This window comes from Chironomus tepperi, unplaced genomic scaffold, assembly GCF_022539635.2.
Source record: "Chironomus tepperi strain 1889 unplaced genomic scaffold, CSIRO-AGI_Ctep_v1 contig_255, whole genome shotgun sequence".
NCBI classification, from domain to species: Eukaryota; Metazoa; Arthropoda; class Insecta; order Diptera; family Chironomidae; genus Chironomus; species Chironomus tepperi.
In genome coordinates this window covers 138,272-282,450 of record NW_027226377.1, presented here as the reverse complement: position 1 = coordinate 282,450, position 144,179 = coordinate 138,272, and the positions used below count along the sequence as shown (strand labels likewise).

Sequence of the window (144,179 nt, the reverse complement as noted above, 5' to 3'; positions counted from 1 at the left end):
CATACTCTCTCAAAAGCGCGCGCATGATATCCCCATACAATTTTGACACATCCTGAAATTCCCCTCTTTTTTTTTGTTGTGAGAAAAAAAAGGAATCAAATTTCATCAAGAAAGCACGGTAATAGGATATAAAATGCTGTGCCGATAGCATCAAGCTGATTCTGTTTGAGAAATTCATGAGTGCGTTTGAGGTTTTCTTTACTTTCATCCCGCTGGCAAGAGACTCTTAAAAGGCATAAATTTTGCGTCTAGAAACATAAACATTAGAACTCATTAAAAAGATGTAAAAACATTAAATGACGTCATTTAAGGAGAAGAAAAGTTCTAAAAATGAAGAATTTTTCCACTTTTCATTGCTTTTTAATTATTACAAATTTTATTTTCCATACGCACTCATGGGGAAAGAGCAGTGGTGTTGTAGGAAGCAGATGTAACGTTTTGGAGTCCAACGCACAACAGCATTGGCTGGTAACCTGTCATTTATCGCGGTATACCTTTGTGGAAAGCCTTGACCAAAACCGCAAGGTTGATGGAATTTTTAGGCAGCACTCTAGTGGACCGCAGCATGTAGATTGCCCACCACTGACCGAAAGAAATCAAAAATTCAATTCCCTGGACGTCGAATTCTCACCTCAACAACCAACCCTTATCACACCACTGTAACTAGAGACTGAAAAATTCTTTCTTTTTTCCCATCATTACTGTTTCCAAGGCAGGAAATGAAAAGCAATTAAGATGAAAAGAGAAAAAAAAATTCATTTACCGAGTCTCCCAAACACCAAAAACAGCTTCTCCACACACTTTTCTCACTTGAAGTGGGCTTCTGTTTCAAGGAAAAAAGAAAACACAGAGAAAATTGGTATTTATTGCCTTAACATAGACCAACTTCATCATTATTACTAAAAAAAAGATAGAAACTGGGAAAATCACACGCAAAATCCTGTTATTGACGTCATTTGAAAATCTTTTCTAGTTTTTTTGTTTCAGTGAAAAATTTAAAGAAAGAAATTAAATTGTAATGCTAAGTGAGCAGCCGTTGAATGGGAAGGAAAATCATTAATGATTATATTTTGGGTTTAGAGTTTTTGCTACGCACTTTTTGAAGGAATTGGATGAAAATGTTAATTTTTATTGGAATCGACTCCCAAAATTTCACATTTAAAATAATAAAGAGTTAGCCCACTTGCTTGTTTACTTCGCTGGAAATTAAAGATCAATTTTTAAACGAAGCCTTTTTTGGAAGGCGTCTGAAGCAAGATTGAAGTTGTTTCTATTGCTAATCATCGTTGTACACTAATATAAAGTGAAATACTGTCCCTGTTCTGTGAAGGGTTCTGAGTAACACAAGTAGAAGTACATATGGAGCTTAAATGGGAAGCTGGTGAAGGTATTGATCTGATTCATTGTTGGACCATATATCTAGTGGTTAACTTCACTTCTGGTTATCACTAAGAATACCACAAGCGACCGAGCTTTACCGGAATATGTGCTCGAAAGATTAGATTGAAAAACTCTTCGGAAAGTTTCCAGCTCCACAAACATGGTAGAGGTAATAGTATTACAACTTTCTATTCTCAAAATTAATTGAACAATGATATTTCAATTTGTCTACAAGAGATAAATAGGAATGGATAATATGTAGACTTTCTAGTGGACTTCGAACTATTGGTTCTCAAATGAAGCCTTGTGTTTCTCGGGTATCAAAAACTTAAAGTACTTAAAATAGTAAAGCGGAGTAAAGCATAGCATAATTAATACAATACTAAGGCAAAGTAGACCTTTTAGAGCCTCAAAGTCATGAAAGTACCACTACCTCCTACGATGCCTTATTAACAGTAAAACACAAAAAACACGTTGGGATTGCAAACAGTTGAAGAATAATTTTCATTTATTAAAGCTTAAATCTTTGTAGTACACATACACCCAAGTTCTCTGAATTCCTACTTATTTCACTATATATTAAATCATGTTAAGCGGAAATTATTCATTAGTGCAAACATTTGCACTTAAATATTTTTTAAAGGAATTATAGCAGTGAATATGAAGTTTGTCAAAAGGATGTTAATTCATGCATGTGTACTGCATTTTCCCGAGTGGCACATTGAGGTGAGATGTATTTTTGGCTATAAAATTGGTAAGAAATCAGCAGTAGTATCGACGTCAGAGCTGCTTCGAGTCTTAATACGGCAACATGGTGGTGCTCTGGCAAAAACTGTATGCTGTTCGGTTTTGAGACTAATGAGTAGCTTGGGTGGAATAGTCTGCGATTAGTCAACTTTACGTCTAATTATGAAATGGACATTCTATTGCAAGTCGCACAAATGTCAGGTTTTTTGCTAGACATCGACTATGTCGACTTCGGCTAGGTCGATAGCAGCCTGTTCCACTCGGGTATGATTTGGAATGCTAGAAATTTAAACAATTTAAAAAAGTCATCGATTACTCAAAAAAAAACCTTAAATTTAGTATAATCACATCCGCAATGCTGTCTGCTTTTTATCGACCACAAGCTTAATTTAACTTTGTGTACACAATCAGAATAATGAACATACTTTATCCCAGGAGATCAAAAAAAGTAAAAAATTATATTGAATTTTTTATTCCCAGAACAACAATCTTTGTGTATCCAACGATATTAATTTCACTCATAATTTCCTCGACCTATTCTAATTATAGATGAACATTGATTCCTTCCTTCACAGATGAAAAGAATATTTCTTAAAGATATATAAACGACAAACTGTTGAATGAAATCAAAGCAATACCTTCAACATGCCAAAAAAATATGCTAAAAACAGATATAAAGAAACATTGCGCAGTGATGAAAAAGTGATTATAAAAACCCATCCAAATTGAGTACTACTCACTCACTCTACAGTTATACATTCACTTCTTTATAGAGCCTTCATTCATTTAAAATAATTGAAATTTGTTTTCAAACATTAAAAACAAGTAGATGTGGAACGGGGGGATGGAGAGTGAGAAAGAAAGAAGAAAAGAAAGAGAAGAAAAGTTTTTCTGTTCCTTTACTTTCCTTTTTTTTATTTTTTGCCTAACTTCTGTTATCTCACGCGCCTTTCAAGAGGTGCGAAAAATAATTGCTTACAACATGAAATAAATTTTTTTTTCATCTTTTTTTCCTTCCTTTTCTTCCTCTTTCGGCTTCTATATTTGAAAACTAAGCAACTGGGGTTGGATGGATGTTGTGTAACGCTGTCGGTTGATTTGTTTCTATTATGTGAGTTCAGTGGCCGTTTGCAAGGACATACTCAAGGTTAGCACCAGGAACGTAGCTAGAGAGAGGTGGTGTGGCATTAGAGGAATTTATAAAATTTTCTGGCTACACCCCTGGTTAGCACTATGACACTAGTGAAATGTGAAAGATTCAGAGGTGATCCTGCTTAACTTTGTTCAGTTTAAGATCTGAATATCATACATACTTATTTACTGGAACCATGCTCCGACTTGGAGCCTAGGTTATTACAAAAAGCTTTTCATCTGACTCTATTGCTGGCCACAATCTGAATATCATAAAAGTGGGCAATCTATGATACACTGGTGTGCTGCGAAGAAGACTTAAGGTGTGCTGTGGCTGAAAATGGTTGTTCACCTCGGGAACAAAGCAATTTAATCTCCAGAAAGCTGCCTACGTCTCCACGTTGACAACTAGACTTAAAGTTACCCTAAAAGCTACTTGAAGTCTGATTTTGATCTTATTTTACAAGGAAAAATTAAATTTGCCTACTCGTACTTTTCGGAAGACCTTCCTTTGAATTTTATAAATCAATTGCTCTTTAGACACACCTACATAGGAAAATTGAGCATAATATATCTTAGAATTCCTTTTTCCAAGCATAGTGGGATGCCGCATTTAAATTTCAAAGGGTCGATCTGTCTTTAGATTGAATTAGAATGCCAGTTTCAGAAGCATTTTTGAAGGTTGATCTCAAGAATCAGAAGCACTAATTGAGCAAATTATATCATATTGAGAGTCAATGCATAGTCAAATCTTCAAAGTTGTCATAATTGTGCTAATCATATAAAATTTAGAATGGATTTCCAAGTTTGACCCAAGTTTCTACTGAACCTGCACGTAGACAGATGGGTTGACTTGATGATAAGCCAAATCCCACCAAACATGAAATTCCTCAAAACCACAATAATTCTATGGCTCACAATTGATTAGCACAACCAACAAACTAAGTAAAGCAACCCAAAAAGTCAACTAACATTCCTAATGTTACATTACTTACCAACCAAACCTCTTTTGTACCAGAAATAGAAAATTTAATAGAAACTCATAAATTACCTTTGTCACACAAAAGTTCATTAAAACCGAGATATCTTGATTTAATATGATCTGAAATTGAGACTAATTAAATTTTGCAACTCATTGTGATAATATAAACTTTGTGGATGTACTATAAAGGATGTTACAAGGCTTTTGTTTAGTTTTTTTTTGTTCGGTTTAAAGGAAGTATCGTTTTGGGAGTGACGTCAAATATTTTTTGAGGTGTAGTGGAGGAGTTTAGGGAGGTTAATTTTAGGATAGTTAGAGATTGACATGGCAATGGGCCCTCGTGCGCCCCAGCCAAGGAAGTAAGTAAGTATGTAAAAGGTTGACTCGGATTTTGGATAGAGAAATTGACTTGACTGGATTTAAAATCTGAGTCGACATCCATAACAGGCAAAGTCATCGCTTTTAGTTACCGTAGAGGTCTTTCAATACCATGAAAGCATGCTCTTTGTATGTCAGGGCATTGAGTCCTGCATTGAGTTCTGCAATGATATTAAAAATGATTTTGTGCCATAATATTATGAGAAAAGGATTGTGTTGTGGTGTCCATATGCCGTGGAAGCTAAGAGTTCTCGAGACCGAGACTCTGAAGGATTCCTTGGAGATTCATTGAAGGATTCAAAGTCTCGGTCTCTGTATCGATAATTCATCAAAACTGAGACTTCTGGAGACCTTAGTAGAAGCATATAGTGTCTTTTGTCGCTAGATATTTGAATCAAGCAACAAGAAGCTATAGCAAGCAGTAAGAAACCAAAAGCAAGCATTGCAGCCCATCAATCAGGTCTTGGATCTCTAAACTGCTCCATCTTAAGACGTCATTCATGAACAATTTCTTCTATTTTGTTTCGTCTTTGATATTGTCATTGTTATAATAATATAGAGCTTTGATATATAATTTGAATCAAATTAATTATGTCTACGTTGACTTATTGTTATCACAGCAGTTTAGTTTCCTTTAAAGAAAAAATTAATTCCTTGTGTTTTTGTTTCCAACAATGGAAGAAAAAATAAACTTTTTTTCTACTACTAGTTCTGTTATTGTTACAATTCATAGCCAAAAGGTTTGTTTGGTTTTATAATTTTTTCTTCTGCTGCTTTTCATCTTCCTTCGTTGTTTGACTTGATGAAAATGTAATTTTTAAAATGGAAATAAACAACTGCTGCTTTTTATTGCGTAGTTTTTTGATTTTTCAACAAAAATTTTGTGATTTTTATTAAATATATTTTCATTGAATTTATCTGCAGGCGGTTTGGAACTGTTTGGCTCTTTAAAAAAATTTTAGAAATGAACTGGAAAGTTTTGCTGACGCCAGTTCCACACAATTTTTATTTCATCATGATTGAATTTCATTCAGAGTTTGTCAAACAAAATGATCCCGTCAATTTATTGATATTCCTCCGTTTAATCCAGAATTTGTTGTATTAATCGTGTTTTTCAGGTTGATTGCTTTTTGACATGTACGGCTCAACGAATGATTTTGTTTGAATGTTTCGAAAACAGTTGGTGAATGTGTGTACCTGAAAATCAGATTGAATATATTTTAAAGTCTCACACTAGCTTTAAGCTGTCATGTTATGAAATTTAAAATTGGTAGTGAAAAATTCAGGGGATGTTGGAGGTTATTTGGAAATGATGTCGATTAAAAATTTGGGATTTTTAAGTAATTTGGGACAATTTTACTGAAAGTATGCTCTGAGGCAGTTTGCTGTAGACATTTTTCTGGAAAATATAACAATTTGAATAGTTTCTTATAAAAGGCGGGGTTTTGGACCCTCCAACCTCCTGTCCGTGTATACGTCCATGCTTTATTGTGTCATGACCAGGTGCGTATCCAGGTGCTCATCCAGGCCCTCATCCTTTTGAATAGAATTGTTTAGTTTGCTAGAGTTTTTCTATTAATATAATTATGATGCACACATCTTTGCAACACTAAAAAGTCACCTGTGAGTATCTCCAATAAAATAAAAAAATATTCAAAGCACTACACTAAAGTGAACAAAAATCAAGACAAATTAAGCAACTAAAAAAAATTATGTAAACATTTAATCTGCCTTAAAGCAAAAATGTTTGAAAAGGATATCCACGCCTAAGGTGAAGAAGTAACGGTATTCATCATCAAATGTGGGTGTTGGAGACTTTAAGCAAAAAAATAAAAACCAGACAGACATCACACGCCAAGATGTATTTTTGAAATGAGCATGAGAAATGGAACTAAATGATTATTTTTAGAGTGGGATGTTTTTTATCATTAGGTGTTTTGTTGCTCATTAAAGTGTCTCTGTTTAACGTTTAGAAGTAAACAGCCTTAGGATAGGTTTATTGTAGACAAAACAGTTTGTGTGCTTTGGATTTTGCGATAATATCCTGGAAGCATGAGTCGTGGGAATGGCTTAAGGTCGATGTGACTTTGGATTGAGGTCAGATTGGGTGAAATCCAGACTTAGGGTAATCTAACGATGTCGTGAGATTTTGTGTCATGTGCCCATCATGTGCTATCCAAGGTAGGGGCTGTTCATCTACAGATGTCGTGAGATTTTGTGTCATGTGCCCATCATGTTCCTTCGAAGGTAGGGACAGTTAATCTAACGATGTCGTGAGATTTTGTGTCATGTGCCCATCATGTGCGTTCCAAGGTAGGGACAGTTAATCTAACGATGTCGAGAGATTTTGTGTCATGTGACCTTCGTGTGCCTTCCAAGATAGGCACAGTTAATTTAAAGATGCCGTGAGATTTTGTGTCATGTGCCCATCATGTGCCTTCCAAGGTAGTGATAGTTAATCGACAGCGTAATGCCAAATCACTAGCATCCCCTCCAAATACCTCAAAATACCGTTACATACCAAGTCAACGACCCCTATATTAAACTCTGCTATATCAACAGTAATTTCAGACCTGATGTATCTCATCAAAAATTCAAATGATGCTTGAAATTTAACAATAATATAAATTAGAATGGCTAAGCGATTTATAATTCTAAATCAATCCAATGAATTCATTTTAGATTAGCTTCAACAAGCATTTCATTTCCATATTTCACCATACTCATACTATATTTTTTTGGTGGAATGTCTATCTTCCCCACAATGGAATATCCTTGAACATTATTGTGATTATATAGAGTCTGAAAAAATATTATGCCCAATGGATCGATTGATTAAACCAAAATGAATACAAATTATTCCTTATATGCTTATTGAAATAATGTTATTTCCATTAAAGATTATTGCTATTGGTGGCTGTTGAATAAAAATTTATTGTTAATTTATTTGATATTGATATTCATGATTATCATAGTAGACATGAATTAAATTTACTATACACGAAAGCTCATTTTGTATGTGAATAAATTAATCAATGGATTTAAATGTCCTTCACCTCACGGAATTGGACACACAATAAAAAAAATGCAGTTTCATTACCTTAAGGCAGAGATGGGCAACTTGTGTGCCGTGGTTCACGAGTGTGTTGCAGTTTACGAGCGTGTCGCAGTTCACGAGTGTGCTGCAGTTCACGAGTAATCCGCAGTTGTAAAGTAAGCCGCAGTTGTCAAATAAGCCGCAGTTGTTGAGTAAGAAGCAGTTTACGAATAAGCCGCAGTTGACGAGTAAGCCACCGTTCAAGAGTAAGCCATAGTTTTGAAGTACGCCGCAGTTCACGAGTAATCCACAGTTCACGAGTGCGACGCAGTTCACGGGTATGCCGCAGTTCACGGGTGTTCCGCAGTTCACGACTGAACCATCCTAATTCTTTGAAACTGTAATAAAACCTGAAAGATGTGCCACGACCCAAAAACGTTGCCCACCACTGCTTCACAATGACAGTCTAAACCCACTGCAAACAATCCATCTTCAATAATTTACAATTTTTTTGTTTGTTGTCATCATAGTTGACGGAAAACTACCTCAATAAATTATAAAAGAAAGCAGCACAGAGTGTAACAAGACAACGAAAACAAACTTTATTTTCCAAAAAAAAATGAACAAACTTTCTGTCGCATCATGGATAACAGGACACGATGATCATTTTGTTCGTCGTCAAAAAAATGGATTAAGCAATTAATGTTTAAAGAATGAAGAATAATATCACTGAACCCGAAAGAAGTTTCGAGGAAATCTTTCGCGGTGTAGATGCATCAAACTTTGCTTCATAAATTATTCTTTAGTCTGACAGGGATTAATATTGAGCTGTTATTCGGGGTGAGTATTAAAAATAAGAAAAATTGTCGCAATTAAAACTGAAATGAGAAATAAGAATTTTATTGATGCTGTGTCATTTGTTTTTTAAGACATTTAAATGTATTTTAGTTACTTTTAAGAGGATGAATATCAATTTTATATATTTTAATGTGGGCATGCTACATAGAGGGCGTTTATAAAGGACTTTACTAAGAAATGTAACTTTCGAGACTTTTTTCTTGTTTGTGCCTCAAAACTTTGGGTGGGTTTCTAACTCAATTTGAGCAATTCTTGAAATGTTGTCTGCAGTACAGTCGAGCTTTCTAGCGACAGAGAGTGAATGGAAGTTATAAAGAGTCGAAATGGACTCAAAACTCCGTGTGGCTTTCAAATTAAGCCATGTGTCGCGCTAGTATACTTAGAACAAGACGGGTAGCCAACTAGAAAATTAGACATTTTAAGGATGCCATGTTTGTCAAGTGACCGATTCTTGCTTCTTATTATAATGAAGAGCCAGGAGAGTATTATGTCTAATGTCAAACTTGAGGGGACAAACTTCCTCCCCTTACTGCATTTTGGAAGCAATCCTACAATTTATTAAAGGTTTTTCTAAAGACAATCCCTACATATTGATGATCCATACAAGAGCTTTTCAACTCTCCACGTTCCTAACTCCTTCTTCCTCCTTCCTCTCCCCATCCTCCTCTCTTCCTCCTCCTCCTTCCTCCCCCATTCTCAAATAATTTCCAGTTACGCCTCTGTATGCATCATCTGATGTCAACTGGAATTCCATTTAAAGAATCTGAAATCTTCATTTTAAATTCCTCAACATTCAAGCAAAGGCATTAAAGTTTTCATCAGTTCTTTTACGTCAGATTAAAGTTTTGTTGTTTTGTTGTCTTTGGAACCTACGTACAAAGCAATGCCAACATAAAATACATGAAAAAGTTAAATTTTTGCTTCAGCAACATCCTTCAAAAAAAAAAAAAGTATCAGAAGTTGTTATTCTACCGCTTTTACTTTCCATGTTTATAAAATTTATCATTCTTTGGATGGAAGCATCTCCTGTAAAATTAAATTATTGATTAAACCAGAAGAGCACGGGATGAATATCACAAACAAAATAAGATTAAATTGAAATACAAAATAAACACTTTTAGTAATGCCATCAAAATGTGTCACTACCTTGCGGGAGGAGAGGGAATGAAAGTAACTAAGCCGAGAAATCTAAAAGTATTATAAAAGTAAGCCGGTTACAAATTACTTCTAGCAGTTATCGATGAAAAGAGTTCAAAATTCTGATAACTTGATTAATGTCAACGTCTTATTTGGCTTTTAGTTGCGATAAAGCCAACTTTGTTTAAATACGTGAGACACAGCACAGCACACAAAAAAAAGAAAAGGGAAAATTTAATTTCATTTCGCCATTCTCTCGTTCCTTTTTTTTAATTCGTCAAGAAAAGTACACAAGAAAAAAAAATTCATTGTAACAACAAGAAATTAAGGAGGAAAAGAAGTGTAAAGGAGATAAATAAGAGAGATGGATGACAAAAAATGGCTAATGTCTTTTCATCCACTTCTAATAGAATGTCTTGTTCTTGTTCTGTTTTTAGCTTGTAGTTTGGACGTTTTTTTGAGGAGTGCTGCAGTTTTGATATTTTGTCGTGTTGTCTGTTAAATGAGGAAATATTGAATTATGTCCTAAGATGTTCATATTATCTTGTTCGATAGTTGATTCTGAGTATGAGGTCCAATACCCGCTTATTCGCCCTATTTGGATAGAAACTTCTATTTGCTATATATTTTGTAGAGAAAAATTCAAAATCTCTGCCCCAAAATTCTAATACTGCCCACCACCCATTGACTTAATTCATGAGGACTTCGATCTTATTATTTGGTATGTTTACCAATTTTCATGGGAGTGGATCATCCGACAGAAACTATGAATTCCATTGAATCCATGGAATTTAGGGAATTTGTAGAGTTTGTGACATTTATGATATATTCATTGGAATCCATAGTTTCTTCCAAATGATCCAGACTCAGTTTTCAAAGCAGATCTTGTTGTTGTTTCTTAGAATTAATTTAGGGTAACTCCTTAAAACCTTAAGAACCCTTGCTGTCTATTTGGCTGGAAATAGGGTTTGTCCTATAGCCGTAGAACTGGATTTCGTGCGTTTTCGATGCACTAAGCTGCTGTTTTCGTATATTATAGTGCAACAGACCTGCAGTTATTTCGCAAAGTCCAATTTGAACACTAGAGTTTTGGAGTTTTGATGACACGTGGGCCTCTTTTTGCATCATTTGTTAGAAATAGAAACTGAATTATCAGAGATCGAAGTCAGTCTTAGCCGACCATAGTCGATTAAAATTTGTTTAGTCAACCAAACCAAACTTGAGAATTTCAGAATTTTTTTCTTCGACTAAAGTCGACTAACCATCGTCCTCCAGACTTCGACCTCTGCGGTTTACATCTGGTATCTTGTTTTGCAACAAAATCATCTTGTCCTATGAAAATGAGAAAAGGTTGAATTCAGTGGGTTGATTCTTAGAATACATAAAACTCAATTCCGGATTGAATTCATTAGAATGGAATTTAAAGATCTTCCTGAAATCACAAAATTTATTGTCATGCTTTCACTTATAAACGACTTCTAATAAGCAATTCTATCAAATGAAACTGCGCATTATTTTCATATCCATACAGAAATTTTAAGCTAGTTTTCAAACTTTGTGTACTTTTCCTTTTGCTGACGAAAATCTCCATGACTCGACGAGAACAGCAAAAGCAGAAAATTTTTTTTATATTTTAGCAGCAACTCGGCACTATATATACATACATATATATCTAAAATAAAATAACTATGGCAAACATTTTGTAACATTTCATTCCCTTCCTTTCAATGGATCTTCTCCTCTTTTTTTAACTTCTTTTTCTTTCTGTATCCTCAAGGATTACGAGAGATATTAATCCAACAAAGATAAAAATTTTCTTTTTTCCATTCCATGCCATCTCTTCCTTCATTTTTAGTCTTTCTTTCCTTTTGCTCTTAGTCTATAGATGCCATACGAATGTTTCTCTTTTCTATGTACATATATACATCCAGTTAAGCGATTTTGAGCTTTTTTTTTCCTTTTTTTAAAAGCTTCCTTTACTTGAGCTCTTTCCACATTTATCTTCCTTAATGCGGCTGGCTGATGAAAAGATAAGCTAAATTTGTCTGTATTTCTTCTCGTACCACTTCCACTATATATAAGATAGCTAGTAAAAAATGAGTTGATGGGTGGGTAGGTGGGGGTGGTGTGAAGGAAGGAAAAGAAAAATGAAAGTAAAAATAAAAATAAAGAAAAATTTGAAGTGAAATGTTTATGAACATGATGTAAAATTACCACTAAAAAGCATTTCTTGAACAGCATGAGAGCCAAAAAAAATGAAAAGAAGAAAAAAATAATTGGGTTTGGGGTGTGGATGGATGGATGGAATGTTGTTGACGATTAGTATAAATTTTGTGCTCTTAAATACATTAATTCATATAGTGGAAAATGAGAAGCTCATTTATGAGTCTTTTAATGATAAATCGTCTATAAGTATAATTGCAGATGTTTTAATCCTTGAGAATTACATGATTGGCTCATTAGGATTACATTGCATTTAACCCCTTTTTCATATAACTTGATTGTCATTCAGATAAGATGTCTATATACATGATACATGTTTATTGTATATATACACACAATAGATAGATGTGAAGAATGAATAGGAAAATGATATCGAATATCAAGCAATTGTGAATGGATTTAACTCTCACTTGAACAGCAAAAGAATATATATTCGAATTCCCATTCTATCATCATGGATGATCTCATATTGAGGATTGAATTCTCATTTATATTATGTGCATATGTAGTCTTTACATCCATTCTTATTTGCACGTGCAAAAAAAAAAAATTTTTTTTTACGATATATCATGCTGATATGAAAGTATGTGAATACATACATCCAAATGAAGCGGGAACATATCTATATAGGAAATACTAAAACACTTATGAGAATAGACAAAGAGGGATTAGAGGCAGATCCTTTCAAATAGATAATACTTCTGCTATATTCACAGTTGTCTCCTACTTACATTCATGTACATCCTGTAAAAATATGTAACGATAACTTTATATTGAGGATTTTCTCTGTACATATTAGAATGTTTCTATTTTTTTTTTTAGTTCCGTCTTCTTTTTAGTCATTCTGCATAAAGCAGAGTTGCGAAGGCCGATGTCGGCGGCCGAGAGAATCGGCCAGTCGTTCGCCGTTTTTATCGGCCATCGTTTTTTATCGCTCGCCGTTTTTTATCGGCCGCCATTTTGAAAAAATAAACGGCCCGCCGTTTTTATCGCTCGCCGTTTTTATCGGCCGCCGTTTTTTATCGGCCGCCGTTTTTAAAAAATAAACGGCCCGCCGTTTTTATCGGCCGCCATTTTTATCGCTCACCATTTTTTATTGGCTAACGTTTTTTAAAAATTACAAAAGTCCTCGTGTTATTGATCGAGCGACTTAAGTGCATTTTTGTCCCAGCAATCAGTAATTGATTAATAAGTCACTTTAAGATCTACAAAACGAGATTCAGTAGGATCCAGGTCACTTCCAAATCTTAGAAACAAGATCCTGTAGGAATCAGATCACTTCCAGACTTAAAATATAAGATCCAGTAGGATCCAGTTTACTTTCAGACCTAAAACCAAGATCCAGTAGGATCCATATAACATCCAGACCCTTAAAAACATGATCCACAAGGATCCAGTTCACTTTCAGACCTAAATAACAAGATCCAGTAAGATTTAAGTCACTTCAAACTTTGATCAGTAAAAACTGTAAAAACATCGAAAACATTGAAAAACACTGGAAAACAATGAAAATTCGTGTAATTGTTTTTGTTGTTGTTGTTTATGAAAATGAAAAATTATTAATTATAGCATATATGCGTTGATTTGAAATTTTTAAACGCCGTTTTTTATCGGCCGCCGTTTTAAAAAATAAACGGCCCGCCGTTTTTATCGCTCGCCGTTTTTATCGGCCGCCGTTTTTTATCGGCCGCCATTTTGAAAAAATAAACGGCTCGCCGTTTTTATCGGCCGCCGTTTTTTATCGGCCGCCGTTTTAAAAAAACAATCGGCCCGCCGTTTTTATCGCTCGCCGTTTTTGGCCGACCGATAAAATCAGGCCGTTTCGCAACTCTGGCATAAAGTTTCCTCTTTCCTATTCGCTTCTTCCATAATGCAATTTGCAGCAAAATGAAATACTATAAGAATAATTAAATTGTCTGCATTTAGTTCTATTTTTTTCGATGTCGTGACTTAATCTCAAATTATAATCTCCATCTACAATGTTCATGGCTTCTCATTCATCCATTTTTCATATTATTTAGCTATTTAGGGTTTATAGCAAAAAGAAGAAAGACGGAAAAAAATTGAAAGCATCGGAAAATTTAATTCTTGATAAAGCTTTGTTTGCTGTTTAGGGAATTTAATGGTTTGCTGTTAGGCATGTCTTTAAGGTTTTTGGCATAGAGATTTTTGATATAAATTGTATGATGTGGGCGGAATAAGGTCAATAAGCAAGAACGGGATTGGGAAAAATTAAGTTTATGGCAACGTCAAGGAATTGTGACTAAGGGTGTATCCAGGTGACCAACCTGGATTATGTCTATTAGGATGTTAAAGCATTAGACCACTTTTCGTGGTCGCTATACAACTGTCACATAGTGTCATATGATTACAACAGTGTCAACAGTTACAACAGCAACAATGTCATATGGTTACAACAGTGTCGAAGAGTTGCAGCAGTGTCACATAGTTGCAACAGTGTCACCTGGTTGCTACTCAACTGTCGCACAGTTGCAACAGTGTCATATGGTTGCAACAATGTCACCTGGTTGCTATATAACTGTCGCACAGTTGCAACAGTGTCATATGTTTGCAACAGTGCCACATAGTCGCAAGAGTGTCACATAACAGTATCACACAGCTGTGACACTCTCACACAGACAGATTGACCTTTAAACCATTCCCAAATTGTATATATCACACTGAAAGCAATCTCCAAAGACTTTCAGACCAAAATTAGCTTTCCTCACCACTATTACAGTAACAGACAACCACAGAATATTCCATAAAGGTTCTAATTCCTTCAAAACGATCAAAGTGACAAGAAAATCCTTCCAAGAAAATAGACCCCATTCACAAAACATGATAGGAATGGAAACATTTTTTTCCGTAATTTCAGATACTCTAACTAGTCATTCGGTGTTTTCTTCTTTTTCCATTTCTGTAGCTTTCAAACAATCAAGATATATAAAAAAATCCATACATAGAGAATATGGGGCACAATACAATATGAATACAATAGTATAGCAAGACAATATGAGAAGATAGATGGATAATCTATGAAAAGTGTTTTTAAAGAGATTAAAATCATTCAAGAATTAAAGCAAGCATCAGATGAATTGAAATGTCATAATTTGAAATAAAATCCGTGGAAAATGATAATCCAACACTACAACATACATTTATCCTTTTTCTGTTCGCATATTCTCATGTCATTCTCTTGTTTGCTTGCACATCGTTTTTATTATTTCGCATTATGATTCAGAAATTACATGATGGGGAGGAGATGATGTGAATGAAATTAAGCTTTTTTCGACGCGTTAAATTGAAATCATTGAGGAGAATTTTATGCGAAAGACAAGAACTAAAGCGTAGGAGGTATTTGGGGATGAGGTATTGCGTAGTTGGTCAATTTTTGGGGGACAACTTTAAATTTTGCCTACTTGATGTCTGAGTAGAGTGAAATCTTGGGTGTCGAGTCATATTTAGGTCAATCTGCCAATGATAGATTAAGCAATCTGTGACCAAGACCTTAAGCAGCAGACTGAATATTTGTATCATTCTTTTGTGAGGTCGGTAGGTTCCATTCCCACTCACTAGCCGAATTACCAATTATTTTTTAGACTGTCGGCAATATAACATAGATTCGCACAGTGCTGACGACATTGCAGAGTGTAAGTGCCAACTTCTCGCTCTATCTCCTCACACAAGCACTTTCGTACTTTGGTGTCAAGGTACGAAATATGACCCGTGCGAATATCTATTCAACGCCATAAAAACCATCTCTTAACTCCTCTCAGTTTAGGAGCGATCTGCTACTTACTTACTTCGCTGGTCGCACAGATTATCTGTGATCCATGGCCTCTCTCTTGGGGTCTAAAGTGTCTTAGACTCTCTCTTGGTGTCTAAGGCGTCTTAGCCTCTCTCAGTTATCGTCTAAAGTGTCTTAGCCTCTATCCAAGAGTTGTTAGGATGTTCTCGTGCAGCTTCTCTAGTATGCCTCAGAGAAGCCTTTTTTATGCCTTAATTGCTGATATCAGAACAAATTTCAAACTGGAAGAAGCTTCCTTATCCCTTGAACTCTAAGACAAGACATTACCTAACATAACAATGACCCTATATCATTAAATATTCAATTTTTTTCCTTAATAATACGCGACACAGCATCAAAAACATCAGATGAATAATCATAATCGGTATATAGTTACACATTCATGGAAAAATAAGCATAAAGTTTCTTGCTCTCTACATATCTTTATATTCCATATTTTTCCCTCTAACTCTCTCTCTCACTCACTCACTCCCTGTGCCCTTAACTTCGAGCACCAAAAGTTTTTGCATAAAATCAGAAAAATTTGAATAAATTAAGAGTTCTGCTTTTATATTTACGAAGAAGGGAACCTTGTAAATATTTTATTTCTATAGAAAATGCTTAGAGGAAAAAAAAAATTGTCTCCGAGTTTCTAAATTTTTTTTTTCTTCTTCTTTTTACCACTCTGACTGTATATGTTGTTGTACTGCCATTTTTCCCATAACACACAAAAAAAAAAACAAATTTTTTTCTCCTTTTTTTTCTCATGTTGCTGTTGTTATGCTAATCACCCTTTTTTGTCATCAGAGATCGCAGCCTGTTTCAGCAGTTTTGTTGTACATCACTAAATAGATATGTGTTTGTGTATCTCATGATTCTGTGGACGTACATATGTGTGGTATGGTGGAATCAACTGGTAAACTTTTTTTTTTGCTGCTATTCTTCTTCATTCTTTGCCTTGACAAAAAGACGGAAAAGCATACAGAACAGAATAAAAAAAAGGCGAAAACTTCTCGCACCGATATGATATGACATAAGATTTGAATTTTATGCAAATTTTTATCATTTCTGAATGCTTCCCGAGTTTTCAACTTTTCGATATACGCATCCGACAGAGAAGTTTTGTCGAAACTTTTTTTTTGGGTTTTATAACTAGAAAGCAAACATCAATAAAACTTCATCTGAAAGCTCTGACAATTTTTATGGCTCAGTTGCCTTTTGCTGTCCCTTTTTTTTTGTGTGCTGCTGCCACTCACTGTATCTCTTATATATCTTCTTTTTCCTTCCTTTTTGTATTAGCTGATGATGGAAACTCACTTTTTAAATTTATTTTTGATTAGATGGTAGACAAAAATATACAAAAGGAAAAAAGGAAGTAATGAGATCTGTTTGACTAGCTTATATGAAACGCATTTTTTCAGTGATAATTTCAAGGTTCAAGGTATATTCCGACTCGCAGCTATTGTCTAACAAACTAAGATTTGACAACTTTAAGTCTAGCAATAAATTTGACATTTGTGGAATTAGGCTTACTTCGACTAATTTTGGATTAATCGCAGCTTTTTCTACGTGAGCAGCTTATGCATAATCATTATCAAGCTAGACGTACCTTAGTTTTGACAGACTTACCGATAACTTCAGTTGCTATTTCTATTGACTTTCTTCGCTGGTCTTACAGATTGTATGTAATCCATGGCCTCCCTCAGATGTAGTGTGAATCTGGTTCTATTGCTAGCTTCCAATTGTCAATTACCAATGCAATATTGTTTCTATCGACAGCTTACCATATTTAATAGAGCTTCTACAGGTCTTCCAATAACAATTCCACGTTACTTCATTCTAGAGTGTCATGACGTACTCGACTACGTACTACCATATAGCAATATTAACAATAATTTGCTACACAGGCTCATGGAGCTATTGTCAAAGAGCAAATTACGTAGTTTTCCTTAAAATGTATTTCAGACCGAATTTGAAATTTGGTCCAAGTATCCGTAGATCTCTTGGAAGCAAGCTGTCGAAAGAGATAGTATTGTACTTGTATCGGAAAATGGCAAGTGGAAGCCTGCGATAGTGCCAGCTTCACGCGACTCCTGGGAAGGTCATGGATCACAATTGATCTGTACGATCAGCGAATTAAGTAAGTACCCGTAGAATGAACCTAATATGTATAAAGGCGAAAAATGGTGTCCCAAGTCCAACAGACGTCATAATTTGTTTGTTTGTCACAATCATTCTGACCTAAAGAGACAATTGTTTGTCGTTTCTACCATATCAGTTTTTCTGGATGAAAGAAGGACTAACAGACGGAAATACAGCAAAACCATGAATCTTTATGACTTTTTCCTTCAAAAAAATGCCCCAAAAAAAATATTACACGAGGATAGACGAAAAAGGAAATAATGCGAAATAAACAAAGAATCATAAGAATTATGGCCAAAAAAAAGAAGTGAAAGGAAGAAGAAAGAAGTGATATAAAATAAATTATATATGGAGGATTCTGTAGATGAATAATCTAAAATTTATACAGTTTATTTATTGTATTTACAACTCAATGATTAGCATAGAAAAAAACTCACAAGATTGTCTATTTGAGTACATAAATTTATGCATTACTTCCGTACAAATTCAACATTATTTTTTTTTTTGTACCTTTAAAAATAAGAAATAAAATACTTCCGATAAAAAAGAACATTGCCATTGAATTGTAAACAAAATGAGGCAGCATTGTTGTAAATCGAGAATAAAAGATTCTTCAAGTTTGTTAGCATTTTACCTACGTAAAAGTGACGGTTTACTTACCTATTTGTGTTGAATCCCCTTTTGTACAAAAAATACTCAGAAAAAAAATTCTTTTTCGTGTCTGTTTTATTTATGTTCTTTATTGAAAATCCCAACATAAGTCAGGCAGAAGAATGGAAATTCTAGAATATAAAAATTTGTTTGTTTCAATTGGACGATAAAAAAGAACATTTCAATTTTCAGCAAAGGTACTTTTTTTTATAACTATGCGTCTGGGTATGAAAATATGCAAAAATTGAATCTCATTTTAGCTTCAAATTTTGTTTTCGTATCTCATGAAGACTTGAAAGGAATGGCGTTTAAGGGAAAAAGTCTGTATAAAAAGGCAGTAAGAGAAATTTTTATATTTTTATCACTGACCTTTGTGAGCTCTTTGAACAAATTGTTCTTATCAACAGCTTCTCATTTAGTCAAGTAGTCTATTTTAAGATTTATTATTAAAATACAATGTTGTGATTGGAATTCAGAGTGAACAAAAATCCGCTATATCTTATTATAGACAAGCTAATGACTTCTAGTTGCAACAGTTTGAAACGATTTTTGAAGGAATTTGGGAGAAAAACAGGAGGGAAATTTCTCTTAGTTACTAAAAATTGACGGATTTTGAAAAATTTCAGCCAATTTTCCTAATGATTTCCTTCAAGTCCGTTCCTAATTTCTACAAAGGTGTCAATTCGAGAACCAGCCTTTTTAACCCATAAATACTGTCTTAATCAGCACATAATGACAAATATGTCCACACTGCAACCAATTTGACAGTAAAGTAAGTCAAATCTGCTACTAAATGACTGACACTGCAAAGCGAATTTTTCTTGAAAGCTGCTTGTTTCCAATTATATTGAGTATCATGTGGACAATATTTGAACATCGATTATTATTATCATCTCATTATTAATGTCCCAAGTGATGTCGAAGTGGCTCAGTGGTAAAATAGTTTGGTACTTCAGTACCGAGTTATGCAATACCGACCCTGCGATCATAGGTTCTAAAGTCGACTGCAGTAATTTCTATTTTTTACCACTATGAACTGTAGGTCTACCGATTGTAGAGCCTGATGGACTCGTTAAACAATTATTAGTCGTCCTTATCCAGCTTTGGATTTTGATCAGTGATCTGAATGAACCTAAAGGTTTATTTATTTATATCCAAAAGTACACGAACTACCTCAGTTCAATGACATTTTCTGAATAAAATATTAAATTACTGAATAACATGACAACTGACATAACTGGCTTCCCGAGAATTAATTAATGAAAATACAAAAAGCTTTCAGTATAATAAAATAGCAAATACAAAAAAAAGTACGCTTTAGGTGATCAAATATTTTTTTGAACATTTTTTTACGTAATTTGGAAAAACAATTTTACGTAACACAATCTTTCAAGTTGCAGCTATTCATACTTTGGCATTTGTAAAGCTTCATATTTTGGGAAAATAAGAAATTTTTTGTCAAATTAAAAGAAATTTTAATAAAATAAGCAATAATTAACAATTTCTCAAAGAAAACAGTCAATCATGATTTCAATAAGGTAGCTATGGGGAATAGACAGGTGTGTAATTAGGACGTTATTTGGTATTCGCAATTAGCAGGCGGAAGCCGGCGATAGAGCCAGCTTTAGGCGTTATCTGAGGGAAACCATTGAACAAAGTTGATCTGTACGGCCATTGATGTAAGTAAGTAAGTGGTTAGGACGAGAGTTTGTGTCAAATTGTCAGTTTAAATGAATCAATCTGTTTGCTTTTTGTGATAATTTGCTAGGATTTTTGTGAAAAAGATGTTAAAAATCCCCTGAAAAATTGGAAACCCTTACCTCTAAAAATTTGACTTTAGGAAGAGGACTAAAGACATACCTATGAGAGAAGTTCAAGATAGGTTATGGATTTTGTCTCAAAAAACTATAGCAGATTGAAGAATTTTGTCCAAAATAGATGGAAGGAGGTGTAAGGCAAGGAATTATGATGGTAGACCACAAGACCCCCTTTGGATACGTCTCTGCATTCTATCATTTTTAGGAATAACGCTCAAAATAGAATAAATTTTAAAGAATATAACCCACCTTACCGCCTTACACAATAATTGACGGTAATTGACATGTTCATGGACTATAACAGTTATGTAAAAATCAATTCTCCTGTAAAAGTAACAAAGATTCATAAAAAGTAATAATTTTTGTAAAATTCCAATCCAAACCATTGCTGTGCGTCTAACCATAGAAGAATGTCAAATTCAACAAAGTTTTTTTTATCGTCATAGAATTCTTTTTTGTGCTGGTGTTGCGTAAAAAGTGTAGAAGAAAAAAAAATTCTTGGAAGTCTTAATGACGCTATTCAACCCATAGAATCAACCATATAAAAAAATATACACATTGAGCGTATAAAGCTTCACTGGTAGAAGAAAAAGCTGTCGTTAAAATGCCAAAAAATTTATTATTTCTTTCCGAGGCAAATGTTATTGTTTATTTTAGACATAAATTCATGCAAAAAAGCAACATCAACTAAAGTCTCCGTTGGAAACTTGGTTGACTGTCATCTGTTGTTGCTTTTTTTTTTTATTTAATGTCTCGTTTGCGTCAATGTGAAGATGAGCATGCAAAGTGAGAAAAATGGATAGATATACATGCACACACATATAAAGTACAAATGAGAGAGTCAACGAAATAAAAATAAAAGAGACAAAAAAAAAGAATTCATGCTGCTAAATTAAAGTAGGCAAGTTTTAGTGATGACACCACTATCCCGAGTGACACAGATAGATATATTTGGCAGCCACATAGTAGAATATTACATCCATGAGGCAACCACACGGTAGAATGCAGTCATACGCAAGAATATGGCTTCCATGTTGCAACCACACGCAATAATGTGGCATACACGTTGCAATCATACGCAAGAATGTGGCTTCCATGTTGCAGTCACTCGGAAGAATGTGGCATCCTGGTTGCACCCACACGCAAGAATGTGGCTTCCTTGATGCAGCTTCAGTTCACGCAAGAATGTGACTTCCTGGTTGCACCCACACGCAAGAATGTGGCTTCCTTGATGCAGCTTCACGCAATATTATTACTTTGATGTGCCAGTCACACGAATAAATGTGGCAAATACGTAACAGTGACACGAAGGAATGTGGCATCTATGGAGCGGTCACACGAATGAATGTGGTAGTCATACAAAGGAATGTTACAGTCATACAATAGGATGTGACAGTCACACGAATGAAAATGGCATTCATGTGGCAGTCACACGAATGAATGTGGATTCCAGTCGCACTGACACGAATAAATGTCTAATCTTCATTTGTGTCACTCGGGCATCGCACACACAGCATCATCCACATCGTTGTTGTTAGACGCACAGGCACAGAAAATTATAAGCATAATAAAAAATGTTGAAGCTGTTAGGTATTAAAGCTAGAAGGCCTACTGCAGTGAATACATCATGAATCATTCTCTCATTGCTTCACTTCCACTCTACAGCCTCGGCTATGGTGATGATAAGATATCTACAATATTTATACATTTTTTTTTTGTGTGTTGCTGCTTAAAAATGAGTGCTTTTTATGCCACCCAATAATGAATCAAGCGGAGTCAAATTTCAGCACACACAAAAAAGGCACAAATTTATTGACTATTAAACAAACATTACAAGTATGTCGCATTTTCATGCTCTACTTCATCCTGTCCTTTCATCAAGGCATAGGCCAATGGAGGGAACAAAAAATGTGATGGAAGAAACAGAAAAGGAAATAAAAGAACACAGAAATAAAATATAAAAAAAAGCGAGACAGAGAACGAAAAAGTTCTTTTGCTGAATCCCATTATTCTCATTTTTTATTCCTTTTTTTTAAGCAGCAAGAGAGGAAAAAAAAAATATTTATTGTTATGTACATTCAGGATTTACAACCTAATTATGATTCGTTATCATTCTCTTCTCTTTTTTTTGTGCCTTTTTTACATTTCCATTCATGGATGACATTTTGCGTGTATTGCTTTAAAAGTTTAATGATGTAAATGGCTTGTGGGGAGTCTTTGATTTCTCATTTCTTTCATTTCCTTTTTTTCCATGTCTTTGTCTGTTTTTAGCTTTGGGGCACTCTGAATTTTTCCTTTGAAATTAATTTTGAAAATTTGTTTTGAAGCTTATTGAGGATAGATCTTATTGAAATTGTAAATTATGTTGATGGTCGTTTATAAATTAAGTCCATCGTAAAGTATGTGACTTGAAGACTAATGGATCGGGACTTCTTTTGAACGAGATGAAGGATGTTGATTTTGTTGTGATGTGGGGTAAAGCAGTTGTTGCATAGTTCTTAGAATAGTGATGGGCAACCTGTATACGCGAAAAAATAGCTAAAAGTCAATCTTTTTGAGAATTTAATGGTGGATCTTAAGGGATATGCTTAATAAATGCAGTGCATTAGAATTCTTAGAGAAAATTGTTTGAGATGAGCTGGGCATGCATGTAGACGCCCCAGGATTTCCCTGTATACAAGGTAACAGTATGAGACTTTGTGGATAGGAAGAGATCTTGAGGAAGACTAAGGAATGCGTGGATTGGAAGTTTCGAGAAGGACGCTTGTGTCTCAGTCAGGAAGTAAGAAGTAAATAAATAAATATAGTGTGTCGTGATATAAAAAAGGTGGCCAGAGGATTTTCGCAAGAAATCAGGACACTTTTAAAAAAAATCGAGACATTTTTGATGGCCGCCTTAAAAAAAGGTTGCTTGGCTCTGTGGTAGAATGTCGACCAACCGATGCTTACTACCTACAATGAGATAGAATCGCATGTCATCTTAATTTGTGTGTTCAAAACACGCTTTGGATTGGTATACTCTGGGTCATGCAACAATTGTGCCCCCTTTGTTTCGATCATCCTACACATGTGGTTTTTGGGAAAGGAGACGATTTGAGGGTCAAACTCCCAAACCCTTCCTTCCCTTTCCTTTTTTGGAAAAGATTTCAATTTGCTAGTATTTTTCTTTCAAAAAATCCCAAAACCCCTCTAAATTTTGATCCATACCCATAAAATTCAATGTAGACACCCCTCTCACCTCGCTAGCTACACACCAGCACCGATAGTCACATAAATACTTAACATCATTACATGACAAACTCCATTTAAATGTGCGATATCAATATTAATTTATTGATACCAAAGAAGTGCTTGTAAAGTTCCTTTGAAACTTTTTGAGACATGCTGAAAGTGCTTATGAAGTTCTTTGGAAATTTGCAGGTCGAAAGCAAGTCGAAACACAAAACAATATTTAACTTTATGTCAGCTAATGAGAAATTTTTTTTTCAGCTTAAAGATTCTCAGAAAAAAATCTTAAGACTTTCCGACTCATTGTATTCAAGACTCCCTACTTAAATATCTGACTTCTTATTTTCTTGTTTTTCTTTCCATCTTTCTCTGTCGATGGATTTGCTTTCTGTTTATTTTTTTTATTCTCATTTCGCTTTTTTTTTTTCCGATCCAATTTTTATCATCATTTATGAGAGTATAATGCTCTATCGATTTCCATTGTTTTTCTTATATGACAGTAATATCAACAAAACAGGAAAGTAAATAACGGCCATTTTGAATTTGAATTCGAAAAGGAATTACAATTAGCATAATATTGTAAAGTAAATGAACTTTTAATGGAGCGGTTTGACTAGATATAAAAAAAAATACCATTTTCAATGTAACCAAATTGAACCTTTTAGTCATTATCAATTGATTTATTTTGCATTATGGACCTCCATAAATTTACATTTATTCCTAAATTCATGATTCAATTTGAATAAAAGAGAAAGAAATAAATTTTGTGATATAAGACCCTCCCGAAAATAAAAAAAAAATGAACATTTACTGCTTAAGGAACAAAATGAAGAAAGGATTTCGTTACTGATTTAAAAATATTGGTAGTTCTTTGCATAGGATGTCCTTGGAAATAAATTGTCATTCTTTTTATTGAACTTAATCTATGTAAAAAATTTTATTGAAAAAAAAAAAAATTGAATATAGAAGAGTTTAAGATGATAGCTTATGATGCTGCTAGTAGCTTACAGTATCAGATCTAGTTTTCAGGTTTGAAAATCCTTGAAATTCAAAGATGTTATTTTTCGATCTGGTACAAAAGACTTTCAGAAGCAATATTCTTGGATAAGCAACAAATTTTGTGATGGAAACACAGCCTTTTGACAGCCAGGCAGATTTCATCAAAGGGTTCGGATCCTTAAACTTAGGTCTAGGTTTGAGCGAGAGATCTGGCGAATCCTTCCTCGTCAATCTATCAATCCTGAAACGCATATAAACGCGCAGCTATGAACCTTAAGGTCTGAAAAGCTAATGATTATTTTTTTTATTTTTTAAATGCAAACTTAGAACAGCTACTTGTCTTAAGTAGACATGACTTTTGACTGGATACAACTGGCAACAGGTACATTTAGGTTGCTTTTAGAAGCTGTTGCTTGGTACGCATAGCCAAATCAGTACCAGGATTAATTCCGAGGCTACAAAAAACTTAGTCCAGAGATTTAAAAATCTAAAAGATAAACTTTAGCCTTAGTAAGGTCTAGCTTGTAAAGAAATCTCGATCCTAGTCTCAATCGGTTTCTAAACTGTGACTATTTTTAGACTATATTTAAATCTTCCAATCTTATAAAATTCCTAATTATACATCAAAACTTTTCAACTACTCACTTTGAAGCTCTTGTTGATTCAAACGACAACGTCACAACATCTTTTTGATTCGCAATTTCAAAATCCTTCTAGGAATATTTTAATTTTTCAAAATTATAGCTTTTTGTTTCTTGCGTACATAAATAATATCTCCATTATCTCTTCTATTTATATAATTTAAAATTCTTCAAAGAACAAAGTTTTGATTTTTTTGTTAACTTTTCGATTGTTAATTGGTTTTTGTAGTAGAATTAGAGTACAAAATTATTAAAAGCCTTGTGCTGATGAAATGTCAGGCTTAGGCGACATGTGAAGGAGGCTTGGATCACAATTGATTTGTATACCCAGAGAATCAATGAATCAGAATCGAACATGAACTAACTAGTTTTTGTAGAAAAATTAGACTACCCTAGACTATCAGGGTTCGAAGTCAACTAGGATTTTGTCTAGAAAACGCGACTTGAGTCAACTCGACTTCATGCAAAATTCCAGTAAACTTTGTGCTTTGGATGAAACCCCCTAAAAAGCACAAATCACTTAATCCAGAATTGGACATCATTTTATTTTTCGCGGCACATCTAGGTAGTAATTCTCGACCGAAACCGCACTCGGCTTTCGATTCCAAAAATTTTTGACGGCACATTAGTGTTCCGCAGTACACAAGTTACCCACCACTGGGTTAATCGATCAAAATCGAGGCCAGTGAGGCTCTGACTTAGTGCTAAATTTCGTTTAAATCAAACAACATACCAAAGTTACGGACAAAATAGTGTAGGATTTGGAATCGATTGACCGACTTGTGCTATTCCGGTTCATACATAACAGATGATTGTTATATGGCAGAATAATCCTTAAATAATGATTTCCTTATCTTTTACGTCTTTACATCCACAACCGAGTCTGTAAACAAACAAGGAAATAGGGCAAAAATACAAAGCAAATAAATCATTTAGCTGAAAACGGGAACTGTATTAAGGTAAATCAAAAAGAATTTTTTGTATGTTCATATTTATCATCATTTTATTCACAATATGCTGTAATTATGTTAAGGAATAAAAAAGTTTTTTCCAAAATCACATTTTCAACGAAGCAAATAAAATCCATCCGATTGCTATACAAAAAATTCCCATACATAGATTGCGACATATTAAATGAGGATTATAAGAGTGGAGCGGAGGAAGGAGAGGAAGAAATGTTATGTAAGTATGTTCACAAGAACGGAAAAGTGATCAAGACAAAGCAATATAACTTAACTTATAAATGATTTATTTTTATGGTCCCATCCTTTTCTTTTGCCGTACATTGCCATGCCTTATAAAGCGGAAATTTTATTTAAAAAACGGAAAGACAGTGGTGCTTACTACGCATTGATGAGAATCACGATAAAAAAAAAGTCTTCTTATTCTGCTTTCTTCATTCCTTCCTCTCTTATTTTTCATTTCTCATTTGGCATTAAATAGATATTTGTGTGATATTGTGTTAGGTAGACGAAAGTTTCCAAAAAAAAAATTGTGCCTTTTTTTCCTCGCTCTTTATTTCCTATCACTATATAGACCTTTTTTTTGTTGTTTGTTGAATGATAGTCAGTGGTAAATCGATCAGAAGGACATTCTATTTAATGGTCTTTTTTTGGTTGACTTTCCCATAGAATTTGATTCTTCTTATTATTACTTACTACACCAACATCGTTCTTAAGATGCCATCATGGATGACTTTTCCATTTCTTTTTTCGTCTATTTTATATCAATCCAATTTGTGTGCTTATCGAAAGAAAAATTGTAAAAGATTGAAAGGAACGAAACAGCTTAAAGTTTCAATTCTTTATGTCGCCAAGCTTTAAATTGTTCATCAATTTCTCCTTCCTTATCCATTCACTCGTGTCCGCCTCGAGACTGTTTCGTAAATCAATTGTGAAACTTAATGTTAAAATTGAATAACTTGATAACTTTCTTTTTGGTATTCTTTCTTTTTTTGTCAAGCTATGGATCGCACAAAAATGGTACGAAACATAATAAAAATATAAAAGTTGTAATGAAATTTTGGAATATTTGTGGAACTGAGGAGCATTTTTGGGATCTTTTTCTGGCTGAACAAAATCGAAATTTATTTCATATTGAATAATTATCCCGATGGACGGGATAAATATTCCAGGAACAAAAAATTGGTCAAAAACTGAAAATCCCTCAAAAATCGAAATTTATTTCATATTAAATAATTATCCCGATGGACGTGATGAATATTGCGACAAAGTGCGATTTTTTCATTATCCCATGAACGGGAAATAAAAATCCGATTTTTCAAAAAACAGCAAATTTGACACTAAATCGAGTCGTTATTCTTTCTAATTTCATTTCTCCTATTTTTCCTTCTCCTCTCTCTTAACTCACATTTTCTGATTGCACAACATCATAAATTCGTCTTTAATTTGATTAAGGGAAATAATTTTCGGTCGAAATGAAAATAAAATTTTTCTTCTTCATCATCATTTTGGCATTTTTTTACAGTTTTGGTACGAGTTGGGGTAAGAATTATTTGATTATGTTTAATTTTTTGACATCATTAGTACGGAAAAAAAAAATATTTTTTTGTTCCTCATTTAACCTCGTCATTCTTTACGGTCAGATTGAATTAAATTTTAAGTTTGATGGGCTTGAACATACAGCACAAGAAAAAAAATAAAGTGAATATTCATAATGTTGTATTGCCCCATACTTGACAATGACCACAGAGAGCAATTAAGCCTTATTTCATTTTTAATGTCAGTTATCGTTTTAACAGAGGAAATTGAATTCATAACATTGGCACTTCCATTCCCACCCGTTGTTGCGCCTCAAATCGAGGAATACAAAAAAAAATGTGAATTAAATTTTTATATGAAAACAATTTAAACTTAATTAACATTTCTGTGGCAAGTGACAGAAATTTATTTTATTTTATTCCATTTTTGAAAAATAATGAATAAAAAAAAATGTTGTTGGATTATTGGTTGAGGGACTAAAGCGCATTTTCGACCTGCGATCAGAATTTGATTAAAATTCCTTTCTGCCACACAATAAAATTTAAAAAGGCAAGAATTTGAAAATTATCATAAAAATGTATGAAAAATAACGGTTAAATATTTTTTGAAAATTAACGGTCGAAAAAAATTCAAAATTTCAAGCAATCCCCCTAATCAATCCCTCCTTCCATTCCTCGGGCTAAAAACACGTGTTTTGTGTATAGAAAATTAAAAAATCATTAATTAAAGCATTAAACAATGATTCTAAGTTGTCAAACCAATCGATAAGCCAGTAACTCTTTGGTACGGAGCATTTAACCATGTATCTTAGCTGCCATACCAATCGATAAGCCAGTAACTCTTTGGTACGGAATGTACTAATGCTGCAAACGATAGAGCTCTCTACAATATCTGACAACCGAGATCTCTTCCTCATGACCCAGCCTCAACCAATCAAAGTGAAGTTATAAAGGTCATTTTTATCAAATATCCGCTAAAATTCGTATCACACACACATATTTAGTAATAACAAGCGCTCATGCTGACCAACCTTTTTAAATAAATTGATATATGTGATGTATGTTTTAAAAAAAAATACATAAAAATCACTGCTGGTCTGATGATAAATAGAATTAGTTTACTCTTTTTTTGTACAGCTACTGCCGTACGTATATGTACATTGGGAGAAAAATTGAATATCCATTACAATAAACATTCGAATGACAAAAAAAAAACTGTCAGCATAATAGACTACGACAAAATATAAATAGAATTTGCTGACATGTTCAATCCTGGCTGTATCACTCACCATCCATTCTCACAGTCCGTATGTGTACTGTCAATAATCAAATTATTATGACAATCATCATGGTGATCCTCTTTCGGTTCTCATCTGATTTCTGTGCATTTATGATTGTGTTTAGATCGACACAATATTGGATGTAATTTAGTTTGAATTGTGTCAAATGTGGAGATGATAATAAGGGGTCAATCACTTATAGAGTAATGAAATTTTGAATAATAGATTGGAAATAAATGAACAGTTCCAGATGAATGAGCTCAAGCAGATCATTGGTGTAGGTGTTGCTGCCAATCTACCTTGGAATCAATAAAAACCATGAACGCAAAACCTTTTTTCCGAGATATTGTTTGGAGAAATTTAGAGATACACTTGTCAACGACATAGCCGAGTGAGGATCGAACCAACTTCCTAAGCAGCTGATTGGCTACCTAGGGTGTTGACACAATGCATGTTAAATCTATCTAGTGTGCAATGAATCCACATAACTTGCCTTATATCGCGCCAGCATTCATTCTCAAACTAAGTTACTCTGAATGTTACTGATGCACCAATAGTTAGGTTTACAAACGTTCCTATGGCTTGTTAACCTTGTAACGAACCCTTTTAGTTCATTTTGCAGGCACCTGACTAGGGTATTAACTTTTTGTCTGTCAAAAATAATTTTGGTGAAGGGAAATAGCTTTTAATAGGATCAAAACTTTTTGATATGTAAATAATCCGCCCAACTTGTGGTTTTTTTTAAATGCTGTAAAACATCCAGACAACAATGTTAAATTGTATGATAAAAATTCACACCCATAATTACACCGGACTCCCCGTATCCATAAATTATTTATTAGCAAAACACCTTTTAAAGGGTGAGGTGGGATTCCCCGGAATAATCTTCGAACCAACGCTCTATGTTCGATTTATTTACTACATCTACGATTTCTGGTTTCGCAACTTGGCCCTAATGAATTTGTTCCGAAGAAGTAATATACTGAAAAACTGGTTTTTAAATGTTACGGTAAACAGATCGCAGTACCTTTTCGTCTTTGGCGGACCCTAAAATTTTTTCTGTTTTATTCTATTCTAATTAAAAATTTGTTGGATCTTTATTTAAACCTTGTTTTTGACCTATTTAGTGATGTCATAAGTACAGCTTTTATCATTGATATTGAACCACAGCAAAAATCCAATTAATTTTTTTTCTCAAATATGATTTGCTAATTCTTATATCGAGCCAAAAAATTGCTGCATGTACCTGTTACATCCATTTACGGATTCAGATGTTTGTCATAATATTTATTCATTTTTCTTAAAATCTCATTTTCCATTTTGAAATTACTGAGATTTATTTCTGAATGACATAGCACCTGACTTATGACAAGTAGAATGATTTGATGATTATCTTACTGGAACCATGGTTGCATCAATAAAACGATTAGCCTAGGTTACTACAAAAATCATTCCATTTCACCGAGTCTATTTTGAAACCACAAAACTGCTTATAATAAAGTTGAAATCTTTTATACTGAATTAATTGTGAAATAATCCTTTATGGTAAATTTTGCAAATCTATCTATCTATCCAACTAACATTCTCTGAAAATATTTAAATGCAAAATGCCATCCTAGCACTATTGAGATCCAGTTGCTTAAGGATGCGCCAACCTGACTAGTGGAAAAAACCACTACCAATGCAATTTAGCTTTTGTCTTTAGTCTACAAAGGAGGCAGAGAGCCGCGGTTGTATGATGTCAAAAAAATGTTTTTTCTGCCGAGTCAAGACCGCTTGGTTGGTGTTAAGGGAAATACTTTTAATATAAAATCAATCCCTGATCAAAACTTTTACTTCAAAGACATGATAACATGCATTTTCAATAATCCGCTATCGAAGTTATTCCTGCACCATATCGGAATAACTTTACTTACACTTTGTAGGTCGACATATTCCTGACTCGCGATTTACTCCTCAAGTGAAGTTATTTCACATCAATGCTATTATTAAAAAAAATTGTTGATCCAGACTGTAGAAATTGTATGAAAAATCTGTTTAACCATTCACACCCATTTCAGTTTTTGATTAAAAAAAATGAAACCGGACTTAGAAGATTGTTACGTAATATTCCATATCCGCTCTATTTTCTTCCGCGGTATTATTTTTTATTAGCATTCCGTGGAACATATTACACCTTTTTAAAATTTTCCGGGAAGGGAATTTTCTTCCGCGGAATATTCCGTCGGGTCCATGCACCTACGCCCCTTTTAAAATTTAAAAAATAAAAAATCCTTACTTTCTAGAGAGTCTAAGGGTGGGTAACCTGTGTGCTAGGGTATACTAGGACCGAAAGCCTGAATTGCATCTTGTAGCTGACAGGATTACCATTAAGCTGCACACAGTACAGTAGTCTAGTGGGTAACTTGTGGGTAACTTGTGTGCCGCGTTACATATAGCCTGAATTTGCATGTCAGTGTGTTGTTTTTGACGAGGCTAACCAACAAGGTGTGCCGCGGTACACAACTGGCCCATCACTGTTCTAGAGTCTAGTGGTAGACAACCTGAGTGCCGCAACACACTTTAGAGCCTAGTGGGAGACAACCTGCCGCTTCAGTCGGACCTTATCACCACAAAGGTTGCTCATCACACTGGTGTGCCGCAGCACACAAATTACCCACCACTGTTCTAGACCAAATGACTATCAGACCTTATATTATTTTTTCATTTATTTAAATACGTACGTGAGAAATTTATTGCCTGTTACAAGCGTTAAGTATGAAATATTTATGAACATTCTTCCTTTTTTTTCACATGAGATTTTTTCTTCATCACATAATTACTTCACCACTTATGTTATGTTTATTTTTATTTTTAACTCCAACCAGAGGTTGTCATAACATATTTATAAAACGATCATAACCGGTGTACAACTTGTAGCTAACATCCACACATGTACATACGTTAATCGTTTAAAAAGGTACAAAAAAAATTGTTTTTAGAATGAGAAAAAAAAAATATGCGGAAATGCCTTTAAAATCCCAACCATAATCCTCGTGTATATTTTGACAAAGGCTTTCTGCTATCTCACGTATAAAAGCACAACACAGACCTTACGCATATACATATATGTGTACGTATATAAATGTAGCCAAATAATAATGAATGAAAAAAAAAGTTCAAGACGAAAAGGGAAAAATAATTTGAGGAAAAAAGAAGAAGGAAGTGAGATTGAAATGATTTGTGTGGAGTTAGAATGAGTTTTGGAATGTTTTGATACCTGCTGATTGGAGGTGATTGGATGGTTTGGATGAAAAGTTATCTATAGATTTGCATGTATTATGAACAAATATTGTAGATTGCAAATATCGTAAGTTTACGTGCCTAATGTTATTAGTTCTATGTTAAGCATAGTCTTATTTTGAGGCTCAATAAGGCCTGATACAGCCAGAATCATCCCTAATATATTAGATTTTAAGCTTAAACTGTTTAGAAGTAAAGGATCATCGGCGGAAGGTGGCAACTTTGCAGAATGTAGACTGGTAAGCAGCAAAACCCGACTTTAGTTAAATCTGAGTCAAGCTTTTCTGAAATAGGACAAAATGCTTCAAATTTCAAGGGTTTTTCGAGACATTACTCAAAAAACCCATTTCCTTGGCATTGTCAATAGTCTCGAACAAACAAAATATTGTCACTAGGGTACCAGTAAGTCGCTACATTGACTGGAAGACATTGTGGTTCTTTGAACAGCATAATGGGTGTTTTCGGCCCACATCACTTGCAAAAAAAAATGAAATTAGTCTCATTTAGCTGTTCATGATATTAAGTCTCAAACAACAAAATCTGAAAGAAATTCCATATAACTTTATATTGCCATGTCATAGCCCTTAACCTTCCAACTTTGCAGTCCCAGCAACAAAAACACATAATTTTCCACGAAAATTATAACTTTTCAAAAAAAAAAAAGCTTCCCAGAAAATCCGAATGCCATGAAAGATTAAAGCATACGACACACAAAACAAAAAAATGAAAACATCTGGAAATTAGATCAAAGACAGAAATTCTGTACATCTTTTTTTCCCAAGAAATCGTTGTCGAAACCAAACAAAAAAAACCGACTCTCAAAAAGTAAAAGCAACATTCTGAGCCATAAGGACGTTTTGCTTGGGGTTGCTTTGATTTTTGCAATTTCTACAGTAACATATTGCCCTTAAAAAACATAAAAAGCTTCACCTTACCTAGGGTGGCTAGAGGATTTTTGAAAAATATCGGGACACTTTTGGAAAAAAATTGAGAAACTTCCAAGTTTGGCACTTTCAGAGAGCTTTTGGACTTTTTGAGAAATAAGTTTTGACATTCAAAGAACTCCTTAAATTAGGTTAAAAACTTGCAAAAACGTGAAGAAAATTCCAAAAAAATTCAGTCCGGGATTTGAACCCGGACCTTCAAAAAGGAAAATGTTCAAAATTTGTCAAAAATTCCAATATTTGTATGGAGTTTTGGACTTGTTGAAAAATCGGGACATTTTGAGGCTTTGTCGGGACACAGCAGCAAGGTAGAAAAGTACAGCAGCGTCCCGGCAAAAATACAGCAGATGGCCGCCCTAACCTTACCTTTTTTTTGTATGCCTTATAATTTCTTCTGCTTATTCCACATTCTATACATAGTAGAAGAGATTAAATTTAATTAGTCTTTCATCTGAATCAATTCATCGTGAATAAAAAATTTTTGTGCTGAAAGAAGATTTTTTCGGAAATTCTTTTATATATGTTAAAGGCTATCCTTTTTTGTCTGCGTATCTGCTATAGATGAGAGAAGTTGAAGACTTTTTTATCTTCTTCTTGTTTGTATTATTTAGTTTTTTTATGAATAAGAATATTTACGTTAATGATTTTCTATAAAAACTAAGTCAAATGGATAAAATTTGCTGATATTGCCTTCTTTTTCTTCCTGTTTTTTTGAAGCATTTTGCATAGGAAAGTTGTTAGTGCTCACGTTTTGGCGGTTAGCATTTTGAGGTAATTATTAATAATGTTAGTGCCTTCTGAGTAATTTAATTGGTGATTAAAAATGGGGGTTGACTGTTCATCATGTCACATTTTCTACAACAAATTCACGAATTTTAGGAACATTTCAAGGCAATGTTTGCTGGGCTGTGGTCCACACCGACACACTAGGGTTAAACCTGTGTTGGACAGCCTTTTTTGTTCTACGGCATTCCTCAATAATAGAACAATTTTCCTAATACACCAATCACAATTTTTATGCAAAATCAGCTATTTTTGGATTTCGCTGAGGAAATCTCGCGGAAATTTTGAATTTTTTTCCAGCACACAAGCTGGTCACCACTAGGTTAGACCCTTGAAATCCGAACGTAATGAATAAACAACCTCCTATGAGTACCTGCCTGGTATAAACTGTTAAATGCCACTGTAGAGTTACTTGTTGGTTGCTTGTTAGAGAACTTGATTCAAATTTGGTTTGCAATTTCTAAAATTGTCGATTTGAGTCCTGATTTTTCTAAATATGAGCTTTTCGAGAGGTTTATGTGCTTCAACTTGATTGGAAGAAAGCTGTTGATAGAGAAAGTTTGCACTTGGCATCCAAAATTGGTAAGTGGAAACCAGCGATAGAGCCAGCTTCAGACAATTCCTGTTTGAGGCTTCAACCAAATTTCAACTGAAGAATGTTCGAGAAAATGATGAAACAAGAGCTCTTGGGAACGCTGGAATTAGAATAGGATAATGCTGAAATAGGTCAGAAACTAGAAGTGCAGTAGCAGAAAAGAAAACAAAAGCTGCAAATTTACCTACTAATTGCTTTCATTGATAAAATCAAAGTTCCAAGAAGACTCGGATTTTGTGTTGAAAAGCTAACTTGACTCCATATTAAATTCAAGTCGATTTTGAGCTCAAGTCAACTCGACTCCACACGAAATCCGAGTTCACTTCGAACTCTACTATTCGTAAGCATGCTCAATGTCTTTTATAGTAGTAAGAAGTTTATGGCTAGTTATGCATGCAGAATATATTCCGAGTGATAATGTCGACAAGTCAATATAAAACCAAAGGACATATCCATAGTAAAATGCGCTTTCAAGTCACATCCTTCGAATTTATAACTCAATTTATCCATGCATAGAGAGTGAAAAAGAATATTCGCGTGCCTTAAATGAAACGATATAGAAGAAGATCAATGAAACGAGAGAAGATAATCTGGGTAAGAAAAAAAAAAAAAAAGAAAAGCCGTTTGCATGAACATTTAAATAATAAACTTTTCTTCTTAACCACCCATATAGAGTAAGTCTGTGTATCTCATTTTCTTATAACATTAATGTTAAGAACTTGTAGATGTGTGCTGGATGTATATTATACATATAATGGCATCCCATTCGATTTGATTTTTATTTTCCATCAATTTGCATACTGATAACGATACAAATCTAATTATGTATTTTTTTTTGTACTTTAATATTTTTTCCTTCTCTTGCCTTTCTATCTTCTCTTCGCTTGCTCGATGTATATATACTGTCTGTTACTGTATAACATCCAGCATCTAATTATGCAAATTATATAATTCAGTCCTTTAATTTTAAATTTATTTTTCCTCATGTATTTCGTATGGTAATTATGGAAATGTGTTACCGTCGAACGCCCTTTTTTGTGCCTTCAACCTATCCCTTTTTTGTGCCTTCAACCTATCTACTTCTTACTTGCCTTCTTTGCGTACCAAAAAACTTTTATTTTTGCCTCACTTGCTGTGTCTATATGTGCATGTGCTAGTTTATCTTCCAATGCCATCAAGGTTAACAACGCTTCAAACTTTTTTTTTTTATTTCCTGTTCTCTCTCTCTTAGTTCCTTCAATATGATAATTTATAGTCCGGTACTAGTTAAGTGCCTTTTCTGTCTTCCTCTATGTATTTTAAATTTTACTGAAAAAAAATCTTCATTCTAGGGGAAAAAAAGCTTTGGCCACCAACGAGGATGTAGCAAAAAAAAAAATTCAACGGCATTCAATACTCCTGCAATAGAAAGATTTTTATCTATGAGGCACTTACTCAGGAAGACATAAATTAATTCTACACCAATGTTGCAGTTGCTTTCACTTCTTTTTTTTTTATTCACCAACTCTATCCACACGGCTGTTACATTGCATGAGAATTTTTTCTTCCTTTTTTTTTCTATTAATAGTTTGGTATTATTCAGTATCTAGCTGGTTTCGGGAAATTCATCGATTTCGGAAATCCGATATTTCAGTTTAACACCATTTTCTTGCACAGGAATGAAAAAAAAGGAAGAGAAAATAGCAGAAAAAAAGAGAGTAGAGTGGTGGATTGTTTTACTTTCTGTTTCCGTTTCACGTCAAAATGTTCACCCTTCTTGTAGCGCTCAATGTGTGATGCCAGCATATATATATATTGTACATCAAATAATTTACCAATTTCCTCAACCATTTTTAAACGATTTGAGGAATGTGGTTTGAGATTTTTTTTTTTATTATTTGCTGCTTTCTCCGTGTTGCTGCTCATTTATCGTGCCAGTGGGTTTCACAAAAAATGTACGAGGAAAAATGGCTCAATATGTGTTAATTTTAATTAGTCGTTAGCATTCAAGCAAAATGGAATGTTGAATGGATGGCAGCTTGAAAGGTCGAATGAATTTCATTTTAAAGAGATGAAAAGGGAATTTTATAGGAATTAATACTTAAATTTTTAATTAAAGTTCGTCATGACGCTCATTTATTATTAAGCTTTTTAAGATGTTTAAAGTACATTTCATGAGAAAATTATGATTTTGAAGATATTTTTTGTATTTTCATACTTATTGTTCTATCAAATTGCTTTGCGGTGCTGTCTTGTTGATATGCATTCTATTGGGGATTTCTTGGCATTGACACATATTTTATATATTCTCCATATTTTTGCAATTTAAAAATCGTGTCGATAGTGACAATATTGTCTGATCATGGACTCAAAAATATAATGGATGGCCGCCTTTAAAATATCAGTTTCGTTAATGTCAGAAGATCCTCACTTCTTATTGTTAATATGGTTATAGTCGAGATACCCTCAGATAACGGAATTGATGTGAATAAGATTAGTGAGAATTAACAGCCCAAGAGGAAAAATTTGAAAGTCTCTAAGCCAGCATGACTCTAGGGTGGGGAAGGATTTTGCCAAATCCGTTTTGAATCCAAAATCCAGAATCTCGCCAGCCTGATGCCAAAAAATTATCCCTAACATGCAAAGAGACCGCTTTTAGGTACTGTAGTGGTCTTTCTGCACCATAAAATTATGCACTTTTCACCAGAGTTGGCAGGACTCCAATGTGTAAACGCCTCTATAGAGTCCGGCCTTTTTGGACTTTTTTAGTCCGGACTCCAAAGTCCTGTCAACTCTGATTTTCACTACTTGTGCCTTTCAGGTAAAAAAAAATCATTATTTCAATCTCATCCTACATCTCAACTCTTTGAAACAGGAATGAAGTAAGGAGTAAGAAATTTCGTGGCTCTCTTGTTAAAAATCCACAAATATCCACTCAGTTAATATCAAAAATTTGAACAATTTTTGTCTACACCCAAGCTTTAAAGCGCACTTTTTTTCCTATGAACTTGCATTTAATTAGCTTCAAAATATTTTCTCATTGAATTTTAATTATCATGAAGAATCCCTTGAAGCTTAGAACAGATAGGATTTCCATTCATAAATGAAAAAAAAATGTTGCTAATTAATTTGATGTTTTCTGTTTAAAGGGATCATTCACAAGTTCTGAACAGATTCTAATAATTCTACTCTCAAACAGCACAACATGTACGCTAGGCTACAAGCTCTGTGATACAGCCAGCAACAGAGTCAGATGGAAAGCATTTTGTAGCAACCTAGGCTCCATAGGGTCGGAGCATGATTCCAGATGACGTACTAACGGTATAACGCAAAGTTGTCTTGACGGCTTCCTGAAGGCTGATTTTGCCCAATGTTACGACAAAAAACTGTCGTTTGCTGCATTGGGTCGTTCGGGATTGATAAGATTTGAAAATATGGTCTATTTCGTTGGGGTCCGCTAGTGCTCTCTGGAGGGTTGAATAATCAATTATCCGCATTTCGTAATATGTGAACCACCCCTTACTTAGAACCCATTTTTGTACTAATTAGTTGAAAAATTGAAAAACTCTTTAAATCAGCCTGTTAAAAATACACACTTCAATAGCATCAACCTTAAATAATTAGACATCATTATTAATGCCTTTGTAATAGGGTACCCCATCCATCCCTTTTTTAATAAATCAAAATTTCATTTCCAACAATGATTTTCAAATTATTCGTATAAAAATATAAAATTTCAATAAAATTCCAAACAATAAAATATCCATCAAAAAAAAAAAAATAAAGGCAGAATTCATTTGAAACGGACATATTCCGACATTGACGATGAATTGCATTGAATGATGCAGAAAAATTAATAAAACACTGCGGTTTATATATTAAAATTCTAACCAAATTGTGTGAAATGAACGAATCGGATGGAAATAAAAATTCAAATATTGCGGCTGGCATCACACTGTAAAATACCAGAATTGATAGCACTCACATTATTATGTCCACAGAGCATTAACATATTCATAAATAGAGTACTTATGACTTTGTAATGTAAACTGATAAAAATATACATGTAATGTTCAAAAGGACTAGAAACTTGAGTGATATAGTAAGTCAAGTGATGCAATAGAATGAGATGAACAAACTTCTTTATTCCTTTTTGCTTACTTCTTTATTTTTTTTTTTCAAAAGCATTTTCCATAAACTTTTATGTGCGATATGAGTATCGTCCTCTTTTATTCTGATCTAAGTATTTTATGAGACATTCACTTTGAAAGTTTAGTCTTTGTAAAAATGAAACGAGCAGTAAAATTCAGCTAGAGATGCTTTTACTCTTTTAAAATGGGGAAGTTTTGCTTATGATGTACATGTGAATTATGCATGTGTTTGCATGTGAAAATGGTAACAATTAGGGATTAAATTTTGGTACAAAGGACTCAGTAGTTGCATGTTCCTACTGTGTTGTGGTTAGTACTGGTTTTAAATTTGGTTTTAAGGATACTTTCTGCTTACTATATAGAAAAAATTATAGCTTTTTAAAAATTTTAAAAAAAATTTCAAAATTATAAAAAATCTTAAAACTGTGAAAAAAAATTTTAAAATATTAAAATATTCAAAATTAAAAAAAAAAATTCAAAAATTTAAAAATTTCAAAAATTAAAAATTTAAAAAATTCAAAAATTTAAAAAAATTCGAAAATTTTTTAAAAATTTAAAAATTTTAAAAAATTTAAGGATTTATTAAAATTTACGAATTTAAAAAAAATTGAAAAATTTAAAAAAATTATAAATTTCAAAAAGATTTAAAAATTTAAAAAATTCAGAAATTTTGAAAAATTTAAAAGTATTCGAAAATTTAAAAAAAAATTAAAAATTTAAAATAATTCAAGAATTTAAAACAATTCAAGCATTTTAAAAAATTCAAGAATTTAAAAATATTTTTAACCTTAAAAAATAAATTTAAAAATATAAAAAATTTTTGAAATTTTAAATTTCAAAAAAAAATACAAAAACTAAAGGAATCAAAAAATTAAAATTTGAAAATCTTAAAAATGTGCAAAATTTACAAATCCTTAAAATTTTCTTTTTGCTTTTTTCAAATTCAAAAATTCTGGAATTTTAAAAATTTACTACAATTTCCTGATTCATGCTCCAACTTTGATTAGACATCATTTCATCACAACCCTTTCCAATGTCTCAAGATCTCAATTTTTATCAATTTAGAATTCAAGTTTTTATAGTTCGACAGAAAAGAAATACACAAGATACATTTGGACATCCACATATACGTAGTCAAAAAAAATCTCTGAAACTATCAAGAAAGATTTTAGCATTCAGCATGATTAACCCCAAAAGCTATCCCTTTTTTGAACCCTTTTGATTGCGACATATTCATAAGAAATTCAATTTAACAAATTTAAAACTGGGAATTTTGATATGGGAAAGATAAAAGATTTTGTATATTTTGTATTTTATTTTATTCTTTATTATAATTTTCATTAATTTTCATCACTTTTTATACAATTTGTACATTTATTTTGTGTGTGACTGTGTATGAGTTGAGTTCCATTGTGAGTGAATTCCTTTTTTTAAAAGCGATATATTGACAAACGCTTTTTTTTTTATTAAATATAATTTTATTTTTCAATTATCAGCTTTTAAGTTTATGTAAGTAGTCAGTAATTTACGATGTATATAATGTAATTTTTTTTTTTTATTTTTTTTATGTATTTTCAATTTTCCATTTCACTGCTGTCATAATCGAAATACACATTAATCGAGAGAGAAAAATCTTTAAATAAATAACCAACATTTCAGTATCATTTTATATAAAATTGTATGTATATAAAAACGATATCAATTTCAACATTTTTTTTTCAATTAAGCATAACAAATTGCTATCTATTGCGAAATAAATATGTATTTTTTTATCATTTTTTTTACTGTGGGTAGAAATATGTATACATAACATTGATGCATACAAATGATAGGAAATACTGTTTTTTTTTGGTATTGAATTGGAGTATGTGCGGTGAATTTAATGGAAATAACTTAAAAAAAATTTATGATAAATATTTGAGGATTTTGAAATGAAAAATTGTTGAAGAGCTTTTTTTTACAGCAACTTGGAATATAAAATTTAATGATGCAACTTTTCTGTTTACTCAGAAATGAAAAACTTTTGAGGAACGAATGTAGAATTTTCTATTAATTTAAGTTCATGTTTGCGGTTTGCTTTGAATTGAAATTTGATAGATATTGGAGATGCATAAAGCTTTAAATTTATTTGCCATTTTATTATGAATTCATGTCATTTGGTGTGGTTTTGAGATTCTGTGGTTTATACTCAAGGAGCCACTAAGAGGTATTTTAATTTTCAATTTTCACACCGCTTTTCATGTTGAAGATATTATAGGAAAATTAAATTTTTTTTTATTAAAAGGCGTGTGGCATGGCGTGAGATTATTTGGTTACATTAGTGACATTGAGGCGTAGACTGAAATATTTTTGAGAATTATTTATGAAATTTTGGCATGTAACCCATCTCATTCTTTAAATCTTTGAAATTTAGGTACAGTAAAATGCAGTTAGTGCAGCCGAAATACAGATACTGCTGCCAAAATGCAGATAATGCTGTTAAGACAGAAATGCTAGAATTTTGATGTACATCTCGGGATTTTTATCTTGAAATTTTGAAAAATTGCAGAATTTTTCATCAAATTGGAGCGGAATTGGGCTTGACTTCAAACTACCCCTGACTACCTCCTTACTCCGTGATATCCAACCTATCTCAATCCTCATCACATTGCACAACTCTTGACAATTCTACATCACAAATCTGAGCATGTTTTTCAGCACATTGATTAAACATTACTACATTACACAGATGGCCGTAAAGGCTTTAACATAATCGCTAGGGTGCAGTGTTGATGACAAATCGTCAAAATGACGTGAAATTACATTGAAACAGATTGACTGTTGTTTTTGGCTCGTTGACTGTTGTTTTTGACCTAAACGAGAAATGAAATTTGCAACAGCATGATACACATTTCTCGTTAACTTCTACGCACATATAGACTTGTGCATGATATATTTAAGAATTCAATTTCTATAAATGTGTGATTTTTGCGAGGAAACAAAAATACAGTATAGCTAGTTAATGTCTAGATAATGTCTAGTTCTAACGGTTTTTGTCCACTTGGGTACAAAGACCAAAGACTTTCTTAAATGATGTCTTGAGAAACCGATTATGAATTTATTCAATTACAACAGAAACTGAGTAAAGTTTTGAACAGGGTTTTGATTTTAGAAACAATGCTAGGGCGGCCATCTGCTGTATTTTTGCCAGGACGCTTTTGTACTTTTCAGACTTGCTGCTGTGTCCCTACAAAGCTTCAAAATGCTTCGATTTCTCAAGAAGTCGAAAACTCCTTACAAATTTTGGAATTTTTGACAAATTTTGAACATTTTTGTTTTGAAGTTCCGGGTTCAAGCCCAGGACTTTTTTTTTTCGGAAATTCAATTATTTCCAGTACTTTTTAGCAAGCTTCTAGAGTAATTCAACTAGTTCTTTGAATATTAAGACCCAAAATAGTCAAAAAGCACCCCAACAGTGCCAAACTCAGAAGCGTCCCGATATTTTTAAAAAGTGTCCTGATTTTTTGCAAAAATCCTCTGGCCACTCATCTTAAATGATGTCTCGAGAAACTGATTATGAATTTTCTTAATTAAATTAGGAACTGCGTAAAACTTTGAACAGGGTTTTGAAATATCATGACAATTATGTTAGAAACAATGCTCAGTTTTAATATAATAACTGCTTCAAATTATTTGCATTCGTTTAAAGGTCGTTCACTTATTAATTTGCTTTTTGGAGGGGTGTGGGGTAGGTGAGTATGATTGCAACTTTGTAAGAAATTATTTCGTATCAAAGAGTCGATTCAATTCCGTTTAAACAAAGTCTCAACAACAGAAAACATTTTGCATCTGAAAATTCGTTTTTTGAGTAAACAGCCATCGAAAAGTGGAGAAAAACTTATTTTTGAATTGTTGTCGTGCAACAATAGCGCAAAATTGACTTCCGTCTTCAAAATATTTACCTAAAATGTTATGAAATTCTATCCTGTCCACAATTTCAATTCAAACTAGTGTATCGGGTAGAAACCCAATGCGGATATATTCACACCGTCCATAAAAAGTCTCGCGGATAGGCCAAGCTTCGCTTGGCAAATGTTTGAGGGATCAAGCTCCAGCGGGTAGGCCAGCTTCGCTTGGCGAATGTTTGAGGATCAAGCTCCAGCGGGTAGGCCAAGCTTCGCTTGGCGAATGTTTGAGGGATCAAGCTCCAGCGGGTAGGCCAAGCTTCGCTTGGCGAAATTGCAATTTCGTTAGAATATATCCACATGATTTAATTCTAGAACATAAATATGCTTTTCATTCGACCGCCATCAAACGAAACGAAACGAACAAGTTTATCAGTAAAAAAAACCTCAGAAAAATATTTAATTTCTCTCCATTTCAGTGAATAAAATTTTCATTTTAATTCGGTAAAAGTAATTAAGCGAGTTTCATATCTAATTAATATTGAGTTAAGGACCATTGAATTTTTTTTTATGCAGAAATTTGCCTTTAATGAATAATACTTAAATTATTCACAATAAAACCGCAAACAACAACGAAAATAATAGATGTATAATTCTCATTTTAAAATCCTCATCATAATTAATCATTAAAAACATAATGCAATGTGTCATTTTAATTCACTGACTGATGAATTTCAGCTAATTAAAAAAATGAATTTTATCAGCATCGAAAATAAAAAAAAAAGTGAACAACAAAAATAGCTTTTTTTTTAATTCGCAATTCATCATTTATCATATTAATAGACTTCCTTGTGCATGTTGTAGTTGTTATTTTTATCCAGGGGATGTTATATGTACTCATAAATTCATTTTAAATTTAATTTTCATTTAATTCAATTTTTTGCTCAATTTATTTATTCAGTCTTTTTTTCAAATTTAAAATTTAAATATTCTTTATTTTTCATACTTTTAACTGGATCTGCATTCATTTTAAAAATAAATGAAAATGTTGTTTTTACTTCTTTATTATTATTTTTTTTTTGAAATATCTCACTACCTAACTAGATATGAACTTTTTTTGTATATATTCTCATCGTCATCTCAATTTTATTTATGCACAGTGCGCTTCAATTAGCGTAAATTTTTACTTTTTTCTTTCTTCTTTTTCAATTTTACATTCCAGCAAAAAGAATGAGAAAAGAAAAAAAACTTCTTTATTCGTTTTAATTAATTAAATATTTCTTTCCTCACCAAGAAAAACTCATGGCAATGCCTCAACCAATTTTCTGTTTTTTGATTTTCTTTCCTTCAGTAACTTATTTCTTACTTCTTTTACAAATCTGACATTTTACTGACTGAGAAGATTTTCTCTCTTTTGTTTGTAATTTGTCTATTTGCTTCAGGTTCATCAAATATTGACTTTGATTCGCGAATTCGAATTTACTTAGGAACTTTTTTTTGATTTTCTTTTCTGCCAAGTATCAGAACTTTTTGAAATGAATGAACTTATTTCCTTTCATTTTGAGAAAAACTTTTTGACTTTTTTTTAATGTTACCTAAATTATACAATAAAACTTTTACTTCAACGAATACTCAAATTTGACTTGAAAAGTGAAAGAAAATCTTAAAAAGTATCCAAAAATCTTTTAATACGACTGAGAATTTCAGCTAGACTTCAAAAAATTTGAGTCGAAGTAGAAGTGAACAACAAAAATAGCTTTTTTTTTAATTCGCAATTCATCATTTATCATATTAATAGACTTCCTTGTGCATGTTGTAGTTGTTATTTTTATCCAGGGGATGTTATATGTACTCATAAATTCATTTTAAATTTAATTTTCATTTAATTCATTTTTTGCAATTTAATTCAGTCTTTTTTTTCAAATTTAAAATTTAAATATTCTTTATTTTTCATACTTTTAACTGGATCTGCATTCATTTTAAAAATAAATGAAAATGTTGTTTTTACTTCTTTATTATTATTTTTTTTTAAAATATCTCACTACCTAACTAGATATGAACTTTTTTTTATATATATTCTCATCGTCATCTCAATTTTATTTATGCACAGTGCGCTTCAATTAGCGTAAATTTTTACTTTTTTCTTTCTTCTTTTTCAATTTTACATTCCAGCAAAAAGAATGAGAAAAGAAAAAAAAATTCTTTATTCGTTTTAATTAATTAAATATTTCTTTCCTCACCAAGAAAAACTCATGGTTTTTACAATTTTCTTTCCTTCAGTAACTTATTTCTTACTTCTTTTACAGCACATTTTACTGACTGAGAAGATTTTCTCTCTTTTGTTTGTAATTTGTCTATTTGCTTCAGGTTCATCAAATATTGACTTTGATTCGCGAATTCGAATTTACTTAGGAACTTTTTTTTGATTTTCTTTTCTGCCAAGTATCAGAACTTTTTGAAATGAATGAACTTATTTCCTTTCATTTTGAGAAAAACTTTTTGACTTTTTTTTTGCTGTTACCTACGATACAACCTTTTACTTTGAATACTCAAATTTGACTTGAAAAGTGAAGGAAAATCTTAAAAAGTATCCAAAAAATCTTTTTACGCAGAACGTAGACTTCAAAAAATTTGAGTTAAAGTAGAAGCGAAACAGCTTTTCCGCTTTGTATTCTTCAAAAGATTTCAGAAAATCTTACTCAAATCTGCTCTAATCTTCTCGTGATTTTTCAAAAGCTTCATTTTTTTAGCAATTCAAATCTGAACGATTCAGGGCTAATAACGCTTTAGCGAGAGAGGCTCGCCTAGCCACCGCACAGAAACTTAGGCCTACAGTTTATAGTTAGTGCTAGATAACCGCTACATCGCCGTTTTAATGATAAAATGCAAAATTGCTCTGATGGCACTGTGATGAATTATTTTGACCCAGTTTTTGGGCGAAAAATTAGACTAGTCGCATTCAATATTTCGATTTTTCCAGTATTTTATGAAAAAAATCACCATTTAAATAGCAATTTTCAATTATTTTAAATTAAATCAGCTAATTTAATTATGTCAGAGAGAATAAGTTATATAATGACAGATTCAGCTTTCGTGGAATTCTAAATGCGACAATTGGTTCCTCATACGTCTTCGCCAAGGAAGTAAGTGAGTAATTATGCAAGAATAGCACAAAATGTCTATTCAATTCACAGTCCAGTATCAGACCGACGTGTCCCATGACGAACCCATAGAACTGGTTTTAAATCAAATTGGTCAATAATTCAGAGTTCCGCGAACCTTGGGATTTTTATTCAATTAATTGATTTATAAATATTGTCAAAAAATTCCTTTTAAGATTTTAAAAATGATTTTTATCCTTTCCTGAAGGTTAATTTCCAGTTAATTTTGACCTTTCCAGTCAGAACTTTCCCGATAATTTCAGTAAAATTGTTTTGTGCCTTAATGTGCCAATACAGAAAGTCCACAAACAAAACTTCATCAAATAAATCTGTCAGTAAAGCTTTAAATAGTTTCCCAACAATTAAAAACCACATCATAATTAATTTTTACACCTTTTGAGCAATAACTAGTAATAACTAGCAATAAAAAATTACATTCTTAAGTCAGCAAATGCGCCGTCCACAAATTAACCTGAAGGAAACATTTTATAGCTTCTCTCTCTCTAATTTAATGTTACGAAACATTTAATTTCATTTTTTTTATTTTGTTCTATGGAAATAGGATTAACATTGTGTACACGATACATTATAATGGACATTCAACTCTCGTACTTGGTTTTTAATTATTTTTTACAGCTTTACATATCTCTTAAAGTCAAATATAAATTAATCGTCGGTTCTCGTCTCACACTTATACTTTTCATTATTCATTAATTAATTTCATTAACTTTGTATTTTGCCTCAAGTAAATTTATTTCATTTTTTTTTTTGCTTCTACTTCCTTCAAATTACATTTATTTAACTTTTCCTCCCTTCTGTATGCTTTTTTTGTTCTTTTTTGGATGTATAAAAACAGACAATTGTAATTCCTTATGAGTACACAATAATATTTATTTATTTAGTTTAGTTCTTACTTAATTTTATTACAAAAAATTTTCTTATGTATTTCATAAACTATAATCAATATCGATATTAAAGTGAGTTTTGGGGGTGGTAAGGAAGGAAACAAGAAAATTAATAAATTTTATTCTATTTTATTTTTTTATACCTTTTTATACTTGTCGTAATAACATGAATAATGTACAGTCAAAAAAGAAGAAATAAACTCAATATTTGAGGATGATAATAATCATAATAATTAAGTACCTATAATTAATGAAATTTCCATCGACTATTGTTCCATTGCATGTCATGTTTCAATAAGAAGAAATAAAGCAAATACCAATGTAACTAAGTTGCCGTATATACCTAAACTAGGCGAACATGCAGACGTTACGGCTGACGCAGATGACTCCCCTGCAAATTTGTTGGATATCCAAAAAATTTTTAAATACACGTATACATATTTTATTGTTGAAGATTGTGAGGGGAGAAAAAAAGAAAAGAAAGAAATATGAATGGCAAGGAAATGTAAAATAGAGATCGAAGCACGAAACAGAAATGAATAAATATTCAATTTTTTTTGTTCTGTGTCTGTCTCTGTCTCACTCACTCCCGCTTTCGGTTTATTTGACATGAAACATTTTCACAAATATATATATTGAAATTCAATAAAAGTCATGTTAAAATTTATCAAATTATACGTACCATTTATAACATGTAACGTGACTTGAACTGATGCAGAGTTTGAGGGGACACATGAATAGTTACCCGAATGTTGCTTTCTGGCGTGATCTATTGTTAACGTGCCTACCTGTAAATACAACGTAGATAAAATAGAAAAATTGATGAGTTAAAATGGATATAGTGAGGTGAGCTAGCGAGAGTCAGAAAAATAAAGATGGTAATTGTGTATCGTTAAGCTATTACGTAATAGCAAGATGAACGACAGTGAGCAATGAATGGATGAAGGGTAGTGGAAGAGATAAATGAAAATTTTCATTTTTTACTTCTCTTTTCGAAGCTACAAATTGAATACAATTTTTTATATAGCTTGGTGAAATTTATGAAAATTTTCTATCTCCTCCTTCCTCATTTTCTTCGTCTTATTATCTACAATTTTTCATTATTGGGTATACATTTTGACTTTTTTGCTTTTTGCTACCTTACTAGAATGATGATTCGACAAATTTTGCGGATATGAGATGGAAAAGGGTTCTGTTTACTGACTGTTCACCTGCTGGATTTTAAATTAAAATTTAATGTTCTTTTAAAACTATTTTTAAGTCTGCTAATCTGCTTAAAATTCATCTCTGCTAAGTCTATAAAAATTAATCAATTTTCGCAGAATTGTTTTGATAAATTGTGTAAACAAAAGAACTCTAGTTAGTTCTCAAACTTAACCTTAATCAAAATTATGTCTGCCTTTAGGCAACGTCTACTCATTAAAACGATTAAACAGTCAGGGAACCTTACTTTAGGCCATTTTTAAAGATTTTATTCGTGACCTTTGTTTTAAAAACAAATCAAACTGGAGTTCTGTCTATGAACTTTGGAATTAGTAACTTTAAGCGGGAGTTAGACATGAAAATTGCGATATTGATGGGAATTTGGTTTTACACGTGCCTGATACCGACCATGTGGCGAATTTTCACATTTTCAACTTGTGCTTTTTGAGATTTGAGGCTCTTTGTGCTCAAAATTTTGAATTACATACATAGAAAATTGCCATCTAAGCCACCTTGATACCATTGCAATAGCATTTTATTGCCACCAAAATCCAAATTTATATTCATGGCAAATTTAAACAGGCTACTTTAAAACAAGCTCGATACTAGTCAGCATTAAATTACAGCTAGAAATTAGGTTTTAAATAAGCACTTTACTTTTACAGTGTTTACAGTGATCAGAAAGTCCTTATCTTGATTTTGGTCAATTTCGGTCATTTCTGTCATTTCGGTCACTTCGGCAATTTTGTTCATTTCGGTCATTTTTCCCATTTTGATCTCGACCAGGTCTCTTCCCGAGACTCGAATATCTTCCGGGGCCGGGACTCGGAAATTCCGGAAAGACTGGTTAATTCGTTTATTTCAGTATTTCGGTAATTTAAGTCATTTCGGTCATTTCGGTCATTTCGGTCATTTTGGTCTCGACCGGGTCTCGTCTCGAGTCTCGAGATTCTTCCAGGACCAGGATTTTGGGATAACTTAGTTAACAGCTGCAAGTTACAGCCAAGCACGTTACGTTAAAATTATCGTACAACTGTAATTTAATACTGACTTGAAGTATAGAGTATCAGGGCCGTAGCTTGACAATTTTACTAGACCGTGCCGAAAAATTCCTCGTCCTTTGGCTACGCTTCTGTAGTCTATAACAAGATCTTACTTTTACTAAATCATCTTAAGTATAACATAATAAATCTGAGTGAACCACTACGTTGAACTTAAAGGAAATTGATAAATGCGCTCAAATCCCTCAAAAAGTCACTTTAAACACGACAATGACATTTAACACCAAACTCATAAAAAACCAGCAATGACAAAAAAAAATGAAATAAATTTAATGTATAAGAAAGAAAAAAAAAATCCCAATGTTATCCGGAAGGGTTATTGCTATTAAATCTGACATTTTGACATGATTGAAAAGGACATAAAATTAACTTACCGAGCTATGAGTGTCTCCTTCGACATCACGCTCGAATTGAACTTTCCAACCACGTAAATTTTCAACATAAATTTGCTGTGACCCATGATACCATATTATATATGTTGGCGGTTCCAATGCACCTCTAACTACACATCGAAACGTAACTATACTACCAGCTTTTACATATCGATCTGGATCACCAATCAATTCTGTTCGTGGAACTAGATAGAGAAAAATAGAAAAAAATAAATGAATATATTGATGGATAGACGCTTGAATGAGACGAACATCATTGATAAATAGATGTATACAAAATAAGCATCATTTGATGCTAGATAGAGTTAAAATATTATAAAATGTGGTCGATTGTGGATGAACAAAAAAAAGACCAAGCACAGATTCACACACTCACATACTTATACAGGATATAGAAAAAAAAGAGAAGCTATATGTAATCTAGGGATGTGTGTTGTGTCATGAACAAATAAAATATGAATGTGAATTGCAACCAGTTGATTTATAGTTTTTAACTCATAAATATTTCATGCGAAATGATATTTTCATTCATTCAATGGTTATGATGGAATTATTGGTATTAATAAATATTGCAATGATACATGCACACAGCTATATATATGAATTTATATATCGTCTCTCATATTTTTTCATTATATGTTATTATTACGCACCAACAACATGTAGATGAACGCGCGCACTAACTTTTGGTTCCGTTGAGACTTGACACTCATATAATCCAGCGTCACGTGCCTGTTATAAAAGCAAAAAAAAACATATTACACATTTTTATTGGCATTAATTTTAATGAATGAATTTTTATTGACACATTACTTGTACATATTTTATTTGCAATGTCCAGATTCCTGTTGTCTCAACGAAAAACGATTGGAAGCGCTCGTCAGCAATAAATGTCATTCTGGATAGGCAGTAAGCATAATGGTGGGAGAAACGTTAACAAATTTGATGAGAATTGGTACGAATGGAAACAGCATAAAGGAATAAGATTTGTGTGATGTTAAAAAAGCTCAATTTTTCACCTTACAGAAAATTGAGGGAAATAAACGAATCGTGATAAAAAGCGATTCGTTCACTTCTCATTTCATTTGTTGGTAAAACATTAATATGCTGTTGGTTATCAATTTATTATGACTTTTAAGCTATTGTATGCCATTGAACTCTTAAATTATAAAAGCCACAAAAATTAACCTTTTTTTTCAAATTGCCTGCCTTCTAAAACTTACTCGCAATATAGCTAGATGCGGTGTTTGGACATAAATTTTATAGTTAATGGAATGATAACCGCAAAATTATTGTATTTTCTACATATTAGGGTAATTTGAGGAAATTATTTTTGTGTGACATTCAAAAATTTTGTGGAATATGGCTTACTGTGGATGTTGCGATTGTTATGCTTTAGTATCATTTGTTTATGGTTATTTGTTGTACCACATAGGATGAGATATTGGATTTTAATAACTTAAAGTTGAATTGGAGGCATTTTAAAGGGCAATTGGCATGAAATTTCTAATATGTCGTCTGATATTACTGTTGATCTTACAAAAAGAGTATGGGTTCCGTATTTCAAATCCCGAGTAGGACTCGAACTCACACCCTAAACAAAGCTTCGTCCGGTAATATGCTCCTACCACTGTGCAATCGTGGGTAATTCGGCTATATGGCAAAGTGACATGGATTGACTCTGTTTTGGGGCTCCAGGACGTATTTTTCTTTGGATGGGCGATGTGACAAACTTATGTCTCAATCCCAGCATTAGCACTTTCTCTGGCAAAAATTTCCTAGATCCTCTTGCCATTCAGTGCACAATCAACATTGACTTTGCAATTTTTACGATGACAACTGACTATTGACACTACATGAGGCATGTTCTTAGGGTGCAATGAGCACCTAGTCTCTCATATCATCTTCAAATTCATTACCAACCACTCATTAAAGCTCCTAATTTTCCACAATACTCCAATAATAACAAAACTGCTTAGAAGCTCTAAAGTCCTTGAACTAAAAGCATCTCTTCTACAAGTATTTCATCTACGAGCAAAAAGGAAGCCTAAAATTCCTAGAAGGAAGTTTAAAATTTTACAAAATCCCTTCTATGAAGATCTATTTTTTTTATTTTTAAATGATTTAACAAGTGATTATAAGAAGAATACATTGTATGGTGTAATCTGAATGCATGATTTAATTTTATACAGTTTTAAACTTCCGAGAAATTAAATTTTCATTATATTAAAGTGAAGTTTGGGAGAATTGTTGATAAACCGAGGGGGACTTATGAAGCTATAACATAGAAGCCTATAAGAGTTCAATATTTGGGCTTATAAGGATTCAACATATAGACTTAAGGTTCCAAATTAGGGGTTTATATGGATTCAACAGAGGGTCTGTTAAGGTTTCAATATGGAGGTTTATTAGGCTCAAACAAAGAGGCTTATTAGGCTCCAATATGGATGCTGTTGAAGCTCCAATATGGATGCTGTTGAGGCTCCAATATGGAGGCTGTTGAGGCTTTAATATGGAGGCATATAAGGTTCCAACATAGGAGCTTATGAAGCTCCAATATGGGGGTTTTTAGGGCTCCAGCATCGGGACTTTAAAGGCTCTAGCATAAGGGCTTATAAGGATCCAAAATAGAGCCTTATAAGGCTCTAACACGTAAGAGGATTGTGGACAGAGAATTTGTGCAAACTAGATGAATAAACCAGCAACATAGTCAGATGGAAAACATTTTGTTGTAACCTAAGTTTTACATAGGAGCATCGTTACAGTAAGTAAGTAAGTAAGTATGGAAGTGGATCATGCATATTTGGTGATGAGAAAAGTGCTTTATCGGTGTCTTCTTCATTTTCATCTCTCGGATAAGAAATCATGCATGGAATTTTAAAAAAGCATTTAAGCTTGATTTAAGCTTCAACATCAATCAGATTCTGATGCTTAAAAAGCATTCAATCCATATTTTTTCTTATCTAATCAAAAGAATCTCACGTGTTATGCTCAAGAGATTAAGAAAATTCCGTTAAATGGAGCATATATATGTTTATGACAAGTGTAAGAATTCCATAGATATAAATAAGCATATTCTATAGCAACAAGATTATCACAAAAAAATATCTTGAAGCCATAATAAATAGATAACCAACAGTTCCTTCAACCTTTAACAAATTATTGTTGTTTTGTAAGAAATAGTCGAGGATGAACAAAAAGTCATTAAAAGTAAGAATGATGTCCTTATAATTACCTATCAACCGTTAATATATGATCGTCTCTGACGCGTACCCATGATACTGATTTGTTTCCGAGCTGTCTAACCTATAGAAATAAAAAAAGATGTAAAATATGAAAAAATTTATCGAAAATAATGGCGAAAATTTTAACTTTTTTTTTGGACATAAAAAAAGCGATCCGAAGAGGAAAAATATCTTTTTTTTGTGTGGAATGGATGAAGTTTAAAAGAAAAAGTTTTTTTTAGTACAAATTTATAAACTTCTACGTTGTAATAATAGACGAACAGGAAGTCATAGAGAAAATATTGTAGAATGAGTGAGAAGGATGTAAAGTTTGCTGTCCAGAAAGAGGGTCAAAGTAATTGTAATTGCTTATTTATATCAAATCCAATAGCTATTCAGACCAGACCAAAACTTTTTTTTCCTCTCTCTCTTGTATCTCTTCTCTCGATTATTTTTTTACTTCTTTTTTTTTGCCTCACTTTTTCTTGTTTTTCAACAGAATGAGCTTTTGATCTGAGGGAAAAAAAATTGGAAGTGAAAAATAATCGAAAAATATATTAAGATGGAAGAAGAATGAAAAATGAATAATAATAATGTTCGCTGGTTCTTCTGCTGTTGATTTGATGTCAGGGGTGGAGTGAGGTGGGTTGATAGATGAAGCAGTAGTAATGCAACATGTTACAAAGAACTGAAAGTTCAGTGATTATCTAAAGTCTTAGTTAAAGGTTGACTATCTAAATATCAATTATAATTGACTGTACGATGTATCGAGAAAACTTGAAAATGCATACGGAGTAACAACAAAGGAACGGATGCAACCTAGGGGTAGGTTTTGGGTACTCTTGAGGCACACTCTGAATTATGAGAAATGTTCAGTTTCTATGGGTATTGTTGACAATATTTTAAAGAATTGCTTCTTTATTTTGCATAAAAATTCAAAATGTGGCATTTAATGCGTCGCTAAACTTCTCGTGACACCTGAGATTAGATGTAGTTATCAAAAATGATTCGTAAAAATTACTAAACCGAGAATTTTGTGGATTTCAAAATTGATAATTGAACTTTTTTATAACGAAAAGTTTACAAAATTTGAAAATTGAATAGAAAATTGAACAAGAAATTGAGAGTCGGAACTGTCAACACACTTAGTGCCTCAAAATTCCTCAAGTGTGTCGCAAAAAGTAAAGCACCACATCAAAATTACACCTCATAGATAATTAGTAAACTGTGTCAAACTCGAAAAAGTTTAAATGATGCTGTTTTAAGGCAGACAACAATTTCTCCTCGGTATATTCTATGCAGTTAATTTGGTTTAAATTAGGCGACTTTTCGACACATCCTTGTCGACTTAAAGCTGTCTTTAGGGCATACCAAAATATAAGCCCTAGATAATCAAATTGAGTGCCTAAATTGAAATTGAAGGTCTTTAAGCAGGTGTGGATTAAAGACTGATGAATAAATTAAATTTATTGTAGAAAGTAAAGCTTCTGATTGTTGCCTCAATGTGTTTATTAAAGACTTAAAACTCCTTCTTATTAAAAAATGCACAATTTTCCTCTTGAATACATCTCTGCCATCTCCATCTAACGATAAAGTTATGAATTTTTTTTTTCAATAAAAATATTGGCTAGGCTACTTACTTTGCATGGTAAATAAGCGTGTGTTGATATTTGTGTGGTGACATTGGTAATGCCAGTACCATCAAGATATGGACCAGTGATAAATGTTGTTTCTTGATTGATTGGAAGTGATGATGAGTTGGCTTCCGCACGAATCAAGTCTGTTGAACCGAAAAATAAAATCAGAGAAGAAAACAAGCATGAGAAATTGAAAAAGGAACAAAGAAATTCAATAAATATAAATACAGAAAAGATGAAATCAGAGCAAAAAAAAAAAAAGTTTAGTCTTTTGTCTCCCATTGGAAATTGAAAATTCATTGATTGCTGTTCATGACATATTCGATAAAAGTTTTACATCAACAGAAAAACCAGCTTGAGTTTAAAAGTTAAATTTTTATTCTCGACAACATCAAACTCAATATTGAGTGACGCATGTTAACTGCATGCACATTCTTAAAAATATATATATATATATATTTGTGCTTAATGTACATTTGTTGTTAGATATTCTACACGATTTCCAAATAACTATAAAATTTTAATGTAGTTTACTCTATCGTTGATGCAAAACAGCATATAGAGTGAAATGAATGTGTTGAGGGTAAAAAAATTCAGTTTTTTTGTTCTCAAAAACAAGAAAGAATGGTTATTTAAACATTTTTTTTACATCACAACATGAAACTTTATGTATCTGCATATACACATGTCATGGAGTTACAAATGTGCATGAAAGCTTCTGTACTTGATATCTGGAATATAAGCATAAAACCCAAAATGAAAAGAAAATTTTTTTTAGCGTAATTTAATCGAGGAAAATTCTTTTCCTGATTACTGAGCTGAACGCGGATGGACTTCAAAAGTTTTTTTTTAATGAACTGGATCATGAGCAGTTATGAGTCAACTAATGAAATTAATTTCGAATCACTTAATGGAATTAAAAATTTAAATTAGTGCTCTTGATTGATACGGAAAGTTAACCAAAAATGGAAGAATTATGCTGCATTTCTCGTGATTTTTTTGGAGGGGAAGTTTAAAATTATTTTTTTGAGATGGAAAAGTTTAAAGAAGTTGTGATTTTTTCATCATAAATTTTCAGCAAATTAAAGAAGTTTTACGTTAAGGTAATGATTTTGATTGCGAAATTCTTCTTTGTGACTTCATAAGAAACTTAGTTTACAATACTGAACGGTTTGGATCAAAATATAGCTTCAAATCTTAAGTTTAACGTTTTGATTGAGCTTATTAAGCAAAAACTTTAAATTTTCTAGAAAACAACCTTCTTTTAGAGATTTTGAGACATTTGACACTTGAATTTGTTCTATGATACATCTGTGTGTCAGTTAAATATTAAGAGCCTACCTAACTTAAGGTTGATGCATTTAAATATTCAATTCTCTCTTCTCATATTTATTGAGTTATGTACTTTCAAAGAGCAATAAATGTATGGTCAATACCAGTGTTTTTGTTTTAGAGATAAAGGAGCACATAATCGATGATGTAAGCTAAATGAAAAAGGGCTGGATTAGCACGATACTGCTAAGAAAATACCCTGTAAATATAACAAGACAAGCTGTGTTTTGAAATCAGCTGAGTAGACGAACTCCTGGTTTAATTAGTTTCATTTGGTAACACTTGGTAAAGAAGTTTCTCAGCTGGACAAACAACTGAATGAGGTTGCATCTTTGGCTAATAATCGCGAGTAATATCTAGCCATGTAAAAGCAGAACTCAAAGTCAACTAGAATTTTATATAAAGTTGAAATTTTCGAGAATAATGACTAACATTTAATCATTCTAGAAGTCATTCTAGAAGTCAACCTTAAAAAATATTCCAATAAGAACACCGACTACAAATTAAGAATCCCTATCAAAAGCTCCTTAAACTGAGAAAAATTGGCTTAAAAACTTTACAACAACTACACGACATATAAATATTTTTACTTGCTCTATAAAGTTTTTTTGTATAAAGCATATAGTTTTACAGTACTAAATAAAACCAGATCAGTATCATCATAGTTATATTTGAAAATTTTTGTCACGTTCAAAAGTTTCTTAATCTATCGTGTGTCGATACACATTTTATTCTTTGAAAAAATTCCATTCAACTACTAATGCATGTATAAAGTTTAAAAGTTACTTGTTTTCCTATCCACAAATATGGGAACAAAAGGCAAAAATTTAAATTGAATTCTTTGTGCCATAACATTGTTTTACTTTAATTCCAAACATGAGTATTAAAAGTCAATTTTGGAAAAAAAATTTAACATTGCAATTTGAAAATCTGAACAATTTCTCATCTTCTTATTTTGATATGAATATCAGGCATTTCAATTTTCAATGTGCCTGAATGCATCAACTCCATATACATATACATATATAAAAAAAGAAGACTTCTCATGAAATATTCAACTCGATGTGCATATTTAAACAACATTATTGAATTGTGTTTTGTGTTCTCGCATGAGGTATTAGCATTTCCACATACTTTTCCAAATCAAAATCCAATTATTTGTGGTTACTTCCATTTTAGAAAATATTTTTCCAATGTTCATTTAGAGTCTTTTTTTATTTTCATAAATTAAAAGTGATAAGGTATGAATGTATTACTTTATAGAGTATTAGGTAAGGTATTAAATGAATTTAAATTGCTTGACGGATGGGGTTTTGAGCTTAAGTCCCTTATTATCTTCATTATCCTTTGTTTGGAGTTATCAGACAATTGCAGTTAATTTTTTTGATACTTTCGAATATAACAGACAATTTTGATTCAAGTTTAAGACTCTACTCGAGTGGAACAAGTTGCGATTAGTCGACCATATGTATATCGAGTTATAAACTTGACATTTGGTAGAAATGTTCCACATCTGTTGAGTTTAGAATTAGATATACAGTTGAGTAGACTAATTGCATCTTGTTCTCATTGGTAGTGTTTACTGATGTCTCGGTTTTGACAAATTCAAGAGTCTCCAATCGGTGCCGAGACTACAAGAGAATTTCATAAAATCTAGATTACGAGAAACTTCCGAGAATGAGACAGGAACTCTTTTTTGATGGCATTACTGAATGAAGCCTTGAAAAGAAGGCTGTGAGCCTTGATTCCTCTTTATATGATTCGAAAAAGGACAAAAGAATAATTTCTCTAATCGAGTCTCAAACTTAGGATTGCTGGGTTGGTATTGGAATAATTAGGCACCAATGTACTACACCATTCCGCTACTGAGCTACTTAGACTCAATGAGAATCCTTACTTTATTGATATTCTACATTAAAAAAGTCAAACTATCCAAAATTGGAATAAAAGTACAATTTTGTAAATGCCTGGATTTGAAGTATGCTTTCTCGATACCGGGACCGGGATTTCGGGAAAGTATATTTTGAACCAATATCCTTAAAATCGGATGCATCAGATTCAAACAAGTGTCATGTTTAGCTACAGTTATTATTCACAAAACCCATTAAAATCAAGTAGCTATGACAATAACAATCTAAACATCTAACATTACACCCCTAATGCTCCTTCTTATAACCTACCAATATATGCACAGCATCAAAAACATCAAACAAAGAAGCTCTTCATTAGAATTATAAAGCACTTTTAGGATTGCATGGGATTTATTTTCAAAAATAAGCAATGATGTGTTGAATAAAAGCTGACTGTATTCAATGCATATAAAATGATGCAAAAATATGCTTAATAAGGCTTATATAGCTGAATTATATATGAGACTATAACATCAATTTTTATCGTACCAACGTTGATCTCATCAGAAATTTTCAACGAGTTTCGCTGGAAAACGTAAATTGCAAAAATTTACATGATTTTTTTGTGAATAATTCTTCAATTTCTTCAAGTTTTTTTTTATGGACTTAATTTCAAAAATTTCCAAGAATAAAATCACATTTAAAATTCGTCCATGTACCACTATGATGGTGAGTCTATTCCCATGAAAGCATATAAAAGTTGAATGTAGAATAAATTATTCTAACATACAGCATAGAATGAAATAATAATATGGAGAAAAAAGTTTTCAAATTTAAGGCAATTCCCATTTCAAATCCTCTTTCTAAGATCCCTATGGATTGTGAAGCAATAATCATAGAAGTGTGACATTTGATAAGCAATGCTACAAAATATATTTGCAGATTTTCATACATGAAAAACATGTACAATTATTTATTTAAATATTATTTTACTACCATGTATTAAATTTCAGCTCAACACATTTTACTCTATATCATGTAAATTTAATTTTCATTTCTATTTGATTTAAGCATTTGTACTGCATGTTTAACAATACCAGTATTCTTTTTTCTCCTTTTTCTTCTCCTTATTCCTTATTTCCCCATCATCATCACACTCACATGTACATGCTTGTTAGAGGTTCAATTCTAATGCAATTTAAGAAGGTGATAACTTTTGGGAAATTTTGTAACTATTTTCATTAAATTTGTAAGTTTATAGCTTTTAAGAGTGCAAAGTACTTTTAGCATTTGGGGTCGTACAGTTATTAGGCAACTCAATCCTTTTTCCATAACAAACCCCTCATCCCTAACAAACTCCTTTCAATCCTAATAGTGAATGGTTTCTTCGGAGCTATTCGGTTTGAAATCATAAATGATGTCCAATAAAGGATAGAATTTGATCCAGAATGTTACCAAAACCGCATCGAAATTGAGCAGATGTCGAGATATTCGACTTAATTTACATTTACATACATTTATCCCAATCAATGGGATAATTTTTTATTCCTTCTTAAAATTCAATTTTTGAATGATTCAGTCTATGACTCTGGTCAGTCTATGAACGGTCAGTTCATGACTCCTATGCTTTCTCGCTATCGGGATCGGGATCGGAATATCCCGGGAAATTCTGATCCCGAAAATTTCAATCCCGATCCCGATCCCGAGAATTTATCGGGATAGAGATTTCGAGAAAGCATTATGCTTCCATTATGACAACCAAAATTCTATCCCATTCAATGGGATAATTGTAATTCCCAAGTACTTCTCGTCCAAAACCGCAGGCTTGCATCTCCAAAATTGTCAGCACATCTGAATTGTAACAAATGCAACCCTCCTATAATCTAATGTCATTCCATCTAAAATTCAATTTTTGAAACAAGACACACAGATATCAAAAGTTCTCTTTTTGCTATAAATGGACTAAAAATAGTTTATTAGATGCATCTCTAACATGTTTACGTTTTTTGACCGAATCCTATCTAAAGTCAATCCTTCTAAAATTAAATTTGGAAACAAGACACGCAGATATAAAAAGTTCTATTTTTGCTATAAATGGACTAAAAATAGTTTATTAGATGCGTAAATCTCTAACATGTTTAATAATGTTAAAATTTCGATTGCTTGTTAAGTCTTTGTGGTTAAAAGCTTACAGTAGATTCAGGGGCGTATTTAAATTTTTTTGAGAGGGAAGTTTAGAAATTTTATAATATGGAACCGTTGTTCACTTATTAGGCAACCCAAAATTCGAATTTTTGATATCTACTCTGAAGTGTAGCAAAATCTCCACCTTGCTCCTCATTAATAGCATTATATATTAAATTAGAGCATAATAAAGAGAACGGTACCTGATATCATTGAGTAATAAGTGTCATAGGGGCTATGAATTTCACAGACATTTATAAGAGTTTATTTTTGATATTTATCTCGAATAACCTAAGCAAATTGAATAATTGTATCCAAAACAAGAGGAAGATGATCCTAATTACTCTCAGGGTGACTCTCTGCTGAAGACATATCTCCAATTATCTATTTCCACATACTTCTTACGCTAAAGTGAGCAATTTTGTCAAAAACTTTGCAAAAAAATTTCAAAATGACAATTAATCAGCTCTTCATTTGACAACTTCAGAATGTCACAATTGGTGTCCAATTTTAAGAAATTTTACAAAGTTCAGCAAAATTGAAAAAGTCTCAAATGTTTATTGACGTCATTTCCAAACAACTCATCATCAAAAACTAAATTGTGTCTCAATTTACTCGAATACAAAAAAAAACTTTGACATGACAGCAACATGTGCAAAACCTCAAAATCAATTTCAGACTTTTTTTAAATGTCTCAAAAACAAAATCACGAGAATTGAAAACCACTACAACATCATCAGTAGTATCATCAGATGCAGCAAGTATGGGAAGAGACTAAACAGAACTAAGTAGTACAAATGTTGAAGTACAATAGATAGAGACTAGATATATACAAATATTGATTAAAGAAAATTGAGTTTTGTGCTAAATGAGATCATTTAAAGGAAAGGATTAGTAATTTTTTAAAAAAAAATGCTCTTTATGCTTCAAGAACTATCTCGTTCGAAGAAGCCAAAGCATACATACTCAGATGAATTGAAGAAAATAGAAAGCGATAGAGAGAAAAAAAAAAATAACGTGGAAGCTCTTAAGGGATGAAATTATTTAATGAAGCTTAAAGCAATTCATTTTGAGTATCTCTTGAAGCAAAATTCAATTCCATTGAGTATCATACTTTTTTTTTTCTATGTTTGCACTGCATACGACCTCAATTGTGTATCATCATCATTACCACCCGAAAAAAATAATAAAATAAAATATAAAAAATGAAAAGAATGAGAATGATAAAAAAAAGAGTCTGAACGAGATGAACAAATCGAAGAATGGAATAAGGAAGAAGTAGAAGCGAAGAATAAAGTAAAAAAAAAATGTTGAGGCATTTTAATAAAGCACATTTCTTTATAAATATGAGAATCAGCATCAGAAATAGCAGAATCAGTCGTTGTCATCATCGCAGTGGTAAAAGTGCTTCTTCCCATCCTCATAGAGCAAGTTTCACTTGAATTAATAATGTTTATCGTCTCATTTGACGTGATAAATTGTGAAAAATGTAACTTTCATACATCAAACATAAAATGCGAGTTTCACATCCATCTGTCAGTTCTATATATATGCATACACATCTACGTATGTGAAGCGAGAACGGCAACAGCACATAAAAAAAATGAGATGGAGACGGAAAGAGAAAATCATCATAGAAATTGAATTGTAGGACATATGTAATTGGATAGTGAAAAGAAAAATTTCTTTCTCTTTTTCATTTTCATTCCTTTTTTTCGGTTATGTATGGTGGACATTTTGAGGATTATATAATTTCATTGCCATGATGATAATATTACTAATGATTGTTGGAATCATCATCATGTTATACTTGTCTGGCTGTATGAATGTTTTTCTTTTCTCTTTCTACCTCATCTACCTTGGGGATTGATTGAAAATTGCGTAGCGCTCTGCGTAGAGCTAAGAATATCATTTTTAGACCTACAAACTCTCCTCTTTCTTTTTCCTATTAAACCTCTTTGTAACAAAATCATGAACCAACATTTGTACTTAGTGGTGAAATTGCTAATCATCCTCTACACCCACCTCTCCCCACCTTAACGCTTTGTAGCATGAACCAAAATTTGTACGCCTTAACAAAAGCCATCATCCCTAAGCATCTCGAAATGAGCACAAGTAGGCTAATCGATTGCAAATCCGAAACCAGAACGACGAAATTCTGATTATAGATTAGAAACGGATTCGATTTAATTTCAATCACGTTAGAGTCACTCCCTTGAGCCAAAATGGAAAGATTTTCGCCAGACTTTTTTTTTCCGTCCGATTTTGCCAGATTTTTGCAAGATATTGGACGATTTTTTTTCGCACGAAAAACTCTCCGATTTTGAAAGATTTTTGGACGATATTGCCAGAAAATAAATCTTGCATTTTCTGGCAAAAATCTGACGAATCTTAGACGTCCGATTTTTGCCAAATTTGCCAGACAAATCTTTGAAAACCTACGAAAAATCTTGCAGTTTTCGGTCCGATTGTGCAAGATAAATCTTGCCAAAATCGGATGAAAAAGTCTTTCGAATATCGGACAGAAATTGAAAGATTCTTGAACGATTTTGCCAGATATTTTTTGATTTTTTTTCGGAATTTTCAGAAAGTTTACCAAGTTATATATTTTTGATTTGTTATGCCGCACACATTTTTTCCTAGATTGACTAGAAGTTGAGACCGCTTTCTTTCTTGATTAAATTCAAAATGACTTGATTAGAAGATCACTATAATGCATGGGAATTTTGCAATATCCTCGCAATCCCTCTACTAATTAATTGTGCATGTAAATAATGATGTAGAATTAAAAAACAAACCGAGTACAACTAACTTAATTTACCATTCGTTAAAAAACTAACTCCGAATTAAAAAAATTCATTACATTCAATGTGAATTCATGTGAATAAAATAAACTTAAAATAAATATTTTAAAAAATTAAAAAAAAATTTTTAAAAAAAGGTTATGTTAAAAATATAACTATATTTCATGCTCTTAGTAACTATATATGTCTTTTGCCATATATAAAGTTATATAATTTCAGACGGAGCTCGCGGTTATTAGGAAATCAATTTTCAAATCAAGCGACCCACGGTTCGAATCCCAAGACCTGGCATAATCTGTCGGACGAGTATAAAAGTTTCAAAAAGATTCTTGTGAAGTATATGAGAAAGAGAAAAAAGAGAACAAAAAATATTTAAAATTTTTTAATAAAAAATCTTGCAATGCAAAAATCGTCCATAACTTGATTTGATCAAGTTATGGACGATTTAATCTTGCAAAAATCGGACCGATAAAAAAATCGCTTTATAGCTCTTGCATTGTCGTCTTAAGGATTTTCATTGTATGGAAAATCTTGCAAAGTCTTGCAAAAATCGTTCTCGGGCAAAAATCTTGCATTCGAATTCTGGCAATATCGTCCAAAAATCTTGCCATTTTGGCGCTAGGGCTAACTACTTATTGTTGAATTCAGTTTAAATCAGTAAGAGGCCAGATTCACTCTGACTACTAATTGCCGGATTCAATTTAATCCAGTACCAAGCCATAGCTACTTAATGCCGGATTCGTTTTAAATCAAATAACAGGCTGTTGTCACTCTGACAACTTTGTGGATTTGGTTTTAATTCAGTTCCATTCCTGAGTCACTCTGACTATTTAGTGCCAGATTAAGGTTAAATCCAGTATCATGTCAGAGTAACCTTGACTACTTAGTTCCGGATTTTTTAAAAAATCCAATACAAGACTTGAGTCACTCTGTCTACTTAGTGCTGGATTAAGTTTGAATTCAATCCCAGACTAGAATCACCCTGGCTACTATGAACCAGATTCGGTTTCAAGAGAGGCTCTATTGAATAAGTTTTTAACTTTATACGTGGTAGAAGTTGGTTAGAAGAGATGGTAGACAACCAAAAAACTCTTGGAAAGAAGCTATTGATAGAGACAGTATTGAACTTGATTTTGGCAATTGGAATACGGAAGCCAGTGAGAGTCAGTTTTTGGCACTATTTAAGGGAGGCCATGAAGCACAATTAATCTGTGTGATCAGCGTAGCATGTATGCCAGAGTCACGCTAGCCTGTTAGTTTCAGATTGATTAATTGGCTTATACTTTTCATGCGTCACGTAATTTACGAACAATCCCTAGTCTATTATTATTTAGCTTAACCACAGTCACAATGAATAAGCAAAGAATATTTAAGGCTATTATTTTGCGGACATATTTCTCACTTTCTTCTTTCTCTTCTATCTCACCTAAGAATTATCTTCCGAGTAATAATATGAAGAATAATAATGAAGACATATTTGACCAAGAATAATCATAATAATAATGGGTGAGTCCATAAGGAACACAAAAAACCATCAATTCAATTTGAGTTTTATTTTTTATTCATAATTCTGTACTTTATGGTTGATGAGGGTTTTTTTTTGTGCTGCTTAAAGATTTTTTTTTGTTCCTATGAAAAAACTTTATCATGTAAAGCAGTGGTGGATGGAAGCTTTTTACAGTTGCATGAGCATGCACGAGTCATAGCTTTATTGAATGAATATTAGATATTCTTTTCAAAATTTATTGACAAGTCATGAGAGTTTTAGCATTTGAAATGAGGATTGTGGATGGATTTTTGTACTATTTGTAAGCAGGGATTGTCGGTTATAGTCTTTTTGGATAGCTTGTTTATAGACATTTCATTCTGTGAATTGCAGATGATTTTTTAATGTGTTTTAATACAGTTATACAAGTAATACAGTGTTGGGCACCATGTATGCCATTCAAATCCCATGACAATCCTACCCAACATCTCAGATGTGCCGCAAAAATGTTTGAGAAACTCAAAAATAGATTCTCGGACCAGACTTTGAGATTTAAGGCTTAATCAGATGTGCCAAGGCACATCTTGATGGTAAGCCACGACTAAAACAGCATACGACACGCGGTTTATGGCATTTTCATAAAGTTCATAAAGTTCATAAAATGGCCAAATTTACTACATTGATGTGTCGTGAAGAATTGGAGATCTGAAGTGTGCCGTGACATAACAACGTAGGTCTCGGAGAAGAATCGTAGTCCTGCATTTCCTGCGTTTTAGATGCACAGACCTGCAGTTATCGGTTGTATCTTTTAATGCGTTCAAGCCTCCAGACCTGCCATTTAGGTCAACAGGCTTGCAATTTTAGACGAACTCCTTTAAAATAATTGTTGCTCACAACTGTTTAAATATAATAATTTTGGTGGTCGTGCTGCAAAGCCTAAATTCCGCCGAATTGTTTTTGATTCTCACTTCAGATTGACTATTCGGATTATCCTTCAAACCTGCAGCTATTTACAAAATTAGTTAGTATTAAGGATTAATTTCACAATATTAAATCAACAGCATATTCAGACTGACCCAGCCAGATTCAAGGTCACCATCACAACAACGGTTCAAAAAAATCAAATTTCTTTAAAAATTCATGCAAGAAAAATTTAATGAAGTCCCGGTAAATTATGAGAGAAGACCTTAAGTGCTTCAACCATTTTAAATATTAAAAGTAAAAAAATCATTAATTCTATCCAAGCAAAGACTAAAAGTTCAAGTATGAAGCAAGAAGTATAAAGTCCTTTTTAATTTGAATATAAAGTAGATAGAAAGGATTTCCCACTCCATAGAGGATACAGTCCATAGCAACACCAGTGAATTGTCATTTCGTATTCCACACTAATTTATTTCAATGCAAAAGATTTAGTCGTGAAATGAGAAAGAAAAAGAGAAACGGAACATAAATTTATTATAGATGGGGAAAATTGAAACTCGACAAAAAAAAAATATTGGAATTTATATTCTATTTTATTTGTCATTAAGGTTTGAAAATCCATCATTAGTAGTGACATTCGAGGAAATGAAATAATCTATTATAAATCAATATAATATGAAAGCAACTATCTTCAACTTTCCACAACAATAATTTCACTTATTTCCGTATCTTGCGGATGTTGGGAAAAAAAATATAAATATATATAGAAATAAGCAAAGTTTGTGAATGAGGAGAACATCAGTAACAGCAACAGCGGAAAAGAATCAGAAAATTACTATGGGAGCGTTCATGAGTAAAGTTCAAGATTTAAGTGGGAGGTAGGACTAGATTTATAATATTCTAGAAAAAATGATTTTTTATGACCTTTGTGGCTGGATGGTAATTAGATTTTCATTACTAGTACAGAGTACTGGACGATCGGAGACATATACTTCGGCTTTTCACTTCGTGCCGCTGACTTAAGAACCTTCTTCATTATTAATACTACAAAGTACCGGAATAAAGCTAGCAATAGTTATGTCAAGAGTTCTGAGTTAAAGGGTTGAATGTACCCTACGACTTAGAACAGTATTGTCCAAACTGTGAGTCGCGGCACAGTGGTGAGTTGGAAAAGCTCAATTAAAGCATAAAAAACATATAATGCCAGTTTTTTTAGTATTTTGGATTAACGAGCTAGAATCGATTTATTGAAGTCGATTCTTTTTTCTGACTAACTCAAAGGTCGACATTCGAGCTCTGGTTAAGCATACACGCTCAACTAGTATATTTAAATAGAGTAAGCTCTCGAGAGAATGCTATTTGCCTGTTTAAGTTTAATTCGAATTCAACATAATTTGAGGAAACTTTCATTTTCTGGAATGCTTAAAAAATATTCAGACACATGTAAGGGCTGATTTTGACTCTATTAAGGTCCCGAAAAACACACGACACAGATAAATCTGATAATCCGATTCAGACTCTGATAAATCGTCAAAAATTGGATCCCAGACTAACTTGAATCTAACATAAGGCCTGATTTCATCGAACCTAGTCTTGCGCTCGAGTTATGCTGACATGAAGCCGGATTTTCGACGTCTTGTGCCGTCAAAGGATGGATATTTTATGAAAAAATCCAGTTTAATTAACAGTAAGTTCTTACTTCAAGTTCTTGCTATAATCCTTTGAAATTGTTTCCAATTCAGACGCTCTCTAAGGTAGACTAACTATCATGTATGATATCAAGTCTAAATTGGAACTCTAGGCAATGTTAGATTAAAGAATGGATTTTAAATTGTAAGTGTAGTCAGAGTTAAAGAGATGAAATCTACAAGTTTACATGCAAGCATACATATTTGCATGCACTCATCATAATTTAAATGTACTACCAACTACTAAGCTAGTAAAATTCATACTCTATCAAAAATCTACAACCATAACCAAGTCCCACATGATTATAAGTCATAAAATCAAATTTTTCAACAGACGTTACATCCAAACAACCTCCAAGGGACTTGGCTGTGTAATTTCTTTCATTTCATATAATATATTTCTATTTGTTACCATTAAATTTAATAAAACATATACGACAGCACACAGCTAGCAGGGGCGAAAATAAAAAAGAAAATTATTATGTATAGTGCGAAATAAAAATGAGAAGAAGAACAAGAAGAAGATTTTTTTTTGTGTGCTGCACATCCATATACATACATATTGTATGAATTTATATAAAAAAATATAAAATAAAAAAAAAAATTGTATTCAATTCAAGAAATATATGGTATTCGTTTGATGAATTTCAATTTCCCATCCACTGCTTCATCTTCATCTCTGTTGAGTCAATTCACTTGCTTCACATGATGATGACGACAGAAAATGAGGATGTTGTAAAATAAGTTACAATATGAAGCGCATTGAACAGTAAAATAATAAAAAAAGAAGGAATCGAAACGTATTCAATATATCATTTTAAATAGATTTTGTCATTTACTTCTTCAAGTATTGATTTTCTATCATTATTGAAACAATCGTTGCATGAAACAAAGTATTTTTTGATATTGCCTGCACTAGATTAATGTCACTTTACTCCCATCCCTTTTATTCTATCTCTCTCTGTCTCTGTCTCACTCACTCTCACCATCATTCGATTTATATCTTATCTGAGCGAGATTTTTCTGTAAAGTAAAAGCTTTTCTTATCAGAGCTTTGTCTTGGCTTTGTCCAATTTGTGTAAGTGGATTTTATTTTTTGAATCAAGACAACAAGATACAGTTGAATTCTCACAATTGTTAGCTTATTGTGGGTAATATTTTTTGTATTCATGGCTTATAATTCAAAAAGATTTTAAATCAATTGATTCTGGGATTTTCTTATTTTTTGATTAAATTTACATGTTATTGACATTTTCATAATTTAATTTTTAATGTTAATTGTTCTAGAAAAATTTGCTAAAAATAATAAATTTCAGCGAAATTTAATCAAAATTATTCTGATTATTAAGAATATTTATTCTGAATTTTGAGTTATTATGAAAAATTTAAAATTGAGATTCAATGGAAAATTCTTAAAATATTCAATTTTTTTGTAATACATACGTAATTTTAAGAATTTGCGTGCTTTAAAAGTTCAGAATTTATTTTAAAATGTGTAATAAAAATCCAGAGTGACGCAAATAAAGAATGTTCAATTTTAAGGCTCCGATAAAGCTCTTTTATTAACACCAAATGGAAGATGGCTGCCATATGGCATTCACATCAATTTGATTTCAATGGATGTTAATAAAAGAGGATTGGCGGAGTCTTAATAGATCTAAATGGAGCTTTCGTCATTTTTGTCGCTAGGGAATACAATTTCCGTTCCTAAGCAAATTTAAATCTGTTCTAGAAAGTTGCATGTCGTGAAAAATTCAGAAAATAGTCTTTTTAAAAAAATTCTCAGAGGCAAAAAGTTAAAAAGGTCAAAAAATTGTGTTCTCAAGCCTGTGTGGCTCTATATTCTAAAGTGGATCTGGATTCGTCACAATCCATAGTGTAAAAAAGTCGCAAAACAGTGTACTCAGGCTATTGTAACTCTAGTATGCCACCAGATTCAGCATAATCCCCAAACGCACACGTCTAAAAAAGTTGAAAATGTGTCCTAAATCCTGCGTGGCTCTTGTTTGGGTCTGAATTCGCTTAAATCCTGTAAGGTAAAATATGTTCTCAGACTAGTATGAATCTATCGTGCACCTGATTCGGTGTCTTCCGGTCTGCGTTGGTCGAGATTCGGAAGGCAAAACTAGTGGTCTCAACCTTGCGTGGCTCTAGCATGGATTCAGATTTTGCCTAATTCAGATTCTATTTTCAGACTTTTCCACGCCGTGTGCATTTCAAGATAACTAAGCACCAGTAAGCACTTCAAAATCCACTTAAATTAATGTTTCCCAAAAACATATTCACAATAACATTCCAGCAACTTAAAAAATTTAAGCGCCTTAATTCTGTTCGCAAACATAACTAACTTTCTCATATTCTCTATTATGCCATAAATTTTTTTTCCTCTCAATCCTGATCTGCATATAATGACTTGAAAGACATCACATCTTATAGTGCTCAATATATATAATATATATATATTTTTTTAAGAATTTATTTCTCTTGTTTTTCTCTCTATCGCCTTCCGCCCTTCCCATTAATATCATTGATTCAATGAGGCTTCTGACATAAATTTAGCAAGAAAAATCGATTTTAATGCCAATATTCTCATAATTCAATTTTAATACATTTGATTATTGTTCTCCATAAATCTTCTATCTATCTCATTCACAGTCGGGTATGATACAAAATTTATATATGCACATGAATACATTAGATAGAGTAGATAATTAGTCAAAGCTCTAAATTTATTCAAATTCACATGTATGTTGGATATTTTGTACATGATATATATAAAATGCAGTTATTTTTGCGACATGTAGGCATATAAAGCAATAACAAATTATCCCAAAAAAATCGTGGGATAAAATTTATTAAGTTGAAACTTATAAATCGCTAATGCTTAAATGAATTTTAAATTGCATGGTTGTTTTTTTAATTAAATTCTATCTCACTCACAAACTACAGCTTTATCTATTTCCTTGTTCCTTGTATTCTCTTTTTTTTCATGTGTTATGCTAAAATTTTATTGTAGATAGGAAAGTATTTATGTACATGTTTCATTTAAATTCGTGCTTAATGCAGATCAGTTGTGAATAATTTTTTTTTTGCACATCCATGGCACGAATAAAACTTTCAATTCCACAAAATTTAAATTAATTTCACCATACATAGGATGACTAAATGTGGGAGTGTGAGAGATGGAGTGTAACAAAAATTTCTGGTTAATTTATTTAACATTTCAATACAAGCTGGAAAATTCTTTTGTATGGAATAAAATAAAAAAAAAGTTAAATTAATTGCATTCAAACAATATGAATGAGCACATAGTATGAATATGGAATGAATACATGCTTCAAAACATTTCATATTCAAAATTGTTGTTTAATTAAATTTGATGCTTTTCATATTCTTAGAATTCATTTTATTGTGTATGAAACTTTTAATGCTGTAGAAAATTTCATCAGAAGTTCACCAAATTTTTTTGCAAATTGCATTTAAATTTTACAAAATGTCATAGAAATATGTAGTTTAACAATTAATTAAATTTCCTGTAAAATCAACCTGTTGCTATTTTATTTTTATATTTATTCATTTACATATTGTTGGTTTTGATTGATGTCAATAATTCTTTAAAAATGCAATTTAAATTTTTTTATGTATTTTTTGACGATTTTCTAGGGATTAAATGGAAACTTCATGATTATAGCAGGATAATAACACTTTTTATATCAAAACTATTAAAACGTTCGGCGAGCCACATTATTCGCTGTAAAATGAGTCGATATCAGCTACCATGGAGCCATCATTGCAACTTCACATCTTGCAGTTAATACGGCGACGCAGGGGTCACTTTTTGATGACTGAAATTTATTCTGCTAAAAGTCAGATGATCAGCTTGAGCGGAAAAATGCCGCAAACTTTGGCATTTTCCGCCGTAAAATGAGTAAAAATCAGTTACATTGCCGTTAGTGCAACTAAGCGTTCAAAATTAATACAACAACTAAAAATTAACTTAACGATCACGTTTTGCTGCTCACACAACTTATATATTACTTAACTAAAGCTTTTAAAATTTAACCTACATTAAGTCTCACTAACTATAATACGGAATGGCCATGCTCTGACTTGGAGCCTTGACTGCTATATAATGCTACATTTTACCCCCATCCGCCCCAGCCAAGGAATCCAAGACATTCAAGTATCTATGATACGACGTAATTTGAGCTACTGCATCAGTTACTCGACATAGACATTTAAATGTTTTATGTTTTCATCAATCAGAATTTGGCAAGCGGTAGCTAGCGATAGAGCTAGTTTTAGGCGGCATCTGAGGGAATTCATGGACTATAATTGATATGCACATCCAACGAAGTAAGTAAATAAGTATGTTGTCGTCAACACGACGGCATAGCGCTTAATTTGAGATTTTCGGGTTTCTTCGGCAAAAAGTGATTAGGTCTGCATCAGCAGTTTAACTATAGCTTTAAAATTCTTCAGATACACTTGAACTACTTCACTGATCAAAATTAAGTTCGGAAATGTCTTTTTGGGTGCATCAAATTCATCAAAATGAAGTCTAATGTACCTCATCCTTCAAATTTTTGGAATATTTATCGCTTTGCAAGATACATTGATTTATTCCAATTCATCCAAAATTGCAAACTTATCAGATAATACAAAATGATTGATTATGACAAGATAATGCGCCTCAATATTTTTTAAGGTACTACTTTATGTATTTTTGCTTATCAAATTAAGCATATGTAATAATTAATTATGACATAGAAAAATTTTTCCAAGTATTTAATTAAAAACTTTTTTTTGTGCATAACAAGGAAGGAAAATTAAGGAAAAATGATTTTCCACGAAGGAATAAAAGGGATCATTATGAATATCAAATTATGCGAGACATAAGATGCTTCCATTAATCTAAGGGAAAATTAAATTAGTACATAAAAAAAGAAGGAACTAATTAATAGAATTTTCATATATAATTCATTTAATGACATCTAGTCACCCTTATAAACTATAACAAATTGCTAGAACACGCCTCTCAGACAATTAAATGAGAAAATACAGAGCAAGAACTTAACTTCATTGTTAATTGTCGTCACGAAATGCAAGCGCTGAAATTATACATATAAGAAAAAATGTATAGTGGGAAAAGACGAATAGTTTTGCAGTCAAAAAACCATCTTTTCAAACAGATTTTGTTAATTGACACATTAAGTATTGCAGCGATAGCTTGGCATGTTAAAGTCACGTTTAGAAAATAGTTCCGATTGAGTTAATTTACATCGTTATAACGATGGAATGCCATTCGTTTTCTTTCAAAATACTACTTTTTCCTTCTATAAAGATCTATTGTGGTGAAAAGGAACGTGAACTGTGATGTGAAAGAATAATATTGAGTAGGGAGTGAGGATGTCAAGTCAAGTATGTAATATTTGTGGTATTATGACGAATTTTTTGGGATGTAAAATTTTGAAAATGTTTGATTTTTGTGGATTTATGTTCTTTAATGTCTTAATGTAACATTTGAGATATATTCAGATGATGTGACTTAAGCTGTATCCTTAATTGTGTCATTTTTGATCAAAATCAACAAAATTGAAGTATCAATGAATTTAGGTGTAGTATCTACATGAATCATCGAATCCAAAAATGAGATAATTCCAAATTTAATTACAGTCAAGGATTTTACTCTATAAAATTGAGTTTGATTAGCTTAAAGACGCACAATTAATAAGAAAACATGTCAACTCTGTTTTTCAGCAGTCCTGCAATTTTTGCGCTTAAGGTTTGAAAAAAATCGTAGACCTGTTCATATAAATTGCAGTAAATTCAACTTTTCGTTGAACCCTTGTTATAATTACGCAATTAAGAAGGTAACTGACCAGCATGATTACTCGAAATTGAGATTTTCTTTGCTAGTCTGTATCTCGATAATTCGTGAAAATTGAAACATTAAGAAGTTTTGTTATAGATTATCGAGACGGAATCGTCATACCTCGCTTAAGTAGAACTAGTTGCGATTAGTCGACGATGTCTAGTTTTTCTTTGTGAGCAACGATGCAAAAGTGCTGGGAATTAGAAATTGGCAGAAGTTATTTAAAGACAGATCCAGCTTCCGACGAACTCTAAATGCGGCAATGAGCCCTCGTGCGTCTTCGCCAAGGATGTAATGTAAGGAATGTTTAGTTATGAGATTGACATTTCATGGCAAGTTACACAAATGTCAAGTTCAAGTTCAACTCGTGTCAAGATTGTCCTCAGGAACTTGTTGAACTCAAGTCATCAAGTACCCTTCACGACACTCAGAAACCATCCCTAATAACCACATCCATCGAATGCTAACTATAAGCTAGTCTTTATGAAGTTAACCTTACTAATTACTTCCTTAAAATTATTTTTTCCAGCAATTTTCTGGCTACTGGACATTCTGAACATTCTTGACATTCCTTAAAATTCTTTCTAGTACTAAATACCGCATCACTTCCAACAAAAGCTCTAAATGCATACAAATTGAAGTCAATTGGATCAATCTTTCATTCAAAAACTCAAAACAGCACAAACAGTCAAAGTAGCTTCAACAGCACCTTTCGATCAAAAAATTCAGATATATATAGAAAATAAAGGAATGGAATGTAGATGTTGAATGCGGCAGAGAAGCTTTGGTAACATGCCAGAAATCTACTTGCCTTCATCATAGATTCCAGAAATGACATTTTTTTCTCTTCTTCTATTTGCTTGCTTGCTTGCTTCCATTCACTATTCTTTTCATCGTGTATAATATATAAAAAAAAATCTTTCTTTTTTTACAGCGCATTAAAAAGAAAGCAGGAAGAAAGAAGAACGAAATGGGAAAATATTTACTAGATAACTTCATATTCATATCGTCTCGTTCGCCTTACACAACACCATCTCAATTCAAAAATATTAGTAGTGCATCGCATTGTGAATGAAAATGTTGGAAGCATAAGAATGTTCCCCATTTCAGTTGAGACGTGCAAGCTACAAAACATTTTGTTGAAGGAGATATATAAAAAAAATTGCATATTTTCTCATTTAACTTCTTGTTGGATTCACAATTTTTTTCTTCTTGTGAACCCGCAACATGAAAAAAAGTGCAGAACGCAAAAAAAAGCCACAAAAAAGCATCAAAATATTTCAAAATAATAAAAATAAAGGAAGACGAAGGAAAAACATTTCCATTAAGTGAAATCTCTTACAAAAGATAATCAAATAGAAAGGGGGGAGACAGAGACTTTTGCTTGAGGAAGCAATGCTTAAATGTTTCAACTTATTAGTCAAAGAACAGCAAACAAATTTTTCTTCCTGAGAAGCAGCAGAAGTGAAAACTTTTTTTTTGTGCATAAAGACGTGAGCAAGATATGAATGGAAATAAAAGGTGAAATTTTTCTATTTTTTTAAAATCAAATTAAAATTTAAATTAACTTAAAGGAATGAAAGGAAAAAATGTGTTCGGTACCCACAAAATTCCCTTCGAGCGTGAGACAAAAAAGGGTTGTGTCTTAACATTTTGACTACTGTCGAATGACATTGTGGGAACGGAAAGTTTTTAAGGAATCTTTTTTGAATAAGGAAGAGTTTTTAATGTAATTAAATAATTAAAATTTATGAAATTGAGACTTATACTAAGTTATATGCAGAGGAGAGATAGTATAAGGAGACTAATATTGAGTTGGAGCATATAAGGAGGAGGGATCCACTGTAACGTTACGAAAATTGACTCTTCGACCCCATCTCTTAGTTCTCACTGTTTTAGTCGTACAAAAACTTCAAACGACCATCCTCCACCCCTCCTCTCCTTTTGTACTTACTTCACTGGTCTTACAGATCAATTATAATCCATGACCTCCCGCAGGAGTCGCCTGAAGCTTGCTCTATTGCTGGCTTCAACTTGCCAATTTCCGATACCAAGTGCAATACTATCTCTATCAAAAGCTTCCTTCCTCTCCTTTTGTGCATTAAAAACCTCCTATCAGACAAAGAGCTGCTCTCAAGGGCAGAGTAAGCTAAGCAAACATGCTCGTAAGCATGTATAACTAGTGTATTTCGGTAGAGTTAGTACCTGAGAGCAAGCTCTTGTTTTTTGATTCTTTGGTAACGTTCTAGCATTAAGATTTTCCTATTTCTAAAAGAGCAGATCTAGAAATTAAAGTTTTATTTTGGGTCGAATTGACTTGAGTTGATTTTTTCATACAAAATCTGAGTTGACTTCAAGCTCTGTAAAAGAGTTCAATTCCTAACAAACTCAACAGAGAAAAATTCAAGAAAATCTTTGATTAACCCAATTTTACTAATTGATTGAGGGAATCGATTAATTGTAGCTGCGTGGGCTCGGATGTGTGATTATCTAAACTTTCAACTACTATCAAAAGTACAACAAATGTAACTAAAATAGTAGTTTCCATCAACAACATAAATTTAATATGTTTTGAAAAGATTTTAGCTGAGAGCTTTTCACGGAAAAAGTAATCTAGCATGTTGATGGTGACATTAATTAACCGTTGAAAGTTTATTAAACATTTCATTTTCTGTTGAAAATCGTTAAGTGAACGACCCACTTATTACGTTCGCTTTTTCGGGGGGAGGGGGGTATGGAAATTAATTTTTTTGACCCAAAGGCAAATTTGACAGAGAATTTTTGAAAAATTTAGGAATGTGTGGAAAATCTTTAATTTCATGTTTTCTAGGATGTCTGGCTTATGTGATTTTGTGCATGAGTCGCCATGAAACATGACGGCTGTGGACGAATATACTATTGACGATTTCAAGAGTAGGATTCTCATACTTTGACTGAATTTGGCCGAATGAAGGAAGAAGACCTATTAAAATGCAGTAGCCATATAAAACTGGATCAACTGTTTAGGGATACTGGAATTGTGAATCGAAATACAGTAATCAAGCTTCGATAGGCTGGGCATGTTATATGAAGACTTATGCAAGGTTGACTAAGTCTTTGGAGATGGAATGGAATAATCTGAGTGGCCAGATAAAATATCATTTACGTTTCTGCGAATGCAACTTGAATTCAACAGATTCTGAACCCTGCTTAGATTGAGTTAAGTTCCTCAAATGAAGACTATGGCACTTCACATCTGCCCCTGCACCTGTTTCATATTCAAACTCTTAAATGCAGATACTTTCAATTCATGACACCCGACAAAAGATTCCTTAAACAGAACATAAAGTTCACACATAAAATTCTTGGCATGAACTCGATATTATTTTCAATAATTTAACGCCATAAAGGATTTTTTTTTATATTTCCATTAAAACCTTATAAAAAGTTACAAAAGCGTGGAAAAATTATGAACAAATTAGGTAAAAAAAAAAGAAAGTTTGTATTTAATTTGGTAAATGGATGAAAGCCAAGAGTATTCAAAAACTCTCACGACATGGCGACACATTTAAAACTTAATTAATTTGATATTTGTGCTTTGCTTAGTCTTGCATGCAAAAGACAACAACAAAAAAGATATGTCTTTATCAAAACAAAAAAAAGTTTTTGTGCCTTCCCCACGTATTTTTTTGGGTTTCTGTATAAATAATTCCAAAGGCTCTCAGCGAGCATATTTTTCGTTATATTTGCATGATCTTGTGAGGAAGTAAGGAATTCATTATGTTTTTTTTTTGTGTCTTTTACTCTTCGCTCCACTAAATATCATCCTCGGCACGCAATCATCAAAATGAACAACTATCATTAAAAATTTATAAGTGCTCATTTCAGTGCGAGAAAAAGGCAGTGAAGCGAAGAAAGTTTTTTCCAAATAAAAAAAAAGAAAGCAAAGTTAAATTCCCTCAGGTAAAGAGCAACTCTTCATTCATTCATTCTTTGTTGCCTTTTGCCTTTACCTTATCCAATGTTTTTCGCAATGTAGCGAAAAGCTGAAAAAAGGAGAAGAAATTGGTAAGAGAGCTTGTTCTTATCGAGTGACTTAAGCGCATTATTAGGTCAGTGATCAGTAATTAATGCTAAGAACAATTCAGTAAATCGAAGTCATCCTAAATTTTTAAGATTTCATCATTCAGGATCTAAGCTCTAACGACCAATAAAATTCAAACGATCAGTACACGGAACTAATCAAACAAGTCCGAGTCATGTTGACTTTGTCTGTTGTTATGAAAAGCTTCTGTTAGCAGTCATCCGAATTTGATAAATGAAGCGCCGCATAAGTTTATGCTAACAAAATATTCCGAGTAAGCTCAATTATTTTGATTTCGTATACTCATTCCAAAGTGACTCTCTACCTTTGGTTTTCAAAAATGCGCTAAAAAGGAGAAGAAATTGGTAAGAGAGCACGTCCTTATCGAGTGACTTAAGCGCATTGTTGGGCTAGCAATTAGTAATTGATTAACAGGTCAGTTCGCCTAAAACTAGCTCCATAGTCTAGGCACTACCGCTAATAACTCGAATTTCCAAATGCGATACTATTTCGATCGACAGCACTTGGCCAGTTTTCCCTGTATTGAATCAGATACTTCGTTTGACTCCTCCCTACTATGTGGCTTAGATTCAAGGATGATCCTGCTTGTGAAGTTGAACTTGAAATATGACTGAATTAAATCTTTTCAGCGGCTAAAACTATGTATTACGCTACCGATTCAAATTTCGATACTTTAGAAACACTTGGCAGATGACTCTGTATTGGACGGCCAAAAAACTCATGGAAAGAAGCTGTCGTTCGAGATAGTGATTTGGTACATGTTGAAATTGGAATTGACTAACTGTAGTCAGCGATAAATCTGGTTTTAGTCGACATCTAAAAGAAGTCTTGGATCATAATTGATTTGTACGCAGCAAATAAGTAAGTTAAGCTTATTCTCATAAACACACTGATTTAGATGATGATTGTCTGTTGCGGCAACCAAACGAGCTACCAAGCAAACAAACTGAACTATCAAGCTACCTTTCCGAGACTAAGTTTCTCAAAAACCTGCTAAAAACGAGTGAATAAAAATAATAATAAAACGAGTGAGAGAGAAAAGGCAGCAGCAAAAAAGAATGAGAGATTTCACATTACTCCAACTGTAATGAATGCCTTTTTCTTCTGCCTCAAGTCTCGTGGAAAAAAAGGAACCAGCACATCTTCCCCACATTTTTTTTTTATATCTATAGTTTATTCTCACACTCTTCATGTTCTTTTTTCTGTTCGACACAATGTGCCACAAGTGAACATTCGTTGCCGTTTTGCTTTGCTATTATTACAACTGTTTCCGTGCGCTCTGATAGATTAAAATGAAGAGAGGAAGGAGGCAAAAAAAAAAGTCTAAAAAGTATTCACTTTTTTATTACAATGGGATTTTAGCATCTCAACAGTGATGATTCAAATGCTCCATTTAATTTTCATGTTGACGGCATTTACTTTATTTTTTCGTATCTAACACATATAGATGTGCTGCTTGAAACAGCATTATTCTTTTTATATGTGTACGAGTTGAACTGTTAAGAGTCAGTTAGAGGATGGGGAGGGGGATGGATGGATGATACCATAAAAATTAAGTTATTAAACTGAGATTTCATCATTCATCTAAATTTATGGATGAAGTTGTACAACAGCCTTCCGTCGAAACGGAAGGAAATATATAGAAATTGAGACTATATGCCATCGATAAACGGGCACATAGACTCTTGATTGTCTAGAGATTTCTAGCGAGGCATGGCATGGTAAGCTATATATGAAGATGATGTGAATTTTCCACTTGAATCGTGAGGACCTTGTTACATGAGATGCTCAGTCGCTGTGTATATTTTTTTCCACATAAAAATGCTTTTAATTAAAATATCCTATATACACATTTAAAAAGATCAACTTTCACTGTTTACCCTCTGATTGTTGTTGCCTCATCATGATGATAAAGAGCAATATGAACATATTTTTCGGGGGAGAGAGAAAGAGAGAGAGCATGGAAAAGCTATGAAATGCAAACATTTTTGCTCTGAAAGTTTTATAAGGAATAGTTTGTAAATAATGTTAAGTTTGTTTTCGGGCATATGGGATCTGGATATCGAGTAGTGGCATGTAGCAGGGATTTTTGCTGTATATGACCGAATCGAAGATTTACGTCAACATACATGGGATTTCGGAAATCTCAAACGGACTAAATTTGGTGTATTGTAAGTTTCGATTAGAATCCAGCTCCAAATTGCCACTACTCTGTGACTGACTAGACCATTGCCGCTTTTTCGTGGCCTAAGGGACGAATCTGTCTCCAGGTCACATTTTTGGTCTTGTGCAAATCAGTGATATTGTGCATAAATAACCAATTTTTTGCACCCTTTTCCCAAACCAAAATCCCTTGTGTCGTTCTGGTTTATAAGAAGTTTTAGATCTCTGTAAACTATTAATTTTCTCTTGCTGTATTAATGATGAAATTTGCTCTGGTTTACTTAAGGCTTCTCGAATCTGAGACTTTGGTCAGTTCAAAGCTTACCTAAATTATAGCTCGACTATGGCACTATTAAAGTCAAATAGAGTTGAATTGGTTAGCAGCATGCAAAAAGATTCAATTTCGATTGAAATTTTGTCAGGGAAGGTTAGGTTTTAGTCAAGTAATTCCAAGGTTTGAGGAACAATTTAGAAGCCCGTCTATAAAATGGAATTCAATTTTTTTATTGTACTGCTTTGGCCAATTTCTAGCTACGTTCTTGTTTAGAGCCCTTACTGTCCTACAGTTCCATCTTATTTAGATCCAAACTGTCCTAGATATTTACACGATATGTCAAAATCTCAAGCAGAACCTACACTAGCCCTATTCTCTGAACTAGAATCAAAGAACAAACTTTGAGACCGATGTATATGAGGATCTAAAAATCCCACATCTTTATAAAGATAGAACCTTCAATGTGGCTTTATAGACATCATTAATGAACAGCCTCACATGATATATGTGATACAATGTATGTGTAAGTATTGTAGAAGAAAGAGGATAAAATTTCTCAAAAAAATTCTTTTCAAGGACACATAACTATGAACTATTATTCTTGCCACCACTGCTCCTGTTTCTGTTGTTTGCTTATTTAGATCATAGAAAATGGTTAAAGCATTTTTTTCATGTTTTCATTTTATATTCTGTCGACCTTTTCTTAACATCATCTACTCCTTTTTTTCTAAAAAAAAAATTGTACGAACATAAGGATGAGAGCAGCAACAACAGCACAGAAGAAAAAAATATGAAACATTTATGTTATGCTGTAAAATGTCGCTTACATAAATTTTCACAGTCATGCAAGAGTAGAATAATATTTAGCACACTTTTGCAATTAAAAGGGGGTAGTTTTTGGTGTTCATTTTGGATGATGTGTTTATGGGAACCGCTTTTGCCTTAAAAGCACTTGAATAATGGATCCGGGAAAATTAATGACTACTTCACGTGTATAAATTTTGAAATAATGTATCTTTCTACATAATTTTTTTTTTTTTTTGGGATAAAACAGAAAATTAAAGGGTAATGGCACATTGTAGCAATTGTGCAGAACTGAAGGTATTAATCTTATTAAATTAAAAGTTTATTTTAATTTCAAATTCACAGAAATTAAAGACATTGTATGATTTTAATTTGCATGTGACTTGATTAACATTCATTTTAATTCTAAATGAGCTTGCATTCAGACTGTTGAAAATTCTTTAACAATTCAGTCTGGTTAGTTTAGCTGCAGCCGTATGAATGATGGAATATTGAAATTATTTTGGTCTTCATTCATTTTGAATGATGTTAAAAAATATGAAATTTAAGGGAAAAGTTGTTTCTTGGAGATTTTTATGGAGCTTCAGAGGGCGTTTGCTTCTTATATCACGGAAAAGGAAGTTCTGAGTTTTTTTCTTATGCTTCATACTGTACTTTTTGATTTAATTAACAATTTTTGTTACAGGTAGGAGAGGGAACGTTTAGGATCATCTTGTCTGGTCTGAAATTTGAAAGTATGCAGGATTGGTTGTTTAAGATCAGGTTGATTGGTTGATTGGATCAAGTTGATGATTAGTTCGTATTGACCTACTGTAAATCGTAGTCTATAATAATAAAGCGGCTAAACAAGTTTCTGTTCTTAGCAAAAATGGTTACCCTTGCTAGTTTCTTGTGATGTTGCTCTGCCATACAGTACTGTTAGGGTACCTCAACAGGTATAGAACACGCTTGTATCAAGGCTTGTATGATACAAAAAGACCACTTCGTTACCAATAAACAGTATTTTTTCCTGTTTGGGGTATTTCTGGTGGAAGCAGTAGGCAAGTTTTGGGTAACTTGTGCCGCGGGACACTTGTAAGCCTCAAAAAATCTCAGTTGTTCTGCTTAAATTATCCAAAAATCCCAAAGTTAGACGATTATCTAAAATTCTCAGACTTAGGACATCTGAAAAGTTCAAAATAAAAGGCTAAATGTCTAGTCAAGATTCACGTTTTTGAGGCTGAAGTGTGCCGTGGCACAAAAAAGGTTTTCTACCACTGAAGTTGACATATATCATCTGATGCCGTTACAGCACTTTTAAGTCTTGCCGGTAACGTATTGAAGAAGCGGTAGGCATAGTTTCAAAAGAGGGGAAGTAAGTAAGGGTATTTTTAAATATTACTCGACCCTGTGCGTAGCTATCATGACTTCTTATTGAATTGACTTATTTCTTATCTTGACTAAAATTAATTGACTAGAATGTAAGAACCACCAAACTTCTAATCTTAACTCGAAGTAGTCTTGAATTTTAAATGGAGTCGAGTGGACTCAAATCGACTTTTTCATACAACTTTCGAGTCGAATTCGAGCTCTGTTTCTAACAACCTTCTCAAAAAGTCATCAAGCTACTCCTTAGCAACACACAGAAATTCTAGGTAATCCTAGTAAAAAAGCGCCAAAATAGCTTTCACTTTTTCATCATCATTTTTACATGCCATCTCGTTCCTCATTCATGTTGTATGATACACAAAAGCATTAAATTTATGTTGAACATGATTTTAAGAGCGACAGAGGCAGCAGCAAAAAAAAACTTTGTTTAGTGTGCAGCATATTTTAACATACTGAAGTCCTATTTTCATCCTCATATTCACGTAACTGTGATGCATATTTATCATGTTATACTTTTTTGTGTGTGTGTGTGTGTGTTGCTGATGATGAACAAGAACAACTTTTTCTCATCTATTTTTATAAAGGAATACAACACAGTATGGCAGTGGGGAAAATAGAGAAAGAATAACAGCATAAGCGATAATTTTTGTTAATTTATTCCTTAAAAATGTTAAACACAACTGCGTGAAATATGTTGTTGTTGATGCCGTATAATCGGTAGGTAAAGATAGATATACATAGATAAATATAAATATAAAAAAAGGATGTGGATGATGTGTTTTGGTATAGTAGAGATGGAAAGATAGAGTTGAGAATAAGTGAGTTGGGGAACAAAAAAAAAAATAGAATAAGATAAATGAGATGCATGTAAAATTTTCAAGCTTGAAATATACTTTATTCAATGTGTGAGCGTCTATTTACACAAGGGATTTGTTCGCTAGTCATGTCTGTTAGACATTTCGGATTTTTAAATTAATTCCCAGAGGTATTACAATTGCATATGAATTTTGTCAGAATTTTCAGAAAGCGCAAAAAATTGAGAAGCTTAATATAGTTATTAGGGCATGACTACGTCGCTGCGTTGAGGGTTGGGTGTCTTGATAGCTGAGTTCAACTAATTTTATGACAAGAAATCAAAATTTGCTGCATCGTTAAGCTCGAAAAAGTCAGGAGCAAAATCAGAATCAATGCTAATCCCAAGCGACACATAACCACTAGAGCATCTGCAAGAGCGCCTTAATGACTGCTTTTGGTCCATTTTAAAAGTAAAAATAAAATTCGCTGCATCAAATTGTTTCGGGAAAGTCAAGAAGCAAAATCAATAACGAAGAATCTTAAGCGTCACAACATAGCAGTTAAGACACAACTACTTCACCGTGTTGACGGCAAGTTCGAGAGTCTTCAATTCTTTGTGATGACCCCATCTTACCACGAAACATTAAATCGCCATATCATTTTGTTAAGGATAGTCTGAGGTGATGCTAATAGGAAAACTAGTCTCGAACATAGCTACTATGGCACCGACATGTCACTGTGTTGACGGCAAAATCTCAAAATAACTTTGAGCCGCATTGAAGGCAGCTTTTGGAGCATTTTGACATGTAATAATTAAATTTTCCGCACAGTGCTGTATAGAAAATATGTCCGGAACTAAATTTGGTATTTTGTGCATTCTTAAATTTCTGTACAACAGAAATGGGAAGACTCCATGTTAGAAGTACATTCACTGAGATCAGTCTAATGTTAGGACTTGAAAAAACGCCATTGGACTTGAGAAGCTCTGCCTCCTAAAGTCCTACCAACTCTGCTGCACATCATGTCAATTTAACAACATTCAGCCCAAATTCTAAAATGACTGTAACTTCTTTATTGAACACTAATTCCCATCCCTTTTAACAACACAACTGTCAATAAAATCACACATTTTAAATGTATTACGTCACAGATGAACAATCCACCCCAAGATAATATAAAGTCTTGAATAAGAAATATCTCAATTGAGGCGTAACAGAGCGACTTTATAGCATAATTGAACAGCATTATTGAAATTAAATGTAAATATATTCAAAGTTGATTTTTGAATTTACAAACATTTTCCCAAAAAAAAAAAAATTTCAGGTATAATCATGTATACTTTAAACCTATACATCCACATACATGGCATATAATTTTCATATAACATTCATTACAAATCAAATAATTTGCTATTGAAGAAGATATATTTGAATATAAGCTATGTCAAATATTGACTTACCGTAAAGTATTGAAGCTACGAAGCTCGTAAATACAATAAATTTGTAGATTGTTGGCATTCTAACCGATGATGCTAACGACAAATGTTTAAGCCTGAAAATAACAAAAAATGAACGGAATTACATGATATTTCTATATATATTTATGTACATACACGGTAAGAGACACAACGAGCTGTCATATTTGAGATGAAGAAAAAATATGTCGCTCTCTTATGCCTTCTCACTTCGTGCTAGGAGAATACTTAACAAGCTATTGTTATATGATGACAAAAAAAGCAGGAACGAAAAGGAAAAAAATATTTTTTTAAATTCTCGAGGGTAAGTTTAAAACCTTAAAAAAATGTAGCAAGGAAAAAATCCTCATTCGCAAGCATAAAAAAAGTGTCTGAGTCGATTTTTTTTTACAGTACAGTAGTATGTAGGATGACGAGTTTCAGATAAAATTAGAGCTAAACGTTATAATCATATTTATGAGTGGAATGTGATGGAAAATTTTGATTGCTCCAAACCATATACATAAGTAAACTTTTTACCGCATTTTTATGTTTTTTGAAATGGTAGCTTAATGAGTCACTTTGTTCGACTGGAAGTCAAGGAAAAGTCTTTAATTAGGCGTAGTTCAGAGCTTATGCTCACTTAGTTTGTTCCGGTTAATATCAGGTAAGTAGCACATCAGCCTGAAAGACACACGGCATAGTAATGGACAAAAATCAAGATCTAAGTTGACTCGACTCTGACATAATGCCGCATTTCACCTAATCTTGCCTCCAACATTGACCCATATCGGCATTGGATGTCGAATTTTCTTCATCTTTACATACAATAATGTCATACCGGACAAAGTATTTAAAAAACCGAACGAACAGCTTTGAAAAGTGTCTATGCTTGAATTTCCTCAAACTAATTCATATCAGCTTGGACCCGAGATTTTCATAATTTTTAGTGATATGAGTTCTGTACAACCATTTAACCACCCGAGTACGATTTCAAAGAGTCTTGTAAACTGATTTTCAAATTCTTTTACGATTTTCTAATCACACCAACTCGGTAAACATCAGCGTGAACATGCAAATTGTGGCTGGAGTTCTGCAATGATATACTCTAACCAGAGTGTGGCCGTCTCAAATTAGTCGAATTCTGGGTTCATTTGATTGTCCAACAAACCAATATTTTATTCGGTGAAAACAAATTAACAGTCGTTTGGGTACAGCAATAGTATGCTCTATATCATGAATTTTAAAAAACCGTGTGATGTATAAAATATGGCCAATTGATTTATACTTCTTTGTAAATTAATAAGAAATCATCTAAAAATGCAGGCCAGTAGCCTTGGATTAACATTAAAGTACAACCGAAAACTGCAGACCTGTGCATCTTTATTGCAGGAAATCAGGCCTGCGCCTGTGATTCTTGGTCAAACTATATTAAATGCTTATATTAACTATATTTTTCAAAAATGCGCCTCAGTCCCTCCATCAAAAGCAAAAACTTTTCTAACATTTTTAATACATAAGCCTGAATGATGTTTAATAAATTTTTTTTCTTTCTTCGAAAACAAAAATGCGAAGACACAAACACTTTTGTCAGCATTTCCCATCTTGTACAAAAAAGAAAAACCTGTGAAAAGCTGAAAACTTATTAACAGGATTTACTGGTTAATCAGCACATTTGTAGATATGTGAAGCTGTTATGAGTTATAATTTTTGAAAAAAATTTGCTGTGCTACCCTAAAATCGATGCTTTGTGTGAATTTTTTCAATGAATTGTTTAATTTAAAAATGAGTGAAAATGGCTGAAAATGCTGAGGCTTTGTTGTGGTTTAATGAACTTGAAGAATTCTTGTAACAATTATTGTTACGAAAAGGATTTATTGGATCGAAAAATAGGCAAGAATAGCAAACGATTTAACAATTCTCAGAAGTGGGCTTGTGCCTCCCTCCTAGCTACACCCCTGATCAGGCTTACATGCCTAAAATTTCAAAAATTGTTCAATTCTTCTTCATAACACAAAACACATTAAAAGAGACAGAAGATGCACAAAATTTAAGAAAAACATCATTAAATTCTTTTTATTGAACAAAAGTTTTATGATGGATTGGAGGAAAATTGGCTGAAAAAATGCTCAATTATCTCATTAAATGTGCTAATCTGCTTAGATCGTTACACGTGTGGTTACTTAGGTGGGTTTTTTGGGTTGACATGAATGGTGGGAAGAGTGAAAAAAATTGAAGGATTGGATGTCGTTATTTTGCTTATAATCTGCATGAGCAAAAGCTTAAACAGTGAGTCTGGGACGTATTTAAAGATTCTGGTACATACTTAAAGATTAGGGGACGTTTATAGAGAGTACATATGCATATTCAAAAGTCAAGTGCATTGATCAGGAAGCCGTAGACGTATTTAGTGAGTCAAAGGCTTAGCAGAGAGTCAAGAGCGTATTCAGAGAATCAGAGGCGTATTCAGAAAGTCAGAGGTGCATTCGAAGAGTCATCTGCGTTCTTAGAGAGTTAGGAGTATGTTCAGAGAGTTTAGAGTGTATTTAGAGAGTCATTGCCTTATTCAGAGATCCAGGAGGCGAATTCAGAGAGTTAGAGGCTTAGTTAGAGAATCAAAGGCGTATTCAAAGAATCAGAAGAATATTCAAAGAGTCAATAGAGTATGCAGAGAGTATGGAGCGTATTCAGAGAGTCAGGGGCATATTCAGAGCATTATAAGCATATTTAGACAGTCATGGGCGCATTTAAAGAGTCAGTGGCGTATTTAGAGAGTTAGGGAAGTGTACTCAGAGAGTATTCAGAGATTTTGGAGTATATTCAGAGGGTCATTGACGTATTCAGAAAGTCAAAGGCTTAGCCAGAGAGTCAGGTGCGTTTGCGGAGAATCAGGACCGTATTCTAAAACTCAGGAGCATATTAAGAGAGTCAGGCGTACCTCTGTCGGAGAGTCATTCCAAAAATTACATTAAATTGTTTAAAAATCACCAATAAAAATTGAATTCAATGAATTAATAACCCCATATTGTAAAATTCCAAATTAATATCCATACTATATTTGAACATATTTGAAATATAATCATAATATGCCTATCTGTGCCTATCATTTACCATTAAAATTTAATTAAATATTGAAATGTGAATAATGTGATTTTAAATTATCAAAAAAACAATTTTTCCACGAAAAACTAAATCGCATTTCAGCCGCACAATCATTGACGTCATAACAGTTTCACTTTGATTTTCACATTTCAAATTCATGTCCAATTTTTGAGTGATTTTGATTTCATAAATTTCAATTTTATCTTCTGTAACAAAGAATTTTCTTATCTGCTACGTTCCATAAACTTCATATCATTTTTGTGGAGGGATAAATGCGTCAACAGACATCACAAGCAGATATCTGCATATATTTTCTAATGAAAATGTTTATTTTCAGTCAAATAAAAAGAAATAAAAAAAGTTTATTTAATTTTTTTGTTGATTCATGTCTGTCGTCATGTAACAACGTTAAATTTCATAAATGCAAAAATATTTTCAGATGTACTTTTACGTCTTTATACTTTATATGAGATGTACACAATGTTTGCATCATGCAGCCAACGTTGGAAAAAAAAGACATACATAGAATGAAGATAGATAAAGTTCTGAATTTTTTCGCTCTCATATCTGATGCTTTTCTAGGAATTTCCATTATACAAATATCTCAACATCGCTATGCTTCTCGTTATGGATAAAAAACAAGTAGAAAGAAAGACGACATAGCGAGAGTAAAAAACAAAAATAAAAATCTCTATTTATTTTCTTAAATGCGCCCACAAATTTTTATAGTAAACATCACGATAGACGAGCGCAAATGCTCCAAAAATAAATCTATATTTATATATATGACCGAGCGACAGTAATGAAGAAGGTTCCGCGACAGAGTTTTAAAAGCTCAACTAAACCATCTTAATCAACATCAATCGAAAGCAGCATAGGTATCCTAGGTTTGGCGGCCATATTGCTGTCTATGTGGACTAGAACTGGATGCCATATTACTGTCGAAATCGCCATGGTTTATCGGCGGCCATACGTTAAGTTTGGCGGCCATACGGCTGCCTTGATCGCCTAGGTTTGGAAGCCATATGGTTGTCTAGATTGTTTAAGTTTCGCCGCTATATGGATGTCTAGGTCATCTATATTAAATGACCATATGGCTGTCTAGAACGTCTAGATTAAGCGGTCATATAGCTGTATAAGACGCTTAAAATTGACGTATATGTGACTGAATAAGATGTCTAGACTTGGCAGCCATGTGGCTGAATAAGACGTCTAGATTTGGTGGCCATCGTCTAGACTTGGCAGTCATGTGGCTGTATATATTCCCTAGGTTTGGCAGCCATGTCACTGTCTATGTTACCCAGATTTAACGGCCATGTAACTGTCTATGTCAACAAGGATTGGCAGCCATGTGACTGTCTATGTCACATAGGATTGGCGGCCATGTGGCTGTACCAACCTTCATTTGTGTCGCTCGGGATATCCATGTGAAAGAACGATAAAAAAAATCTTTTATTCAATAATTCATAAGGAAAACGAGAGGAGATGGAGAGAATAAAAAGCAAGCTAGAGCATTGCAATATGCTTTTTATCATTTTGCTGTATTTCAAGCGATTCCGCATGTATAGCAAAAATATATACACTTATTTTTTTTTTGGACATACGTAACATAAATATTAAGCAACTCTCTTTTTTCCGTTTAAGAATTTACAACTTCAATACGTACAATTTCTGGTATTTTTTTCGTTTTCTACATCCTCTGTTCAGTAACAAGAAGGAAAATCATAAATTTATAGGAAGACATTGGAAATTTATTTGCGCACAAAAAGGAGCACAAAGATTAAAAATTTAAAAGAAGGATGAAGGAATGAAAAAAAAAAATAAAAAGTTGTGTGAGAAGAAGAAATGCTCATGCTGATAAGAGAACAGATGCAATAAAAAAAAATTTATAAAGTAAGAATGGCATAAGAAAAAAAAAGAAATGTGCTTTTCATAAATTCAATGGAAATTATCATCCTTTTAGTTGAAATGAAAATCATGCTGTTGTGGGGTGAAAAATGGCAAAAAGTGTCGAAAATATGGAAATATGCTTTTGGTCGTAAAAAAAGTGCTCTGGTTGTGATCTATTTAATATTTATTAGCCAGAGTGTGTATTTGTAGAATGAGTATAGCCACAATATATTATTAAGACCAAATAGAAGCCACCTTCTTATGGAATCCAAACGGAAGAATGTTTTATTCATTTGATAGGCACACTGAGAAATGTGGTACTCATGTAGCAGCCACAGGGAGGAATGTGGTGTCCGTTTGACAACTACACGGAAGAATATGGCATGCATGTTGCAGCCACATGGATGAATTAGGCATAAGTGTTGCTGTCACATGGATCAATATGTCATATATGTTGCTGCCACATGGATGAATATGACATTCATGTTGCAGCCACATGCAACAATGTGGTATCCATGTGGCAACTACAAAAGATATCTATTTGGCAGCTACAAGGACTAATATGGTATTGATGTGACATGGAAGAATATTGAATATGTGTGGCAGCCACATGGAGGAATGTGGTATCTATGTGGAAGCTACACGAAGAAGTGTGGTTTCCATGTGATAACTACACGGATTAATATGGCATTAATGTGCTGATTACTCGGAGGAATGTATGTGGAAGCTACAAAAATGAATGTGGTATCAATGTGGATGCTACATTCCTCTATAAGGATCTGGCAATTAAGCTTCAATAGCCGAATCGCAGTCAAATAATAAAAATAAATGATTCTTTACTGAAAGCACAGGCAGTTCTTATGACAGATACTCCATTAATTAGTAGGAGTTTCATAGATTCAAATAGGTTTCAAGCTAGATCGTCAGAAAATAAAATTTCGCCATGCGATTGTCTTGTAACTTAGATAACATTATTGCCTGTGTCTATTTCTTACGACAAACTCTTAAATCACAAATTTGAATTCTCCAAAGAAACTAAACTCCTCCAAACTTGCATAGCAACTCTGGTATTGTAAAATCCTCTTTGTTTGAACTTATTGGTCCTTTGCAGATAATATTCATAAATATAATCGAGTTTGAATTTCAGTCTTTGATCTCTTTAGAAAACTGAAGAGTTATGGAAATTGATACTTTTCATATCGTCGTTTTTCAGCTCATTCCTGAATTCTTTATCATACTTTATCGCTCCAATGAAATAGAATCCCTCACGAAAAAAATATTTGATGACATTCTCAATGTTTAACCTGATTTTATTAAAAAGCTTTCAGCAACATTTATGTAAATACACGTGCCGATATAAATGTGGATCAGGAAAAATATTCACGCAGCGATGAGAAAAAAGAGAAACTTGAAAGGATGCTTCAACGTTGTGAAAGTTTGATTGAAAGCATTGTTATGGAATGAGCTAATACATTCAACATTAGATTCGCATTTTTTACCTCTCAAGAGTTTCTTTTTTGATATTTACTTTTCTTGTAAGAATCGCTTCTTTTTTTTGGGATCTCAATTTTTGATACAAGGATGGCTTCTCGATGAATATTGATGTCCCAGAGGCTTTCCTATGGCTGTGCTACATCAAGATTCGACATTGTAAGAAGAAAAGTTCTAGGAACATGTTTTTGTGATTGAAAATAGACAAAATTGAAAAAATATTGGAATTTTGTAGAAATTTCTATTATTTTGATGATGCTTGATGCTGTTTTCAGTTGGAACTTGGGATGTTATTTGAAAATATGAGTCAATTTGAAATAATGGTGTTAATTCACATCGTTTTTGATGTAAAAGTAACAATTTTCTAAGAAAAGTATAGAACTAATCATGTTTTAAGAGTTTTTACTCAAAGCAACAGTCAAAATTCAACCTTATTCCTGAAAATTGAGATATGATTCAAAGTGCCAACCGAAATTCTTCCCCAACCAACCAAAAGACACTCAAAACTTTAACAATCTCTGTTCTTCTCAATCAATTTTGAGTAGTTTTGAGCATTTTATGTGATTTCGGACAATTTAATGGACACAGTATTGATTTTAAGCAGAACACTCAGTCAAGGAAACGTTAAGTCACCATGTTATCGGAAAACTATATACTAGAGTACATCTCGAAGCTGTCTAGAATGTGCCTTGAATGTTATCTTTTGGCAAGAAAAGAGATTTTTTACAGTGAGTAAGCGAATCCTTCAAACTTAAAGTTCAATTTTTATTTGACTTGGTATTGCAGAAAAATTCATTCATTTCAAGGTATTGACGCTAGACTACTCAAAATCCTGAACATCTAGCCATTCCCAAAAAAAAATACATTTCAAATGTCTGTTAATTGTTGTTTCAAGTCACATATTTTCCTACAACTTCTTTTAACCCCAGATTGTAAATCGCACACAAAAAAAAACACAAATCCATAAAAAAACAGTCATTAAGTTTATCATTTTAAGCTATTAAAAATATCTACTTTACGACTCTCAACTCGCTAAACTATAATTTTAAAATCATTTCTACAAGTGAAGAGCTTTACGACATCCAAAAACCTTTCAACTCGTAAAAGCGTTATCAAATTTTATGAACGGATGTCAGTAAAGAAGGTAGATTTTCACCGCATTTACATCATCTTGACTCTACATCAGAGAAATTATATTCTCTTGTTGTTATGTGAAAAAAGGAGAGAAGAAAATGAATGGATGAAAAAAAAACAGCACAGAGAGAAAAAGCATGAAACGATTTTTCACGCCTGACCTCCTTCATGTAGGCCTCATTTTTCTTTAGCATATTCATTTTATAAATTGTAACATCCCGTACACCTTGAAAAGGTTAATTGAATTGAAAGATATGGAAGACATAGGTAGAGGAGATGTTGATGGAGATGGAAGGAAACTTACATTTCACTTTTTAGCACATTTTTCTTACAGGAAAAGACGCTGGTGTACGCACTATGTCTGTCCGACTGTCTGTTTGTCCGTCAGTCTGTCCGTCAGTCTGTCCGTCAGTATGTCCGTCAGTCTGTCCGTCAGTCTGTCCGTCAGTTTATTCGTTAGTCTGTCCGTCAGTTTGTCCGTCAGTCTGTCCGTCTGTCCGTCAATCTGTTCTCGTACTTTTTTGATTGCTTTTTATGTTTTTTGATAATTTGTGATGTTTTATGGCAGAATCGTGTTCTTTAGTGTACGAGGTAAATGCCCTCCTGTCGGTCACGAGTGACCACATCTTAACTAGTTTCTCCTCATCTTCTCACAATCCCAAAAAAAAAATTTGTATATCAAATTTTTCATATTTTCCTTTCTTTCGACTCGAAATACACAAAAAAAAAACCCTTTTTTATGTCTTCCTTCATGCTCTTACGTAAAAGGCTTTAATTTTGCTATAATGTATGTCATTATTCTATCCTTTTTTTCATACAAATCTACATACATATATGTGTAGATGAGTTTACATGCGTACACTATAATAATAGCATACGTGCCCGAGAAGCACAAATGAAGAAGGCTTTGCCACGGAGCTTTTAAGGCTCTGACAAGGAAGGGGATTATGGACAGAGAATTTGTGCAGACTAAGTGACAGAGTCAGCTACAGAGTCAGATGGAAAACAATTGACAAATGAAAAAGGCTCCACGGAGCTTTTTGGAATCCCTAAACCTCTTTTATCAATACCATATGGAAGCCTTCCCTTTTTGGTCCATTTGGCTCAATATGGCCCCATATGGCTACAGTGGCGGAACATGGAGGAACATGGCGGAACATGGCGGAACATGGCGGAACCTCCTACATTTGTGTCGCTCGGGCTACATACATTTTATATGAATATATATACACAATATGTGCGTAAAATTGTACCTCAACATAAGATTTTTACTGATAAAATGATATGCATAAGGATGTTCAATGAATCCAATATTTGAAATTTAACATGATATGAGAATAAGAAAACTGTATTTTTTTTTTATAGTCACACACATGTCCCTCATACATATGAAATGAGCCAGTTTAAATTCAAGATGGTCTCAATCTCACTTTACACGCTTATTATATTAGCCAAAATAAAGGAATGGTAAGGAATGGAAGATAGGGAAAGAATTAAGTAGAATGTATTGAAAACAGAATTTACTGCAAATAAAATACAGTGGATTAGGGGACAGCAACAAAATTTCTTTTTTTTTGCCGGATATATTTATTTGTACATGTACATACAATATTACATATATGTGTATAGATCAATAAAAATGAAAGCGGGAGAGACGACAAAGCAATAAATATAAACTGAAGCTAATGCTCGGCGATAAAAAAGAATGAAAAAAAAAAACCTTTAACCGTTTTCAGCCCTTCGGATTAATTTGTTTTCAGCGAATCCTTTTACAACATAATACGTATGAATTTTTATGTATCGATTGCAGTGTTGTTCGCTTAGCGATTGGATAGATATGATTGTATTTTAGTTAGATCTATTTTGTTTCGTTTAAGTGACTTGATTGTTGATTTTAAGATGGTTAGATTTAACTGTGTCTGAGGTAGGCAACTTTTAGAGCTGATTTATTGTTTAAAAGCCTATCCAGTTACCGAGCCTGGTTTAGATGTCATCTAAGAAAGGCTATGGATCACAACTAATATACAGGGCGACACATCGCTTAAATCAACTCAATGTTTCGAGAACTATTTTCCGTAAGTACATCTAAATGCAACGTTGTTTGATCTTTTTTTACCGAATTTAGTACTTTTGATTTAATGCTAATCGGCATCATAATGACACCATTTAAATGTACCGATCATGTTCCTTCATCTGGAACTGAATAACCCTAACCCCAGATTTCATTTATTTTGACTATAATAGGGTTAAATACAGAAGTAAATGAAGATATATAAATACCTAAGAAGAACCAAATCTTAGCTCCATGGACAAAATGAGTTTGTGAATCAGTCAATGTCAACTCAATGTCAGTCCTCAATATCATCTGATTGACACAAAATCTATCTTCGATATCTCAATCAACAACACTGATCTATAGAATATACATTGAAAAAGCACATTAAAGATGGAAGCAAAATCTCTTTAAATGTGCGATGCTTATATTTATTCTTTTTTTTTTAATACAAAACGAAGCACTGAATAGGTTCCTATAGAATTATGTGTATTTATGTGTATATGCCACGATACACATCTCTTTAGATTGAGTAAAGTATTTTGCATTATAAAGACTCTGTAATTGGTTCTATTGAATGGAATTTCATGCATCTGTAATTTTCAATTCCCTAAAAGCCCAACTGCATTAAAATGTACTCCGGAAATGGTTAGATCTTTGAAGCACATACATAAATACATATTTTTACCATTACATACTTGTACATACATAGTAATAGACTGTTTGAATAGACGACTCTATCTCAATATAAATACAACAGCTACTCGTCGATATCAAGCATTCGTAAATTACGACCATTTTTATTATATATATCATCAATAAAAATCGAAGAAGAAATTGTCAATTGGGATTATATGTGAGTGAGGCAACAAAATTTCTTTAAATGACATGCATATAGAGGAATAAAGTAGATGGAAAGCTAAACGAGAGAATGAAAGAAGTATGAAAAAAAAAAAATTTAAATGAAAAAAGTTCATGGTACTTCTTATTCACTTCCATCTTCTTCTCAGATTCTCAGTTCCAAAAAAAAAAATGGAAACAAGAGACGAAAAAAGGATGGAGGAGATTTATATTGTATTAAGCAAGTTGAGTTAGTGAAGCAAAGCATTATATTGTATGCAGATATCATTTGTGTGTGTGTATGTGTGTGAAAATATTTCGTATATAGATTTGACATTAAAGTAAATTTATGAACTGTCTTTAATATTCTATCTTGATATTGTGTGTGGCATTTTATATTAAGCTTTTCAGGTTAGCGCATTATTGAAAAACACGACACTTATAAGTTCACTTTGATCGGCTGGGTGGCTGGCTTGCTGGGTGAAAGTTTAGATCTCTGCAACCAGACCTCGTGAAAAGCTCTGGTTTGAAACATTTGCTCTGCTTTATCGATTTATGATAATTGATTTGGTAGCTTATCGATTGGTTTGGCTAGATGAGGGATGAGATCCCGGAAATCAGACTTCCCAGAAATCTCTAGTTTTAAGCATTAGCATTGTATTATCGATTAATTGGCTTATTACTTGGTTTGGTAGCTTATCGATTGGTTTGGCTAGATGAGGGATGAGATCTTGGCAACCAGACATCCTTAAGAGCTCCGGATTGAAGCATTAGCTCTGTACTATTGAGTTACTGGCTTATTACTTGGTTTGGTAGATCAAAACCATGATAAAATGCTTTATTTAATGAATTTTCATTTTTTTCACTAAAAACACGTGTTTTTAGCCCAATAAAAATTTGAATTTTTTTCGACCGTTAATTTTTCAAAAGATATTTTAAACATTAATTTTCATACAATTTTCAACTGATTTCAAATCCTTCTCCATTTGAATTTTTCTGTATTTCCTTTCTACTAATCAAATTCTGATGCCTGGGGCAAAAATGCGCTTATGTCCCTAGAGCAATAATACAAGAACTTTTAACATTTTTTTTGGTTTATTTTCACGCCAAAAAAAGGAAGAAAAAAAACTAAAAGACACTATATTGTGTTATATTGTGTATATGTGCTGCATTTAAACGTTAGAGCTTAACAATGAAAAATGACTCTCGCAAGCACTGCTATACTAAAGAGTTGACTTGCTCGATAAGATGTGAAAATTTTTTGCTGTTCGATTTTCCTTACTGTATGAGGAATTTTTCCTTGCTGTAAGGTTTCATTAACCCAGAAAATTCATTGTTTGATGATATTTCATGGATGTTAAGCACTTTGAATTATTTCCAAAACAATTTTTCTTCTATCTTAAATTGCGGGTAATAAATTAACCAAAAATATATTTTTAAATTATTTGCAAATTAGAGGAAAAAAAATTATAAATTTTATTTGTTTAGCAATTATTTCAGACATAGCTTCTGTTCTGTTCTTGGAAATTTTTAATTGCCAAAGTTTTTTTATTTATATCAGAATGGGAGTGCTTCAAACAGGAAATATTTCCGAATGAATGTTCAATTTTATATTTGTTTCGAAAATTTTATATAGGTACAGGACCATGGAACGAAAAGTTTACTGACATTAATTAGCTTGTTGTGCTAAATTTGATTAAATTATTAGAGACAAAGCAATGGAAGTGAAATTTGAGAATTGGAATGTTTTTTTGTAAAAAGCGGAAATTATTTATGAAATTAAATTTCCATATTGTAGTTTTGGAGTAGAGCAGAATTCGGAATATCAAGCCAAATTTAAGCGAATCTGTCATTATGAGATAATGACATCAATGGTCTATTTATAAGACAGAGACTGAATAGAGACCGACAATCTGGATTTCTTTATAAAACATGTGCTCGATTCCTATCTGCGGTTCTATAACTCAATCATTTTAAAGTAGTGCTATTCAAAATTATATGCCACGACACACTAGTGAACCAGCAAAGTTTATGGAAATACCGGTTCTGTTTCGGTCATAGCTAAGTTGCCGTTAAAAGTAAGGAGTGGCATTAAAAAGCTTGGACAACACTGATATAGAGTTTTGCCGGTATTGGAAGAATTTGCACTACTTCATGACATAACAATCAGTAACATCGCAAGAATGAGACCGAAAACTCTATTTCAAAATTTTAATATGGATATTAAAATTGATGTTCTAAGATTAGCCCAAAAAAGTAACTGAGGATAGGTCCAAGAGGTTCATGATAGCTATCACTATTTTCTAAAAGCACAAAACTATAACAGTCATTACTTTTGGAAAGACAACCTAATTTGTCTTTATAGATGCAAACTAGACTAGAGCATTTTCATAGTCTAAACCGGTGGGAGGCAACCTTATTTGTGGCATGCACATCTTAGTGTCAATCATCCGCGGGAGACAAGTTGCCCACCACTGGCCTACATCCTGCTTTACATATGCATTTTCTATATTTATGCACATTTAGCATTAGATTTTTAAAGAATGTTATTTGACAACTTTGAAATTTGTACAAGACTCTTCCTAAAATTTAAAAAATTTATATCAATCCCAAGTCAATGATCAAATCCGCTGTAAATATACAAAATTCAATAAAACCATCCCTTAATACTTTGTCTCTTAATCTGTCTCCAATCAATTAGAAAATGTCAGATTTCTTAAAACAATTAATCAATACTACATTAAATCCATTCCAAGTCAATAAATTTCTCCGAACCTTCAATTAATTATCATCTCCCAACTGCAGACTAAATGGTGCCTTTCCTAAAAACAAATAACCTCAAAATTCAACATTCAATGCGCAATAATAAAAAAAAGGAAAACAAATTTAATCCTGCAAAGTTCGGATCTGAAAAAAGCTCTTCTTCCGGTGTTTATAGACAAGAGTTAACTATCTTTTCACCTCATTCAATTTCATTGTTTGTTAGCACTCAATTAAATGATATGGAATAAAAGACAGAAGCTTGAAGCAATAATCATTTTAGATTAAAGAAAAGAATCAGTTCAATTACCTTTCAGGAAATGTATAGGAGTAATGGATTTGAAGATTTTTATATATAGTTCTTCTTTCTTTTTTCTACTAGTTCCTTGCTGCTGTGCACTGCAACACAATCTAGAATTGTTTTCTCGTATATTTTTTTTCTCGATTTAAAAATTGCTATTGGGTATTTTATGATGCTTTGTTAAGCACAACACTATTCAGACATCTATTCATTGTACTGAACGACATATCTGCATTCACAACTTGGATGTTTTTTAATTTTCGACCTTCATACAATGACATGTTTTATTTTATCAAATTCTATGCCTTTTTCTTCCTGATTTATAATGATATATTATTTATATGAGCACTAAAAGGCATAAGTAATATGCCATATATCATTACGGTTAGCGATTATAAATAATTCACCAAGTTATTTCTCTCTTTTTTTTTGATGTACACACGAGTAACAATAACAGCAACAACAATGGAGGGAAAACACCATTCAATTACATCAATCAATTTAACATAAACCACTCAATTTTCTGTTGTTTCGGGTCGTGTTTAATAATTTTTCACACATCACTTGATTGAGCATTTACGCTTATATCATTAATATTAATTTTCCTTCAATATGTTGTCAGATTCACATTCTGATGGCTGCTTTCTTTCTTTTTTTGCTTGCCTGTGTTTTAAAAACTTTTTTTTTATATTTTTATTATTATTTCATATCCTCGGTTCATTCAATGAGCTTTCTCTTCTCATCCATGTAACAGCTCTTTTATTCGAAACCATATATTAATTATCTCACATTCGACTGCTTTCTATCCTCTACTACATATACATATGTCTGTTATATGATGCTGCTGGATGCTGCTATATTCATTCGATTGGCTGCAAATAAAAAGAGGAACAAGAAGAACAGATGAGTGTGAGAAATAAAAAAAGAGGCAAAAAATAAGGGGGTTGATCACTTGTTACGTAACGCAAAAAAAAAACGAATTTCTAGATCGGCTTCTTAAAGGGATCGACTCCTTAAAGGGGTCGGCTCCTTAAAAGGATCGACTCCTTAAAGGGGTCGAGCTCCTTAAAGAAGTCGAGCTCCTTAAAGAAGTCGAGCTCCTTAAAGAAGTCGAGCTCCTTAAAGAAGTCGAGCTCCTTAAAGAAGTCGAGCTCCTTAAAGAAGTCGAGCTCCTTAAAGAAGTCGAGCTCCTTAAAGGGGTCGAGCTCCTTTAAGGGGTGTCGAGCTTCTTAAAAGGGTGTCGAGCTTCTTAAAGGGGTGTCGAGCTCCTTAAAGGGGTGTCGAGCTCCTTAAAGGGGTGTCGAGCTCCTTAAAGGGGTGTCGAGCTCCTTAAAGGGTGTCGAGCTCCTTAAAAGGGTGTCGAGCTCTTTAAAGGGGTGTCGATCTCCTTAAAGGAGTGTCGAGCTCCTTAAAGGGGTCGAGCTCCAAAAAGTCAATTTTCTCGTTACGTAACAAGTGAATATCCCTTAAAAAGGAGATTGAAAGGAAAAAGTTTTTAGTTTTTATTTCAAATTGTCTGAAAATTATCACAGATTTAATCGCATTTTATTGCTGCAACCTTTAAACTACAAAAAAAAATAAAAATAAAAATACACACTTAAACACTTTGCTGTTAGTTTTTTTAGTTGTTGTGTAAATGATGGCAAAGTGAGAGAAGGAAGAAAAAATGCAGAAGAAAGTTGGCACGAAACTCGTACTATAAACATCAACATCATGTGTAAAGAATAATAACTAAATATCAGTAAAGTTTTATTTTAAAGTTTGCTCGTATTTCCTCACATTTTTTGCTTTTTCTTTTCTAACTGTTCCGAACAGGAAACAAGAAAAATTTCCGAATGTTTTCACATACTATTTACAGAAACAAGCTGCAAAAGAAATTGACTTTTTTGTGTGTGAAATTTCCTTGATTTTGCGTTGGATAATTTCAGAAAAATTTTTAAATTCCGGTTGAATGGGGTTAACTGTAAGTTATGTCCTGCAGATATTTGAATTATTAGAAGCTTATCCTTCCCAAGTGGACAAGTATACGTTAGAACTAGTCATCAGCTGGACATTAACTTGCCATCAATTATTTATAACGTATTTTTGTCCACTCGAGCTTCATTCCCATTCGATAAAAAGCTTCATTTGTTAGATTATTGGAAGACACACATGGTTTAGAGTCTACTTAAGACTTTGATGGACACCAAATGGGTTATTTCTCCTGCATTGTAACACTTGGAATTGGACTGAAGAATTTTGCAAGGAGAATGTCTCAGATAGTACAGATGTCAATTTCCAGTTGAGTTTGAGCACGATATTATATTTTAACTCATATCCGAGAGACATATGGCAAAGTAAATTCAAACAATAGTATCTCTAGATGGATTCAAGACTCAGGTACTATCAAAAATTCATAATTTTTACAGGTTTGAATCCGACTGCAAACCAAAGCCACATTGAGTTACGGACATTATTATTCATCTTTTTCCTCGATATGGACACTCAATTATAACAGAACATGGTTCTATAACATCCAATAATGCGTCATGCCCACATTCACGATCAAAGAACTGACAAAGAGATCAAAACAAAACTAACCCGTATTTTATTTTAAGATTGACCAAAAAGATTGAGTTTTAACCAGAGTTGACAGGACCTAAATGTTGAGGTATCTCCACTGGCCTCCATGGAGTCCCATGCAAAATAGATTTTTTTTTTTTTTTTTTTGTTAAAAAAGTATTATCCAGTACAGTACTCCAATGCATTCCGGACTCCCCAAAAAAAAAGTTGAGTCAGACTCCATGGAGTTTGGACTTTTGGACTTTTGGAGTCTGGATTCCCAAACATCAATCACACTTCCTCAATTCATTAAGTTTCTCACAGCTCTATCCCCTTCCCCTTTATCCTCAAACGCCATTTATGAACGACACCCTAACAATATTCTCTCTAACGACACCTTAACAATATTCCCGTGAATTTTAAAAAGAACTTTTTCTGTCATGAAATCACTCAAAAGTTTCAAAATAAAACTTTTTCATATAAATTTGTAAAATGAGCTTCTGCTTTCAATATTCGCTATTCTTTTAATTTATATTCGCTCAAGATTTCCGAGAAAAAACTTTTTTTTTATTCATCATGTCTGCAGAAATGAAAAAAAAATAAAAATGATATCAGATATGAAACGCTTAATGTTTTCTGAGTAACTCGATATGCTTTTCATGCATTTTTAATCGACTCATCATAAGTATATCGTGATAGTCACGCAACAAAAGTCAAAGCAAAATAATATTAATATTTGAAGTTGAGAGGCTTTTTTTGTGACTTTATTATTTGAGAATTGAGATGATTTTGTTGCTTTTTATCAGACCGGAACTGTGTATCTTTTTGGTTCCATCTTGATAAATTAAAATCTTGTTAAAAATTCAATATAAAATGAATGGACTTCTTAATTGACAAATGGTAGCATGACGCTAGCCAGTATATTTATTAGGAACTCGATTACGCAGTAATACTGGGTATGACTGGTGCTAGGGATCGGATTCTTTGCATACACCTAACCATGCTCTTAATACTAAACCTACACTTGCTCATTACCTGAAGTAGATATAACATAGCCAAAGGGCAGCCAGTTATAAAGCCAGCTTTAGACATAAATTGACAGAGGCCATGGATCACCGCGAAGTGATTTGAAGTAAGTGCACCAAGTGTAGAGTGGTCATGGATCGCTATTGATTGTATGACCAGAAGAAAGTAAGTAGTAGTGTGTCCGAGAAACCAGCTCCAGAAGGCAGATTGAGTCCAACTCTAATTTTTGTATAGAGTCGGCTCGAATTTAGTCAAATTATCCATAATAAATCTATTTTTTAGCAAGAAACATCACAAAATCCAGTTCAGAAGGATGGAGCATCACCTCCGACTCCACAACCCGCTTCTCATCCCAAATCCCCTTTCCTTTCAAATATGAACTTTTTGACACAAGAAAATATCTCAAAAATTTATTAAAAATCATTAAAAAATTTATTATCCATTGAAATAAAACACTGAAAAATTTTCTTTTAATCTTTAGAGTGTTTTCAAAAAGTTTTATATTTTTTTTGTGTCATATCAATTCTGAGTGTTTTAATAAGGATATTTGTTTTCAACCAGTTCGATTTTCGTTTTTTGATATATAATCATCTCAAATAAATTGATTGCAAAATGGAGCTCAAGAGATCGAGTGTCAAATTTAAGGGAATGTTCGGAAATTAGGTGACGGTGAAAATTGGATTTTTTTTGATACTTATCGTAATGCTGTGTATTGAATTCATGACCGGAAATTCGTAGCTCTGCATCAAAATTGTAAGCTTCTTTAAGCGTTACGTCATTTACAAACGTCCCCTTATGAACTTCATAAAAATGTGCTGAAATATTAACCCTTTTGATATTGTTTAAATACAGTAAACAATTTATTATTGAACTGGCATTTTGTGTATAAAGCAATTTATCATTCGACTAAGACGTAATTATTGAGCAGCAGTAGTTACTTAGTGGTTAATATGGTCGAACATCTCGATTATGCTTTCTCGAAATCCCGGTTTCGATCGGAATCGGGATTGAAATTTTCGAAATTTTCGGGATTTTTCGGGATCGGGAAATCCCGGAATATCACGATCCCGATCCCGATAGCGAGAAAGCATATTCTCGATCTGATCAATGAAGAGAATTGTATTTTCTAGCGAAAAAAGATGAGCGAAAAATTAATCGAAATGAGCAGTCTTGGTGCCATCAGGGCAACTTGAAGGTTTACCGTTAATAAGGCGATTTGCCGGTACTCTAGCGAGCATGCTATGCTGTTCGGGCATTTCATTGCTTTAGTCGTAATCGGCATAATTGTTCATGTTATCCAGTTAGCGACCACATGGCATCCAAGTGGTAATTTTTATGATATTCTACATCAAATTACATCGACTTGACTGGATCAGCATCCATGATGTGCTATTCGGGTTTCAGTAATAGTGTCTGACCCTGACAAATAAACGTGTTCTTTAATTTCATTTATTACAATCTAATATTATTGTAAATTAATTAATTAATTTAATTAGTAATCTGATCATCACAATAAGAATCATAATTCAGTACATATTAGGTTAACGTGATAGCTCACCATCCTTTAATTTAAGATCAAATGTCAAAATCTATGAAATGCAGCAATTTACAACCAAAACATTATCTACAGCAAAATTAATGGTCTTTAAAATATTTTTTCCCCATTAATTCTTCAAACTACAGTCGAGTTACCCAACAAAGAATCATTACAACGATTCATTTCCCCCTTTGACTTTTCAATTGTACTCATAATCACAATGCAAATAATCTGCAAAAGTTTATGCACCCATCCATTTCATTGTAAAAAAGATGAAAAATTTCTGTATCGTAAATGCATAATAGTAAAGCGCAAACTTGATGCAAACAATGAAAAATGAATGTCGGATCTATAAAATGTGACGGTAACGAAGCTATTTTTCAATAGCTCAATAGCATCGTTGAGGATAAAACTGTAGATTAATTAGCATCAATTAGAAAAAAAATGAAAATTTTCTCAGTGCTCAATAAAAATTTTCTAATTATCCAATGTTTCCCTTAATTATCTCATTATTGAATTAAATTTTTAATTGAATTATAAAGTTTTAGATTGAAGACTAGAAAATTTTCATATTTCTGACAATAAATCAATCATGAGATGGAATTTTGTGTGGATTGTGGGTACCCGAGTGACACAAGTGAAGAAGGATTTGTCATGGAAACCTTTCCCAAATTGAAGCATCTGCCAAATGGAAGCCAACTGCATAGAGAAGCATAATTGTCATTTAAAAAAGACGGTTGAGGTGACATCAGTGTTCTAAATGGTAGATTGTTGGTCTTACGTGCCAAAGGTTCAAGGTTCAATCCCATGTCATATCTAATTTTCAAAGCTCTTTTTCCATTCGCTGTTCTAAGTTATGAAGCTCGTTTCTTGAGTTGGATGCATTTTTGAGCATTTTGATGCATGATATGTCTAGTGACATTCACAAGGATATATGTCAAGTAACTGCATAATTTTCTTGAAGGAATCTTGCGCATATGAATCTAAGCTAGTTGCATTGTAGGGTAGATACATCACATCTTATGACGTACACGTGTTCTTACAATGTTCAGAGCTAGCAAGTGGCTCGAATACCACTAAAATCTGTAAGTCCTAAACTGTCTTAAATTCTAATGAGTTGCCTCGATGTCGGCAGCCGAGAGAATTGGGCAGTCGTTCATTGATAGTTTAAAAAGTAAATGCCCAACGTTTTTATCTGGCATCGTTTTTGGCCGACCGATAAAATTAAGCCGTTTCACGACTCTAGTCTTAATTGTTAAGGGTCTATTGGGTTGCAAACTGTGGCTCTATAGGGCCATTAATCACAATGCTTCTAGCTCGGTAAGGCTGGGTTCTTCAAGCATAGACTAAAATACTCCTTACCGACGCCTTCTTCATTGATGTCGCTCGGGACACAAAACAACGTTAAGGAGAGAGTGCGAGAAACTAAAGTTAAGTGATTTTACGAATAAAACTTCATCAAAAATAGCATAAAATCAAGCTTCTTCTCTAATTCACGTCATTTGTGAACAGCACCAAAGTTAAAATTGAATTTAAACATTTTTCTAAGCTGAAATAATTTTCTATAAGATTTGTGCTGCAATCTTCTTAAAAAATCTCTAAGATTTCAGAATAAAAAAATAAAATTTATTTCTTTTTATTGAAACTTTCTACACAAAAATGAAAAAAAAGCTCAACCTCGAGAGTAAAAGACTTTAACCCAATGCGAAGCATCTAAAATAAGATTAAATTGTATTGCAAATTTTTTCCCATTTAAAATTCCAATTTTTCATAAACTAAAAAAGTTTGTTAAACTTTTGTGTATGTTTTGTGCATAAATATACAGTATGTAGGTGCTTAATTTTGTTTCTTTTTTGGTTATTCAGCATTCATACGTATAAATGAGATATAAAGTAACATCCGAAATGAAATTAAAACTGCAAGAAAAGTGTAGTTGAGATAAAATAATTGTATAAAAGAAGAAAACTTAATTAAGAAATTCAAGATGAAAAAGGAGAACAAAAAGCAATTCTGATAATAATACAGGAGTAGATGAAAAACAGCTTTTTCCATTTACACTGACATTGCTGGTATGAAATTTTTATTATTAAAGAATTGCATTTGTAAGACGCATTTAACATTATTTGAATTTATTACTGTTATAGCTTGAAGTTGACTTGAATTTTATGTGAATTTAACATCCGTCTGAGTTGATTTCGAGCTTTTATTAGTGTTATATAACATCATGATGAGATGCAAAAGTGACTTGATAGCTCAGTTAATGAGATGGAGTTCATGAAAGTTGATGCAGACTTTGAGATCCTGAGTTCAAATCCCAATTTGCAATTGGCAGGTAGGAGCCGACGACAGTTCCAGCTTTAAGCGTCATCTGAAGGAGGCCATCGATCATTAGATCTGTATGGGTATCGAAGTAAGTTGGGTAATTAAGGTTTCAAATCCCACCATCAGTTTAGTGATTTTTTGGAAGTTTTGCTTTTTCGGAGTCTTAACTTTAGTAGTTTTATTGACAACAACCATGAATTATCCAACAGGGTCCATAAATGATGTAGTTAGATATAAGATAGATACGAAAGCTGTAAACTCATCAAGAATGGATTTTAACCTATTCTGTAGCTTTCACTTCAATCGGACATAAATTACATTGTAACTAGAACTAAAACTTGACATGAATATTGCTTTTAAGAGTTTTTAATTGGCTGCTGGACACATACAACTACATTGAGAAGATTATATGTTGTCTATCTGAGTCTGCATACATAATAAAGATTTAAGAATTATTGATAAGGATTAACATTGTTGCTCTTAAGAGTTTTAGCAACATTGTCGCTCGATTTAAAAGATTCAGTTTCCTTTAATTTCATTTAAAATTTCTAGAATTGTCTACAAAATCATATTATTGCTAAATAGAAGAATCTAGACTGTTCTAATTGGGTAATGATTTGATTACTTAATTGGTTTAGTATCTTTCTTGCTATGTTGTCTATTCAATTTTGTTTGTGAAATCCGCGACATTTAGATTGCAGAGAGATTCTTTGCATTGATATGTCTATGGTCAGGCCTCAGGTCTTAGAAGTAGACAAAATTTGGATCAATTTAGTTAGAATTTGAAAATATAAAACAAATCAATTGTTTGTTCAACGTTAATTGAGCATTTGGATTCAGACTTGATCCATCAGGGTCGTAGATCAAGTTCGTATTCAGAAGGTCGGACAGTTCAACTTTGGGTAGCAAATGGTTTTTTTTTTTGAAAAATTCTTCAATTTTTAGGAATTTTCGTCAGAAAATCCAATAAAATTCTCTAAATTTTAGCAATTCACAAGACCACTAACCCCCTCCTTCAACACACACCACAGGTACTTAGTCACCCCAGGGATCCGAACACTTGAAATGCTTCCGTTTAACACAAAAATCTCTAAAAACCCATCAAAAAAATTCAACCAAATTAAAATTTGATTAATTCCCAACACAACATTAAAAAAAAAAACAAAATGACCTCATGACATGACATAATTAACGCAATTAATAAATTTTAATTACCATTATCATGTCCTGCAAATCTCACGGCTTAAAAATGTCATATATAAAGCACATTATCATCATTGTGATCTGATTTTATCTGCCCTCAAAAAAAAAAAAAAAAATCCCCCAAAAATTGAATAATGAGATTTAAAACAATTGAATAAATTATAAAGCCAATCAGTAAGTCAATTCCAGCAAGTCAAAGCGAACAATTAAACCACATTGTTTTAGAGTAAAAAGTGCACCCAAAAAAACTTTTTGATTTTAAATTTTAAATGAGAAATGTGAGAAAGTGAGTTTAAATAATGAAAAACTTTTTCCTTCTTCTTCCTCTACATCCTTACACTGTATTTGTTCCTATCTTCTTCTTGCTTTCAATACACGATTGGAAGTGAACGATAAAAAATATGGAGTAATTTTCAATTTACGCTAACACAATCAGAACTTTCTCAATCAGTAAGTAAGAAAAGAACTTTTTTGTACTTCTTCTTCTACTTCTACTTTTTCCGTCGACTTTATTATTTCATGAACAGTGTAGAAAAAAAATGAATATTTGAGCTTAATGATCATGCAATATTGCATTCAATACTAATAATAATAACACCAACATTCATGATGATAATAATAATAATAAGGTTCAATTCGAAATGTGTGAAATGAGAATATATAAGCCACATTATGCTTTGCGCTGTATAATAGTATGAAAAACTTTTTATCAACTGTTATTTGATATAGTCACAAATGGAACAAAAAAAAAAATGTGTTTGTTTGTCTTGCTATTTTTTCTAAAGAAAAGGAACATACATAATGGCTTATGAGTTCAATTCAGTCGGATATGTAAATTTTTTTAGCATGGTAAAAAGTAACTTTGTTAACTTTTATGGCATTATCTCTCAATTGAGCACTTTCTTTGTTGTTGGAGGATCTTTAGACACGGAAAAGTTTGAATTTTAAATTACAACATTATAAAAACTTAACAATTTTTTAGCAATTTTGTAGTGTTTTCCCGGGCAGCACAATGATTAACTGTATTACTGACGTGAAAATGGGTCGAAATTAGCCGTTAGGGTGGCTTCGGGGTATCGTTGCAAGTTTATACAGTGCACATTCATACAGTGCCATACAGTGAGGTATTGGTGCCTTACCGAACACGTTCTACTATTTGGGTTTTGCAATGAACTTGACAATCAACCCCAGCAACCGCAACATGATGTTTACTTGGCATAAGCTAACTGAAAGTAATTTTATAACGGTTTAGGATCCAAAGAGGACAATTTCGGAGTATTAACCTAAAAATGAAGTTTCTGTGATGTCTGAACAATGTGGAATCAGTAGTAAATAGCCATATATAGGCGATTCTGCCAGTGCGTAAATAAGGCCTCTGTGGTTGGCTGGTTAGACAACAGAATCGATATCTGTATCATTCTTTAATTAGTATGTAGGTTCGATTCCAATCAGAAGCCAATATCTTAAAAACATGTTACCCTAACAGGCAAGGCAACACCTCTTGGTATCGTAGTGGTCTTTGGTACAGCCATGAAAGTGCATTTGTTAGGGAAATAGTTTAAGTAGAAAAGATAACCGCCTTTAGGTATCGCAGTAGCCCTTCTGTACAATAAAAGCGCATACTCCTTGCCTGTTAGATTAGACTATAGAGTCCTGTCGATATAGTAAGAATTCACACGACGCAATACTCACAACATTTTACAATTTCTTACACTATTTTTTTGATGTAGGCAACTGTCAAAACTCACAGTGACTCAATTTAGAAGTCATACGGAGAGACATTCAGTATAAATTTCATATGGCTTTGTTTGTTCATTTTGAGTCACTATGGACTGAAAACCGGGACAACTGTGCACTGTTGCTTGACATAACGTAAAAATTACTATTACGTCTTGTTGTAATTTGTTAGTGGAAAGTATAAGAGAAGTTGCTAAGGATGGTCAGACAGCTGACTGGTATTTTAGCAATTGATGTGATGTCGATTGTTGCAGATGCTTCAATCTTCATCTGATTGGTGCAATATGGATTTTGAATTCATAGTTTTTGGGAAATCAGGACATCAATTGGTGAATTTCCTGTCGAGTCAAGAGGAAGACTGAAAATGTCCTGGATTGGATGTGTTGATAAGGACGCTAGAGTTCTCAATATCCCGAATTGGCAGAAGTTATCGAAAGATAGAGTTGTCTACAGACGTTCTTTAAACGCGGCAATGGGCCTCCGTGCGAAAGAAGTAAGTAATGTCGAGTCTCGAACACATGGTCGCATGGTTGATGTTGCACCGTTAATTAGGTAAGGAATCACTAAACCATTAGGCCACTGAGCCACTTCGATGAAGATCCTTCATGACATTCTAGTTTAGATTCCGATCAGAATTCCAATAATAATGATTGATGCAAAATATGCGAAAATTTCAAAGTTAAATGCGCTCTAATGACGAAATGTGCGGGTAAAAAAATCATTTACATAAGATGACTCTTGTAAGCTCTTTTTTCCCATGGTCCCCTCCTTCTACTTCTTTGTATTGTTTGCGTTATAGAAAAAGAAATAACATAAGAATATTAAAGAAAAGTTTGCTACTTATATACTTTTTTTTTTCCTTCCACGGGTTTTTTTTTCTATTGTTTTATGTGCTTCGAAAAGCTATACACATAAAGTTTTATGAACGGTTGTTGAATATTAAATAATGTTTTGTTCTCTCACTGGAAAATTGTTTTTCTTCATCGTGTTTCAATTATAGTTTAATGCATTTTATTTTGAACTTTTTTTCTGCTCTTATTCTTCTTCTTTTTTTTTGAGGTTATAATGATGGTTGTAGTCGGTAAAAAAAGCGATGGCAGTAAGTAAAGTACTTATGAATGCAGCAAACAAAATTGTTGAAAATTTTGAGATTTCTTTCATGTCTTTTGTCGATGAAATCGCGACAAATTACTGGTTTTGAATTTATTTTTAGTCATTTTCATAGCTTTTTCTTTAGCTACATAATTTTTACTTCTGCATATTTTAGCAATATTTTAAATCCAATGGGGAAATTTTGAACGGATTTTTCATGCTCGAGAACAAATATTTTCACTCAATTAAATTTCAAACAAACAAAAGTTTTGGAACTAAGAAAGATTTCTTATTGAAATAATTTGTGTGTTTGGATTGAGCATTAAGAGGGGACTTTTAAAGCATTATTTTACATTCAGGTACTTGATTTTTGGAGTGAATAAAATGTTATAATGACCATTTTACTGATGATAAATTGTATGGTGCTTTTATGTAAAAGAATTATGAATTTTTTTCAAAATTGAATTATGGAATTTCCAAAATATATTGTTAGATGTCCCCCAACCGCCACCAAGCGCCCCTTTCTCCTCACTTTCTCTCCCTATTCACACCCCTCCATCCTTACACACCCTCCTTCCAAATCCCCTCTCTCCTCACACCTCTTTAATGTGGATAGTTGGCAAATTTAAAAGTTTGGTCCAAAATAGATAGAAATAGGGAGAGGGAGGGGGAGGGGAAGTAAGGGCGAAGGAAGATTCCAAATTCCTTTGAATACGCCTCTGGACTAGAACAAGTATAAGAAGCACGACACTTCTACGTGTGAATTGCATGAAATGGGAAGGTCATGTACACAGAAGGTCAAGTGACGCATCAGTCATTAAAGTAACTACTTCAGACTTTGAGGATGGCTAAACTACCGGATAGCTACCGAAGATTTCCTGGATTATGCGTTGAACAGGACGCTAGAGTCCATAATTTCCTGAACTGGCAGAACTGGTTTCGAAGGATAGAGCTGTCTTTAGACATTCCCTATGTTCTGCAATGGGCCCTCGTGCACCCCATTTGTGCAATTTTAATTCAAAAAAGTTAAACTATTTTAAAATTAATAAAATTCATCATGAATCTCCACTCGTCCTTAAAATCCAATTTTCTTTATTTCCTCTTTTCTCATTTATACCCAAGTTCTTCAAATGTCAAAATCATCATCATAAAAAGACAGTACAAAAGTTCTTGATTAATATCAAAATTTCAGAAATTCCAAAGAAAGTAAATGTCATCAAAATCATCAACCGTATGACTAAACATCAAAGTTAAAACACAGTATCCAAAATATATATTTAAAATGATCAGATTATCTCATACAAGGAGAATATATTTTTGGGTATATGTTAATGTAATTAACCTTGAATATGAAAATGTGAATCCTAATTATGTTACTAAGTTACAGAGTCACCATGTCAACGACTTATTGACGAGTCGAATGATTTAGAGTAATTTGGAGATTAATTCCGAAGGGAGCCTTAATCAGCTTTTAAAATTTTCTAATTTTAGATATTTTAAACGGAAGTGCTTGAATGAATTTTGTTGGTAAGATAATATGAAATAGATTTAAAATTAAATTTATTGTGAATTTTTGATTTAATGTTTAAGTTGCTAATTTTGGAGTGTTTTGGAGTTTTTGAAATAGTTGTTAAGCTCCGGCACTAGGTCGTCGTGACTCTGGTATGGTGCCGGATACTGGACATCAGACAGGGGTGTAGTAAAAATGTAAAATTTTAGAGGTTGGGGTAGAATTGAGATTTCTTTCTCGAAAACTCTTGCAAATTGAAGATTTTATTCCAAACAAAAGGAAGGGTTGACCCTTAAACCAGCCCCTACCCCTCTGAATGCACTTTTCATGGGCTAGATTCGATTTGAATTCATATGATGATATTTGAGTAAATATGACAATTTTGCTACAACCTTCAAGCAACATTCAAAAATTCGGACTTTACACTAGCTAAGTGCAATATGTAAGCTGTCGCAACAAATGGTAGCCAGCGATATAGCCAGTTTCAGGCGCCGACCTAGGGAGACCATGGATCACCATTGATCTGTACGGCCAGCGTAGTAAGTAAGTAAAGTAAGCGCAACATGTACAAAAATGCATCTAATTCACCAAATTGACCAAATTCACCATAATCACCACTGCCGTCACAGCCTGATTTTCTCCATAATTTTTATTTATAAAATTCATAATTAGATATCCATCACGTGTTTCACGTGAAATTAATTTAGTCAACATCAAAGATATTTTTCTAATTTGAATTTTCATACCCAAAAAATTGTGTATTCAAATATTTGGTTTGCATCTATGACACACGCTACCAAATTACGTTGTCATTTATTTTGGATAAATATATAGGTTCTAAGAATTGTCATTTCAATTGTATCATGACACAACAATGCGTATTATTTGAGTTTAATTTAACCAAAAATATAACGCATCTGATATTCCACGCATATAAATCATACCGTGACGTATTCAGCATAATGAATAATTTCATCACATAGAAAAAAAAGTTTTGGTATTTTTTGCAAATCTACGATTTCAATTTTCGACTATTTTTCCATGTTAAACTATCAGCATGAGAATTATATCAAGTATTATTATGAAATAAAAGCATGTCAATGTGTGTTAATTCGTGCCATTCCTCGAAATGAATTATTCAACATGAACTATTTTCGGTAACATCAACTTCCCCTTTTTCTGTGTTTCGTTCTTTTCATGTTTAGTTATCTGAATTTCCTTTTTGTACTTTTCATTCAAACCAAAGTTGACGTCCAACACAAACCTCTTAGCAACACTTTTTGGATGGGAGTTAGTCGGTAATGTCCACTTGTTTGGCTGTCTTATTGGGTTTTTATCTGTCTGTCCAACATTATAACCCGAAGAGGATAATGTGTTTGTGAAGGCATCGCTAAGGAGCTGTTTTAATGGTAAGACGAGACGTTGCAGAAATGCTGTCCCTGCTTTTAGCTTGAGTCTGGTCTCAAGGTAGATTCTATATGATCCAACCTCAGGTCAGAGTCAAATCCCTGTGAGTCAAAGCCTGATGGTGGATTTTTGACCATTTGTACACGGTGTATCTTCCGAGAAAGATTCTGTTTTTTGACTGTTTCTCTGTCCTTTTGTATGTCCATTTTCTTATCTTTTAGTCTGCCTGTCTGTACAAATGTCTGTTTATCTGCCAGTCACAATCAGTCCGTTCATCTGTCTATCTTATCTGTCTATCTGTCTATTATCTGTCTATTATCTGTCTATCTGTCTATCTGTTCCTGTATCTATATCTATGTGTTAGCTTGTCTATTCCAAGTCCGTCTGTCTGTCCATCCTTCTATCTGTCCTTCTCCGTCTATCTGTCCATCAGTCTATCTGCATACTCTTCCGTCTATTAATTCATCTTCTCAACTAACCCCCAATTTATTATTCGTTAAACACATCCTAAACTGAAAATGCGCATTCTATCCACATATCCTTCCAAACATTTCATAACCAGTTCGTGTTTGTAAGTGAACAATAATAAAAAAGGAGAGAGACTTAAAATATCGCCTGAACATAGTACAAAGTAAAGGCATAAAGAAAACATACCCGAGATGGACATCGAAGCCATTAAAAGAGGAAACGAGAAAATTTTCTTCAATCTTATCACAGTAAATATAAAAAAAACTTCCTTTGTGACAAATAATTTTTTATTGTCCTTTTTAAAGGACACAACACTTCTGGGAAATTAACTTCTACAGTTGTAGCATCTCGTTTATGATGAAAAAAACTTTACTTCCTTTACTCCAGCAAACTATTCAACTAAATAATATATATATTTCAATATAATAAGAAGTGGACATAAAGAGAAGTAAATGCACACAAAAAAATGATAAAGGAACGAGAATAAATCGTGAGTAAGATAGAAAATGATGAGAATAATATCTTAAATGATTGAGGATGCTGTGCGACGATTGTCCAATGTTGAGTTATTGACAATCTTATGGGAAATATTGAGCATGAAAGAACAGCTTGCTTTATTAAGTTCCCATGAAAAAGAGAGAGAGAGTCTTATTGCATTTTTGTTATCTCTCCATATCCCCATCCCCGACCTCTGGTGCGACCTTATTATTTTATTAGCAACAAATGCTCTCATATCACGCACAATATACTAAAGATACCGTTGAGATCTATTTACAAAGTAAGAGAAATATTAATAAATCACTAGGAGTGGGAGATAGTAAGTTACGGTTTATTTTTGGTCGGTACTTTAACATCCCCTCCTCCTCTTTTATTTCATTCCTTTACATAAATTCCTTCTCATTTCACTTTTATGGCATTCGACACACAGCTGACGAAAACAAAAAAAAAATATGCAATGCAGAATACTTGGTTCCGAACGTCTGCACAAAATATCCATAAATTCAGTGTCTTTTTTGTTTGTTTTTTTGTAATCTTTACTTCATTTGCAAAAACTTCTGGAATGGGATTCTTTTGGCTATCAGACATGACATTTTATGAGAGCTATTTTGACTAACTTTGTAAATGCTGTTCGAATGATAAGCAAATAGACACGTATGGATTTAAAAGAGAATTTCTTTCTTCTATTAAATGTGATTTTTCGACTGATTGGATATGAAGCTACTTTTTATGGATGCATTTTTTCGATTGGATACGTTTCTGACTTTTGAAGGATGTCGTTATCCTACCTAACAGCGGTTCCTACATATGAAATGATTTGGTCTGTTCATTAACCTAAAAATATGTAGAATCAGTTGTTCGCAACCTTTGTGTCGCGACACATGACACATCAGTGTCACGACACATGGCACATCAGTGTCACGCCACAAAATATTCAAAAATACCATAAATCGTATGCCGTGTGCGGTTTCGGTCAACGCTGCCCCACGGCAAACAAAACATTCCCCACCACTGGACCCAGCTTCATCACTACTTTCTTGTGCATACATACAGAACAGATGAATATTAAATTTCTTTGTAAGTCAATACATCGGCATTGTAGTTTTGAAAACAATGTGGCTTTGTAATATTCAATAATTGAAAATTTATGAATCGTATACTGAGTATATGTGCATTGGTATGATGTAATATTGACTTTTAAGTGCTTGTTAAGAGCTCTTTTATGTGAAAAGTATTTCAATGACTATATATTGAAATTTTTTTGAATGTTAAATTATGCATTTCGTATAAGTTTGTGTTCATTTAAAGGAAGATGATGGGGTGGTGATGGTTTGATTGGATTTTAAGGATAAGCAATCAGATATTCTGTGAAATTGTTGGATCTGGAGTCCATTTTTGAACTGTTTGGATCCTTACTATCACTTGGTATTGGTTATTGGCTACAAAAATGTTAGATCTGAAGTCATTTTTGAATTGTTTGAACCTTTACTACCACTACGTACTGGTAATTGGCACTCGGTAATCAGCTATAGAGCCAGTTTCTTTCTTTGTATTGGTAATTGGCACTCGGAAACCAGCTATAGATTCGCTCTAGAGCCAGCTTCTTTGTATTGGTAATTGACAAGCAATAGCCAGTTTCAGGCGCCGACTGAAGGAGGCCATGAATTACAAAAATTGATATGTGTGGTCAGCGAAGAAAGTATGAAAGGACCTTTACTACAGCTAAGATTCACTTAACAGACAATGAGCGAGCTTGAATGAGCGTACTTGATTACTTCCTTGAAGAAGGCGCACGGAGGCTCTGGCCGTATTTAAAAATCGTCGGAAGCTGGATCTGTTTTTAGATAACTTCTGTCAGTTTCTAATTCCCAGCACTTTTGCATCGTTGCTCACACTGCAATCCCATGAACTCTATGATCTGAACATTCATCCATATTATTCAGCATGCTCAATTTTGAGAGCATTCTCATGAATATGCTTCTTGTCTGTCCGGGTTTTAAAGCAAATATTCATTTCTCTACATCGTAGTCCAAGTAGGACTCGAACGCACATCGTGTTAATTGCATGTCAATTGTTCTTACCTACTGAGCTACCGGGGAGTTGCTAGACAGTGCGGCACAATGCTAACTTAAACTTTCCTTCCTCTATACATCAACCTTATAATTTAAAAATTAACTCCGTCTCGTCTTTAAACATAATTGAGCTATTTTCCTATAATTAAGTAAATTAGATTCGCCATGGTTAAAATCAAAATCTGATCTTTAAATTGAACAAAATTAGAATTTCTAATCAGATCAAAAGTCTGTCTATAATTATATCATCTCAAACAGCTTCATCACAATATTCATGGTGATATCCGAACTAAACTCAACGTGATAAGGGGAAGATAAAAGAAGTCTCAGATTTCCAATTACATGCTATCATTATCGCAGCAAAATAAATTGAATTAAAAAAAATTGACCTTATCATAACTTTCATTCTTCCATTAAATGGACTTAATTAATATTTAATCAAGAATCACAACCTTTAACTACTTTGTTAATGTAAAGAATGAAAGCATTTTTATGCTTTACAAAAGTCTATGAAGCGAAAATCCATGAGGATGAAGGAAAAAAATGAATAACAAAAGCATTCACAAGACTGAGAAAAAAAAGAATATTTTCTTGTTCTTCCACTACGCCAGTTATTCTTCTATTCTCCGCCCTAATTCTTTTTAAAAAAAAAATCCGTCCGTTCTTTTCTCTCAGCGAGATATCATTTATCAAAATCCTTTTCAAAATACACTCATAAATCAATATAAGGGATGACTAACAAAGGAATGTGACGAAAAATTGTGCTTGAATAAATATCTATGTATATATACATAAAGATATAAACTATATGAGAATGAAAAAAGAGGAGAGAGAGAATATTTTGCCGAAGCAAGCGGAAAGCTTTATTGAAGATAAAAAAAATAAAAACTTTTGGCTCATGACAACGAAGAAAATTTCTTTTTTCTGCCTTTAAAAAATAAGATCCAGGGATGTAATTAGGGAGATATTGAAATGGGATCCTGAACGAAGATCAACATTTGTTATTGGATGTAATTGCATTTCCATAGCTTGAAGCTTTCTTTAGTCTTATTTTCATGGCATAAGTCGGTTGTTTTCTCTGCTGCATCTTCATAAGACTTGATTGTATAGTGGAAGAAGTACACTAGTAACAGCACAAGTTGTTTGCAAGGGTATCAAGAACGTCATTATACTGACGATAAGGTACGATGTTAATTGCGTCTAATCGCATTTGGTCACTCTTGTACACTTCCTAGCCACTTGCCGCAAATAGGATTCGAACCCACTTCCTACGATTTTTGGTAGTATGCTCTTACGAATAATCTATCGCGAGTTATTGAAGTGCTTGCAGAATTCCAATTTAAACTTTTATTCTGCTCTGACAATTTACAGATATTTATTGTTGATGTAGCTTTAAGCGATGTTAAGATGTGGCGTAAAACCATAATTGGAAAACTTCAATAGGGTTGTTTTGGGCTTGGGACATTTGCAGACTGATACAAAAAGTGCCCACTCGTACATTTGCTCACTCATAATTAGCTAACTGATATATTTCTGATTAGTATTGATATAGTATAATACAGATGTCCCTATTAACACCAAATGGAAAGTAATTCATTGAAGATGCAGGAAGATGCCAAATGGGAAGTAATCATTCTTGTGTCTCTCAGGTACTATTGCAGTGGTTTGGCAATATTTCCTACAGTTCCATACTAATTTCTAATAAATTGACTTCAATCGACTTAATTTCATATAAAATATAGCTTCTTTTATATTATTTTGTCAAGGCATTAGACCCTAACAAACTAAGTTTATGTTGGTTTAAATTTTGACTGGTGGTAAGCCGGCTAAAGTGGTAAGATACGACCGAAACCACACAAAGCATACGATTCTTGACATTGTCAAAAAAAAGGCAGTACACTAGTGTGTAGCGTCACACAGTTTAAACAACACTGCTCTAAATAAACAGTATATTCTCCCTAAATTCATCCCATGACAAGAACAACACAATAGACAAAACGGAAAAATAAAGGAATGTAGCAAAGGGCAGAAGGGGAAGATGTAAGAAATAAATAATAAAAAATAAAGGAGAAGAGATTTATATTCCTAAAAATTGAGAAACGGTCACAAAATTATTATATTTTTTTGGTTGAAAATAAAGTGAATATAAAGTAAGGCTGAATAATAAACCCATTAAGTGCGGTAAATAATACATCACCTCAAGTGTCAAATTTAACGATTTTCTTTGATTATTAATGATCAATCAACTTAAAGTGAGTGTATGTCAAAAAGTTTCTAACACTTCCAATCATCGATGTTTTGACATTAGAAGATGTATTTCCTGTGTACATAGAAACTGTTTGCTGTTATTTTCAGGGGGTATTCCAAAAACTTCGGTCGGGTATGTTATGAAATATCATACAATTTTCATAAATATATTGACCCACACGAACACAATCGTTCAAATGTCGTGTAAATACGTCCTTTCGTCTCGTACCAAAGGATGTTGTTTGAATAATTTTTTTTTCGGGTCTACGTGGGTGTTCTCTAGGAAATTTCAATAAAAAAAATCTAAGCCTAAGACTCTTTTTTAAATTTAAGGAAATGCGAACGTGATAAATTTCAAAGGGTATAAAAATATCAGAAATAAAAAATAATCCATGGAAAATTTAACATGGATGTAAAGTTAGTACACCCGAGTGTAAAATTTTCAATTCTGAACAATTTATGTTTAAAACCCAAAAGATTTTACATCTTATATTGGATTAACATTGTAATGCGTGTACATTATGTATGGACGGAATTTAAATTTGTTTTATATTTGTCGCAGAAGGAGTAAGAGGAAGCATGGGAAGGGTTGATGAACTCGATGTGATAATATTAACAAGATTCGATTTTGCAGGCATACGAAAGGTTCACGGAGGTCGAAGTACATTAGGATTCTGTATGGATTTCATACTAATTTATGAATAATCTGTAAAGAAGATAGAAATCGATTCTAATCGACGCAAATCTAACGAAATCGGACTTATTGTTTCTAAGGTCGAATTTGGGTTCACTAAAGTTATTTAATCACGAGTTGACTTGACTTCAATTTCATTTGATGAAGATTTGATTTTTTGATTCATTAACCAACTTGTGCTATTCGAATAATTAATTAATGACAAACTAATACTCAATTGATGATGTCTAGATCAATCGAGTTCTAATTAAGGCTTATGGAACTCTCGATTTTGACAAATTCTCAAGACCGATACTGAGATCGAGACCGATACCAGGACAGAGATTATAAAGGAATTCTTCGAAGTCTTGGTCATGACTGGAAAGTTTTGGTTTGAGAATCCTTAGTATTTTGTCCACGGGGAGAAAATGTCGAGAAAAAGTCGATTTCAAGTAGAGTTGACTTGAAAAATTTTCAGAGGTCGAAGCCGGTTTTTTCGGCTAAAATTATATTTGCATTCTTTGTCATCTACAAACTCATGTTAGTTATCAAAACTGTTCTTTATATGGAATACTAGGATTCTGAGTTGTATTTGCTAAAATTTCAGGTATAACAAGCTCGGAATTGCACTTTCTTGTCAACTCTAGAATCAATTAAATCCGATTTATTGAGTGAACTCGACAAGATTTCAATCAATGAGCCGAAATAATGTTTGAATACCTGTCATATAGACTGCATTTTATGGTTTTTTAATTCGACCGCTAATCGGTAAGAATTGAATTTATATCACAAATGATTATCTTACCATATTGACAATCTATTCATCAATAACAGACAAAGAGTATGCTTTCATAGTGCAGAAAGACCACTACGGTACCAAAACCGGCCTCTTTGCCTGTTAGGGATACCTAACTCTTCGGTCTTAGAGATGGATTCCCCAAATTCCATCTCTAGAATCCAGATCTAGGCTTAACTATGTCTCATTACTAGATAGAGAAGATTGTCCCCTAGATCGTCCATCCATCATAAAATAAGAGACATCACAAGCCAACCAACCCCAAAAATGTAATCTATAAACATCATTATTAACTTCTTTCGAAGCCATCCCTAAAATTCAACTCACTTCCTTCCCAAAATCAACAATTTCCCTAAATTTAAACAAAGACAACACCAAACGCTATTCATAAACTATATACAGCATAAAAAAGTATTAAAAGAAAATATTTACATAGCATAGTCAAAAAAAATGAATATTCATCATCAGCACCGTTAGAAAGGAATTGTAAAGGAACAGAAAAAGCCATTAGAAATGCCATTGAAAATTAAAACAATGATTATCATATTTTCATTCCTTCATTCAAAGGAAGAGAGTCCCGAAGATCATAAATATTTTATGCGTGTAATCATTGCCTTTCCAATTGAAAGCTCATAAGTTATTGAACCAACCAATTTTTTTTTTTCGTTCCTTCATTCTCGCCTTTTTTCCACCGTTGCTGCTTCTACTTCAATGTGTACAAGGAATTTGTGAACGCAATCCGTAATAAATTTCGCACTAAACGGAAAAAAATGATTTGGAAGTAAAAAAATTCCTTCTTGATGACGCTCATTCTGTGGCTTTGGCCCTTTTTTTGCATTATTTATATCATATATAGACGGGAATTGAAATTCTTGTGTACGAGAGGTAATGCCTTTAAATGCTGCGTAAGGGAACAGAACAGCAAAATTTACTACTTAAGGTATTTTGGACCGAAAATTGATTTTACAAAAATTGGCACTAAACGATTTTGCAGCTGTAACCCGATTTTGGCTCCTCAAAATTTATTTATATGAAATTGCTATGGCTTTTATTATTATTTTTTCCTTTTTTCTTCGATGGAACATAATATAAAATTTATGTATTTAATAAGAATGAATATCAAGATTTTCGGCACGCTTCGTGTTTGTTTTTCACAATTTGCTATAATTTTTCTTATTATTTCTCTCTTCTTCATAATATTGAATTCTTCCTATATATCTTACAACTAGAGTCGTTCATAAATTATGTCGGACTTTTAATGGGGGAGGAGGGGATGTAATACTGAGGTATATTATCATTAAGGGTTGTTGATACCGAATCTCGTTCCTGGATTCAGTCTCGGACTCGATATAAGTACCAGTCTCGGTTTCGATTTCCATCACGGTTTCAGTCCATGAATCAGTTGTGGATTTCATCCCGTTCTCAGATTTTGGTTTCGATCTCGAGAATCTGATGAAATCAAGCCTTCAGGAAACCAAATTATCATATAAAATAGAAATTCTGTAACCAAGTAGGATAAGGATTTAAGTATCAAATTTTCAGTCCCGAGCAACACAAACTGAAAGGGCTTCGTCCATTGGTGAAGTAGAATATTTTGGGTGAAGAATCTTGTATTGAATGCAAATATTTAGGAGGGTTTTATGATTTTTGTCTCGAAAAGTCCTGGCAAATTGAAGAATTTTATTCAAAGTACTCATCCCTAAGCCACACGGAAGTTGACTTTAATTGGAATTGATGAATGAGTCCTTAATGAAGGCTTTCTCATCACGAGTCGAACAAATAAAATTTGGTTTGCAAAGGATTCTTTACGGCTTCGTCACCGATAGAATTTATTAATGCCAAAGCTCGAAGTTTACTCAAATTTTATATGGAGTCAAGGCGATGCGAGTAAAGCTTTCCATACAAAATCCGAATCGACTTCGAGATTAATACCAAATGGAAGGTTCTTTGGTGTGCATATGGCATTGAAATTTGAAGAATTCCTCTAAAACTGAAGGCTTGCAGACTAAATTGGAAGGCCATCAGCGTTGGACGAACTAATGGAAATGCAGAGCTGCGGTTTTTGACTGAATTGCCTGAATCCTAGAAATTTGGGACTAATAAACCGACGTCGCATCCGTAATGAAGCCCTTTGTTTTTATTTAGACCGTTTATTTGTGACACCCAAAAATAGACATCCTTTCTGAATCAACCCCAACCGTCTCTATTCCATGTTCTTATTATTCATTTTTGATAAATTGAAATGAGTTTTAATGAAAAATTGTCTATCAGCTTTACAATCGCTTATAAATATATTTCATTTTTCTCTCTCTCTATCTTCTTTTCCTTCCTTTTTTTATGATTCCAGCGTGTTAATAGGAAAAAAAAGAAAAATCGCTTCGCAAAGCATCTGATGGAATGGGAGGGGAAAGAAAAAAATCTGTACAAATAAAGAAAAATTTATATGCGTGTGGTTGGCAATCAAGCTCACATGGAGAATCGTCAGCATTGAAAATGGAATGAAAATCAATAGATAAACATCATAATTTTTGTTTCATGCCGAATCGATGCCAAAATCAAGGCTTTAATCTCTATTGCTGTACATATATAAAAAAAAATTTATTCCCATATCTGTCTATCCATCCATCTATCGCTTAAATTCGTTCTATATATTTTTTCTGTACTCCCTTTATCTCTGATTGTATTTCGAATAAAAGATTCTATATGTATAAAAATAAAAAAAAAATGTTGATTTATGCCTTTTTTGCGTATACACACATTCATAGGCTGATGGCGGGCATAGGCATCAGATCGTATTTATTGGGTTCACTTGATCTGAATATTGAGAGTCGAAATAGTACTTAAAAAACTTTTTTGGTAGGAAGGAATCAAATATTTTTCGATTTTTTATTTTACACGCACTTTTTTGGATGAGGAATGTAGTTTGATGGTCAGTTTGGGTTGATGTCTGGCTTTGGTGTGATCTGCTTTTTAACTGCTTAAATTGTTTAGTGTGACTCTTTATAGCTTTTATAAGACTGCAACAAAATTGAAGAAAGAAGAATTCCTTCAAATTCTCAATTTTGAGAGCTTTTGACTCATTTTCTTTATGCTGTCAATGAACTTGGTAAGAATTTTTTCGGAGAAATTTTGTTCAATTTTTTAAATAGACAGAAAGCTTAGTAAGAGGTTTTGAGATTTTTTAGCATTTTCAGCATGAATGTCACAATTTTTATGATTACTTGATGATTCCAATAGATTTTAATTTGCAGGATTCCTAACAGGCAAATAGATCGCTTTCCCTAAGTTTGTAGTTTGGGGATCAATCCAAGCGAAGCTGATCAGCCTACCCACTGGAGCTTGATCCCTCAAACATGTGCCAAGCGAAGGTTGGCCTACCCGCTGGAGCCTGATCCCTCAAACATGTGCCACTGTTGAAAAAGCTCAATAATATAAATGTCATTTCTAGCCTCCCGATGGTCTCAGTTTCTACCCGATATTTGAACAGCTTAAGTACCGACGTGATTAAATCACACTATATACTTCAAGCAAACAGAAATCTCAATATCCCGAACTGGCAGAAGATTTCGAAGGTTAGAGCTGTCTTCAGACATTCTCTACATCGGCAAAGGAAACATGTGAATATTTATATGCCTCGTGCGCCCTTTACTAATTGATGGAATTATCTTCCTTTTCCTAACGACAAGGAAAGGAAGTAAGTAAGTAAGTAAATCACACCTAGATGACATTAATCATCTTTAAAATTAGACATACAATTATTCATATAGCAACCTGTCCACTTGGGTAGGTTTCATATAAAATGAATCAATTTTCTACTAAAGTGTCAAAATCTTTTCCTCAGTGCTGTTCTAACTGTGTGCCGCGGAACATTAGTGATTCAGGTTTCGGTCGAGGTTTGCCACCAAGATGCGCTGAGAAACAATAAAGTTTGGACAACACTGTGCTACCCGGTCATAAGGAACTCATACAATTTGAATCTCCATATTCCAACTCATTTAAATCCCAAAATTCAAGATTAAACCTAACAAGAAATGGCTAAGATTGTACAAAAATCATTAAAATTCCCAAATAAACCAAAAGAGTTTTTTAAAGTCTACAAAAACCTCAAAAGCTTAATTTTTTTAACAAGCAAAGTTCAAAAACTTGTCAGCTTGTTAAGAAACATGCTCAAAGCAACAGAAAAAAAAAACTCTTCAATAATCATCCAGCTCTCAAGTATTGAAATGAATGACATGAAATGAAATTTTATAACAACACAGCATATTGTAAAATTGTCATGAGATATATCCAGTATCTGTAACAGAAGAAAAATACATGAAAATGCCTGCAGTTATATCCATTAAACAATTTTAAACATCAAACATTACGTTCAATAATCTGACAAAAATGTTTTAGAAATTCATTGTCGGAAAGAACCAGACATGCTCTAATCATATTCCTCATAAATCACCAAAAATGCGCCTAAAAGCATCCCGTAAGGCTATTCAAGCAAATGAACTTTTAAATGTAATTTTCAAAGAATTGAGAGAAAAATATTTTTTTGAACAGCAGCAGCAGCAGCAGAAGCATTAAGAGTAATTGTAAGAGCCGAAACTTGTGAGTAATAGCTTTTTTGGAAGCGACACCCGAGGAATTATGTTTGTGCAAAAGCAAAAAAAGAAAGGGAATTAAAAATTAAATAAAATTCTATTTTTAGTGTAGTTTTAATGTCTTTTGTTATGAAATTACTCTTTTTTTAATATTCCATCCATAAAAAAAATATTTTTCTGGCATAGCAAAAGTTAGTTTTGTAATTGCTTTGGTTCCTCAAGCTATTTTACTTCTTCATTTGCTCTTTTTTAAATATTAACAAAAAGTGATTTTCATAAAATATAAAAATTTCTGTTTTGCCATCACTTTCATCTAGGAGAGGCTAGAATGAAAAGAGAACAGACTGTTGTGGGATCGGTTAGACAGTAATGTGAATTCCTGAGCGACATAAATGAAGAAGGCTCTGCACGGCACTTTAAAGACTCCGCTAAACCTCTTTTCATCCTTATGATTGACCGAGATTAATGAATTTTATCTATAGACAGCCTTCATATCTTTAGGAACGTCAATATAATACATATGGTACATTTTGGTTACATTAGTTTGCTTCAAAATTCTTAATTTGATTTTATAATCCAATTAAATTTTAGCATTTTCAATCTGGACGTGAAGAACATAAGTCCACATATTAATTATTCCTAGACTTAATTTTTGAGTTATTCTTTCAATTTTGAATGCTTTTGTATCGGGATCTATAATATTTGAGAATCAAGCATCAGTTTGAGAATTTTACGAGCAACAATCCAAAGCAGCTGCAATTTGGTAGCTGGACAGAATTTGATCCAGTCATTGAATGCGGCAATAGACCAACCTACGCTCTCTCCAAGGTTGTAATTAAATAAATTTGAAAAACAAAGAAAATTTCAAATTAATAATTCCAAGCGATGAAAATGAAGAAGATACTGTCACGAATCCGTTAAGTCCCCATCAGGGATACATTTTTTAACACCAAATGGAAGCTGCCATCATTTACCTGCCATTTGGCTTCTCACGGAAATGGCTTTCATTTAGCAATCCGCGAAATTGACTATCATTTAGTTCCGGGTACCATAAAATGGCAAATTGGATTTTCTGGCATAAAAATTTGTAAAAAATGGTCGAAATCAACCACTAGGTATCATTAGGGCTACTTGACGTTATCTAGCGATGAGCGATACCCAAACAAGGAGATTCGGCAGTTTGGGTATATTAATAAAATATATTCTTAAAATAGACTTGAAGGATCCATTGCGAAGACTTCTTAATTTATATCACTCGGAGTTAGAAGAATCAGATATCAGAATCATTCCTCAATATCGCGAACATAACATCCAAACAATCCCCCAAACAGTTGATAAAGAAAAACAAAAATTCCTTCATAAACTGCACGACTAAGAAACAAAACAAAAAAAAATCCCACCGAGTATGAGGAAAAATTTCTTTATTTTTTTTTTGGATTTTCTTTTTTTCCGTTTCATAGAAATCTGCTCATTAATATTTAATAAGGGGATTTGGCATGCAGCATATGGAAGGAGTGAAAGCAAAAGAAATAAAATACAATTGAAAAAAAAGTAAAAGATGAGAAAAAAAAGAGAGAAAATTTTTTCGTTCACACATAAGCGAATGTTGAAATGAAAATACTGTCAGAAATAAGAACCGGAGGAGCATTTTAATGAATATTAAATATTGTACTTTACGGTTGGAATAGCACGATCGAATACAAAAAAAATTATATATATATGATAACAGACTAACATTATTGTTTTGTTACTATTGCTAATGCCAATGTTGGCATTGCATATTTCTCACAGACATTAACATTCAACCGAATTTTTATTACTACGGTCTTAGTGAAATTTTTATGGTTGCTAAATTTTGTTTTTATTTCCTCCTTCTTTTGACAACTTTTTCTCTTTTTTTGGTTCTTCTTTTTTTCGTTTTTATTTCCATTTGTTTCTCGTTTTAATACACACAAACCCGATAGGCACAGATTATTCATGGCATCCATAAAACATCCAATAAAAAACCTTTAACTATTCAAGATCATTGAGATCCAGAGCTGCGCTGTGGCAATTCGCGGATAATCCGAATGGAAAAAAATAGAACCAGACATCAACTGGACATTAAATTGCCATTAATTTGTTATAGCATCCTTTTATCAACTCGGGTAGTAATTGTTTAACAAATGAGGGTGCGCTAGATCTCTGCACTTAGCAGACCTACTATTTAATAGAATCTGAAACACTTCCTTAATGACATTACTCTTTCAAGCCAAGAAATGATGGCTGTGAGCCGCGTAACCTCTTCATATGATTCAAAAAAAGAAAAGTGAAAAATTTATCCTGTCGGGTCTCGAACAGAAGGGTCGCAGGGTTGATATCGCAATAATTATGTACCGCAATCTTAAACCATTCTAAAACCGAGCTACTTCGACTCTTTTACCAAACCGCTTTGTCTAACCCACCGAGCCATTTTGATTCATCCATTGAACCATTTTTGCTCATCCACTGAGTCATTTCGACTCATCCACCGGGAGTGACTTTTTACGTCGACAGAAGTTCTGCAGAACGCAAAAAGTCACAATCTCATCCACCGAGCAAATTCGACTTATCCACCGAGTCACTTAAACTCACCCACCGAACAACTTCGACTCATCAACCAAGTCACTTGAACTCACAATGTAGCATCCAAGTGACAATTTTATAGCAATTAATATGACAAAATCCAATTTGGAATTTTATATAAATTTACATGAAAACTGCCAATTGGTCACTTTATGGTAACTAGCATTAAAATTGACAATTCAACGCTTTATGTCAATTAATAACAAAATTCCCACTAGAATCCCATATGACAGCAACTTAACTGCCATGATAAACTTGTGTCACTCGGGAATGTAAGCGTCGACGCGGCATCAGCGCGACAAGATTAGAAAAGATACATGAAATCCATAAAGTAAAAAAGAGAGCAGCCAGATTAAAAGTGGAATCATTTGAATTGTGATTTTTTATGGAACCGCTGAAAATTTTTATAGCGTTCGCTTATTCCCTCCACTTTAGCTTCATCATGTCGTCTTCTTTTTCAGCTGTTTTTTTCCATTGTGCGTTCATAAACTAGCTTATCATTCTCATTTTATCTCTGATGAGAATTTAAGCCTTGTTTGCTTGAAGGATTCTTATTCTCATTTTTTTTATTTTTTTGATTAGAAAAACTTGTTATGTAAAAAAAAATAATATAACAGAGACACTGACAATCAAGATATGTTGTACAACTTTTCTTCTCATAATTTTCTTGTGCTTTTCTTTTTCTCTCACTTACAGCAATTTCACAAGACACAGACACAAATAATATGTAATAAAAACAATAGAAAAGTTTTTTTTTTTCATTTTTTTTATCACAATAAATTATTGGAATCTAACCATTAAATTTGGAACTGCCAGCATATATTTAATTATCATCGACAACTCAATTGTCTGTAACTATTCACTACTCTCGGAATTTTTATTTATTTTTTTTTTATATCCGGTGATGGGCAAAAAAAACTTTTTTTTAATCACTGATTTACTTTTCGGAAGGAGCTTTTTTTTGTCTCGAGCGAAGGGAAAATAATTTTCCACACGCGACTTGTTCCACGTTCGGTAACTGTATGCTCAAATCTATGCTAAAAAAAATCATAATTATTTCTCATCTGCTGTACGGCAGCACTGTGAGAATTATTCCTGTACTAAAAATATTTCCACCCCTCCAATCGCTGGCAGGCGAAGCTTTCAGAGAGAACTCTCTTCAATTCCAATGTGAGAGCAGAGAGAGAACTTGTTAAGGATATGAATATAAAACTTTAATACTTTTCTTCAGCATGTACACGTTCTATCATAAGAAAAAGATGTATAAAAAATATGTTTCAATTTTTTTATTTTTTACTCCCTTCATTCTTGTAATGAATTGATTCAAACTTTAAGCAGCAGTATCATTAAAATCCATTTTGTTCTCTTGATTTTACTCATCTCGATTCACTTGCGTGAACTTTGTCTAATTTAAAGTTGATGTTGGATCGTTTGGATGTTTAGTAACTTGAGGACTGAATCATCTGACATTTTGTATTACAAATCGGTTAATCGATCAAAAATCCGGCTCTATATTGACTTGAATTTTAGTGGATCCCGGATTCGGTTTTAATTCAGCACAATGAAAGAGTTATCGCGAGGAAGACCGAAGAATTCTTGGATTGGATGTGTTAAAAAGGACGCTTGTGTCCTTAATATCCCGAACTGGCAGAAGGTTTCGAAGGATAGAGCTGTTTTTAGACATTCGGCTACGCGCATCGGCAATGGGCTTTCGTGCGCCACTTTCAAGGAAGTAAAGAGAAGTACATGATAAAATAATTACGCCGGCTTGATGCGAGAAGTTTTTGATCAATTAATTGACATTTACTTTTCGGGGATGAAGTGAGAATATTGGAATCAAAACATCTTCTTTGTTTACAGTTAACAGTTTAGTTTCGAGTATTGCAGGCAGTAAACCTGGACTGTTTGTAGGGCGAGTAGTTTGAATAATCTTTTAATCTATTCTTTAAAATACATTTTCCAGCACAACTTTCTTAGTAAAAACAGGAAGAACCGCGAGAAGGTTAAACACTTGACATTTGGTCAGCAACTGAGTCAGATCGACAGCCTCAAAAACAGAATCCACAAAAGAATCGAAAGCATCACCAAGCGAAACAGACAACGATTAGTCGGCCTCGATACATACTACATTGATATTCCTTAGGACCGTTAATGCAATGAATATGGAACATTTTGGTTACAAGTAAATGAACGCAAAAATCTTCACTGCAAGTACAGATGACCTGTTTAAGTTACTAAATATATTGTCCTACTTACATCTTACTTCCTTAACTGGAGCGCACGTAAATGTGTTGTCATTTCTAACAAGCAAAGAGCGTACTTGCATACAAGACCATCATGGTCATCTCTTAGCCTGTTAAGGTATAAGTATGCTTATAGAATAATTGAATCTTGCAGTTTTCGGGACAGAAATCAACATTTTAAACTATCCAAATTTAAATCGAAGAATATGAAGCAAATTTTGAAATTTTTGATTTTTTATGAACTTTATTGACATTTGACATCAATTGCAAACCGTAAATGACTAATGTCATTCCAGAGTTGCAAAACAGGCACCTGTGACTGGCAAAATCATACAATTTCTTGATAATTTGCATGGTTTTGTAAGAAATTTTCAAGAAATTGTATGGTTTTGACTGTCATAACAAACACCTGCCTGTTTTGCAACTCTGCAGTCATTCTTTGAGACATCTCTTGTCGGTAACCGAACAAAAATGGAGAAATTTGACCATAATCCCGGAATGCCATGTCTTGTAAGGGTCAAAAATTCGATATTTTTATGCTAAATTATATTTTTTAGAAAAACAACGTCTTTGCACTTTTAAGGAAAGAGGTCCTCAAACAGACACATTCCCAACCAGCATTACATCACACACATTCAAACCCCAAAGAACTTTTCTCAGAAAAAAATATTATTCTTTCACAATTTTAAATAACTCACAAAAGGAAAGAGAAAAAAAAATGTAAATGAAAGGAAAAGTAGACTCAAGTCTACTTAAGTAGAGACACAACAAGTCATAAAAAGGAAAAGAGAAGTAAAAAAAATAGCAAAGCATTTATAAATGGATGGGAGAGACCATATAAAGACATTTTAATAAAGAAAATATGATAAATTGAAGGAAGAAAACATCTTGTAAAGTTTTTACACGTGTATTTTATTTGGAATTGATAAAAAATTGACATAACAAGCAGAAAAAAAAGCAATTTATTGGCAATTTTTGTGAAAAGTTGGAAGTTATGGAGTTGTTGAAATGAACTTTTGGAATTATGTAAGTAGGAGTAAGTAAAAATACAGCATGAATGTATGAAGACTTGTTAGAGTGGTTCTGCGGGGGTCTTAGTTAATTACATTTAGCTTTAAGGATGCTGTAAGGATCAGAGCGGCCTGAAAGTGTGTGGTTGTGATCCTCCATAAACAGTATGGTTTTAATATAGTAAATTTTTAAAATTAGGCATGGCAAGTTTCGAACCCTTGGTCGCTGGGTCGGTGTGCAATTATTAAGTCCCGAAGCTAATTAAAGAACTACCCCACTCAAGACCTACTTGGATTCATTGCGCGATGCTGTACATGATGTCGAAATCCTATTTAAATCGAACGTCAGAGTCACTTTTACGCCCGTCTAGAACTGAACTTTGTATTCATTAATCCACGTGTGCTATTCAGGATGATTGCCTGCATAATGGATCAATAACAGCCTTCAGGACACTTCCAAATCATTTAAACAATTTCCAGTCAAAACTCGATATTTTGTTTCTTTTGTAAACTTCAAAATTAAGCTTAATAAAGCAACAATCATGCCGAAACAACATTCAATCCACCTACCGTAGTAAACAAAATCTCGCAAAACGTGGGCTGAACTCAATACATTAAATTCAATAACGAAATCATGTCATATTTTCCAGCCTAAATATTTTCCTTAAAGATCAGTTGCCAAAATTCTTAAAAAAAAAATTGCGCGCAATTACATTTCCATTACCGACGTAAACTGAAAGGAAAAACTGTGAGAAAAATGAAAAGTGATACTTTAAGATTTTCATCAAGACCCATCTCAAAAAAATGTCTCTGAAATGCCCCCCAAAGTGACTAAGTCGATCGAAGGTTTTTTGTGCTGCATACTTTATATAAAATTTATTCAAAAGCTATACGTCTTTAACTTATCAATAAAAAATCCTGCGGTTACTAAATATGTGCTTTTTGGGAAAATTAAAAAAATTGAAAACCGAAACCGCAAGAAAAATGGAAGCAAAGCATTTACTAAATGCTCTTTAGAGATTAATTTCTGATGTTTATGCAAAAAAAAAGTATCTGATAACGAGCTAACGAAGAAATATTAAAATATCTATCTGAAGCATACATACCCGTAAAAAAACGAAAGCAAAAGAAACGAAATGAAAGAAAGGAGCAAAAAAAGGAAAAAGAGCGGAAGATATGTTTAATGGAGGTAGATTGTGATGTGAAACAATAGCAACAAGGTATGAAAAAAAATTTGGGAAATAAAGAATAAAATTCTTTAAATTATACATCACGTCAAGTGGCATCATGAGAACTTAAATTACCATTTTTTTGGGGAGAGTTTGTGGGTTACGTAATGCTGAAAGCAGGGGGTGATTTCTCTGGTTTGTGGTACGATGCGGCACAGAACGTTGCGACACGGTACAACAGAACGTTGCGACTAGGGTTTCTGAAAAACGCACTTTTTCAAAACCGCGGTTTTGCGGTTTTCAAAATTTCAAAAACCGCGGTTTTGCGGTTTTTTGCGGTTTTCAATTTTCATACAAATGTGTGAAATTTTTGGAAAAAATTGGTTGATTTTTATGCACAAAAGAATTAAAACTTTCATTTTTCTCTATTTTATTAAGGTACTGTTCCGAATTGGTTGAATAAAATAGTTTAAAAAATAATTTCTTGTACAAACGGTTGAAATTCACAGTTAGATTTTACCAATTTGCATAATTTCAGTCCAGTCTTTCAATATAATATTAAATTGAAACTTATTTTTGCAAAATTATCTTCAAAATTTACTTTTTGTGGATTTAAGTAAATTTTTCCATACAAAGTTCTAAAACCGCGGTTTTTACTTTCAGAAACCGCGGTTTTTAAAAAACCGCATTTTGGGTCAAAAAACGCGGTTTTGCGGTTTTTGAAAAACCGCTTTCAGAAACCCTAGTTGCGACACAGACCAGTGCGACACTAGTACGGCACAGAACGTTGCGTCACGGTACAGAACAGAACGATGCAACAAGGTATGGTACAGAACAGTGCGACACGGTACAATACTGAACAGTGCGAAACGGTACGGCATAGAACAGTAAAACACAGAACGGTGTGACACGGTAAGTGCGACGCGTTACGGCACATCAATGTTGCGTCACGGTATGGCACAAAATGGTGTAATCACTGATCTTGTCTTAACGGTGTGGCACGTGAACAGAACAGAACGATGCGACACGATACGGTACAGAATGAAAATAGAACTGAGACACGGAACGGTGCAACACAGTACGGCATCGGTAAGATTCAATGAGTATACATCAGCTATAATTGAGACAATACCTTGGATTCTGGATATGTCCCGTACTTATTTTATATCAGTTGTGTACCAAAAATGCACAATGGTTGCGATGGTAAGGTAATTGAGTTTGTCGGTTTATAGGCAAATGTAAGAGGCTCGACATGAATTGAAATAGCTAGACCAAGGCTTAGACTAAATACCAAGTTTTTGGTCAAGAGCAAAGTATAGACTGAGACCAGAGCTCATACCAAGATCTTAGCTTGGGCTTAAGAGGCTTAGGCTATGGCCAAGGTTTAGGGTAATATCTAAGCTTAGGCTAAGAACAAGACTGAGGCTTAAACCAAGGCATTAGCTAAGACCAAGGTTAACCATAGGCCAATCAAGCTTGACCACAAACCCCAATTTTTCATCATTCCATAACTTCCGCACATACCCCAAATTTACAGAAATAAAAGAAAGTTAAAATGTAATTTTTGTTCAACAGCGCGAACAAATTTTCCCTTCCATTTTCTTCATCGTCTTAAATAGTTAATATAATTTATGATGGTAATGTCAACTTTTACACAAAACTAAATTATTGAATCAAATTTTACCCATGGGTGCCATAATGGCACTTTAAAACAGTTTAAAATTTACAACAACATTTATCTCATTTAATTTTTTTTTTCTTTTTTTTTTATACGTACAAGCTTTCGTAAGCATACAAATTATTATGAAGTGAATTGGAACGACATTATGTAGAGAGTCATGTTACAAGGAAGCATAACTAAATAAAACAAGTTAAGGTTAATTTAACAAGTTCAAGTGGAATTTCCGCTTCGGTTGCTTCCAATTGCCGCACATACAATTGCCTTTGCCGAGTTGAGTGTATTTGTAACATCACGTGTATCACCGACAAGTGGATTTACTTCAACTAAATCCATTGATGAAAGGGTTCCACTTCGATGTACCTCTTCCATAAGAAATAGACATTCACGAAGGGTCAAACCGGCGCCAGCTGGTGTGCCTGTTGCATTAGCAAAAAGTGGATCCAATGAGTCGATATCAAAACTCACATGTAATTGTCTATCACCATTTGGATTTATAGCTTTTAATGCCGCATTAGTCACTTTATCAATTCCCATTCTATCAATGTCACGCATATCAAAATATTTAATGCCATATTGTTCCATCATTATACGTTCATAATAATCAATTGATCTCAAACCAATCCAACAGAAATTCCTTAATGACAAGTCCGCCTTACACCATTCAAGTTCGGGTATTGTGGGCCAATTTGATCTTAATTCTTTAACAAGTAAACTTGCTGGCATACCATGCATATTACCGGTCGGCGATGTGGTATTTGTATTTAAATCAAGATGAGCATCAACCCATAAAATACATAATTTATCAGGTGTTGTTGTTCTTAAAACGCCACTAATTGAACCAATTGCTATACTATGACAACCACCTAATGTTATTGGCATTCTGTTATCCTTAATAATGCTCTCAACTTTATCAGCTAAGGCTTTATTGCATGCAGCAACATCACTCAAATCATTCAAATTATGAATTTTCCTTCCATTAGTGTTCATTAATTCATAATGAACATCACCATAATCCTTAACATCAATATTTGAGGAAATGTGCTTAATCTCATCAATTAGACCAGCTTCTCTCAGAGCATTTGGTCCTTTATCAGTACCACGTGTTCCAGCACCTAAAATGATATGAAATAATTGATAATAATTTAAAATGTTGTTAATAATAGATTATAAATCAAACCTTTGTCAAATGGAACTCCAAGAATGCCTATAGCTTTGGAATTAAATGCTCGAGCATGAATACTCGATGATAAATTTATTGGAAATTTATTGAATATTTTCAAAGACCACGACATCTCTGAATGAATGAATGACAAACACTAAATACAAAAATGTTCATTTTTTGTGTATAATCAGCTCAATTTTAATCTCAACAAACTTTGGGGAGGAACTGAGAGTATTGTTGACATATATATTCTAATTACAGATACGTTTGCATATGTAGATAGCCTTTCTATTCGAAGGTCAATGTTATTATTGACGAAAAAATCATATGAGAGAGTTTAAAGGCACAAAAATATTTATAAATCATATTAAGTCATGCTACAACTGTTTTTAAAGATAAGACATTTCTCTCTCTTTAAAGATGAATGAAATAATAATAAGAATAACAAAAAAAGGAATCTATGTATGTAAACATTTTATATTATAATAATATTTGTGCTACATAAAGCTAGATTGTTTCCCCGTTCCATAAAAAATATCTTTAACTCTTCTACACGTTCATCAGTTGTAAACTTAAATATTTACTATGATGAAGGTAGTCCTAAACATTTATGAAATTGATTCTTTTACATGATTGGAATTTTAAATGAAATTTTAAAGTTTTAGAAGAATTGCTGTAAAATCTAATGTGTATTATGTTGTGAGATAAGTTATAGAGACATCTATGGAGACAATCTATAGTGCCAGATGTGAGTAATGTCATTTGGAAGGCACTTTTAAAAATGCCAAATGATTCAGAATTCAAAAGGACCTTAATAGCTCACTTGGCCGGGTGTGGATTCATGGAATTTAGTGTTGAATTGGCATTCCCAAGTTCGAATCCTATTATCAGCCTACTGATTTTTAAGAAGTTTTAGATTGTTTGGCATCTTAAGTTTAGTATAATAGTTTAATGACAGAAGAACCAAAAATCATTTCATATTGGAAATTGGCATGCGGTAGTCAACGATTGGTTCAGTTTCAGTTGACATCTTAGAAAAACCATGAACCAAAATTGATCTGTACGGCCAAAGAAGTCAGTAACCAAGAATTAGTCAACTCAAGATATGCTGAAAACTGAATATTTAGTCATAAATGATGAATTTAGTAATAAGAAAGATTTAAGAAAGTTGCAAATTCGACGTGATGGGTTTTACTGAAACGTACCTGTATGTACTGTTCACTCACTGAATAATTAAAACGAGAGTTGAAATGAACACTGCTTCTAAGATTAGAATTAGGTTTTTAATTGATTATTGTACACACAACTGGTTAAAAAAGGTCATGCGCTGCATGCTTGACTATAAAAAGATTCAAAGCTGTGCATAGGACGGTGTCGCGGCTAATAATTGTTTGACGATTAAGGGTGGGCGACTCCTCTGAGCTCAATAGACCTACAGTATATAGTGAAATCAGATCTAGACTTTTATGAACAATTTATTTAGATTAATCCTGAGCAATTGAGGCAATCTAGAGGTGCAAGGTTCGACTCACGATTATAAAGAATCATTGAGTGAATTTCTCAAAGTGACTCACCAATTTCAAGTTAAATAATCTACATTCTCCGTTTCAGCTAACATCATACATAATACATTATCAGTCATACATTGATAAGAAGATTTCCAGGCATCAATTTTCTGTGCGTCATATTTAATCACGTGACTAAAAATAAATCTTATCTCTTATGATTATCTCAAGCATTTATTCTTCAATTTGTCAAATTTCTTGGAAATCCAACTGAAGCATTTAATACATTTAGATGCATGAAGCATCTAAATTTGTAAAGTAAATTACCATTCAGTTCCAACGAAAAAATAAACTCACAAAATGAGAAACTTTTCATCCAAAAAGCATACAAAAAGAAAAATCATAACGAAACACGATTAAAGGAATTAAAACAAGGATTTACCGATTAATTTTAATTTGAAGCTTGTTGCACTTCGTCGGTCACCTGTTGATCATCAAGATTTGCAAAAAATTCTTAAACGGTTTACCGAAACAATTTTTATTTTTTTTATATTATTAATCCGAGATAAATTCCATAAACACTCGACTTTCGTGCTGACATTAATCGAGTTAAAATGCTGGCAGAAAAGGAAAAATGTAGACGAGAAAAAGGCAAATGTTGAAGATTTTGTACTAAAACTGAACAACTTTATCAAACTAGCAAATATTTATCTTGTAAATTTTTTGAAAGATTTGAAAGTTTTCCATCAAAATAAGGCAAAGAAAAAAAAAATCAAGAAAAAATTTGAAATTTGAATTTGATTTTTAAATATATACAATTATCGTTCAATTGTGTTGCCAAGATACTTTTAATTAACATGATTAATGAAATCTGGAAAAATTTCATTTACATAAAAATATTATTACAAGGTCCCGAACAGCACAATGCGGTGAATTTCATTTTATGTCGTAATTCAGTCTTGAAGTCTTTAGGAATTGAGGAAGCCAAAGTCTGACTCTGAAGTTGACCAAATGTCAAGTGTAAACCTTCTCGTGGTATCCCCTGATATCGCTAAATACACCGCTGATGACAAGCAATGTATGTTAAAGGCATACGTACGTTAAAGACTAGTAAAAATCTATGCATAGCATATCGTTTCAAATGGCAGCTCCACAGATCATGAGGTTTAAAACAGACTTTTCCGAACTTAACCTGTACAAAGAAAACAGCATAAGGCAGTCCTCAGGGTTTTCTTTCGTCGTTTGTCAATGTCGTAACGTGAGTACTTGATTTTAATAATTAGCATCGAAAAAGCAACAGCGACGCATTGGTTAGAGCATCGACCAACCGACCCTAATGACCCAGATTCGATCCCAAGGACCATCTAGTTGGATTCGGATGGTTTTTCGTTGTTTTGAGTCAAACTAACTCTGTTTGAGTAGTAACACAAATTGGGTATTCAATACTAGGTAACATGCATTTTGATACCGGTATTGAAAACCCTAACAAGTAAGATCCTACCGTCTAATCAGCCTGGGTGCTTTTACATGTTTAGTCGAAACTAATCAGGTTTGTGTATTCAACACACAAATTGATGCATTGATATGCACATTGGTATACAACTGTAGAGTCGGAAAAATAGCTCAAATCATTAGTATAATCAAAATCATGTCACGTCTTTCTGTCAATTCGGAGACTTAACGACCCCCTAAAAAATACATTGTGCTGCTCGGATCATCAGCTAAGTTGATTTTTTAAGAATCTATTAATACTCGTTACGTAAAGTAATTAAAAATTAATGTTTGATGGGTGAGGGGTTGGAGGGTGGGGTAGGCAAATTGTTCAACACGAGCCTTACATGTAGCAAAAATTTGTGCGCGAGTTTTCTTATTATTCTCTCAAATATAAACAAATGAAAAAGAATTTCAAGTGTTTCTACGAATAAAATAAAAAAAAGTACATAAAAGAAATAAAAATTTAAATTTATCATACAAAGACTGAATAAACAGAGTTGAAACTCACATATGAGACAAGAGATAAGCAGCAAAAAAAAAATCTTTGAAGCAAATATTTGCAAATATTTCAATTTCATTTGAATTAAAGCGGCTCCTTTCGCATCCATTCAATAAAAGTGCTCTTATGTCATTTTCATGAACCTTTCAAGAATATAAAATGAAAAAAAAGGAAATATGATTGTATGTATAAGTATATGTATGTGAAATTGATGAATGTAGGATTGAATAAAAGGAGGAATGAATTCAATCATTCGTATATACTCGCTTTTTTTTCGTTATTTAAATCATATTCATATCAAATATATGTTTGAAGAATAAACAATTAAAATGTAACATGATATATACACACGTCATACACCTCCATTGATCCTTACTTTTATATCTCTCTTTTAACTTCGTCATGAAGACAAATTGCAATGAATTGAATAAAATCGATCGAATTTCAAAGAATTTTTTTGTATATTCATTGAATATTAAGTTGTCTTTTATCGTTTATCAAGTGCTTTTGTAGGTGAACTTTTGGAAAAATGTCGTATTTATTTGACTGAAATTTATTTAAAACTAAACATTCATAGGATGGCAAAGCAGTATCGGATTCTACTCATTTGTGTCGCTACCCACATAGCCAAAATGACCCAAATGGAAGATCAATGTAATACTTAAAAACCTTCCATGTACGATACTTATGGATAGTACATGGACCGTCCTAAGGACGTTATTGTCGTTCAGTAGGTATGATTTTTGGGATGATTTAATGGAACGTTAATGTATTACATAAAGGGAACGTTAACGTTCCATCCGTGTAATACATTAATGTTCCATTCATGTATTACATTAACGTTCCCTTCATGTAATACATTAATGTACTACTTATGTAATACAAATAGTATTACTTATGTATTACACTTACGTAATACTTTTGTATGGTTCAACATGGAAGAATTAAAATTGCTTTTTTTGTTAATTAATAAAAATTGCGACGTTTAAACTTTATTTGATGTACATATTACAATTTTAATTTTAAAAATAATTTAATAAGCTCACAATAATGCACTAAAAAGAGATAAAAAAAATTTTTGTGAAATTAATACTTAAAAAAAACATGAAAAAATAATTATATTTCCTGAAAATTAAGTTAGATTAAAAAGTGTTATTATAAGACTGAAAAACGACAAGAAAACAGAACAGCAAAATTAATATAATTTACCATTATTCTTAACACTTCAAAAATCGGGTTTTTGGCATTTAAAATAAGTCTAATACTTACCCTTGATAGTCTTCTGCTTCAATAATCACATAGGAAACAATATCCAAATTCCACTTTTAAAATACTAAAAATATATTTTAATTAATTTTGTAAATTTTTATGTAAACAAATAACTGAAAGTTGAAAAAATTGCAAAATTGCTCTTAATTGTCTGACCGGACACAAAAAAAATTCAATAATACACATATGTAATATATTTGGACTATACATGGACGATCCATTTATGTTATACATAAGTAATACAAATATGTACTATTTTAGGATAGTACATAGATCTTCCATCAATGTCAACGGAATATGTATGGAATATTTTGGTTATGTGGGTAGGGTTGATCAGAGCTCGAAGTCGACTCGGATTTTGAATGGAGTGCAGTGTAAATTCTTGTCATGGTGTCAACATTCTATATAATATTTGACAGATCAGACTATGTTGGTAATTGAACCCGCGTACTATTAAAAGAGTGATCCGGTCTGTTGCCTAACTCGGCCTTAGAGGCCATATTCTCGATTTGACAAATTTACCTTTTTATTGACTCCCCAGCAATATAAATGAAAAGGGCTCCGCCACGTCTATATTTGGCAGCATTATGCGAATGCAACATGGAAGCGACTTCAATTTGGCGTAAATAAAAGAACTTTATTAGAGTCTTAAAAGCTCTGTAGCGAAGCCTTTTACATTTGTGTCATTCGGGCTTGATACACCAGATTCCATTCTGCTCAGACATCGCATTCGTAAAATCTGAAATAGTTGAGTTCTTGTAAGGATATATCTCTTGATAACATCAAAAATATTATATTTTGAATTAGTAGTTGCTCTAAGGGACCGTCCACTTATGATGCAACGCTAATAATCGACTTTTTGACTCCCCCTCCATAACAAATCGTGACAAATTTAGCCCCAAAGTCAATAGGCATGTTAAACTACAGTGCATTATCCACTTCAGTTTTTCGGAAATATCTCCAAAATTTTAAGATTTGCAATATTGAGTATCACATAATAAATCCATAAAAACTATTGAAATGCTGTAAATATATTAAACACAAAGTCATTTCCAGAGGGGAGTTTAATTGCCTATAACCTCCCCTCTGCAAACACCCTCATGTTCTACAAATTTTCTAACCCACCCCCCAAAAAGCCAAACCGTTTTCTAATGTAAATATATTGACTTTTTATCTTTGTTGATTTACTATTAATTGAAATTGAATTTTATAGTTATTTTCGCAGCCAAAATCTTGCGTTATATTTTACAAAACTCGTGTATTACATACTACAAGTAAAATATCAAACGATAACAAATGACAATCTAATGAATATTCAAGTAAAAAGCTACTATTTTAATTATTAAAATTTCCTCGTAATTTACCAATAATCGCTCAATATGAATCTAACTTAATTATGCTGCTATTGATTTATATCGATTTATTCATGTAGAAGCTATTTAAAAATTCATTAGCATTGCTTGTTGATAATTATGTTGGTATAAATGTCAATATGAATTAATTTAGGTTTAATAATATAGATTTTGATTAAAAAATTTTCTTGGAGGAATTAAATGAAAATAATAATCATAAGCTAGCTAATTCATGAAATATTATATGAGTTTGCGTATTAAGCGAATGTCTATTTTACATCCATTAATTGTTCTGAGTACTCAATTTTATTTCTCATTAGTTTAAAATTACCTAAATTGATGAACCTTCAGGAGACTGTCAGCATTAAACAAAATTTAATTAAGATTTTCATTCATAAAAGATCAAAGTGGTTATTTAGAAACATATTAGATAGGACAGTTACATGCGGGTCATTTATATGTTACGTAACGTAACAAAATGAAAATTTTTGTCCACCATTCCTCTCCATTTAAGACATTTTATTAAAAGAATCCAAAAAAATTACTACTACCTACTTAATATGCTTTCTTGATGTCAGGACCAGAAAATTCCGAGAAAGTCCCTTCCCGAGTCTCGAAAATCTTCTGGGAATGAGATTTCAATAAGCATACTTATTACATAATTAGCGAACGGCCCCAGAGCAGCTTATTCGTACATAACCATCAAATAACATCTGGACTTTGTATTTGAAATTGGCAAGAGCTTGCCTGGAGTAGAACTAGCTTCAAGTGTTATCTGTGGAAGATCATTTGTCCCAATTGATCTGAAATGTCAGCAAACCTGAGCTACACGAATAAAGAAATATCCATCTAGGCCGTCTTCGTGTGGTTTCCATTTAGCGTTAATAAAAGGCGTAGGGCTCGTGAGGAACTTTCTTCATTCATGTTCTAGAATAGCACAAGACTTCACCATTGGCCGGTTTCTCAAAATACATCTGCCATTACACTTAAATTTAGCGCATACCATAGGGTATATCTTAGGAGAGGCAAGGGTTGCTGTAAGTGTTTACCGTGGGTAAGAGTAGGTGCAGGTATATACGAAGAAGCTGACACTAGAGCAGGGAAAATCTGAGATGGTGCTGGACTCGGGTTAAATCCGCTAAGTTAGAGTCATGTCGGCTTGGTTATGGATTCATGACCAATTAGCTGAATTTTGATATTCAAGGTTGCTCAGGAAATTAAGCATGAAGGTAAGAAATATATGTCAAAATTTTGAATTTCGATGAATTTTGTTGATTGAAAAGTCCTCTTAACCTCGTTAATTGATCTCCTCCTTAATTTAAGAACAGAAGACAAATTAAGCAGTTTATCGTTACAATATGCTACAAATTGATGATTGCAAAATATAACGATAATGTGGTTTAAATATTACCCTTTATGAATCACAAATTAAAAAGGTTATTTTAAGCAGTAAATGCAGTAAAAAATTGTAATTTTTTCAGTTGAACAAAAAAAAGCGAATCTCTCTTTTATGCATTAATGCACGTCATTTGAGAGCTTAATTAAAGGCAAATTAAAAAAGGTATGAATTTTACGTCAACGATAAGCTTTTAATGGACAAAGCGTCCATAGGCTATTTGAGTGCAATATAACTGGGTTAATTTTCACATGTGCATCTGCATGGTTATATACGGTAGCATACATGTCACGGATGCTGTATGCTAAAATATTCCTTTTAATAAATAAAAATCAATTTCAAACATATTTTCATGTCATAACAGTTTATTGTTGCGACGAGTGTACACAATTTTCAATGTACAAGGACTGAACGTAGAGTGAGCAGCAGCACAAAAAAAATTAAATTTCAGACCCGGTTGATACATAAAAAAAATAGCCAAGCTATAGAATGTGTCAGCAGTTATTAGCAATTAAATTTATTATATGATAGTAATATAAGAGTATTATGATGTGAAATCGATCCAATAGTTCGGTTAAATGATGTCATTATAGGGTGCGATATTAATGTGCATAAGAGTGACACGAAATAATAAAAAAATATGAATTTCGTGCAGTCATGCAATCTCAAATTTCCTTTATCATTTAGCTTCATTGATATTGAAAGGTGTTGAAAAGTTTTGACTCTATTCTGACTAGTTTCTTGATATTGATATCAAATTGAATGACTTTAATACGATTGAGAAAAAAAGGAGTGAGAAAAGTTTTGGAAATGAATGTTGAAATTAAAGAGCTTTAAATGTGTCGATTGGATTGGAAGTATTGGAGGAAAAGGATGAGAAGTGCAAGGTAGAAACTTGTTACACTTAAAAGTCAGACACTTCTGTCAATTTTATAAGTTACAGTATATAAAAAGTTTTACAAGAATTTATACGGAGAAGACAGTCGATAGATATTCTTTGTCCGACTTCATACGGTTTTTAATGAAGTAAATTTTTGTTTATTTTCTTACTTACTCTACATCCTGTACTGATCAGATGTGATCCATATCATCTCTCAGATTCAAACAGAGAATAAGCATACTTACCTAAATGAGCGTGAACATAATTATACTCTAGATCATAATTGCGCACTAATACTCATGAGTATGATCCTTGTTTGCTTGATAGATGGTACCTCATTTGAAAACCGTTCCATTTTTAATAAACAAATAAAGAGCTCCTGGATTTCGAATTGATTGAAGACTCTTGTTTTGATCTTCAATTGGCGCAATGTGATACTTTCAGGTCTGTTCTATCAATCTTCCCTTCGTTATATGATCTTATAGCTTTAGCTCATTTTTTCCACTGCACTTAATGTTCTTGACTCGCTCATTAATCCAATGTTGTCTTGAGCTCCGATTTCAACTTGATCTCGTTTATAAAGGAGATTAAGTATCCAAACTTCTGGAATAACACAAACTTGAAAATGAAGACTTGTTGTATCATAGAGTTAAGTTTGTTAACTGATTTTACATTTATTTATCAAAACTTGTTTACTATGATCTGAACATTTTATAACAGATCTTCGATTTACCATACCAATCTTGAGCCTAACATCTTGCCGATTGCTTAACACAGAATTTTAACCACTTTTAGTGATACTTGCCAGAATATATTAGACTAGAAAAATGGTACTGAAATTTCCTCTTGAAAATGCAGCAATAGTGCCCTATTTCTACTTTTACATAGTAGTCAAACGATCTTCAATAATATGACAATTTTATAATCATGATAAAAAAATATTTCCAGAAATTATGCATGATGCTGAAAAATGTCAATTGTAAAGTTTGAATAAAGAATAATTTTTACTTACACAAAGTATTTTGAACTAAACTTTTTAAAAAGTTTTTCATTTTGCAGAGGTGTATTTAAAACTAATTTTTATCATAAATGACTCTTTTCCAAGGGTTTGATGCAGCAGTGTAGTTAATAATGAAAGAAATTTTCAGGGAGAAACTTCCATTTTTGACGAGAATTTTCTTCAATTTAGACTATAATCTTTATAGGAAAATCTTGACCTATATACTGATAAATTCTTAAATACCTAAAGAGATAATAATTTTTTAAAAAAATCTGAATACAATCCGTTGACTAGAGTTTGAGCTCCACTAGCTCTTGTCTTGTTCTAGTCAAAATGAGCTCAAGAAAATGACCAAAAAATTTATATAAGGAAGTTGTTGATAGAGAATGATGATGAATTCTATCAGGATCGGCGTCAGCAGAATGATGGGTATCAAGAATCATTTGGTATTGGAGATTGGCATTCGATAATCAGCGATTGAACCATCTTCTGGAGACATAGAGTATCCCTAACAGACAAAGAGGCCGCTTTTAAGTACCGTAGTGGCCTTTCTGTGGGAGGTCACATATCACAACTGATTTGTACGACCAGCGAAGCAAGTAAGTAAATAAGTGGTATTCCTGTACCATAAAAGCTTACTCATTGCCTGTTAGGGTATAGAGCTCGAAGTGGACTAGATATTAAATTCCAGTCAATTTCAAACTCTGCCCCTGACTTAACCCATGCATTTTATCAATTTTCTCCAATACCGAACAAGACGGTAAAGAATTGAAACCAGCTCAATGCCAAATAATGCAAATAAGACTTTTTTTTAATTAAAAGTGCTCAAGATCTAATTTTGATAAGCAAACAATTATGCCTTAAAACGTGATTCCTTCTTTTTCTCTCCTGTTTCTCTCCACATCATCATCATCATCATCATATCATGCTCATTCTGAGAGGTATTTCTTGAAGCGCAATTGACAAAGTTTCAGTACCCCATAACCGTTTTGCATTCGAGTGCAGAGATGAAAAAGGAATTTCTCGTCTTCACATCCATTAAGACTATGTAAATCAAAAAAATAAAGGGAAGAAGTAGAAGATGGAAAAAAATGAGGAAGAATAAAAAAGTTTGTGCATGAAATCTAAATTTGCTTTTTTTTTCAAAAAAGGAATTGGAAGAAAAAGAAGAAAAACTATCGAAGCTCACTAAAGATTTCTCTCGTCTACATATCTCACTGCATGAACAAACATTGTTTTCGAGTTTCCATGGCTTCTAATAGGAATAAAAAAAATGAATAAGAAAGAATTCTTCGTTATCTAAAACTTTTTCTCAGCTTCTCCTCTCTTTTTTTTGTGGCAAACATGAACAAGCATAGCATGAATATTTCCAAGGATTTGAATGAAATCCAAAACTTTTTTTTTGCTTCACAATCCTTGTTAAAAAAGGATATTTCATTAAAAAAAAGGCAAAGCAAAATGTGAAAGGAGACGTGAAGTAGAGGCAGGCATGCAGTCAGGGGGTCGGTCATCAATTTTGGATTGAAAATTTGAAGCTTTTCTAATTGTCACAAATTATTTATGTCACATGGTGTCCAAGTGGCTGTCATGTGGTATTCAAGAGGCTGTCATGTGGTATCCAAGTGGCTGTCATGTAGTATTCAAGTGGCTGTCATGTGGTATTCAAGAGGCTGTCATATGGCATACAAGTGGCTGTCATATGGCGGACCAATGGCTGCCACATGGCTTACAAGTGGCTGTCATATGGCGTACAAATGGCTGTCATGTTGCGTACAAGTGTCTGTCATATGGCGTATAAGTGGCTGTCATATGGCGCAAAATTGGCTGTCATATGGCGTAAAAGTTGCTGTCATATGGCGTACAAGTGGCTGTCATATGGCGTACAAGTGGCTGCAATATGACGTTGGCTGCCATATGACGTCAAATTCATTGTCAAAAACTGTCATAACAAATCTCATATCCGTTAAGAACCTTCGACCTCCATTACCCCATAATCCATCCCTGATCAGCGAACGGAAAAAGGATGAAGGAATCTTTAATCTCTTTTCATTTTTCTCATTTCGAAGAAGCACAAACCAAAAGAGAGAGAAAGAAAAAAACTTGTATTTACAATATTTTAAGCTGTAAAGTCAATCAGTAAAGAGGAATTAATGAAATAAACTTTCGGTAAATTTTGCCATGTAATGAGCGTAAAATATTTTCACTCTACCGTGATTATTATTAAGGAAAGGAATCCTTTTTACGGCCGTCGCTTTTTAGTTTACCTTTTATCTTCTTTTTTATCATCTTTTTGAGTAGGAAATGAATGAATTTTGAAGAAGGTTAGCGCATTTTTAGTTTTGTATGCTATTGGTCCTGAGTATTAGTTAAGTGTCTGACATATGGTTTGTTTAAGTGTCTCTTTGAAGTAATCGGCAAGGAGG

General features: G+C 32.9%; 2 protein-coding genes across 2 annotated transcripts; both read right to left on the bottom strand.

Annotated features, from left to right (window-relative positions):
- Positions 1 to 44,512: 44,512 nt before the first annotated feature.
- On the bottom strand, positions 44,513 to 126,104 carry LOC139091571 (lachesin-like). Its single transcript, XM_070641706.1, has 10 exons — positions 125,892 to 126,104; positions 96,784 to 97,646; positions 83,210 to 83,301; positions 54,126 to 54,265; positions 52,497 to 52,567; positions 50,075 to 50,159; positions 49,915 to 49,993; positions 49,244 to 49,446; positions 47,288 to 47,393; positions 44,513 to 46,996 (listed from the first exon to the last, which is right to left on the bottom strand). The coding sequence occupies exons 3-10, from the start codon at positions 83,265 to 83,267 to the stop codon at positions 46,890 to 46,892; spliced, it is 849 nt and encodes a 282-aa protein (XP_070497807.1). The 5' UTR covers positions 83,268 to 83,301; positions 96,784 to 97,646; positions 125,892 to 126,104; the 3' UTR covers positions 44,513 to 46,889.
- Positions 126,105 to 131,240: 5,136 nt separating this feature from the next.
- Positions 131,241 to 132,508, bottom strand: arg (arginase). Its single transcript, XM_070641698.1, has 2 exons — positions 132,377 to 132,508; positions 131,241 to 132,311 (listed from the first exon to the last, which is right to left on the bottom strand). Exons 1-2 carry the CDS (start codon positions 132,489 to 132,491, stop codon positions 131,410 to 131,412), a joined length of 1,017 nt encoding a protein of 338 aa, XP_070497799.1. The 5' UTR covers positions 132,492 to 132,508; the 3' UTR covers positions 131,241 to 131,409.
- Positions 132,509 to 144,179: the final 11,671 nt, after the last annotated feature.

What these genes read in the sequence shown, in the direction of transcription:
- LOC139091571 (XM_070641706.1), bottom strand. Translation starts at nt 83,267, where the DNA reads ATGCCAACAATCTACAAATTTATTGTATTTACGAGCTTCGTAGCTTCA. An exon ending in CGTAGCTTCAATACTTTACG is followed by an intron (nt 54,266 to 83,209) that starts GTAAGTCAATAT and finishes TCGGTTCAACAG; the next exon opens with ACTTGATTCGTGCGGAAGCC. An exon ending in ACGCTTATTTACCATGCAAA is followed by an intron (nt 52,568 to 54,125) that starts GTAAGTAGCCTA and finishes TTATTTCTATAG; the next exon opens with GTTAGACAGCTCGGAAACAA.
- arg (XM_070641698.1), bottom strand. Translation starts at nt 132,491, where the DNA reads ATGTCGTGGTCTTTGAAAATATTCAATAAATTTCCAATAAATTTATCA. An exon ending in TGGAGTTCCATTTGACAAAG is followed by an intron (nt 132,312 to 132,376) that starts GTTTGATTTATA and finishes ATATCATTTTAG; the next exon opens with GTGCTGGAACACGTGGTACT.